This window comes from Erinaceus europaeus, chromosome 20, assembly GCF_950295315.1.
Source record: "Erinaceus europaeus chromosome 20, mEriEur2.1, whole genome shotgun sequence".
NCBI classification, from domain to species: domain Eukaryota; kingdom Metazoa; phylum Chordata; class Mammalia; order Eulipotyphla; family Erinaceidae; genus Erinaceus; species Erinaceus europaeus.
In genome coordinates, this window is record NC_080181.1 from 33,446,830 (window position 1) to 33,587,599 (window position 140,770).

The 140,770-nt window shown below is 46.6% G+C and overlaps 1 protein-coding gene and 1 long non-coding RNA gene across 5 annotated transcripts; one reads left to right on the forward strand and one right to left on the reverse strand.

The window, feature by feature from the left end:
- Positions 1 to 6,999: 6,999 nt before the first annotated feature.
- LOC132534921 (uncharacterized) lies at positions 7,000 to 12,231 on the forward strand. Its single transcript, XR_009546677.1, has 3 exons — positions 7,000 to 7,063; positions 8,956 to 9,049; positions 11,992 to 12,231. It is a non-coding gene; the product is annotated as an uncharacterized LOC132534921 (long non-coding RNA).
- A 12,593-nt stretch (positions 12,232 to 24,824) lies between these two features.
- Positions 24,825 to 85,936, reverse strand: IGSF9B (immunoglobulin superfamily member 9B). Of its 4 annotated transcripts, XM_060180196.1 has the most exons (21): positions 85,800 to 85,936; positions 75,306 to 75,503; positions 73,505 to 73,651; positions 65,024 to 65,175; positions 64,657 to 64,774; positions 62,239 to 62,380; positions 61,843 to 61,988; positions 57,403 to 57,545; positions 56,993 to 57,133; positions 56,798 to 56,914; positions 56,400 to 56,550; positions 55,706 to 55,829; positions 52,893 to 53,068; positions 51,410 to 51,636; positions 50,542 to 50,626; positions 46,316 to 46,477; positions 45,794 to 45,839; positions 43,620 to 45,293; positions 42,922 to 42,999; positions 42,159 to 42,204; positions 35,958 to 36,079 (listed from the first exon to the last, which is right to left on the reverse strand). In XM_060180196.1, exons 1-20 carry the CDS (start codon positions 85,861 to 85,863, stop codon positions 42,159 to 42,161), a joined length of 4,137 nt encoding a protein of 1,378 aa, XP_060036179.1. In that variant the 5' UTR covers positions 85,864 to 85,936; the 3' UTR covers positions 35,958 to 36,079. The 4 variants fall into 4 exon arrangements, with proteins under 4 accessions (XP_007537404.2, XP_060036178.1, XP_060036179.1 ...); XM_007537342.3 differs by lacking the exons at positions 42,159 to 42,204; positions 42,922 to 42,999 and adding an exon at positions 24,825 to 31,510 and having other exon boundaries at positions 55,718 to 55,829; XM_060180195.1 differs by lacking the exons at positions 42,159 to 42,204; positions 42,922 to 42,999 and adding an exon at positions 24,825 to 31,510.
- Positions 85,937 to 140,770: the final 54,834 nt, after the last annotated feature.

The following is a 140,770-nucleotide window of genomic DNA, read 5'->3' on the forward strand; positions in this document are numbered from 1 at the left end:
GTATTGTTATTTAGTGTTTTCCATATATTTATCATCAATTTATGAATAATAACTGTTTCACTTCTTTTCTAATCTGAATTCCTTTTTAAAATTGTTTTAATATTTATTTATTTTCCCTTTTGTTGTCCTTGTTTTTTATTGTTGTGGGTATTATTGTTGTAGTTATTGATTTGTCATTGTTAGGTCAGACAGAGAGAAATGGAGAGAGGAGGGAAGACAAAGAGGATGAGAGAAAAATAGACACCTGCAGACCTGCTTCACCGTTTGTGAAGCCACCCCCCGTAGGTGGGGAGCCAGAGGCCTTAACCCGCTGCGCTACTGCTGGACTCCCCTGAATTCCTTTTATCGCTTATCTTACCTGATTATTTTGATTAGGGCCTTAACACTAATCTCTTTTCTAGCTGGAATTTATTTTTATTTATTATATTTTAATGACTGAGTAATGGTTCACAAAATCATAAGATTTCAGGGGTATAATTCCACACTGCACCCATCACCACAGTTCTGTGCCCCTTCCTACCCCACCCCACTTCTTCATGGAAACCTACCTCCAAGATAACCACCATGGCTTTCAGTCTAGAGACAGTTGGCTACTTTTGTTGTTTGTTTGTTTGTTTGTCTCTGTGTTGAACAGTTTATGTATTTCAGTTCGTTGCATTGCACAGTTGAGTGAAGCTATCTGTTAGCTGTCTTTCAGAGAAACGAAAGCCATTTTGTTTAAGAAACTTGGGAGTCAGGCAGTAGAGCAGCGGGTTAAGCACACGTGGCGCAAAGCACAAGGACCTGTGTAAGGATCCTGGTTTGAGCCCCCAGGCTTCCCACCTGCTGGGGAGTTGCTTCACAAGCGGTGAAGCAGGTCTGCAGGTGTCTTATCTTTCTCTCCTCCTCTCTGTCTTCCCCTCCTCTCTCCATTTCTCTCTGTCCTATCCAAAAACAATGTCTACAATAATAACTACAACAATGAGAAACAACAAGGGCAACAAAAGGGAAAAAATAAATAAATAAATAAATAAATAAGTTTAAAAAAATAGTTCTTGAGCACATACACCAGAAAAGAAAAAAAAACTGAAACATAAAACTCTTTTACTTTACCTCTTCCTCCTCCCCCCAAATTTTTTAAATGCAGAGCCAGGTGATGGGAGGTAGCACATTTATTATACAAAAGACTTGCGTTCCTGAGGTCCAGGGTCTAAAGTTCAATCCCTCAAAAGTGTTCCAGAGGAGGGGGGGAGGGGACAAGGAAGAAGAGGAGGAGGAGGAGAAAACAGAAAAGAAGCAGGAAAGGGAAGGAAAAAAAGCCGAGGAATGAACTTGTATCTTGCAAACAGAATACCACTGAACTGTCTTGTGAATCCATTTGTTTTTTTTAAAGTAAGATAGGAGAGAGAAGGAAGGGACTGAAGAGCTACCACAACATTACTCCATCCGTGGAACTCCCCTGGTGCCTTTCATGGTATTCCCTTCTGGTAACAGAGCTCAAACCCAGGCCCTCACACGTGGCAAAGCAAATGCTTTATCTAGTAAGCTGTCTCCCACCCACCCCTTCATGCCTATAATAGTTTGTCCCAGAAAAACATTCAAACAGAAACACTACAAAAGCTGAATGCATAATATTCATGCAAGATATTATGCATTATAAGGAAAATAGAGACATCCTCCAACAAATGAAGAAAATAAATTAGGAAACAGAAGTTGTTGCAAAGCTGGTGAAATATAATACACAGTATTGCACAATGAATTCTAATTCACCTAAGAAGAAACATGGCAAATAAAGATATGCATGGTAAAGGAAGAGACAGGCAGGTATTTGGAAGTGATGGTTAGTCAACAGGAAAAGATAGAACTCTAATTTTTTTAATCTTTATTCATTTATTAGATAGAAACAGCCAGAAATCAAGAGAAAGCATGATAGAGAAGAAAAGAGACAGAAACCTGCAACACTGCTTCACCACTCGAAAAGCTTTCCCCTTGCAGGTGAAGACCGAGAGCTCAAACGCAGGTCCTTGAACATTGTAACATGTGCGTTCAACCAGATGTGTCACCACCCAGCCCCAAACTCTATGAAGAAGTTTTAGGAAAACATTAAATAATCTCACAGGTAAACACCAAATAAAAGAAACTCAAGGCATCTGATGTTAAATAGAATGAAAAACCTTGTGTTGGTCCTGATTATACTGGAGAAGCTTTCAGTTTTTCGCCAATGAGTGTGACATTAACTGTGAGTTTGTAGTTTATAGTCTTTATTACATTCCTTTTATTATTTTATTATACTCCATTCCTTCTATCTTCATTTTATTAAGAGTTTTTATTATAGATTTGAAGCTGAATCTTGTCAGATGTTTTCTACTGATATTATCATGATTTTGTCCTTTTACTGGTGTAATATATTACATTCATTTATTTTATGTTATAAATGTTATATAACATTTATTATGTTTTATTACATTATATTAATCCATCCCATCCACACATCCCTGGAATAAACCCCACCTGGTCATGGTATATGATGCTTCTATGTATTATTGAGTTCAATTTTGCTGGTGAATTTTTTCACATATATTTTCATCAGGTTCATATATTTTTTGCATATATGTTCATCAGGTCTGTAGATTTATTCCTTCATTTCTTCCTTCCTTTCTCTTATGCCGTTTATCTAGGTATCAGGTTTTAATGTCAGGGTATTGTTGATCTAATAACACCTGTTTGGAAGTATACCCTCTTTTTTCTTTTTCCTTTTTTTTTTTTAAATTTTTTATTTATAAAAAGGAAACATTGACAAAACCATAGGATAAGAAGGGTACAACTTCACACAATTCCTACCACCTGTATCCCATCCCCTCCACTGATAGTTTTCCTATTCTTTAACCCTCTGGGAGTATGGACCCAAGGTCATTGTGGGATGCAGAAGGTTGAAGGTCTGGCTTCTGTAATTGCTTCCCCGCTGAACATGGGTGTTGACAGGTTGATCCATACTCCCAGCCTGTCTCTCTCTTTCCCTAGTAGGGTGGGTCTCTGGGGAAGCAGAGCTCCAGGACACGTTGGTGGGGTTGTCTGTCCAGGGAAGTCTGGTCGCATCCTGCTAGCATCTGGAACCTGGTGGCTGAAAAGAGAGTTACCATACAAAGCCAAACAAATTGTTGAACAATCATGGACCTAAAGGCTGGAATAGTGCAAATGAAGTGTTGGGGAGGTCCTGCAATTTGTCAATAGCTAGTAGGCATATTTTAGTTATATTTCAAAGGGCCTGTAGCTATACTAGTGTTTTTCTGTTTGTTTGCTTGTTTTGTTTTGTTTTTTGCCTGAGCCTGAAATCTGATATGCAGTTGGATCCAAGTTATTGTCTGGGAAGATGATGCCATGGCTGGGAATTCTTTTTTTCTTTTCATAGTGACAGAAAGAATTTGAGTGCAAAGAGGGAGTTGGAAAGTGAGAGAGAAACCTATAGCACTGCTTCATTGTTCATGAAGCTTTCCCCTAGCAGGTGGGGACTGGGAGACTTAAACTTGAATTCTTGTACATGGAAATGTGTGAGCTCTACTGGGTGCACCACAACCAAGCCCCTAACTTAATTCTAACTTCAAAGTTTGTCAAAATTCACTAGTAGCTCCTCTGCTCCAGAATTTTTTATTTGGGGGGAAAGTTTCTTGTCGGGCTAGCTTCGCAGGAGAGAGATGACCCAGGAACCAAGCTCATGGTGGTAGCAATATAAATTTTTATTCATGCCGGTGTCCCAGAGTTGGGCATGTAGGCACGTGGTTAAAACCACATGGAGCCAAAAACCACAATGGCCAGCTTCCGCCTCCTGGTCTGCATATCTGCCCTTCTCCCGGTCGACAAGGAACAGAGAAGACAGAAACAGAAGTGGCTTTACAATCCCATACGTTTTAGGAGAGAGGTGGAGAAAAATGGAAGGGGCTGGAAAGGTAGAACCTCTCTAGCAACTGTTGCCAGGGTTTTAACTGGTGGGATTAATGTTGCCCTGCAGGCAGGGAGGGTCTGGAAGAAGATGGATCAAAGGAATGGAATGGGTGGGGATCTTTATGTAAATAGGCCATAGTATCAGCAATGCAGGGTCATGGGAGAGCTGGCTTAATGCCTGACAGTTTCTATTTTTGTTTCAATCCTCATGTTTGTAATGAGTATATTTATGTTTTATGTTTTATATATCTTGTTTCAATCATGGTAGGCTGTACTTCTCTATTATCAAACATATTGGCATATAACTGTTCATACATATCTGCTATGACCCTTTTCATTACTGTGATTTCTGTTGCAATTTCTCTTTTCATTTCTAATTCTGTTGGCATCTCCTCTCTTCTTTCTTATGAATTAGCAAAATTTTTGTCAATTTTGCTTATGAATTAGGAAACTAACTCTTGTTCTTAGTAATATTTGTATTTTGTTTGTATCTCATTTAGTTCCACTCTGATTTTTATTATTTCTTTCCTTATTCTAACTTTAAAATTTTTTTTCAGTTATTTCCAATGTTAACTTCTTTATTTGAGATTTTTCTTGCTTTTTCCCGAAGGCCTGTATTGCAGTCAACTTCCTATCTAGTAATACTTTTGCTGCGTCCAACTGTTTGATAACTTGCATCTTTATCTCATTTGTCTCCAGGCATTTATTTAATTTTTGCTTTGATTTCTTTAATCACTTAATGGTTATTGACTTTGCAAGTCGTGAAGCAGTGTTGCAGGTGTCTATCTGTCTGTCTGTCTCTCTGTCTCCCCATTCCCTCTTGATTTCTGGCTTTCTCTCTCTATCCAATAAATAAATTAAAATATAATTAAAAATTTTAGAAAGTTAAACAAAAAAATCTATGAATTTGATCTAGCTCATCATCTAAAGCTATTGATTTCTAATTTATTCACTATTGTCCACAGCTGTGAGTGGGGTGTTAAAGCCCCCTAATATTAGCATATTTCTGGAAATATATTCTTTTATTAGTAATTATTTTATGAATTCTGATACTCCATCATTTGGTACATGCATTAGTAAGTATAATATACTTTTGTTGTAATAAACTTTTAACCACTGTATCATGCAATGTCTGTCCTCTTACTGCCCTTTTTAAACGCTGCAAATCTAAGTATGGTTGTGGCTACCTTGGAATGATTGCCTTATAAAATTGTTTTCCAATCTTTTATTCAATCCATTGAACTTTTTTTTTGTCTTGGGAGTTAAGATAAGTTTCCTGGAGGCAACAAGAAACTGGATAATGTATTTTGATCTGCATGGCCACTTTATGTATTTTAACCACTGAATTAACATTTAGGGTAATTGTTTAAATATAGTAATTGCTGACATTTTATTATTGATTGGATATTTTTATTAGTTTGTCTTTTTCCTTAATTCCTTCTCATGATTTAACATCTTTTGTTGTGTTTAAATTCCTTTTCTAGTTTATGTTTTAATTTTGCAGATTTTTATATATTTTTGTCATCACCAGAGCTTCATCATTCCAAGTTTTTCAGATAGAAACAAAGAGACAGATAGATGACAAAGGGAGAAAGACACCACAGCACAGAAGCTTCCCCAAGTGCAGTGGCAGCCAGGCTCGAACCTGGGTCCCTCTCATGACAAAGCAGACACCTTTCCAGGTGAGCTATCACGTCAGCCCCAAAGGATTTTGTTTTGAGGTTACTGTGAGGTTTACATGTAAAGTTATGTGTTTATAATAGACCAAGCTAGTGTATCTAAATTCATTCTAGTAGGTTTGGTTATGAACATTGTTAAAAATATTAACATATTCCAAAGGGCCCATGACTATACTAAATTTTTTGTTTATTTTTTTTTCTGGAATATAACTAAAAAAGGCCTATTAGCTATCTACCCCCAAATCTTCATCTGCCTTTAGGTTCATGATTAGTCAACAATTTGTTTGGCTTTATATGTTAACTTTTCATATATATTTTTTTTTTCCCTTTTGTTGCCCTTGTTGTTTTTCATTGTAGTTGCTATTGATGTCGTGTTGTTAGATAGGACAGAGAGAAATGGAGAGAGATGGGGAAGACAGAGAAGAGGAGAGAAAGAAACCTGTAGACCTGCTTCACACTTGTGAAGTGATTCCCCTCAGGTGGAGAGCTGGGGCTCGAACTGGGATCCTTACACTGGTCCTTGCACTTTGTGCTACGTGCGTTTAACCCGCTGTGTTACCGCCTGACTCCCCCATGTTAACTCTTCTTTTAACCAACAGGTTCCAGATGCCACCATGATGCCAGCTGGACTTCCCTGGGCAGAGGATCCCATCAATGTGTCCTGGAGCCCTGCTTCCCCAGAACCCTGCCCTACTAGGGTGAGAGAAACAGGCTGGGAGTATGGATCGACCTACCAACACCCATGTTCAGTGGGGAAGCAATTACAGAAGCCAGACCTCCTACCTTCTGCATCCCATTATGACCCTGGGTCCATACTCCCAGAAGGATAAAGAATAGGAAAGCTATCAGAGAAGGGGATGGGATATGGAGTTCTGGTGGTGGGAATTATGTGGAGTTGTACCGCTCTTATCCTATGGTTCTTGTCAGTGTTTCCTTTTTATAAATAAAAATTTTAAAAGTTTAAAGAAAAAAGAAATAAAAACTGTAGAATACATAGCCTACAAAAAATGTTCTATTTCCAAGCTCAAAAATCAATAATCTTTATCATGATTTTATTAAAGATAACACCTTTTTTCAAAAAAAAAAACATTATTTTTTGTTTTTTCTATAAAGGGATTTCAATTCCTCCATCACTTCTTTTATTTTTGCAGTGTGCACATGAGACAGCACTGCTTCTGGATGACTTTTATTTTCCTTTCTTGGGGGGGGGGGGCAGTGGGTACTTCAAGCTCTGAGTAAGGCAGCAAGCACTTTAGATGAATGTGTTTCTGGCAATCACCCCAAGTAGGGACAGACCAGGGACTTCCCAGATCACAGAAAACATTGCAGCTTATGAGGTCACAAATGGCACTTGTGCCTCTCTCACTAAGTTCCACTTACTGAGTCCTCCACCAGAGTCTCAAATTCCAGCTCCCCACAATGGTCACAAGAACTGTCTGCTGGCCTCAAGGACCCCCACAGCAAAGGTGTGGAGTGTGTCCCCCTTTATCCCTGTCTCTTTGACTCTTTTCTGGCAGTGTGGTGTCCACCCTTGCTAGTATTCTGCTGAATTTTGCTATATTTTGCTATATTTTTTTAATGTTTTACATCATATTCGTAAGGGATATTCATCTCAATTTTTATTCATCTTCTTGTAATGTCTTTTGGTCTGAATTTGGTACCAGAATAATGCTGGCCTTATAGAATGAATTTGGTAGGCTAGACTGTCACACACCTGGCTGAACACACAAATCACCATTTATAAGGACTAGGTTCAAACCTCTGGTCCCTACCTGCAAAGGGGAGGTTCATAAGCAATGAAACAGTACTACAAGACTCCATCTATCTATCTACCTATCTATCTATCTGTCATCTATCTCTATATCTTTCTCTGTCCTATCAAATAAAAAAATTAAATTAATTACTTTTTAGATTCTTTTGTTGAGAATTAGTGTTAATTCCTAAAGTATTTGGTATAATTACCAGTGAAACCATCAGACTTTGTTGAGGTTATTATTGTTATTGATTCAATCACCTTATTAGTTGTAAACCTGTCCATATTTTCTATTTCTGCATGATTTATTGTTGGTAGGTTGCATTTCTAGAAACTTATTCATTTCCTGAAACCTATCATTTTGGCATAGTTCATAGTGCTAACACTTTTTCACATTTGTAAAATTGTACTGTTCCCTCTTTTATTTCAGATGTTAATGATTTGTTTTATTTTTTCTTAGGATAACCACCTAAGTTTGCCACTTCTATCTTTTTACACACCCAACTCTTGAGTTTGATTCACTTTTTTAATATTTACCTCTACTCTAAACTTTATTTTCTGACAGCTTTGAATTTAGCTTGTTCTTTTCCTGTTTTCTTAAAAGTGTAATTTAGTTTGCTAACTTGAATTCGTTATGTTAATGTAAGCATTCACAGCTATAAATGTTCCCTCTGCCACTCCTTTTTGTTGAATTTTTTTCCACCAGGGTTATTTCTGGGGCTCAGTGCCTGCATTATGAATCCACTACTCCTGGAGGCTATTTTTTCCCTTTTGTTGCCCTTGTTTATCATTATTGTTATTATTGCTATCGTTGTTGGATAAGACAGAGAGAAACGGAGAGAGGAGAGGAAGACAGAGAGGGGGAGAGAAAGATACCTGCAGACCTGCTTCATGGCAGGTGAAGTGACTCCCCTGCAGGTGGGGAGCCAGGGGCTTGAACTGGAATCCTTACGCTGGTCCTTGTCCTTTGCACCAAGTGCGCTTAACCCACTGTGCTACCACCTGTCACCCAAATTTTATAATTTCTGTGTGCTGTGTTTTGATTTTCGTGGATCAATGACTTTTTGATTTTCTTGGGATTTTTTTTTAATCTATTGGTTATTTAATAATGTGCTAATTTGCACATATTTCTTCTGGTACTCTTCATTTCTTGTGGATTTCAGTTACTGCTGATTACCATCTTCATTCAGGCTGGTGGAATTTCTTTGATACTTCTTAGAAGACAAGTATGTTAGCAACAATTTTTTTCAATCTTCCTTTGGAAATAACTTTTTGTCTGCAATATTGAAGGTACAACTAACTTTATAGAGTATAAAATTATTGAGTGACTATGTTTTTCTTTCATTATTTCTGGCATATAACTTGTTTGTGTCTTGGTCTCCATAGTTAGAGTAGAATTCAGTTGTTAATTGTACTATTGTTACATTGTGATAAGTCATCTTTTTCCTTGTGATGGCTAATTTTATGTATTGCCAAATCATGGTTTTCAGACATTTTAGGCAAATACCAGACTAGATATTGCTATGCAGGAGTATTTCAAACATGATTAACATTTATAATCAGTTGAATTTAAATAAGTTAGATTTCCCTTCATAATCTGCATAGACTTCATCCAAATATTGAAGATTTTAAGAACAAGAACTCAGCTTCTCTAAAGAAAAATGAATTTTGCTTCATACATCCAGTGTACAAAGTCTATGTAAGTTTCCAAACTACTGTTCTGTCTTGCATATCTTATATTTTCCAGACCTTTAATCCCAGACCTTTGATTCCTTAAAATAAATATCTCTAGCCATATAGATGATTGGTAAGATGTCAAAAATTCATATTGATAAACCATTGATTTGCTCTAGAGAAGTCTGTATAATATAAACCTTAGGAAGAATACTTGTAAAAAAGAAACTTTAAAGATGAATTTTCTTAATTGGTTCATGTGTTTTACTTCTCTATATTCCATACATGCCTTCCTTATTTTTTTTTAATAGAGACAGAGAGGCAGAGAGAGAGATAAGGAGAGTGAGACCATAGCACCAAATCTTCCTTCAGTGTGGTGGGGTCCAGACTAGAACCTGGGTCATGCACATAACAAAGCAGTGTACTGTAGCAGTGAATTACTGGCTCATGTCATTCTTGATTTTATTATTTTTTTTTAATCTTTGAGTAATTTTTATTTATTTTTACCTTCAATAACACTTTTTTTCATTTTTACTAATCATTAGTAGCGGCTTACATAATTATAATATTACTGGGTATAGTTTCACACTACACTCACCACCAAAGTTCCGTGTTCCCACTCTCCAAGCTCCCAGAGATAGCCACCATAGTTCTTAGAAAACCTTAGAAACTGTTAGCTTTTTTTTGTTTGTCTGTTTGTTTGTTTATAAGTTCATATTTATCAGATATCTCATCTCTACATATGAGTAAAACTACCTAGTAGCTGTCTTTAAATTCTTTACCTATTTCACTAAGTAAGCATAATCTCCTCCAGTTCCATCCATATTGTCCCAAAGGGCACAGTATCATACTTTTTAGACTGCAGAGTAGTATTCCATGGATTATATACCCCATGACTTCTTTACCCAGTTATCTGCTGATGGGCATTTAGGCTGCTTCCACTTGTTGGCTCTTGTGAATACTACAGCTATGAACACAGAGGGGGTATATGTCTCTTTGAATCAGTGTTTGCATGTCCTTTGGATACTACTTGATAAGTATTGTTGGGGCACAAGGTAGTTCCATTTATATTTATTTAAGGACTCTCCATACAATCTTCCACAAGAGCTTCACCAGTCTGAATTCCCATCAGCAGTGTAGCAGTCTCTTTTTCTCCACAAGCTTGCTGACGCCTGTCATTTTCTGTTCTTTTGCTGTAGGCTCACAGGTATGAAATGGAATCTCACTGTAGTTTTAATTTGCATTTCTTTAATGATAAGTTGAAGTGGAACATTTCTTCCTATGTCTGTGGGCCATGTGTATCTCTTCTTTAGCAAACTATTTGGTTTTTTTCTTTTTTTTGGTCCATGTTTTTTAAATTGTTTTATTAGTGATTTAATAATGGTCAAAAAGACCATAGGATATACAATTCAAACCACCAGAATTCTGTGTCCCATCCCCTCCACTAAAGCTTTCCTGTTCTTTATCCCTCTAGGAGCATGAACCCAGGATCATTATGGGAAGCAGAGGGTAGAAGGTCTGGCTTCTGTGATTGCTTTTTTTTTCTGAACATGGGCATTGGCAGGTCAATCCATGTTCCCAGCCCATTTCTTTCTTTCCCTAGTGGGGCAGGGCTCTAGAGAGGCAGGGTTCCAGGACACATTGGTGAAGTCGTTTGCTCAGGAAAGTCAGGTTGGCATCGTGGTAGTATCTGCAACTTGGTGGCTGAAAAGCAGTAAGATATAGCAGAATAAATTGTTTAATAATTAAGAACCTAAAGGTAATAATAGAGCAGATAGAACTAAGGGTCTCATGTGGGAATAAGCTAGGAAGTATATTTTAGGTATATTCCAAGGGGTTATTACTTTACTAATTTTTGCCTGAGCCCGACAGCTAACGTTATTGGGTTATTTTTTTTCTTTTATGAGCTGTACCTGTTCTTTACAGATGTTTGATATCAGTCACTTGTCTGATGTGTGATGTGTAAATATCTCCTCCCACTTGCTGTGTGACCTGGTTATCCTTGTGTAGTTTGCTTTCAATATGTAGAAGAAGCTTTTTAGTTTAATGCAGTCCCATTTCTTTAACTCTTTCATTTCCTATGTGCATGGGATTGAAACTCCAAATACAACTGTGATGTGAAGATCCTGCAATATTTCACCAATATTTTCTTTATATATTTTAGAGTTCTGGTCTAATATCCAGGTCTTTGATCCATTTTTATTTGATTTTGGTGTATGGTATTAAGTAGTGGTTTAGTTTTACTTTCTACATGTGGCTGTCCAACTTTCCCATCACCTTTTGTTAAGAGACCTTTACCCCCATTGAGTGGTTTTAACTCCTTTATCATAATATATGTCTGGGCTCATTTCTGAGCTCTCAGTTTTGTTCTTTTAACCCAAGTGTTCATTTTTTTTTGTTTGTTTGTTTGTTTTTCCTCCTCCAGGGTTATTTCTGGGCTCGGTGCCTGCACCATGAAACCACCACTCCTGGAGGCCATTTTTTTCCCCCTTTTGTTGCCCTTGTTGTAGCTTCGTTGTGGTTATTATTATTGCCCTTGTTGACGTAAGGATTCCGGTTCGAGCCCCCGGCTCCCCACCTGCAGGGGAGTCGCTTCACAGGCGGTGAAGCAGGTCTGCAGGTGTCTTTCTCTCCCCTTCTCTGTCTTCCCCTCCTCTCTCCATTTCTCTCTGTCCTATCCAAGTGTTCATTTTTATTCTAGTACCACATTGTTTTGATTACTATTGTTTTATGATATAAACTGAACTTGGGGAGCATGATACCTCCATTGGGTATTTGTGGGTTTGTATGTTTGTGTGTGTGTTGGGGGGAGGTGTTTCCACACAAATTTTTGGACAAGTTGTCCAGTTTTCTTGAAAAATGTCATTGCAATCTTGACAGGGATCATATCACCAGCAAATAGTGATAGTCTGGCTTCTTCCTTTCCAATATGTATGTCTTTGATATCTCCCCCTTGTCTGATTGCAGTGGTGAAGACCTTGAGGACTATGTTGGCAAAGCAGCACACTATCCACTATTCCACAGGCTCGTGTCTTTCTTATTTTTCAATGGTGATGACATTCTTACCTTAGGAGGCTGATACACCTGCCTTACACCTACACCTGGCACAGCACCTAGCAATTAGTGTCATCATTACTACTGCTGAAGGTCATGGAAGTAGTTAATGTTGGGAAATGATTAAAAGCAGTAAAGGCCCTGCCTGGTAACCTTCTCTTTCTGTCTGCTCTCTTTAAAATAAAAATAAAAAACTAGCAGCTGATGTCTCAGATTGCACTCTACCAGATGTGTGGTAGTGAAGGAAGGTCCATATAGGGAAAGTCAGTCTCAAGAGACCTGGGAAAATTCCAGTACAAATGTTTAGATCAAACACAGATGTTGGCCAAATCTGATAGATACCAGGAAATTGACACCAGTGGCAAAGCCTTGGGTGGGAATAGGGCCAAGTGTTCATGGACCAGGTACATGTAAATACTGAGTTCTTGTTAGAGTCTACTTCCCAGCAAGTTACAGAGGTTGGAGGTGATAAATCCAACCCTCCTTTCTGTGTCAACTATAGGCACAAATTTTGTTTTCTACTAAAGCTGGATTCTGTCCCAGGATATAGCTCATCCAAGGTCTGTTCATGCTGACTTTTAGCTACAGCTAAGAGCAGCTTCACACAGAACTAGCAGGTTTTAAACAAACAGAGGGACAAGACAAATGGCAAACTGAAGCATAGCCTTGGTAAAAACCAAACTGTGAAGAACACTTACATCCATTTGGGCCTCTGTGTGGATGATTCAATCTCAGAGCTGACAAGTTTCCCCACTAAGCTTACGCCCCAGCTTCTGCCTCAAAGACAGAGCTGAACCTAGTGAAACTCTAACTCTCTGCCAAGCAACTGAACCCAAATAGAAGACAAGTATAGTTAAACTAAACTTATGGGTTGCTGACCTGATTTCTGATAAACTACACTGACAATAGATAGCTCATTAAACTGATGACCAAAAAATATATATGGTTGTAGTATTACTTCTTTTAAATGAAGCTAATTTTTCTCTCCTCCCCTTGGAATCACAGCTACTTGGCTTCTGCTAACAGTAATGCTTTGCAAAAATATTATCATATATTCTGTGTATAATGTCTCAACTAGCAAAAAAATTATCTAAGCTCTTTTCACCAGAAAGCACTAAATATTTTTTATCAAAAAAAGAAAGGGGACTAGAGATAACTTTCTTGGTAGAGTATATGCTTTGCCAAGCAAAAGAACCCAGGCACCATGTGTGAGCACCATGCATGGCACAGGGGAAGCTCCATCACTAAGAGAATAGGGCAGTGGTGTTTTTTCTCTCTCTCTCTTTCTCTCTCTCTCTGTCTCTGTCTCTCTCTCTTTCTTTCTGGTCTGGTTGAAAGGGGAAAAAGTCCTCCTGGAACAATGGAGTGAGTAATATGAAAAGAAAGAGGAGGAGGAGGGCGTAGAGGGATTAATGGAAAGGTAAGAGGAAGAGGAAAAAAGAGGGAAAAGAGAGGAGGGAGAAGGAGGAGGAGAATGAGAGTAAGGAGAATAAGAAAAGAAGAAGAGAAAGAAGAGGGAAAAAGGGGTAGAGGAAGATGAAGAAGAGGAGGAGGAGGGAGATAATGGAGCCAGGCAGTCATGCAAGTGGTAAAGTGCACATTACCATGCAACAGGACCTAGGTTCAAGCCCTCAAGTCCCCACAGGCAAGGGGTAAGCTTCAGGCACAGTGGAGTGGGTTGCAGGTCTCATTCTCTCTCTCTCTCTCCCTCTCTCTCTCTCTCTCTATATATATATATATCATAACTTTTTTAAATGGCCACTGGGAATAGTTGTACAGGCACTGAGTCCCAGTCATAACCCTGGTAGCAAAGGAAGGAAGGAAGGAAGGAAGGAAGGAAGGAAGGAAGGAAGGAAGGAAGGAAGGAAGGAAGGAAAGAAGAAAGCGAGAACAGGAAAGAAGGAAATGAAAGGTGGATGGATGGAGAGAAAAGAAAGGGAGAAGGAAAGAGAAAATAAAGTGAAAAAAGAAAAAAGAAAGAAAAGAAAGAGGGTTAAAGGGAAAATGGCAGTGGTCCACCTGATTGAGTGCACATGTTACAGTGCACAAAGACCCAGGTTTGAGCCCCCAGTCCCCACCTGCAGGGGGAAAGCTTTGTGAATGGTAAAGCAGGGCTGCAGGTGTCTCTCTCCTACTCGGTCTCCCCCTTCCCTCTCAATTTCTGACTGTATCTATCCAATAAAGATTTTTAAAAAAAAGGAAAAATAGGAAGGAAGGAAGGAAGGAAGGAAGGAAGGAAGGAAGGGAAGAAGGAAGGACCCTATTCTCAAACTTGGATATTTTTTTATCTTCAGTAGAAAGAGCTGCATGATTCTGCAGTCAACTCAGTAGGAAGTGTGCTTGACTTTTAACTTCAGGGCTGTAGCTATGACCACAGGAGGGAAAGAAGAAGGTTTTCCTTTTTAAATGTAGCATTTTCTGACCAAACATCTATTCTTCACATTTTCCCACTACCACTGAGCCCTCTAATCTTTCAACTGATAGAACTTCATCTCTTACTTCATAAGAAAACAGACCATCAAACCAGTACTATTTCCATCATCCTGCTAACTCTCCCCTTCTCTCAAACGTAGTCCCTTCTACTGTTGTTTTATCAGTAACCTTGCTGCTTTTGTCATCTTTCCTTCTGCTGTCATCAATCTTTCCCTCCATCTGTTCATTTCCAAAGCATAAACACATAATTCAATTATTCCCAACTTAGAAAGAAATAAAACCCACTCTTCTGACATCACAACCTCACTGGCTACCATCCCATTTCTCTGCTCTACCCTTTTGCTAAAGATGTACTGACACCAATGGTTTTCAAATTTATTTTTGTTGGTTGGTTGCTTGCTTTTTTATGTTGAAACAAAGGGACATCCGTTCACCCCCTTTAAATCATGGAGGAGGGTGTTAGAATTGCAGACTTAAGTACTTTAAGGCCCTTTTTAGGCCTTTCTACTTGCTTGCATATAGAGTCACTGTAGCCTATTGTACGCATATAGATAAAATAGACTTCCTAGCTTCTTCCAGCATGAAGATCCCAAATATCATTTGCTATACTCTTATTACCTTTAGGTTCCTGATCATTAAATGAACTGTTCTGCTTTGCTTTTCAGCCACCAAGTTGCAGATGCTACCATGACACCAGCCTGACTCCCCTGGGCAGATGATCTCACCAATGTGTCCCAGAGTCTCACCTCCCCAGAGCTCTATCCCACTAGGGAAAGATAGAACAGACTGGGGGTATGGATTGACCTGTGAAAGCCCATGTCCAGTGAAGAAGCAATTACAGAAGCCAGACCACCTAGCCTCTGCACCCCAAAAAGATATTTGGTTCATACTCCCAGAGGGATAAAGAATAGGGAAGTTTCCAATGGAGGGAATGGGATACAGTGGTGGGAATTGTATGGAACTGTACCCTTCTTATCTCACAGTCTTGTCAATAATTATTAAATCACTAATAAAACAAACAACCACAGAATTGTATTTATTTCTCTCCTGTGTCAATTGAGTATAATATGACACTTTGACTTCAACGACCCAGCCTCCTTTCATCTTGTTCATGTCCTCTTGTCTATCTTGTGTAAACAGAAATGTGTAGGAGAAAGTAGATACCTGCTTAAAAACATTGATTTATTTATGTATGAGAAAAAAAGGAAAAAAGAACCAGAACATCAGTCTGGCACACACTGGGGCTTGAACTCAGGACCTCATGTTTGAGGGTCCAACACTGCATCCACTCCTGGGCTATAGGTGTCTACATTTTTAGGAAATTGCATGAGCCACTCCAGCTTACATTCCCATTGGAGTGTAAGCTCTTGCCAAGGTTATCAGTGATCTTCCAATCAAACACCACACGTGATTGCTGACTTCCATTTTACAAGTACTAGAAAAGGAAACAAACCCAAAACACTCTTTTGTGATAAGCACTCTGACTCCAGCAGTGAACTGGACAGCTCACACAACTACTCCATTAGGAGTAAGCCGGCAGGAGGTTCTTAGTGTCTCTGTGTTTTTCTTTCCTTCCTTCCTTCCTTCCTTCCTTCCTTCCTTCTTTCTTTCTTTCTTTCTTTCTTTCTTTCTTTCTTTCTTTCTTTCTTTCTTTCTTTCAGATTCATTCATTTAAATACATTTTAGAGAAAGAAAGAAAGCACAGCATCAATGTTTCCTTCAGTGCAGTGGGAGCCAGGCTTGAACCTGGGTTATACACAAGGCAAAGTAGCATACCATCTAAGTGAGCTATTGTGCTGACCCCTTGTTGCTCTCAAATCAGCAACAAAGGCCCCCAGCTGAGGACAAGCAGGCAGGCGCTCTCCTCTTCTAGACAGCCACACCCCTCAGAGGGTTGGCTGCTTTGTATGGGCTTATGGAGAAGCAGTCACAGTGGCCCTAATGCCTTCCACATGCCACTGCTCTGCCAACGTGGGGATCTGGGCAGATGAGGAAGGTGAGAGATGCTATATGAGCTGCTGCCCCAGGAGGAGAGCCCACAGATGCTGAGACCTATTCCTTTCCTTCTGATATGTCACTGAGGGTGAAGCCCCCCTCAATACTGACTGGGACAAGAACTCCCCACCAGTCTGTCATGGAGATTGAGGCTACCAGTAAGGAGAGATTATCACCTCGTTCCTTGTTCCTTGCATTGGTCACAGACTGAGCTGCAGAACCTTCTGACTCACCCCACTGTGGCCAAGAGACACTGGAGTGAGCATGACCAGCACCCTAGCCAGTTGAGGATCCTGCTAACAGAGAATGTATGCCTCTTCCCAACCCGTGTTCCCAAAGGAGGGAAACTAGTGGGGGCAGTTGGTGACTCACCCACTAGAGCACATACAATACCTTGTATGAGGCCCAGATTCAAGCTTCTGGCCCCTATTTGCAGAGGGGCAGATTCCTTAGCTAAGAATATACTTGGGGCCTGGCAATGGTATACCTGGTAAAGAACACATTACCATGAACAAGGACCTGGGTTCAAGCCCACAGTCCACACCTGTAGGGAGAAAGCTGAGCAAGTAGCAGAGCAGGATTGCAGGAGTCTCTTACCCCTTCTCCTCCCTTCTTTCTCAACTTCTGTCTGAAAGAGAGAAAGAGAGAAAGAAAGAAAGAAAGAAAGGAAGAAGGGAAGGAAGGAAGGAAGGAAGGAAGGAAGGAAGGAAGGAAGGAAGGAAGGAAGGAAGGAGGAAAGAAAAAAGGGGAAGAAAATGGCCACCAGGAGCAGTGGATTTGTTTTGCAGGCACAGAACAAAAACCCATGTGGCAAAAAAATAAATAATAAATAAATTATATATAACTAGTTGAAAGTAATAGATCACAAGAGAGTATTGTTGCCAAGATAGAACATGAAGAGAACAGTCAAGAAATAAGAAAAGTAATGTAATAAGTGAAGGTACATACACTGGTTCAGACAGTTAAACACTGCAACAAACCAGCCCTGGAGATGACAGAATAAAATGTGGAGACAGGCTAATCCCTGCAAACTGAAATACAAACAATACCCTTTCTTCAAGTAAAGAAGGCAACTCCTCCCAGTGAAAGGGAAGGTATGATTCAACCACAGGAAAGCCCTTACCTCATGGGCTCTGTTTATGAAGCTCTCCTACAGCAGCTTCTGTGAGACCTGGAGACTCATTCATACAAGAATGTGCAGAAAATTCTCTTGGTCACTTAATTGCAGTCTGTTTTCAACTGCACACATCTTCCCTCTGCGTTCCTTCCACCTCTTATCCTGCTGCCTTACATTCCAGGCCCCTCCCCCTCTCATTCTCTTCATTTTATGGGGAGAGAGGTTAATGGTTTATGGTACAGTGGCTGGCACAGTTTCTCAACTCCCCATGATAAGTGTCTGTAAAGCACTTTCACCTCAACTTGGGTCCTTTTCTACCATTATGTACCAGGACCCCAGAGCAACCTCCCAACCCCCTTCTTGCCCTCCTTCCCCAGAGTCCTTTGCTTTGGTGCAATACAGCATACCCAGTTCAAGTTTTTTTTTACTTTGTTTCCCCTTTCTGTCCTTGTCAAGTTCCCCCTACAAGTGAGATCATCCTGTATTTATCTTTCTCTTTTTGGTTTATCTCACTTAACAGGATTTCTTTAAGTTTCATCCAAGATGAGAAGATGACTTCATTTTTTTTTTTTGCCTCCAGGGTTATCACTGGGGCTCAGTGCCTGCAATATGAATCCACTGCTCCTGGAGGCCTTTTCCCCCCACTTTGTTGCCCTTATTGTTGCCACTGCTGTTGTTGGATAGGACAAAGAGAAAGTGAGAGAGGAAAGGAAGATAGAGAAGGGGAGAGAAAGACAGACACCTTCAGACCTGCTTCACTGCTTATGAAGCGACCTCCCCTGCAGGTGGGGAGCCTGGGACTTGAACCAGGATCCTTATGCCAGTCCTTGCGCTTCCTGCCATGTGGGCTTAATCAACACTGCTCTACCGCCTGCCCCAGACTTCCTCATTCTTAACAGCTGTAATGAATACCTACCATCTCACAGCTGGCCTGTCATAAACCCTGGGAGATCTGTGCCCTCATCTGTTTAGTCTGCTGAGGGACGGCAAATACAGGAAACATTGACTCACACAGACTACCCTCAGCCCAAATTTGCTCAAGGCTAGAAGAGCAGTTTCTCAACCGCCAAGCCCCAGTCCTTTTGGAGTCATGTTGAGTCATGAGTTTGAAATGGATTGAGAGGTGTACCTGGTAGAGTACCTACATTACCATGCACAGGAAGCCAGGTTCAGACACCCAGTTCCCACCTGCAAGGAGGAAGCTTCATGAGTAGTGGAACAGTGCTGGTGCCTCTCTCTCTTCCTCTCTATTCCTCCATCCCTCTCTTTAAAAAAAAAGGGGGGGAAGTAGCACAGCAGGTTAAGCACACATGGCACAAAGCACACTGACCAGCGTAAGGAACACGGTTCGAGCCCTCAGCTCCCCACCTGCAGGGGGGTCGCTTCATGGGTGGTAAAGCACGTCTGCAGGTGTCTATCTTTCTCTTCCTCTCTCTGTCTTTCCCTTCTCTCTATCTATTTCTCTCTGTCCTATCCAGCAATAACAACTGTAACAACAACAACGATAAGCAACAAGGGCAACAAAAAGGAAAAAACAGCCTCCAGGAGCAGTGGATTCTGAATGCAGGGACCGAGCCCCAGCAATAACCCTGGACACACACACACACACATACACACACACACACATACACAATTTCAGGGGGCAGTGGATTTGTTTTTAGGCATTGAGCCCCAGAAATAACCTCAGTGGCAGAAGAGAAGAGAAATCTGCATAAATAAATAATGATGGATTTAATAAATACAAAATGGATTTAACAACTAGACTTTTATTCTTAAATTATGTACTTTTTCATTTTTTCTTTTGATAGAGGGCAAGACAGAGAGAAGAGGAGAAGAGAAGAGAAGAGGAGAAGAGAAGAGAAGAGAAGAGAAGAGAAGAGAAGAGAAGAGAAGAGAAGAGAAGAGAAGAGAAATCTGCAGTACTGTTTCATCATTCATGAAGCCTTCCCCCTGCGAGTTAGGACTAGATCCTTGAGCATTTTAATACGTGCATTCTACCCAGTGTGCTGCCACCCAGCCCCAAATCAGGAGGTGTCAAGCCACCTAAAGCCAACAGTGAGTTTAGATGGCATCAGAAAAGAATTCCAGGGTACAGATTAAAATGAGAAAATAAACTTTCCTTTTTCTTTTTTTTTTAGCAAATGTTTATTTATATCAAAATACAAAACATTTCTGAAGCATAGTAATGTTACATGAGAAACAGTTTAATACTAAACTTTATCAATAAGACTTGTAACTTTCCCAGGGCAGTGCCACTAGCTACACATCTTGTCATGGGGACATGTCCTTCTGTACCCTTTCCATGTGCCTACTTATGTGCATGTTTGCTTGTTGGGGTATCTGAACTTTTTATGAGCATGCAGTGTTACTGGTGGTGGGTAGATTAGTCTCCAGCAAACTTGAAAACACCAGCACCCAGAGCCTGGCTCCATAGCCTATGCCAGAGCTGGCTTCAGATCACTCTATCTAATCCAGTTTGGGGTGGGAAGAATATAAGATCAGAGGAGCACTGTCCATATGAGCCAGAGCAGACATTATTGCTTTGGGTCTTCTCCACTGGGTCTTCTTTGAGGATCAGGAAGAAGGGTTAGGACAGTTGATCTTGGGGTGAGATGGGGGGGGGGGTGACCTAACCAAGTTGTGGGAGGCCAGAGGACCCTCCATGAGGAAGTCTTAGCCCCAAGCAAATAAGAGCTGAAGAGAAAAAAGAGACTCCCCTAGTCCTGGCAGTCCTGTAACCTGGTGGACAGAGGTGCCTGCCTCTGAGCCCTATCTCTTGTCAATGCTTTGAGTCTGAAGGAAAAGCACCTGGCTGAGAGTGCTGCTGATCTATGTACTGCTGTCCTTCCCGGACTTAAAGGAAAGGAACACAGGGGAAGGAATGCTCCCAGGGTGGTTAACCACCCCCCAACCCAACTCCCAGAGTCAACCTGGAGCTCCCTTCCAGGCCCTCAGTGAGTGCATTCACTTTGGTATTTTGTATCTAAGCACACACACAATCACATGTACTCACTCACATGTACACACACACACACACACACACACACACACATGCCAGGCTCCCTCTCAGGGTCTTCCCAGGAAGCAAAATGACATTCCCTTTTCACCCTCCACCTCTGTTTCAAGGAAGTTCCTTGGTCCACTGCATACCCCTCAACCCCCATCCCCAGGCTTGGCACATGCTGGCATTCCCAGGCTTTTCTGAGAAGAGAATGATGGAGCAAAGGGCTTACCAGAGACAGAGTGTAGTATATATTCATATAAGGCTTTGGTACAGCACCATTTACATGGTCTTATGGTTTGAATGCTAAGTCGTTTCTTAGAAGGAAAAAAAAAAGCTTACTGAAAAAATAGTGGTTTTATTTACTTTTGAGTTACATACCTGAAGTTCAAAAAGTAAGCCTCTAGTTGCCATTCAAATTCACACTCAAAGGTGGTCTGTGCACAGCTGTACAATTTGTTGATTTGTCTTTAATAGTTAACCAGTCAGCCAACCGGTGCAGTGAAGTCTGTGCCTGGCCAACTGACTACAACCAGTCCATACATACAGAAAAGAGAGAACACAAAAGCCACCCCCCACTCCCACCCTCCCCCCAGGGGGAAAAACAAAACAAGACAAAATACAGCAAGATTTAAGGAACCAGAGGGATGAAGGAGGTTCAGCCCAGCTGGCCTCTTCAAGAACAGCACCATAAAGCACCCGAGCGCAGTGATGTTGTAATACTCAACATTCAAGAGATGGAAACGAGGTTTGAGTGGTCTTCAGAAGACCTGGCATGAGTGGGGGGGGGGGGTTGTAAACCCCAAAGAAAGTTGAAGGAGAGACAAAAGAGCTCAAATGAGAGCAAGAACTCCCATGACAAAACTGTCATCTCAAGATTCATTAGAAGAGGCTACTGGGCACCTAGAGGTATGGAGTTTGTAAGAGGTCTTGGGGAGTAGCCTCAGGAGCCCCTCCCCCCCCACCACCGGCTAGTCACCCCCACCCTCTGGATGTCACCAGTGGGTGCAATGGGGGAAAGAATGTCAGACTAAAAACTGCCTCCAGGTCTATGATGGAAGAATTATATCTGGGATGACTAAATCTCTCCCAGTGGTGGAAAGAAGAAAGAAAAAAAAACCAAAGAAAAAGAAAAAAGAACCAAATGCTAGCTAACAGGAAGCAGGATGTGGTCCCTTCAAGTCAGCGAGGGTGGAAAAGAAGAAGCAACTGATAAAAGCACGCACACCCCATCTGTGCCCTCCATCTCTGGCCTCATACATGGGAGTTAGGAAAGCAAATCTGAATGAGACCATAAGACTTTGTGAGATGGATGTATACAACTTGATAAATGGAGCTTTAAGCTACTATTCTTCCCTAACTCAATCACTCCCTTCTAACACTTCAACCTAAAGTTCCAATAATCAAGATCATTCCCTAGAGACTCTGGACAATGATCTAGTAGTTTACCAAATAAATGATGAGAAACCCACAGTCTAATATGGCAGCAACACCCTCACCAGTAGGAAGCATGCTATGTAGGCTCCGCTATTCCCACAACTTCCTACTTGTATGCATTGGCCAAAGTGGCTTAATATGAACAACTACAGCAAGAGGAATGGCAGGGCCTAGCAAAAAGCCTAAGAGCAACAGACAAACCCCTCTTCCCCCAAGCTACTGGTTGATGACAAGAGGACAAAGGACATGGCCTATACCATGAAAAGAATTCCCTGCAGACTTTTCTACTTCAGACTTTATGTCCCATAGAACAGACATAGGTAGCAGAACTGAAACTGTGGAATCCTTTACCACTTATCAAAAGGGGAAGAGCACTAAAATTCAATATTCTGTCCACCACATGGGAACCAGGATTTATGGCACAAACACAGGGAGCACTTCATGTTCCCGGTAGTGGTTGTGGGCTTCAGAGACCTAATTGAGAACAGCCAACCCACCAACCTGTCCCCTCATCAGACAATCTCAAAGCAGGAAAGCATACCTACTCCAGAGCCAAGCAGTTCTCAATCCACTTTGCACCAATGTCCCCACATTAAAGGCTGGCTCCTCAGAGAAACTGGAGATTTATGCTGGGCTATTTGTCCTTACCACCCACCAACCCATTACTTATCCTTTGGGCATCTTTCTGAGGACCAGATCATTTAAAGGGTAGAGGTAAGTATCACATCCCATTCCAACCAGAACTTCAAGGTAGGGACTACATCCCTTAGCTTCACTCTTTTCCTCCCACAAACCAAGAGTTAGATTAGAGGTTGAGGAATGGAAGGAATGGTAGGTCAGTAGCTCTTCTGTTGACGTTTCTAAGGACCACACCCCAGGTTTTCTATGAAAAGAAGTAGAGTTTGGAGTAATAGACCTAACGGGGATGCTAACCCACTGAGGGGCCTGTGATGTTGAAGGCATTGCCCTGCTGGCTGCATGATGGGTGGATGGTAGATGGTAAATGGTGGATGATGGGTGAATGGTGGACAATGGATGGTGGATGATGGCTGGATGAATGATGGATGGTGTACCAGGAGTGGAATATTCTTTATAAAAATAGAGGAAGACAGCTGAAAGAGTCAAAAGAACAATAAAGGAAAATCCTCTTTTTGTGGAGAATCGGAGGTTGGAAGGGGCTACCATCTGGGAAAGGACATCAAAATTACTGTTTTTCCTTTTGCTCAACCCCCTAGAGAACATCTTAGCAAAAATATCTGACTGGATCTGCCTTTGACTTCTCAAGAAGACCACAGGGAAGCTTACAAACCTGCCAAAGACTGCTACATGGCCAGGTGGGCCCAGGACTGGAGCCCTGCTGGCACTGTATGGATAGAGCCCACTTTCCTTCTCTAGTCTTAGAAAATTGGGAATGCTTTGAGCAGGTAATCATGGCAACCCAAGGACAGTGCCTGAGTGGATATTGGGGGCTCCACAGGTCTAATGTCTGAGGCTCCATCCCAACCAGTTCTTCCCATAAAATCCCAAGATACAAAAAAAAGTATTTGCTAATGGCCCAGGCATCTGCACTCCTCCATGAGCAAACTCCCTATGACTGAAGTTCTTGGCTAGGGAGAAGGAGTGAGTATTGCCTGTTTAGAAGAAATTCAGTGCCCAGGGATGCACAAGGCCTGGTCTGGGAGCCAGGAAAGGTGTGTAATTCTCAGGCATGTTTCTAGCTCCAATACAAATAGACTCCAACTTTCCTCCACCCCAGCCTCCACTTCTGACTCTGTTTAGCTCTATAAGTCTAGACAACATAGCAGGAGGAAATTTTAATCTATCCCTTTCTCCTACTTACATACCTCACCTAGTTTTATTCAGTGACCCAAGATTAGACTGTTCTTTCCAACAGTACCTGTTTTCCCATTAAAAAAAAAACAACATATATTAATGTATTTGGACTAGATGTCACATTCACACTGGTTCCAAGAATCTGTAGCAAAAACTCCAGTGTTTGTTTTCAAGGCTGAGCCCACAGAGCCAGCCTCACAAAGTGCTTGAGTCAGGGTGCTGTGAGCCAGGACCACAAGTGCCATGAACTGATCCTGACCTTCTCCTTCCTACTGCTGCCAAGCTTGGGGGTCCCCTTGGAGGAACCAGGTCCCAGCTCACAGACATGGTCACAATGCCTTCAACTTGCCACCCGCACTCTAAGTCACAGTGGCCCCTCTTAGTAACAAGGGACCCTGTGAGTCTTGGCTCTTGAGGATGATCAGATCCAGTACCTCCCCTGCCACCATCAGCTTTCTTGCCCTCTGTACAAGTGGATTCTCTGCTTTGCCATTGTGGAAATTCTCATGTCTATTTATACAGTTCCAAGAAAAGCCCAAGTACCCCTGAACAGAGAGGCCTGGGAGGAAGAGAGTCATGGAGGGAAGATGAGGAGGCGGGGGGCTTCAAGGCATGAGCCAGGACCCCAGGCCACCTGGGGAGCAGGTTCTGCTCACAGCATCTCGAAGCACAGATACAAAAATAAAGCAAACTATGACTTTGTATAGATATATAGATATATAGATAAGCTAGCTAGCTAGACTTGATATAGGTTTTCTGTCTATTTATATATGTGTGCTGAGGGCAGGGAACCTGACCCTCTTGGCTGGCTTTAATCTCCAGCCTCCCACCCCCACCCCATTTCCCGGCCTGCTGGCCTGAAGCTTCCCATTTGCCACTATTGCATCTGATCCTTGCACCCACCCACCCCCCTTACATAAGGCCCCCCTCTCTCCTTAAAATAGAGCAAATTATATATATTTATATATTCTATATACAATCTCCATTAAAAAAGACACTAAGCATGGTATAGTACTAATTGCACCCTCTTACCAAAACAGAAGTTGCCTAGCAAAGGAGTCAACCAAAGAAGGTCTCCTACTGATGTTACTCAGGCAGATCAGTGTGTCCCTACAAATCACATACACACACATACACACACCCCACAATATACACAAACAGCCAAACACCACAAACAGATCACACATCATGTTAGTACCCAACACACACACACACACACACACACACACACACACACACACACTTGCATTTCCTATATTCAGGAAAGGAACACAGAGTAGACAGCTGCCTCAGGATGAGAGAAGACTGGTCACAGCAGAAGGACAGGTGAGATGATCCCATGTCTCTGACCTGACCAGGACACTGTCTACTCAGGACAGACCTCTCCTTGTTCAGAGTAGGCAATAGAAATATCTGTTTGGTAGAGATATCAACAACATTCCTTTCAAGGATTTTGCATGATGGGCCAGTCAATTCCTCTCCACTACAAATAAGGCATCCTAGATTCCCTATGCCACAAGGAAGCACAGAGCCTTAAGTTCTTACCACCAATATGAAGAGAGCACTGGCCTCTGCCCTTTCCATCGTTTCAATGAACACCCTGCACGTTGCCTCAAAGCATGCTTGCAGTATTCCTACGGCTGAAAATGCAAATTCTCCCCACCGTCTCACCCAACCTTTCTCCCTTCCTCACCCAACCACCTCCCTATCTTAAACCACACACAAGTTCAAGATCCCTGGAACCATAAAGAAGTGGGATAAGAGGGAAAAGGAACCAGACTGGTGGGCATATGTATGGCAGGGGGGAGAGTTTGCCTTAGTTCCTAAAAAAATCAATTCAAGAAGACAGCTTCAGGGAGAGCTGGGGTTGGTAGAGCACATTTCTTTAAGATCCAAAAGCTAACAGGCCCAACAGCCACCCATGAGCCCACCCAGTGGGATGAGAAAGGCAACTGGCAAAGGGACCAGCCAAAGGACAGAAGACAGGAACTGAGGATTCATGCCACTTCTGATCTCCAGTCTAGCTATCCCATCCAGTGGTCCATAGCTCAGTAATTCATCAGGCCTCTTGAGAAAGTTGAACTCCTACTACATACAAATCTATCAAAAAGTATATCCAATGCTTTTGAGTATGAGTTGCCACATGAGCAAAGCATTTAGCAATTAAGATGCTTCACTCTCTTTCCTATAAGGGGTGATTCCTCCCACCCCCATCAACATTTTCTCTCAGGCATGATTTTTTTTATCCTACACAAAAACCATTGGGGCTGGGGGGGAGGTGTCTTTGGATCAGACTCAGTGTTTTAGGCATTAGCTTGGAATGAGGTCATGAAAACACTCTATCCTTCCAGCAGTCCAACATAGAAAATATCCAGTGGGGGATATTCTATTTGCTCGCAAAAGATTTACTTGAAAGTATAGACAAAGGGTCCAGAAAGTGAGCACTGAACCACTAAGGATTCACTGTGGATTAGGGGACAAATGGCACCCCTAAGCAAACAGCAAGTTGCTGAGAGCACTAATGACAAGTCTGGGCTTTGATCCTGGGTTTAGTGACTTCTTCTAAAGAAGAGATTTTTGATATGGTTTCTTGATCTGAAGAGGCGGCAATGAAGACATCAAAGAGGATAGAGGAATGACTGCTTTCTGATGTCAGGGTGAAATTCTTTCAGCCTCTTCTGCCCAGCCAGACTGGAGGCTTTAACGGTCAACAGAACAGAGAGGACAAAATCTCTAGGTAGAAAGCCACTGTGGAGCTTCACAGCCTAAAGGAACCCTGTATACCCCAGGAAGAAAGGGTAAGAAGTACAAAATCCAAAGCCCAGTCCCCTTTCCCCATCACCAGCTGCAGCATCTTGAGATAATGAAGAGATAATGGAAGAGAAAGGCAAGGCCAGCCGCCATGATTAACACTCGGGTGAAGTACATGAGGACGAATCTTCCTTCTCCACTGGTGAAAGGAGGGAGCTTTCAGGACAAGTCTCCTAGCTTTGGGTCTGAGGCCTCCCTGCCTCAAAAAAAAAAAAAAAAAAAAAAAAAGCAAAGTTGAACTACCTCATAAACAGTATGTCTTTATTTGATTTGGGTACTTTGTGTAGTTGGCTGATTCTAGAAGAAGCTAGGTCAAAGAAAGCTTCAAGACCTCTTAAAAGATACAGTCTGGACCTGTGCCAAGACTCTTCCCTTCAACACCCCAGTTTCCCTGTTTTTTCTCTGTGATGATATCACCTTCCCAGGCTTGCCCCAACTCCAGGATAATCACACCTTTCTTCTTGAGATGATCTGCGACTTGTATATAATGCACCCCAAAGAGGAAGGTAAGGCTGATGTCCCCCCTGGCTTGGGTCTTACTGTCACATGCCAGGATCTTTGCCTTCTGCTCCAGACTCAGCTGGCTTTTCAGTGCTGCTTCTGGCCTTGGAGACACCTGGAAAAAGGACTCGGCAGGCTTTCTAGGCTCCGCTGCTAACCCAGCCCCCTTTCTGAAACACCCATCAATCACTTTTCTTAGTTTAAATCTGGACCATCACAAACCTTCTGGGAACCTCTGCCCAGAGTGTGGGGCTGGGAGCCTTCCTTCTGAGAGAGAAGCTAGATAGAAAGGCAGAGTTGGGCCCAGAGGACCAGTGAGACCCACGGTGGGGCAGCGACCAGGATATACTCAGAGAAGAAACTCCTTCATTCCTCCTACTGCTCCCCAACGGTGTCCGCAAAGCCCCCAGTGCTTCTGTACATGCAAGCAAAGCAAGCTTGAGACTAAAGATTAGCTTTTCTAATGTTTTTCTACATAGTAATAAAATGGGATTTATGTACAATTCTCCCCCACCCCAACCCCCTAAAAGGCTCTTGCTGATAAGATTAGAACAGCTCCAGCCACATATACCTCAGTCCTGGGTGCTAATCCTGGGGAGTGGTGTCACCTGATGCTCTGTGAAGTCTGTTTCTTCCCTGACTCAACTGTTGTCACCTTTTATGGGAGGGGGAGGGAAGAAACAAACAAACCAACAAGACACTTGTCCAGAAATCTACCTCTGAACACTCACCAGTTTCCTCTGCATGGGAAGAGTGCAACCTCAAGAAGTTTAGAGCCTGAATGAAAAGTCAAGCCAGAGAACAGTGAAAATTTTTACCCCTATGAGAGACCCCTCTTCCAGAGCATAAACATGACACACAGGGCTCTCTTCAAAGGGGGCACAGACAGACTTGACACCTCTGGAAATAGGCAGAATGTAAGACTTGCCTTCTTATTGCTCAATGCCCCCCCCCAAACAAGAAAGTCTTGGACCCACACCCCCAACCAGGTGCATTCAGTTACTGGCATCTTCAAGAACCATTTTGCCTTCTTTTTGTCATCTAACTCTGGGACAGCTTTCCAGTTAACATGCAGAATGGAGGGGCAGTCAAAAGTTTGAGATACTCCCTCATCACTCGCTGAATAATTTTCACACAAGAAACTTCTACTGCAAAGATGACCAGACCAGGAGACGGAATGTTAGTTAGGAAGAGACAAATCTTCTCAGGCCGAGGAGGCAGAACTGCCCTCACTATATGGTTCAAGGGCAGAGCACTAAGGGTGTGTGCTCCCTTGAAATGGCTGCACCCCCATCAGCACACATTCATACCAACACCCTCCCCCAGGGCACAGAGCCAGCTCTGACACACGTGCCCAAGACGGTTTTACCCTCTGCCATGTGAAGGCAGGGGACCATTTTCTGCCACTGGCCACAGAAAGCCTTAAAGGAAGGACTGGACTAGCTCTTGGGGAGCAGGGAGGCCTCAGGCCTCCACAGACACAGTCATAAGAAGGAAGCCCTCTACAGAGGAGATGGGACAACTGAGAGCCAGGATGGCCCATGTCCCTTTTCCCCAGGCTTGGAGCTGCTTCAATATGGCTGCCAGCTGGAAGCACTGCTGCCACCATTTGGTCTGAAGTGCTGAGGTAAGGGGCATGGCCAGTGGAAAGACCAGTCAGCACCTGTGTGAGCACTGAAGACAGATCACTGCTGGCCTAGAGGACACTGAAGCCCTGAGTGGCCCTCGGGCCCCCGTGACGGCTCAGGGAAACAGTTTTATACCACGTCTACCTTCCCTGTGGGACCTCTGGGCCTAAACACCCAGCACAGGCCTCAGTGGATGAGGCCTGCAGCCTGACGTTACACATTCACATCCCAGCCACACTCTGGTGGAGAAGCAACGTGTGTGAGTCACAGAAAGGCAGAGGCTCCCAGGACACCCCACTGCCAGCCCCACATACCACAAGAGAGGTTTGCAGAAAGTCACTTACGGGGCACAGTGGCAGAGGTAGTGCTGCCTCAGGCAAGAGGACAGAGGGAACACACTTCCTCTCATCTGTCTGGCGAAGATCCTGCCTGCATGGTGGTAAAGTGGGTTTGGATGCCCAGGGAAGTATGTTCACCAGAAAGTCCAGATCCACTTCCAGGAGGCAAGGTGCCATGCCCAGGGGTGTGGGGAGGGGGGCATCCACAAGATGAGAAGCAGGACTCTGCCTTGCCCACTCTTCTGTCTGGACCTGTCATGTTCAGGAAGTAAGCGTGGTCATGGGAATGGTGTGGCAGATGCCCGAGAGTGGAGTTGGTCCCCACTCGCTAGGCGAGAGAAAGGAAGCACCGAGGCCCGTGTGGCAGAGAAGACGGAAGCTCCCAAGGAATGGCCAACTCCTGGCTCCCAGGGATGCATTTTGCCGAGGTCATTAGGCTGAGCTATTGGCAACTGCAATGAGGCTGCTGGAAGCCTCCAGAGCTTTGACTTGGCTAATGTCCAAGCACGTGGTAGTGGAGAGATGGAGGCTCCTGCACCCACCCACTAAGACAGCAGCACCAAGAAGGAAATACTTCAAGGAATCCAATAGCCACCTTCAGTGTAGGAGCAAGAAGGCAGGCTCCTGGACAGGAAGAGCTGGGAGATAGCAGCCACAAGCTCTGTCCACCTCTGGCCTCCTGCCCCACCCTTGGCCAGCACCATTATCTTATTGGAAGCAAGAGTGGCTGTAAGTTGACCTCACAGAAGTTTCTGGGTGCTAACAGTTGGAAGGAGGACAAGATTTTGGCAGAAAAATGATCAGAGCTTAGACGCCTACCTGCCACTCACCACTCCAAACCAGTTCCATAATCAACAGAACTGGACAAAGACTGGGGTGGGGTGGGGCAGAGCACCCCAGAAATCAGAAGCACCCTGGCTTCATTTACCCCTATCACATTGGAGCTCGGGTCCCCAGGGTGGAGGAGGACCCTGGGCAAAGAGGAGTCAGCAGGCAGGCTCCCCACAAGTGGCAATTAATCAATCTGAGGAATTAGCTCCTACAAAAGGAAAGGAGGGATCCAATCAACGACTTTGGAACAGCGCTCCAGAGGGTGCCAAGTCAGAGGCAGATATAAATAGAGCCAAGCAGCTCAGTGCTCAGCACAGATGGTTCCAGAATGGGAGGGCCTTTGGCCCAGGGTTGCTGGCCCCAGGCTGGACCAGAAGGGGCTGAGGAGGAGCTCAGCCTTGTGCATGGGGCAGAATGGGGGGCTGCCTCCCAGCCCTGCCACTAAGCAGCTTCTACTTCTGAAGCCTGAGCCAAGTGCTAGCAGAAGGAAAAATGCCCAGCTGGCCCTCTGCCTGGGTACCATTTGATCCCCCAGGAACTGAGAAGTAAAGGCATGGGTTTAGCTCTATGGTAGCTCACCACTGAACCCCCCAAAGCAGGCAGCTGGTAATCACAGCGAACCCCATTTCTGCTCTGCAAGGAAGAAAGCATGGAGACAAAGGGTGAATTCAGCTGAGAAGGCAAGAATCTGCTTCAGGATGAACAAAACCCAAAACAAACAGGCTCCTGGGTATCAGCCCCACAGCTGTCCTCTCCCTCCTCTTCACTGGTTACAGAAATCAATTGCACTTTGCTTCAATGTACATATATACTACACAGAGAGAGAGAGAAACCCACAAACTACATACATATACATTTGTATCTATAGCTATCTCTATATATGTATGTAGTCTGGAAGACAGGGTGGAAGGTTAACCCTCTTCCAAGATTTGAAAAACAAACTGAAGCAGAGAGCAGTAAAAGCCATTGCTTTCCTTGTCTGCATGGCCAGGGGCATTTTAAGCAGTGAGGAAAATCAATCTAGCTCAGGGGAGAGAGGCAGGGAGGAAGAAGAGCTCTCCTGTGCCCCATTCACTTCCAGATATTTCCCCACAGCCAAGCATCTGCCCCCAGCCCTCTGGCCAAGGAACAAAACCAGTGGGTCAAGACTTGAAGTAGACTCCATGCTGGTGGGGAAGGGAACAACAGAGCAAAGATCTGAGATCTATGGCCCATACACACCTTTTGTCCTGTGCCCCTCACTGTCTCCCCACCCCAGCCCAGCATGTTGGCACTAGGGAACACTTAGTTGTGTGGTGTCACAGCAGAGTGGCGTGGCCGGGGTCATCCTGGTCCATACTGTTGAGAATTGCCGTCTGGTCTTCTGGAAGTTGTCGGTGGTATAGGTCTGAGAGCCGGGCAAAGGGGTCGGGCCGAGAATGTCTCTTCTTCTTTCGGAGGCAGATGGCTTCGTCGGGCCATAGAACCTCAGAGTTTGGAAGCTGCTGAGCCTGGGAGGCAGAACCGTCTGGGGGGGGGGGGGAGGACGAGGGAAGAGGTGTGCAGAAAAAGGAAAAAGGTGAGATGGCAGGATGCAGCCTCACACACTCATCTTCTCCATCTGCCCAGACCATAGACTCCAAGTTTCTGGGGGAATCAGAGCAGACTGCAGCAGAGAAATCCCCTCCTTTGCCCCAGAGGCAACCAGCAACTCAACTCTGCTTTCCTAGTCTTACTGAGAGTCTAGAGAGTATAATGGACATGATTTTTTTCCCCTATAGTTTCACAGACCTACACTTTTTCTCATCTATCAATGTTTCTTCCTTATGTTTTATTTAATAGTTAATGCATGTATCTATTACCTATGATTTTCTTATTAAAAATATCTATCTCAGAGGGTGGGGGAGGTGGTGTACTAAGTTGAATGTACATGTTACCATGCACAAGGACTCAAGGTTCAAGCCCATAGTCCCCACCTGCAGAGGGGAATCTTCACGAGCAGTGAAGCAGTGCTGTGGATGTCTCTCTCTCTCTCTCCTCTCTAAATTTCTCTCTGTTCTTATCAAAACAGAAAGAGAAAAACAAGAAAAAAAGGACACCACAAGTGATGGATTCATCATGGAGACACTAAACTCCAGCCATAACCCTGGTGGGAAAAAAAAAATCAATTTCTAGGGGCCAGGTGGTGGCACACTCAGTTGAACTTCCATGTTACTATGCACAATGACCCAGATTCAAGCCCCTAGTCCCCTCCTGCAGGAGAGAAGTGCTTTATGAGCCATGAAGCAGAGCTGCAGGTGTCTCTTTGTCTCTCTCCCTCTCTATTTCCTTCTCCACCTCAGTTTCTATATCTAGTCAATAAATAAATAAATGTTAGATATATATTTATACATTTTAGTATATATTCAAAATAAAATACTGTTTCTGGTAGTGAACATCATTCTAAGTAGTAGGCCTCAGGGCTTCTAAAAACAAATTATGGGGGCCAGGCGATGGCGCACCTGGTTAAGTGCACACACTGCAGTGCACAAGGACCCAGGTTCAAGCCCCTGGTCCCCATCTGCAGGGGAAAGGCTTCATGAGTGTGAAGCAGGCTGCAGATGTCTCTCTGTCTCTCTCCCTCTCTATCTCCCCCTCCCCTCTCAAACTGTCTGTCTCTATCCAATAATAAATTAATTAAAAATATTTAAAAAAGAAAAAAAAAAACAAATTACAAGTCAATGTGATTTTTTTTTTTTCATCTTCCCTCAACCAATAACGGACTTTCACCATAACTTTAATTAAGAAAAAATCGCCACTCCTGCTGGGGTCATTTCTCTATTTCCTGGACCTTCTGGATGGGGGGTAGGAGGTAGATACAGTAAAAAAGCTCTTGCTTTCCCCTCCTCTACCTCCACTCCTTGGGGAATGCAGTGGGAAAACCCTTGCTCTCTAGATTGCTTTAGAGTGGGAATGGGAGAGAAGAGACACACTGCAAAGACTGAAACGAGCACAGAACTAAAATGTTCAGATAGTGGAAATGCCACAGAGATCAACATCACAGGGTCAATGTGAAAGCAAATAATGATGCCTCTGCTTCTACTTGCTAAAGAAGCAACCCTTGAGTTGAGCTTTCCAAAGATCTGAAGAGAAAAGCCTTCCCAACAGAAGGGGAAACCAGTCCAGGAAGCCCAAACTTCAGAGTAAAAGAACCAGGCTCCAGGGTCAGAAAGGAGGTAGGAAAGCCGAAAGAGAGGTACAGAGGGCAGTGAGGCTGGAAAAGCAGACCACAGAGTTGATGGTAAAGAGCTCACAATCTGTTCTGTCTGCAGTCAAAAGCCTCTGGGCAGGTTTAACAGAAAGTGTGTGACCACAGGTGTGCACAGGTGCATGCAGACACCATGATGGAAAGAGAGAGGAAGCTGTTACATTTTTGAAAGATCACTCTGATTATGCATAGGAGGATGCATAGGAGTCAGTACAAGGAGCAAGAATGGAGACGGGAAGACTAGGTAGAGAGTTATTATAATAGGCAGGGCAGGAGATGAGAATGGCTCCAAATTTAGTTTTAGCAGCTGAGACAGAAAATAGTGGCAGTGGGGGCAGGGGGGAGAGGATCTAGGATGTATTTGGGAAGTTAGGTCAGCAGACCCCACCAAATGTATTAGATGAAAGATGGGTGAGAAAGACATGAACCAACATTGAAGAAGCCACAGCAATTGGACTGGTCACAGTGCTATTTGTGAAACTGGGAAGAAAGGAATTGAAGAGAAACAGATTTGGAGAGGATAATCAATAGCTCTATTTTGGACATTTGAAAGGCTCATGACACATCCAAGTGCATGTTCAGCAGGCAAGTGGAAATATGAGACTTAAGCTCACAGAAAAGATCTGAGCTAAAAACAGACTTTTGAGAGCAACTAACACTTAACAGAAACCAGGTCCACTGTAAACAAAACAATAGAGAATATTGGCATCCAGATGATGGAACTTTCTTTGCAAAAAAAAAAAACATATATAATATATATATATATCTATATATCTATATATCTATATATATATATATATTAAGAAAGATTGATAGATCGGCAGACAAGCGGAAAGATACAGAGCTGCGTCTTACACTGAATGGGCTTAAAAATCCCTCTCTGGGGCAGGCTGGGAGTATGGATCGACCAGTCAACGCCCATGTTCATCACGGAAGGAATTACAGAAGCCAGACCTTCCACCTTCTGCATCCCACAGTGACCTTGGATCCAAACTTCCAGAGGGTTAAAGAATAGGAAAGCTATCAGGGGAGGGGATAGGATATGGAGAGCTGGTGGTGGGAATTGTGTGGAGTTGTACCCCTCTTATCCTATGGTTTTGTCAATGTCTCCTTTTTATAAATAATAATAAAAAAATCTCTCTCTGGGTTGCAAGTCTTTCTCCTCCCCTAAAGAAAAAGTCACACACCCCCCCTTTTTTCTTCTGTCTCAGTATCCCCATCTAGAAGTGAATATGAAACAGTAGCACCCAAATGACTAAGTGAGAGAAAATCACTAACTCTCTTTCAAAGATCCAAGAGAGACTGTGTATAACACTTCTCCATAGTTCTGTCTCTGAAAATAATTCTACAGAAGTTTGGAACGATTCACAAGGAAAGTGTTAAGCAGGCTTCTGTGACAGCCTGTCACAACATTATAAAATCACTTGTAAAACAAACAAACAAATAAAAAACCCCTAAAATACATATGATAAATACCAAGGGTTTTTTCTAGTATGAAAAGGGGCTCCATCCTTTTTGTACTTTGTTGGGAGGTAGGTACCTATCCCTGCTGGAGTAACAGTAGACACTGTTTCAGAGAGGTGGCTTTTCCATGAGATAAGGAAAAGCCATTGTCTCATTGAATTAAGTTTGGTCAACCTGCAGATGCTGAGCTCATGTCATGAAATCCCCAAAGCACTCCTCTGATTATCATGTCCAGTCAGAAGGCCTAAAAGGCCCAAAATAAATTAGCAGAAAGATATAAATAGAAAAACACATTATTTTGTTAAAAAAAAAATTACAGGGGGCACCTGGTACACCTGGTTGAGTACACAGGTTATCATGTACAAGGATCTAGTTCCCCCTATTCCCCACCTATGGGGGGGCTACTTCATGAGAAGTGAAGCAGGTCTACAAGTGTTTATCTCTCTCCCTCCCTCCCTCTCTCTCTCTCTCTCTCTCTCTCTCTCTCATGAATTCCTCTCTGTCTTATCAAATAAAATAGAAAGAAAGAGAAAAAATGGCCACCAGAAGTGGAGTATTTGTCATGCAGGCAATAAGCCCCAGTGATAAACCTGGTGTCAATTTAAAAAACAAAATTCCAGGGAAGTCAGGTGGTAGTGCAGCAGGTTAAGCGCATGTGGCACAAAGCACAAGGATGGGAGTAAGGATCCCAGTTTGAGCCCCCGGCTCCCCACCTGCAGGGAAGTCACTTCATAGGCAGTGAAGCAGGTCTGCAGGTCTGTCTTTCTCTCCCCCTCTCTGTCTTCCCCTCCTCTCTCCATTTCTCTCTGTCCTATCTAACAATGATGACATCAATAACAACAATAACTACTACAACAATAAAAAACAAGGGCAACAAAAGTGAAAATAAATAAGTTTAAAAAAGAATATTAAAAAAAAAATCCAAAACCCTATGCTCTTTTGTGAAGGCGCATGTGCAAGAAAGATAGTGAAAGCATACATACCACTGACTGGGACCATTCCCAAGTAGGAGGAAACAGAACTGGAAAGGGACCTTAGCTCTTTAAACCTCATCTTCCTTGCTTATTTTTTTGTTTTGTTTTGTTTACATGAAACTCATTGTATTCGTACATTACTGGCAAAGTAGTGTTGAAAAGACACACAGGATAAGATGAACTGGTGAAATCAACTCCACAGAAATCCCAGGGCTGGGTCCTGGGTCAAATCCCTTAATAACTGGCAGGGCAAGGTGGAAAGAGGAGAGCAGGGCTTTCCTGTCATTTACCGGATCGTTTCTTTGACTTCGAAGAGCCCTTGGATGACTTTTTGGGCTTCTTTATCCGTTGGTATTTCAGAGCCTCCAGTCTCTCAGGTGCAGCAGCGTTCCCGGGTGCAGGTGGATGTGTTCTGGAAGGGACAATTAGAAAGGTGCAAGTCAGCTCCCAAAGAGGGAGCCTTGGAAGAGGGGCTGGAAGAAAGCCAACTAGTGGTCCCAGAGGAGCCCAGAGGACAGTTCTACGGAGTTCAGTTCTCCCTGCCGACTCCTTGACATCTGCCGCCCTATGGCTCCTGAAAGGGAGAAAACTCAGTAGGAAGCTCCAGCTGCCGGAGGCCTAGCTCAAGTGGGAATCACACTGGAGGACAGTCAGAAAACCTAGAAAAGGGAGAAAGCATCTTTAATGGCCAAGCCCCAATTCCCCTGCATCTCCCACTGCAAGGAGTTTAAGGGTCAAAGGAAGAGGGAGAAGCTTCAATGTCAGAAGCTGTTAGAAACCATCCTGCTCATGACCTTTAAGTGAAAAAAGCAGATTAAAGCAGGAGGCAGTCAACTCCCGCCTCAGTTAACTGGCCTCCACAAAGAGAAGGCTGGAGGCAACATGAGAAACCCAACGTCCAATGAGCTGAGGAAGACACTGCCCCAGCATCCCTCCCTCTGCCAGCAGAAATCAGGTGAGGCCCAGCAGCAGACAGCAAGTGTTTTTCATCTGCCAGTGTTTTAGGAGGGCTGCCTCCCAGGTCCTTGGCAAGCTGGGCTCAGGCAGGTAAGAGAACAGGAGATGGGGGAAGTCATGGTGGTTAGAATGGCCACACAAGGTAGGCTTACGAAGCCCCAGCCATAACAGCAAATGCCAAGGCAGTCTCCATGTTTCTTTCTTTCTTTTTTTTTTATTGATTTAATAATGCTGACAAGATTATACAATAAGAGGGGTACAGTTCCATACAATTCCCACCACCAGAGTTCCCTATTCCATCCTCTCCACTGGGAGCTTTCCTATTCTTTATCCCTCTGGGAGTATGGACCCAAGATCATTATGGAGTGCAGAAGGTGAGAAACTGGGAGTAAGGGGTGTGATGAGGATTCCTTCCATCTCAGCTGTGGAACAGATGCTATCATTCACCATTCTAAGGACACGGGCAACCATTCAGCTAAAGCCGCGCTACTCAGGTGACAGAGGGGGCCAAGGACACCTGTGACAGTCATGCATAACAGAGTGAATTTATGGCCAGTTGTCAAAAAAAGAAAATTGAGCAGATTTGTTTTTGAGGCCATTTCTTCTCAAAGGAAGCCAACCTACGGCACCTGGGGAATAAAGGGAGGAAGAGAGAGATCTTTCTTTCATTCTTTCTCACTAAGGCTGGCATGGGCAGGATCTCTTCCTCCTTCCTCCCCAAGCCATTTCCTCCATCTCTATTGCAACTGGTTTGGGGTAAATACTGATAAAAAGGAGTAAGAAAGCCAACCCTGTGAGGAAAAAGAAGTCCCTAATGGTAAGTAGTATGATTATTAAAAAAAAAAAAGAGAGAGAGAGAGGAGTATAAAGCCTACAGCCACATCTTCCCAACATCGATTATCTCTACAGAGACAAGGAAAAAGAAAACTTAACATGCTGCTTAGAGACAAGCCTCCAGTTCCTGGGTTTTCCTGAATTAACTAACAATGAAGCGAGGTACCTTCATCTTCGCCGATGGATGCTCTCACCCCACAGCCTGTTAGCAAATAAAGTACCCAGAATCCCTCCAGAGTTCAGATCAGGGGCAGTGTCTTGCTTTCCCATAGCCCCCCAAGAGCATGGAGCCAAGAAGTGTCACCTACATGCGCAAGGGTCATCCAATTCACCATGAGAAGGCAGGTCATCCACCCCCTAAGTCCCTGTCCGGCAATTTCCCATTCCTTCCTCTTCCGCAGACTCTACAATCTACCCCCCAGAGACTCCTCACAGCAGCAGGGGAAAGGGGATTTGGAAGGCAAAGGAAAGAGATGGCTAGGGTAGGAGGGAACAAGACTTTCCAGTGCTGAGGCAATGTCCTCACCCCCTTCTTAGTCTTGATTTAGGCCTCTTCGTGCTGCCTACAAGGAAAACCGAAGCCATGACTCCACTGTCCATTTTATTTTTCTCTCAGTCCTCACCCAATTCCTCGGGAAGAGCCATACACTAGAGTGGCATAAGGCTGGGGACAGGTGACAAGCAACAGGACCCAGAAGACAGCACTTAAACAATAATACAAGGTCACCAGGAGATGTGAGGTTAACCAAGGTTAATTCAAGGTGTCCCTAAAGATTCCTAGGAACCTCCAAGCCCAGTGAAACTTGCCCAGATGACGGTTTTCTTTTTTTACACAAATCAGTATATTATTCTTATTACCATTTTATCATAAAGCATTCATACCACTTACCATGTGAGGCACTATTCACTATAATAACGTTCTGTAATCCTAAAAACAATCCCAAGAGATAAAATACTTCCTTGACTCCCTTTTTCAGGTGGAGAAACTGAAGGTACAGAGGTCATGTAGCTGGTGCAAGTACCCACTTATTACATGATGAAGCCAAGACTCTACAAAGCTAAAGCACTCTTCTGACGACTTCCTAATGGAAATGGGGATGGAAGTTACAGAGGAGAAAAGCACCACTTCCCTCTACACCCCCAGAGAAGCGCTCTTCTCTGGAAGGCACTGTGGCCACAGCCCCATTCTTCTTAGGCAGGGAAGGGCAGCTAGGGTTGGGAAACACTGGCTCCTGTGTGTCTTCAGGCAAAACCCTCCCAGAGAGTAAATGCTCTAGGAGGAGAAGCCAGCTTTTCCTGGCGGAACAGCCAAATTTTAGCTCTTCCAGGTTCCCTGCTGTCCACCCACCTGTGGTTAGTCTGAAGTCTGCGCTCAAACATAGACACATGACAAATGAAGGTTCCTGGAGGCACCAAGACACTGTCCCAACACAGGAGAGAAAAATAAATGTAAGTGTCTGGAAGGATGGGAGGGAGGGAGAGGAAGAGGCAAAATGAGTCTTTGTTGTGCAGAAATGACACATTCAATGTGTGCCTGCAGATGCTGCCTGCAAAGTGCAAAGCCCATGGCATCAAACTGCCCCATTTCCAAGAGGGCCAACCTTGGTCCCTTGCCAATGTCAAGGCCACCCCTACCCCCCAGGAAATCTGGGTAATGTAGTTTTGGGTGCTGATGTTGCTCAGACAGTGGGGAGACCAGACTAAACAATTCCATCCTACCTCTGAAAAAAAGCTGTCCAGGGAGCCTACATATGGCCCAAAGGTCACCCCATTAAAGCATCCCAGGAAGCTGTGGTTTTCAGTCTCAAGTCTTCTAAGACAGTCAGGAATCCAGGCAACTTGGAGTCTCCTCCCAGGAAGTCAGAGGTGAAGGCTCAAAGTCTAGCATTGGGTCTTCTACACATGCGCCCATGTGCCCTGGGCCAATGGTGTTACTCTATAGTTCAGCACTATCCCCAAATGACCTGGGATTTACTTTTTACTCTCTCTTTTCATAAATCCAGGCATTGCCTACATCTCAACTATTTAGCCCAAGAGGCTCGACCTTCTTAGTTCTCTGTCTGCCCAGAGATGCAGTGGCAGCCGGGGGTCCAAAACTGGCAAAGCATAGGGCAGGAAAAGCCCCGGGTGCCCTGGGAGCTGACCATCACGACACAATTGGCAGACTGTGCCAGCTTGTGTGCTGTGGCAATCTGCTGGTGCACAAGGAGAGGGCAGAGCAAAGACAAAGCCTTCCTCTTCATACAAAGTTAAAAGTCAAGAGTCTGGAGTACAGCTCCTGGCCAGCTTCAGACTCAGATACCACCTTTCTGAGGAGGGATCGAGACAGACACATACCAGGGCTCTATTCAGGAGAATCTTGTTTCCCATTGGGTGCTCCTGTCAAGGGCTCACTCAGTAAAAGGGAGTCCCCTCCACACCCCCAGACCCACCTGCATCATCCAGGTCCCTGGGTACTATCAACAGGAGAGGGAATTCGAGGGAGACATGAGGACAGACAGGGAGTCAAGAATGCTGGTCAACCTCCCAGCCACCCTGAGAGGGACAGGTCCACAAAACACAACTCTGCCTTGGGAGTTGGGAGTTGGGAAGAGGAATAACAGAGGGAGAAAGAAAGAGAAAAGAAGGAGAAGGATGAGAAGGAAGAGGAGGGGTGGGAGACAACTGTAGGAGTGGGGAGAAGGCACAGGAGAAAATGAAGGAGATAGGAACAGAGCGAGAACGAACGTGTAGACGAGACGGGTCACATCTCCAAGCCAGACCAAGTGGAGACACATGCAAAGGCGCAGCATGGAGACAGCGTCTGAAGAAGAGCCTGAGGCTCCCAATGGCCCAGCAGTGACCGTGCCCAGGGAGGCTCTCAGCAGGCAGGAGAGCAGCCGTGGCTCCTGCCGCCCAGCCCAGCATGGGGAAGGTCTAACTCTGAGGCTCGGGGAGGATTTCATTCTCCTAGGCTGGGGATGCTGGTCAGGCCGGGAGGAAAGAAGGCTCCCTCCTCACTGCCCTTGGTTTCTGGGTTTGCCACAGCAGTGAAGGGATGGCTCTGCAGCTCAGATCTGATGCGGGGGGGGGGGGGGGGGGTGGTGGTGTCAGGGTGGTGGGTGGGTACACTGGGGGTGCAGCGGTCAGCAGCCAGGGGAGAGGAATGGCAGTATGAAAGGGGAGTGGGGTTCAGGTACTTCTCAGGGGTGGGAACAACCAGGGTCCTATGGCCATCAGACTTTTAAGGATCACTAAGGGGTAATAGTTGAGGGGACAGGGTGAGGAGAGCAGGAAAGGAGGGTAGTTCACTTTAGAATGTCATCCCTAGCAGGCTACAGGATGCTCTAGAGCAGGTGAGCTCATAGTTCTACCCAGTTAAAATCGCCAAGCTTGGCAAACAGTTTGCATCACACACAATCCCAGGACATCATGGCTGCTGCCCCTCTGACAGATCTTCAGAGACAGCAGAGCTGGGCTCCTTAAGGAAAGCTTAAGGGTTTCAGTCCTGAATCAAGGTAAGAGCTCACTGAGAACATGGCCTGGAACATGAACTGCTAACTGACCATAGCATCTATGTCACCATGAGAGACAATGAGGTGCTCTGTCATATGTGCAATCCAGAGTTAAGCCCCGGCACTACATGGAGTGCTGTGCTCCAGTGCCATGGTGCCTATCTGTCTGTCTGACTCTATTCTGAATGAAAGGGTCAACCCAAAGTGGTGAAAGAACAACTATGTGAGGTCCCAGTGACACCAGAAAGAGTGAGAGAGAGAAGACAGACAGATAGAGATAGCCTGAGGGACCATGGAACTCTCTTGAAGAAAGTTGATGGCCCTGGAAAAGGCCCACTTTTCTAACCTCTGCCTGTGATAGTAGAGCAGACAGAGAGCAGAAGAAAGTGGGACTCCATGCCAGTGTCTCTGACCAGACCTGAAAAACCTGTCCTCTCCCCTGTGCACCTCCTAGAATGTTCCCTAGAAGTATGGTCCATGGAGAGGGGGTGGTGCCTGTGGGCACCATGAAAGCAACAGAAGTCTGAAGCTGAGGCTCATCTCTTGGTCTCATGACCACAAACCAACCTGCAGGGGACTAGAGTTAAGGAAGGCCCAGCTGCAGAGGGAAGGCACGGGGCCACACCCCAGCTCCGAATTCCTAAGGGGCTAGCACCCTCCCAAAGACAGCAGGGGACCAGCAGACTTCAGGGGAGATGTGTGTCTGAGATAGGGTCAGGGAGGAAGTGGGAGCAATCTTCTTGAGGCTCCAGGAGAAAACAGGATAAAAAGGGGGTATGGTGTTCCAGGATGCCTGTGTGTCCCCCAACAGGTGGCCCAAGGGCTCAGAGATGCCAAGGGAAACTCAGGCATCCTCAGTCCCCAGGGGGGCATGTGGGGTGTCCTGAACCTTGTGGGGGGCTAGGAGTTCGTATGGCAGCAGGCTGGCTGGTGGAAGAGGTGGTGTCTGAGTGAGCTGAAGGCAAGGAGGCTGGGAAGGTTGGGGGGAGGGGGCAGCTGGCCAGGGTGGGGATGAGAAGCTGCAGCTCGACATGGGGAAACCCAGAAGCCATGGGGCATCGAGGTGCAGAGGCGGCCGCCCCCCCACATGGGGGGGCAGTGCTGAGGGGACATGGTTTGGATTCCCCTGTCCAGGAAGCGATGGCCCTGCCAAAGCCCCGTCCGCCTGTCCACCCCCCGCCCTGCCCAGCCGCGGAGCTCCCTTACCTATTGAGCTGAGGAGAGGCTTGTCTCGACAACACTGCCCAGATAGCTGAGATCAATCAGAAACAAAGCAGTTATCAACACGGGTGTGGGCAGAGCACCCACGCACACCCAGAGGGGAGGAGGGGGGACCAGAGAACCGACAGGCGAGGCCAGAGAATGGGTGAAGAGGGTTGGGGGAGCAGAAAGGAGAGAGACAGAGAACCAGACGGCACAATGGGACGAAGCAGATGAGAGCTCGGCACAAGCACAGAAACAGGGAGCTATTGCCCCCCCTCCCCCAGGCAGGCCACAGGAGGGCCTGGGCCCTTGTCCCCACTCTGGGGGCAGGGTAGGGGTGGGAGGTGAGGCTTGCACTTCCAGGTACCAGAGAGGATGGGAGCCAGGGGGCAGGGGAAGAGTACTGGGCTCCTTCCTCCTCCTCCTCAACCATCTCCCAGCCTGCCTACCACCAGTCCAGCCTCCTCTGGAACTCTCTGCACAGACAGCCACATCCAGAAGAGACCAAGGATGGAACCAGAGAGAGTGAGAGGGAGGAAGGGAAGGAGGGAAGGAGAGAGATCGGGAGGGCTGGAGGGGGCCTAGGAGATGGTGCAGGCTCTTCTGAGCAGGCCAGGCCACCCAGAGAAGACTGAGAAGGAAGAAAAACAAATGGACTTGAGGAACAGAGAGGAGGAAGAGGAGGAAAGATAAGGGCAGGGAAGAAGGACCAGAGAAGAGAGGCACAGACAGGCATCCAGGCTGACCCTGGGTAGGACTCTGGTACCTGGAATACCAGCGGCTACGGTTTAGCGTGTGCTGTCTCAGGCAGGCTGATGGCAGGAGTCTGTCTGTCTGTAGCTTCCTGTGAAGCACACAGGTTGGGGAAAGTAGGTGGCTCTGGATGCAGGGTTCACAGGCCTGAGATTATGTTCCCAGCTTCCAGAATCTCCTCCCCCCCCCCCCCAGTGCCCTCTAAGTGACTAGGGGCCGGAGTTATAGGGTGGGGCCCCTGGCCTGGTTGTCCAAGGAAGTCAGGCCTGTTTAACAGGGAGGAGGGGCCAAGGGCACCAAGGAAGCTGGATACCAGGGAGGCAATTCCTGGAGTCACCCTAAAGAGCAAGGCCCACAGGAATGCGGGGGAGTACTCACTGGGATGCACCATGCTCCCTCCCCTTGTCCAAAGGTGCCCTATGCCCTTCTCCTTGGGTGAGCAGGGTCTCCTGAGGCTCCAGGCTGGGGAGGAAGGCCAACCCCAACTCCTGGCAGGGTACCTGGGCAGGGCAGCCCCACCCCCAACCTAGGAACCACACCTGCCAACGTAGAGAACAGCTGTCCTCTCATGAAGTGGCCCAGCAACAGGTCCACACAAGCCCTGTCATTGGGGGGGGGGGGGTGATGGAAGGTGGAGGACCAGGTCAGAAATGGGAGGGAGAAAGAAGATGACCAGGCCGAGGAGGGCAGAAGAGACCAGCACACACTCACCCTGAAGGGGGTAGCGGTGGGGGGGGTGGTTCTGGCCGAAGCAGCTCCTCCCCCATCTGGCGAGGGGAGGGGGCCTGTCCAAACACATCCAGGGTATCCGAAGCCCCCGGTGGCCCCGATGGTGGTGGTAGTGGCGGTGGTGGCGGCGGGGAGGGGTAGCCAGTGGCCAGTGTAGTGAAGCCCATGGTGGGCCGGTAGCTGGGGCTCCCACTACGGCTGCTCTGGGAGGGGGAGCCAGTGGATGAGGGTGTGGACTTTCGAGAGAAGCTGACTGCGGCCGGGGGCTGCAGGGTGATCTCCGACATCTCTGCCTGCTGCAGGAGGCCCGGACGTGGCCGGGCGCGGGAGGCCAGCTCAGGAGAGCCAGTGCGGGAGCTCAGGGGGCTTTGGGTGAGAGGTGAGAGCCTGGAGGGCTGTAGCACCACTTGATGTAAACTGGGCTCGGCGCGCCTGGCCTGCCGGGGGCTGGGCCGCGGCCGGGGTTCATACCACCGGGTGTCCAGGCCAAACGTGCTGGGGCCCCCGTGCCCCCCGGGCTCAGCCGGCTCGGGGTAAGGCAACACGGGTATGCCCATACCTTGGCTGGTATGTCTTAGCTGCCCTTGGCTCACCAGGGGCTGTAGGGGTCTGTCCTGCCACTTGGCGGTGGGTGGAGCAGGGCCGGGGCCCCTGCCTGGAGACTTGCCCACCCAGCCCTTGGGCGCCTCCAGGGACAGGATGCCTGGGTAGGCTGCAGGCACCTGCAGGGAGGTGGGGGGCAGCCCCCGGGGGAGGCCGGCCTTGGACTGCAGGCTCTCGGTGACATCACAGGGGTGCAGCTGGTGGGGGAACATCATGGTGGCTGGGGTCTCCAAGCCCCCAAAGGAGAACTCTGGGCGGCCCCAGGGCTCAGGGGAGCGGCCCCCTGTGGGTGTCTGAGTCAAGGGCAGCGTGCTATTGGAAGCATTCTCTCCATTCTCCTCTGGGATGGTAGGGTGGCCGAAAGGCCCCTCAGTGTGCAGGGGTGGGGAAGACATGACGGAGCTCAGTGGGCTGCCTACTTCAGGCATGTAGAAGGGTGGGGGCTCCACCTCGCCGGGGCTGCTGCTGCTCAGGTAGCCGTAGTACTGGGCATGGTGGAAGGGCCGAGGGGCGGGCGGCCTGGCCTGGCCTGTGGCCTGTAGCCGGCCCTCTAATCCCCTGGGACCCTCTAGCCCACGAGGCTGGAAGCGAGGACTATATGCTGGTGGCGGCAGGTAGGACTCCTGGCTGGATGATAGCGGGGTCAACTGGGACTTCAGGGCGGCCACGGACGTGGGCACCAGCGGGTCATCATTCTCCTCATCTGACTGGCGGAACTCGGGGTACATGTCCGTCTCCTCAGCGAAGGGGAAGCCCTCGATGCGCCGGCTCTTCATGGAAGGCTCCATGTCAGAGGGATCCATGACAAAGCGGCCATCGGGGCCTCGGCTGATAAGCTCTATGGGTGTGGTGGCCTCAGCTTCGGCCTCTGCCTTGGCCACACTGTACTTCTTGCTGCTGATGGCCCTCTTGGTCTTCTTATACAGGGACAGCTCCTTCTCCCGGGTGGGGCTCAGCATCCTTTTGGCAGCTGGCTGGCCTTGGTCATCAGAGGACTCAGAGGGAGGCCGCAGCGTCCGAATGCTCTCAGGGCTCACCTTACCAGAAGACAAGCTGTGAGGAAGGGGAAATAGCATGAGAGGGGATGCTCTGAGTCCTCTTAGCAAAGACAGCTACAAACACCTGGGGAGATGAGACATGAAATGCTTTGGCGGCTCTCCACCATGTATGCTGCCTGTGTTTTGAATGAACACCCACACCTCTGCTTAGACTCTGCCTAGCTCCTGCAGGTGATCACTCTGTCTCATCACACCTCCATCCCCAAGTTGCTCAAACCATGCAAGCTCATTTTCATATTAACTAAAGCAAGATACACAAAGAATGGAAAAAATGTTTTAAATATCACAGCACTGCATTCCAAAGACAGAGAAGGGAACTCTCTGCTCTTTCAGACAGTCTATGCACAGACAGCTGAAATGAACACACAGCTCAATTCAAAGGAAATTGCTCTGAGACACTGTCACAGGGCTGAGCCAGGCAAACTGTCCCCATCTCCACCCTCCACCCACATGCCACCATCATGCCAGGGTCCTCAGAGGGCCAGGAATACTTACGGAGACTCTAGACTCTTCCTGCAGTGAGTAATGGAGAGTGGGGGGTCTGGAAGGAAAAAAGAGGGAAGAGAGAGTCCACAAGAGATGAAAGAAAGAAACTCATTCAGGTGCCTCCAGCTGCCACTTGGGCCCAGAGCAAAGTCACTGAAGAAGCGTGAGGGGTCCTATTTCAAGGCTCAGGCCCTGACCACACACTTGTTCTCTTCCTATTGGTCTGTCCCCACCAGCCCTGCTGCCTTTATTTTTAATTTAATTTAATGTTTAGAGACAGAGGAATTGACAGGGAAGGGGGAGACTAGAAAAGGAAAGAGAGAGACACCTGTAGCACTGCTTCACTCTCATGTGCTCTATTGGGTGCACAACCATCTGGCCCCTTTTTTGCCTTATTTTAAATGCTGCCCCTTGCAACTTCCCTCTTGTCAAGGGATGGGATGTATGCTACAAAGAGACCATCTTCCCTGATGCGGAGCATCTGAAATGGAGTCAGGTACTGCAAGTGGGAAGGGGGAGGCAGATACCAACCTTTTTTGCGCTTGAGCTTACGCTTGCGCTGCTTGTTGACAAAGCAGGCGGCCAGGGTGCTGAATAGGATAGCAGCTGCCAAGAAGCAGATGGTAGCTACGATTCCAGCCAACACAGGCCGGGCGAGCCCATCATCAGTCAAGTCCGGCTGTGGGAAGATGTCTGAGAGGATGAGAGGAGAGGAAACATGCTTGAGTCCCTCCCTCCAGTGCCCCACCTAATTGACATACAACCCCCCACCAACACACACACACACACACTCTCTCTCCTCTATCTCTCTATCTCTTTCTCTCTCTCCCTCTCTCTCACTATCTTCTGGGACCCCAAAGAGCAGACACTATTAAGTAAGGTTCAGGCTCCACAGCTTGATGCTAACAGAGGAGAACGATAGCAGGAGAGAGAAAGGGACCATGGACAGAAGATGAGTCTTTACTGGGTGGCTTATAACCTCAAATAACACATATAGCCTATTCTTGCAAGAATAATTTTCCTGGAATAATTGATAACTTGTTCAGTAATTTTTGGAAAATGCTTTTATGCATGTTAACAGATTTTTTTTTCTTTTCTTTTTTTATTTGCTAGGTCAGAAAGAAATTGAGCAGGATGGGGGAAATTTAGAGAGAGAGAGATACCTGCAGACTTGCTTCATTGCTCATGAAGCTTTCTCTTGCAGGTGGGGGCTGGGAGCTTAAACCCAGGCCCTTCCACATGGTAACATGTGAGTTCTACTAAGTGTACCACCTCTATGGCCCTGTGTTTTCAGATATTAAGTCAAGGAGGTAGGCAAGACACCTGCTATTGTTCTCTTTAAAAAGATGGAAGGACTGAATTTGAGGGACTTGCTTACAAGCTACCACGTATCATACCTGCTCTATAACAGTTACTCTGACTTCTAGTTGGGTCCTATCTACCTATCTGTAGAGACAATGTGATGGTAAAGTACTATCTTAGTGAGACAAGCTGTTAATAAAGAATTTGGACCAACCCCCTACCAGTAAGTAACTCTTTTTTCTTGCTACCAGGTTTATCACTGGGGCATGGTGGATGCACAAGAATCCACTACTCTTGATGGCCATTTTTTCCTTTTATTTTCTTCTCTTTTAACTGGTTGGACAGAGAGTACTTGTGAGGGGAAGGGAATGGAGAGAAGGAGAGAGAGAGAGAAACCTATAATACTGATTCACTACTCCTGAAGCTTCAGAGAGAGAGACCTATAGCACTGCTTCACTGCTTCCTCCCTGCAGGTGGGGGTCGAGGCCTGAGCCCAGCTCCTTGTGCATGGTAGTAACATGGGCTCAACCAGATGAATCACTGCTCAGCATCACAGTAAGTATGGAAGATGGGGTTCATCTCAGGTGAGGATGCAGGAGCTGGCTGGGGTCTCAGACAGGGTCCAGTTCCTCCCCTACAGGCTCTAGAATACAGGCTCACTTTATGCAGACATTTACAGAATTCCTCAGTGACAGCCAGGACCAGACTCCACCCTACAGTTATATTAGTAAGTGTCATTCTAGGCTCAGCAAAGCAGGGATTGAAAGATCCTATGATGTATTGAGCCAGAAGCCATTGCTATGTCAATAGTAACTATGGTTAAAAATAATCCAAATCTCACACTGCTGGTGGGAATGCAAACTAGTTAAGTTCTTGTGGAAAACAGTTATGGAGAGTCCTTAAACAAAATAAAAATGGAAATGCCTTCTGATCCAGCAAAACCACTTCTAGGCATATATCCAAAGACATGAGGACACCAGTTTAAAGGGATATATACATCCTCATATTCATAGCTGCACTATTCACAATAGTCAGGGGATAGAAGCAGCCTAAATGTCCATTAATATACCAGTGAATAAAGATGTTTTAGGATATATATCCATTAGAATACTGTCTGGCAATTTAAAAGGGAGATATTATATCCTTAGGGACAAAATGGATGTAACTGGAGATATAACCGGTTAATGAAATAAAAAGTGAAAGACAAATACCAGATGGTTTTGGCCTTATGTGGAATATAGATAATTAAAGCACAGAAACTTTAAGGAGAAAATTAGGAGCTCCAAATTGCCTCTCAGACTTTGTGAGAATTCTGGTTGGAGGGAGGGGCAAAAAATTCTGGTTGATGATGGGTGCAGTGTAAAACTTTGCCCCCGGAATCTTACAACTTTGCAAATTGTAATTAAATCATTAATAAAAATATTTTGAAAAGTAATTCAAGTCAGGACCAGATAGGACCTGAGTATGTACATGGTACCATGCACAAGGACCTGGGTTCAAGCCCCCAGTCCCCACATGAGGGGGGAAAGTTTCACAAGTAGCGAAGCAATGCTACAGGTGCCTCTGTCTGTTTCTCTGTCTCTTCCTGCCCCCACCCTGCTCCCTTCTCAATTTTTCTCTGTCCTATAAAATTAAATTAATTTTAAAAAGTAATTCAAATTTGCAGCTATGGAAATAGCTCAGCTAGTAGAATATAGAACTTGATTGAGTGTCTGAGGCTTGCAATTCAATCCTTGGTACTTCATGTACCAGAGAGGTGCTCAGCCTGCACGCATGCTGTCTTGCACATTCTCTCATTCTCTCTCTCTCTCCCTCCCTCTCTCTCTTTCTCATGAAACAGTATGTGTGTCATATGAAATATACAGTAAATTTTTAAAAATATATCGTAACCCAATTCATGATGGTTGGTTAAAAAGAAATTGGAAGAAGGTGAAAAGTCTGACTTCTGTAATTGCTTCCCTGAGAGAGTTAAAGAATAGGAAAGCTATCAGGGGAAGGGATGGGATACAGAGTTCTGGTGGTGGGAATTGTACCCCTCTTATCCTATGGTCTTGTCAGTGTTTCCATTTTATAAATTAAAAAAAAAGAAATTTGAAGGTTGCAGCCTTTGGAAGCTATAGTTTAACTCAAAGGAACACAGAAGTCACTGCAGCTTTATACACCCAAGAGAAACCTTTAACTGTGGATGCAAAAGAAACTGAACACAGAGCAGCTTGTTCACTGATGGTGCTGGTGAAATTCTTAAGTCTTCTACTCTAACCTTGACTGCAAGCTATATTCTCTGTTTCTCCACCTCTCTGAGTCTTCCCTGGAGGGAAGCCAAGACAGAAACATGTTGGGTTCTGTTGCCTATAAGAGGCACCTCAGTATGGAAAAAAAAAAAAATGAAAATACAAGCTAGAAATCACACTTTATACTCCTAGCTCCAGAGGTTTCATGCCCCTTTAGTTTCATGTCCCTTCCCACCTGCCATTCTGCCCATTCTGGCACTTCTTGACCAAGTTCCCTGCTAACTGGTCCTGGGGTCTTTGCAAGAGCACTGCCCAAGGAAATGGGGCCATTGCTTGGTCACCACACATGAAAGTCTTCCCACACTAAGAGGACCACTTCCTGGGAAGAAAGGGGAGAAAAGGGGTGAGAAAGGGGGTGGGGAGACCCTGCTATGCTTTAGGAATTGTAGCTAAAGAAAGATGTGCTGAAATAGGACCAGGGCCAAGGGGAGAAAACGATAAGTGGAGAAAGCACTGGGGAGTTGGCTCTATTTAGCCTGGGGGAGAAAAAAATCGAGCAAGAGGACGGAGTAGAAGAAAACAATACCAAATAGCAATTTTTCAATAAAACCACCATAATTATAAAGCAGCCTTCTAAAAGTCACTGGATACTTATTGACCTATTGTCTTTTTAATCCAATTTACTGCCCTACCCCACTACAACACTGAAAGAAACAGAGAATGTATAGAAAAAAAATAATAAATCAAGATATTTTCTTGTGCAATTTCACCACCCCTGGGGTGCTTTTTTATTTAAGTATGGAAGATGGAAGGAAGGAGTGTGGAAGAAAGAGAGAGAGAGAGAAAGATGGATCCCACATAGAACTGGAAATGTCCCCAAGCCTACAGCATTCCCATGTGGCGTTGAGGCTCAATACCAGGAGACATAAGTGATTAGCCAGTCACCCTATCTGGTGAGCTATTCCTCTAGCCCCTCCAGTTCTTTCTAACTACTGTAAAGATGGTCAGACTTCCTTCTGTGGTCAGAAACTGTCAGCCACACAGCTCTCTGATTAAGATGCAGCAGCCCATCCTCCTGGAAGCGTGCAAACAGTCCCAACCAGACCTCTCCTTTTGTTTCCAACCAGCCCCTCTCTCCATATTAGCCACTTCACAAGGGGGTCCCAACATGGTTCTGAGTTTTCATTCCAGTAACTGTAAGAGGCACCCCAGCCCCCAAAGTACCTGTGCTTGAGACTCCGGCGATGTTGCTGGGCTCACTGATAAGATCTTGCATGACGGCCAGAACCCGGAACTCATACCAGGTATCCTACAGCCCCAGGGACAACACTCTGTCAGCTGAAGAACCCAGACAGCACTGACCCACCACTGACCCCGCCATGAGCTTACATGGGATAGGGCCCACTACAGCAGTGGTGCACTGGAAGAGTTGAAAAAAAAAAAGGTCCTATTTTGTAGCATCTGCCCAAGTCCATGATACAAACACTCCCACCATGACTGAGTATAGGTATGCATAGAGGGTACTGAAAGCAGAGTTGGCGAGAACAGGTGCACACATGGGCTTGCAGGAGCCAACTCCAGCATAGAACAAGTATCCAGGGAATGAAGACAGAAAGCCAGGTGACCCTGAAAGGAACTGCTTCCTGTCTCCTGGAACTGTAGAGTTAGTAATGGTTACCTGGGGTCAACTAGTGGAGGACACAAGCTCCCTTCTGGGGATTCTGAGTGTTAAAGGCAAAGCTAGATGACAATCCTAGGAAAGTGTGCCAACCAAGAAACGCCCCCAATAAGGAGCTGAGGGTAATGCCTGGTTGTCATGGGAGGCTCTCAATGTGCCCAGCCTTATTCTCACTTGAGTCAAGACCTGGAGCCAACACACAGCACCAGAGCTCCCCTCTACCACAGAGCTGACTCTACAGAACACTTCCACTCATGTGACTTAATGATCCAAACTTTGGGAGCTGATCTGGGAGAGACCATGGCACCCCCTAGACACCTAAACTAGCTCACTCAAAGCTTCCCGTGACCCTGAGAGAAGAGCCACGTCACAACCTGACTGGAGGAAGAAGAGCTGAGGAAAGCCAGGCCTCACCTGGGACAGATCCTTGGCAAAAAAGTCTCCATCTGTGCCCGGGATGGCATCGTCCAACGTCTCCCAGCGCTCACCCACACGGAACTCCATGATGTAGCGGTCGATGGGGAAGCTGTGGTTGGCAGGGGGCAGCCAAGACAGGAGCACACCCTGCTGGGTCCGATTGGCTGTGAGGCACCTCGGTGGGGTAACCAGCACCAGGGGTTCTGGAGTTGTGATAGGGAATGCTGTGCAGGGGAGAGAAGAGCAGGGGTGAGAGCACAGGGTGTGTGAGGACATAGTACTCTCACCTGCCCTAAGCTACCCAGGTGCCACTTTGACGTCTATCTCTGGGGACAGCCATGCAAACTCCAAGGTGACAGTCACATTCTCATGATACAGGACATGCACCATTTCCGTAACCAGAGGCGCCTGAAGGCCCCTTCTGGCCAATAAAGGAGACAGACAAGTGAGCCCAGAGCTCCATGATTCCATCTCCAGAGGACTTCCACAGGGGCTAGAGATAGCTCAGCAGATCAGGCACTTGCCTATCTATGTACAAAGCCTTGGGTTCAAGTCCCAGCACCATGTGGGAGCACTACAATACCAGAAGAAGCCCCTGATGGTAGAGCAGTACTATAGCTATAGATAGCATTTCTCTCTCCCCCCCGCCATCTCATTCCTTTTTCTATCTAAATTAAGAAGTAATCTTCACATATATGCACAAATCCAGTGCACCCTACCACAAAAATAAAAATTAAAATAAAAAAAATCAGAGGACTTCCATAACTAGAGTAGAAAAAGAAATGTCATGAAAAGACTTTCTTTTACTCAAGAAAAAACAAAAAAGGTAAAAAGAGAGAAAATTCTTCCATCTCTGTCAGAGAGATGGAAGAATCCAGTGTAATTATCTTTCTAGTAAGAGAACATCTCTGTAAAGATACTATGAGACACATTTTTGGTTCTCCCCCAAGGCAGGAGGTCACTACTTGATAGCAATTTCCTTCTGGAACTCTTTTTTCCAGGAAGAAAATGGCCCAGCCAAGAGTGTAGATAGGTGTGCCTTGTGCCATCCACAATAATGGGCAGGAGAGAAGGTGAAGGGGGGGAGAATCTGCCACATACTGACCATCAAATAAAGCAAAGAACAAGAGAGAGGCACAGAAAGAATTCCCCAACCACCTCATGAAGACATAAGTAGACACACACAAGCTTTATCATGGCAAAGTAAAATCTGGAGTCTCTCCTTTAGCAGAAGTCTGGCCAGTGGGCTCTGATGTGGAATCAGGAACCTTTGCCCAGACAAACCCCTTAGAGTAGCGTGGCTACTCCTTCCCAGATATCAAATGGCAGAGTCAGATCATACACATATTTTAGCAAGAGGCCTGGCCCATGAAGACACTCAGCAAGAAGTGCCAGATTCAGCATCTATTGTCACCATCTATTCTTATTCTAATCCAACTCCTTTAAGAAACAGCCAGGTTGTTCCAGCCAGGGGCCTCACCTAAAGTGTTCACAGTGACCACTTCACTGAAGGCGCTCGTCCCCAGCTTGTTCTGAGCCAGGACGCTGAACTGGTATGCAGTCTCAGGCTCCAGGCCATCCACCAGCAGCCAGTTGGGTCCAAAGGGCACAGGCAGAGAGAGCCAGTCATGGGGCCCAAACTGTGCCCGCTTCATCCTGGCCAAAAGGAAGACAGAAGATCGGGGACAAGGAGGTGGGGTGGGTTACACCAAAGACAGGAGTGCATGCAAGGTCCTCAAGGAGGTGGCAGTGGACACACCTGCCAACTCCAGTGTGAGAACAGGAAGAGATGAAGGCCGAAGTAGAAGGGCCTACCCAGCTCTGGCTGTCCCAATCCTCATGGTGCCAGGTCACCAGCCACTGCTGGAGACACCCCACTGCAAGGGACCTTTAGGTAACATGGATGCTCACATCAGGGGTCCAATTACCAACTGCATTATGAGAAAACCTCACCCTGGTCCTATCCCTAAGGGAAAGCAACGACTCCAGGAAGAAGGTAGGTGCCATTGTGGGAAAATGGGCAGAGAGAGCCAGAAGAGAATCCTAGACAAATCAGAGTTTGCTCAATCAACTGAGGTGGGAGTCAGCTCAGAAAGTTCAACACACGTGAGCAAAATGACTCCTATGGTCTCTCCATGGTGGGAATTTGGATTGCTAAGGTCTAAAAGGTTAGAAATGAGGGGCTGGGCAGTAGCACACATGTTTGAGCACACACATTACAATGCATAATGACCCAGGTTCAAGCCCTCAGTCTCCACCTGCAGGAAGAACACGCTTCCAGAGCAGTGAAATAGTGCTATAGGAACCTCTTTTACTCTTTTCCCCTCCCCCACTCAATTTCTCACTATCCTACCAGATAAATCAATAAATTGTGGCCACCAAATGGTCGTGCACCTGGTTGAAGACATATGTTACCATGCACAAGGATCCTGGTTCAAGCCCCTAATCCCCATCAGCTAGGGGAAGCTTCACAAGTGGTGAAGCAGTGCTGCAGGTATCTCTCTGTCTCTCTCTATCTCTGTCTCTGTCTCTCTCTCTCCCCTCCTTCTCTTTCAATTTCTCTGCCTCTATCCAAAATAAATAAATAAATAAATAAACAAATAAATAATAAATGTTTATAAATCTTAGAAATCCCAATCAAGGAAAAGGTCATGCCATGCATGTAGCAATCTAGAAGGGGTGAGGGCTCTCCCTAGATCTGCAAGGTCCTGAGTCCCCAGTCTCCCAGGGGAATGAAGCAGGTGCAGTGCCCGGTGTCTCCACAGGGAGGAGACATGATCCTGTGGGATGGGGACTCTGAGCCACCCTTCCCATCAGTCTTGAGCTCCAGCTGAGCGAGCAGGTGCCCACAGGCTTGCCCTGTGGCTGGAAAGGTTCTCGCCCATGTATGCCCAGGAGAATGGCTGTGGCAGCAGAAGGCACAACAAAGGGAAGCTGGCACCAGATGTCTGAATCAGTGCAGGGAGTAGTTAGAGGTTGTCAGAGAGAAAGGCGAATGGGGTGACCCTCCCCACCATCCTACAGAACCCCCCCAAAAATTACAGCAAGGGAGCATGTATAGGGAAGCAATGCAAAGGAGCAGCAGCATGGGGTGGGACCACAAGCAGTGAGGGAACCCCCAGTCTGTACCCAGACCCACTCCTGGTTCCCCTACCATGTCCTGGCTATACCAATCACTCTTCCCTGACCACACAGTCACCCAGCAACACTGTGAACTTGCAGGGGTTGCCCACTGGCCTCTGTCCCTGCCCAGAAGGAACAAATATGGGTGGAGGGGTACTCTGGACACTATGTGTCTAGACCCAGTTTGCCTACCCAGAACTCAAACACTAGGATGTTCAGAGTCGAACACTCTACACTAAACCTCCACACTGGGAAAGAGAGCAGATTCCTGCCCACCTTCCCCTGCTGGGGAAAAGGGTCTCAAAGGCAACCCCTCTGAGTCCCTAGGGTCTCCCCTTTGGAGGATGGGACTCTCTCTCACACCAGGTCTGGGGGCATTTTATCTGGAAATGTGCACCCCACTGAGCCAGGCTAAAAAGGAGGAAGCAAAGTGGTACTGTCTCCCTGTTCATGGATGCCAGCCCCTAGCTCAGGATGACAATGTGGGGACCCTATAATGATGGGGAGGAAGTCAGCTATGGTACCTCTCTCCCCACCCCTTTCTTTTTCTGCTGCACACCCTTTCATTAACCTGGTCTAGGTACTGTCAAGATTTCTAAGTGCCCCAAGGTTGGGGCAAAGATCTCAAATTACCACATCTAGTGGGATAAACAGTAAGTAGAAAATTAAGAGCACAGGGAGACATAGTCCCAGAGAGAATATACAGGTGCCAAGAACAGGGCCAGAAAGGGAGCCACTGTCTCTTTCATTTTCTGGGACCATCAGGGACAGAAGAGAAAGAAAACTGAATCTGACACTTCTGGCTGGGCTGTTTTGAATGCACTTAAGCATTAGGAGTCTCTTCCTGAATCCAGAGGAGAGGATCCCAGAAGAATTGAATCAAGGGCATGGGAAGAAGGGGGCAGGGAGCTGAGCAGGGCGAGAGCAGCAGAGGAAAGGACCAAACAGATATCTGGAACCTTCTGGGCTGCTAACACAGGGACACTGGAGTCCCTTGATGACATGCCTAGTACCCCATGAGAAGCTAGTCACTGTGAAGACACCTCACCATCTGGAGGTCTAGTGTCCTCATGACCTCTACCCCCCCAACCCTGGGGCCTGGCTGGAGTTGGAGGGGTTGGGGGCAGGGGGAGGGAGAAGCAGAGAGCAAAGCATGCGGGGGTGACTCACAGAGGTCCGTACCAAACTGAGAATGTCTGCTCATATCCTCCATCATAGCCTGGCTCCCAGGACACGTTGGCAGTTGTCATGGAGACCTGGACTCGGACACTGCCCGGAGCATGGGGGCTGGTGCCTGGGGACCAAGCAGAGACCTCTCAGAGGGAAAAGTACTCAGTTCACAGAGCCAGGCACCCATGACCCTGCTCTATATTTAGGAAATAAAGCCCCTGAGGCCGGTTTATGAGAGATGTGACATAGAGTTGGGGGCTCTAGCCTCACCCTCAATGACTATTCCTAAGGGGACCAACTCCCACACGTGAATGCTAATGAGTCGAAATCTGGGGTGGGAAAGGCTTGCAAAGACTTGCCTGTGGTTCAGCCCCCAGAGAGGCAGGCTGAGGAGTTCAGGGACACACCTCAGCAGAAGACACAGGAGCAGAAATCCAAGTACCCAGGAAATGGCCCAGCCTAGAGACCCCAGCACAGAGCTCCTTCATCCCCCATTTGGTCCTCCCAGCTCCCCACCCACCCACGACAGACTCTGACCACAGAGGTCTGGAGTGATGGCACTCTGCCTGTCTCTGTCAGAGGAGATCCCCAGGCTGGCCCAAGTCACCAACCCTTACAGTCCACAAAGGACAGGGGGGCGCACATGGCTGGTCCTCAAACTGGGGTGGACTGACTTGGGGAGGCAGTTCTGTACCGATGACGGTCAGGTGGGTGCTGGCAGTGATGCTGGTGACCACGTTGGTGGCAATGCACTCCCACTCGCCATGGTCCTCCTTGCTCAGGGCTCGGAACTGGAGGCTCCCACTGGGCAAGGCGTTGTGTTTGCTTCTGCTGGGCTTCCCTACCTTGGCCAAACAAGGGGGCAAGGAAAGGGTGGAAGTGGGTGGCATGGAGGACCAGGGCAAGTGGGAAGGAAGAGAAGCCACCAATACCTCAGGAGGCGAGAAGAGGACATACACCTACCCCCAACCTTGCCTCCTTCTCTCTTCCTCCAGGGTGCCCATTGCTCTGGGCCCAATTGGAATAAAACCATCTCCACAGCTCCTCCCTGCACCAGGCTCCCAGGTGGAGGGCTCCTGAACCAGGAAGTACCTTTCTCCATGTGATCACGGGGAAAGGGTCCCCGGCTGCAGCGCAGGGGATGAGCAGCTCCCGGCCGGCCTCCTGCCTGTACTCCCAGCCTGGTAGCACCGTAAAGTACGGGGGATCCTGTGGAGGCAGAGTCAGGAAGTGAAGCAGGGGTCCCCTGCCCCTGCTCACTGGAGACACCCACACACCCAGCCTCACCTTCAGGACAAGCCGCGCAGGCGCCGACTGGCCCATGGTCCCCAGGGTGTTGTAAGGCACACAGGTGTACGTGCCAAGAGCCTCCTCTGTGGCCTCCTCGATGCGAATGGAGCCGTCTTCCATCAGGGTCCAGCCCAGGTTCTGCCAAGACAAGGTCAGGACCAAAATGGGATACAATCCTGTGGCCAGCCCTGAGGGCAGGGGTCATCCTGGACCCAAGGGTGACCAGCCAGGCCCAGCTGACGGTAGACCCACACACCTCAACTCCCCCTAGGAAGCAACCTTTTGTCCTTCCAGAGATTGGGGGGGGGGGGAGTGGAGCAGGCAGCAGAGTCATCCCACCATAGACTCTAACCCCACGGGAAACTCTCAGAAGCAGTGGGAGGACCCTGCGTGCTCCGCCTAAGCACCTTCTCGACCTGCAGGGGGCGCCCATCCTTGTTCCATTTGACCACGGTGGCTGGTGGCTCTGCATCCACAGGGCAGCGGATGTAGCCGTGAATTCCCACCGGCACGTAAATGACTGGCGGCATGTTGAGCACACGGGCAGGGTCTGCAGAAGGGTGAGGGGGCGGGAGAGAAGAAAGACCAAAGTGAAGTCAGAACATGAGAGAGGGGACAGGCAGCTGAGCCACCAGACTCGCCCAGTCCCCTGCAGACACTGGCTCTGAGGCAACTCCTTTCCATCTTCCCTTTATCCATCCAACACCCCCCCACACAGAGAGGTACTGGGTCCACCCTGGGTCACACCCTCCGGCAAATCCGGCCACACCATTCACCCTGCAGGCCGCAGCTTTATTTTATTTATTTATTGCTATCAGGATTATCACTCAGTACCTGCATGATTCCTGTTCATTGTGGCCTTTTTTTGTTATTATTATTATTATTTTAGTGGAGGGTGAGAGATAGTGAAAGCTAGAGAGGGAAAGAGAAGCAAAGAGAAGGAAAGGTACCTGCCATACTGACCCACCACTCAAGAAGATTCCCCCTGCAGGTAGAGACTTGGGGGCTTGAACCTGGGTCCTTATGCATGATAACATACCCTGTACTGGGTGAACCATCAGCCTACTTCCTGGTGACTTCTTTAACCTGCCAGGCCTAGTATCTTTGTTTTTGTTTATGTTTTCTTTTGGCTACCAGATTATCTCTGGGGTTCAGTGTCTTCAGGACTCCACCACTCCAGGCAGCCATATATATATATATCTTTATTTATTGGATAGAAACAACCAGAAATCAAGAGGGAATGGAGAGGGAGGGAGGGAGGGAGGGAGAGAGGGAGACAGAGAGCAGCCCTGCTTCAGCACTTGCAAAGCCCTGCCAGTGGGGACCAGGGGCTCGAACCCAGGTCCTTGAACACCATAACACGTACACTCTACCAGGTGTACCCCCATCCAGCCCTGCAGCCATATTTTTTAAATAGAGGGTAACAGACACCACAGAATTACTCCACTACTTGTAAAACTTCCCTTGGCCCACAGATGCTCCCATGGGGTGACCGGGGGCTTAAACCCAGGTTCTTGTATGGTAATGTGTATGCTCTAGCAGCTCAGCCACCTGCTGACCCCTACCCTAGTGTTTCCTTAAGTACATCTGTTCTGAATGCTTGGAGGGTCTCAATGGCATGTCTCAGTCTGCCCTGATCTGCAGAGTCCCTCAAATGCTACTCAAGGACTCTACTACCAGGCAAAGCCTCCGGAGGTCTGTGCCTGGGCCCTGTCCAGTCCCTCTGATACACCTAGAAGTCTTTCTCTCCACACCTGAACCAGAAAAGTACTGATAGCTCTACATATAAGGTAACAGGGGGAAGGGGATGGAAAGGAGGGAGGCATGACAGTCAGTAAGGTCTTTCCTTGTGTCTTCTACAAGCAGGCCAGTCCCCAGGCCTCAGTTTCCCCATCTGTGCATCCAGAAGGCAGGATCTGCCCAGGTCACCTCCAGGGTGACAGGCTCTTGGGAGGGCAGAGCATCCTGTGAGTGGCTGAGTCATCACCTCCTGACTCTTCCCCAGTTTCCCCTGAGGATGGCCAAGGGGAAAGATCCAGAACTTCCAGGGAGGCCTGGAGGATGAATGAGCTGGAATCTTTTAAGCCTTTGGAGCACTTCAGAGAACACTCTTACATAAATGCCAGGCCACGTTATATATTTAAAAGAGAGCTTCCTACTTTCGGATGGTAGAGTTCTCTCTCTCTCTCCCTCTCTCTCTTCCTCTCTTCCTTCCAAGGCTTTCAAAGGGTTTATGATGGGAACTACTCTGAACACTGCTTTTTAGCAGAAATAAAGCTCCTTGTCTCACCCACCTAAAAACCTCAAACCCCCCCCCCAACCCTAGACTCCCTTTGAAGGCAGGAAGAAGGTAAGAGACAGACAAGACAGACAGAGGCTCCACATTCTCCTCTGAGTCCCAATGTGGCCCCTGGCTTCAAGGGTACAGCCTTAATCCTGGGGAGACTCAGAACCTTTCTGAAGCTTTCCTCTGCTGGCTCTGTCTCACAGCCACTATCGCTTTCTGGCCCAGGTGACACAACCAAGTGAGATGCTGACACCTCCCTACTCTCCTTCTCCAGGACTTCACACTGGCACAAAGGGGCACACAATGTCACTCCTACACTGTTCCCTGCCTTGCTCTTTCCTATTACAGGTCCAGGTACTATGAACCTGGCCTTCCAGGACATTTCCTGGGCCTTACAGTATCTGCAACCTGAGACTCATTACACAAAGAAAATCCATTCTTGGGACCAGATGGTGGAGTATACAGTAGAGCACATGCATTATCATACGCAAGGACCCAGGTTCAAGTCCCTGACTCTGTCCCTAGTTGCAGGGGGCAAGGGGAGCTTCATGGAAGCTAAAGCAGTACTGCAGGTATCTCTCTTTCCCTTTCTGTCTCTATCCACCCTCCCCTCTCAATTTCTCTGTCTCTATCAAAAATAAAATATAATAAAAACAAAACAAACAACAAAATGGGGGGCTGGGGAGATAGCATCATAGTTCTGAAAGACTCATGCCTGAGGCTCTGAAGTATCAGGTTCAATCCCCAGCACCACCATAAACCAGAGCTGAGCAGTCATCTGATTTCTCTCTTTTTTTATATCTCCATCATTAAATAAATAAAACTTAAGGGAGTCGGGCAGTAGCACAGTGGGTTAAGTGCAGGTGGCGCGAAGCGCAAGGACCCGCGTAAAGATCCCTGTTTGAGTCCCAGGCTCCCCACCTGCAGGGGAGGTCACTTCACAAGCAGTGAAGCAGGTCTGCAGGTGTCTATCTTTCTCTCCCCTTCTCTATCTTCCCCTCCTCTCTCCATTTCTCTCTATCCTATCCAACAACAATAACAACAATAATAATAACCACAACAACGATAAAACAACAAGGGCAACAAAATGGAAAAGATAGTCTCTAGGAGCAGTGTATTCATGGTGCAGGCAATGAGAATCCCTGGAGGCAAAAAAATAAAAAATAAAAATAATAAAACTTAAAAAAATAGAACTTAAAAAAAATTACCATCGGGAATGATGGACTCGTCATGCAGGCACCAAGCTCCAGCGATAACTCTGGTTGCAATAAAAATATATATACTAATAAAATAAAATAAAAAGAAGATCCATTCACAATGCTGATGGCAGAAGTGAGGGAATGACACCTTCGTCCCCACCCCCAGAGACATTCCATAGAGATAAGAAAACAGTGAGGGGAGTCGGGCGATAGCACAGCGGGTTAAGCACACGTGGCGCAAAGCGCAAGGACCAACATAAGGATCCCAGTTCAAGCCCCCGGCTCCCCAACTGCAGGGGAGTCACTTCACAGGTGGTGAAGCAGGTCTGCAGGTGTCTGACTTTCTCTCCCCCTCTCTGTCTTCCCCTCCTCTCTCCATTTCTCTCTGTCCTATCCAACAACAACATCAATAATAACTACAACAATAAAACAACAAGGGCAACAAAAGGGAATAAATAAATAAATATTTTAAAAAAGGAAAGAAAATAGTGAGACTGCAGGGCTAGGAGGCCACTGGGGCTGGGGTCCAGCCTGGCTCTCCTCCATCTCCAATTACTAGTGGCCACTTTAGACACTTTGCTTCCTGGGGTCTCCAATCATCCTTCAACTTGTCCTCAGTTCAGGTCTCCATGTGCCCTTGGAGAAGACTGTGCTCCCACCACTCCCACCCTGGGCCCTGGTGATGGAGAGCCTTGTCACCAGCACAGCTACCAGGGCTTCTGTTGCCTGAGTGATGGGCCACCCGCCAATCAAAAGGCAGAGCCAGCCCCTCATTGCTCATTATTCATCCTCCTCTCCATGCTCACCATGGGGCGGAGGTGGGGGAGGTGAGCAATAACCACACTCGAGTGTTCCAGATTAGCAAACTGAATTATTGTGCTGGCACAAAGGCCCCTGATTGTTCAAGCGGGAGGAGCAGCTCATTCATCTGGGTTGCTGGCAGTCCTGACTGAGGAAGAGCTGAGAGGAAGAAGCACTCTGGGAAGGAGTCTGGGGACTGGCAGGACTGGATGGAGTCTCACCAGAGGAAGGTTCTGTACCCCGCCCCCAACTCACACCTGTCCATGGTGGAGGAAGGAAAGCTCCGCCTGTACTGGTTTTAGCTACACCTTCTCCAGACCTGAGAAGACCTTGTCCCAGGTGCAGACTTGGGCTGCCACACACTCAGATGCCAGGATGACTGTTTAGAAAACTGGCTCTAGCCTTGCAGACAACTCAGAGCCGGCCCCCTCTTGAACCATCCCTCATCCTTCAGTCATTCCTTTGTCCCACACTCCTTCCTGTCTCCAGACTGGCTAATGTGGCCAGAATTTTCTGGAACCCCCCACCAACCATGGCCCTTTTGCCCAGCCCCTACTCACACTGCACGGTGAGGTACGCAGAGGCAGAGGGGGAACGCCCTAGGCTGTTGCTCGGTACGCAGGTATACTTCCCCGCATCCTCCGGCTTCACCCGGAAGATGATCAGGGTCCCATCAATCAGAATTCGCACTCTCAGCTTCAGATCACTGTAAGGGCATGGGGGGAAGATGGGTGCAGGCTAGCAGGTGGGCACAAAGGGTCTTCCTTGAGAGACCAAAGCAAGGTAGCAGGGAAGCTCCACATACCCCATGGTTGAGGCTTCGTGTCTGGGGTCCATGGCCCAACCCTCACCCACTCTCCAGTCCCCAGATCCCAGGGGGAAACCCGCAGTAGCCCTTGCCCTGGGCCTGGAGCAAAGGGCAGGCTTTGGAGACCCTGGGGTCAGCAGGTGCTCACTTCTGGAAGTAGACATTCTCATCCTGCCAGTACCAGGTATAGGTGAGGTTGCCGGGATACGCCTCTGCTCGGCAGGTGAGCAGAGCATCCTGGGAGATGTTGACAGTGATGTTCTCAGGAGGAGAGACGATAAAGGGAGGCCCTGGGGAGACAGGGTGCAAACATGACCTCACCTGGCAGGGTGAGGGCGGGGAGGGGGCAAGGTGACTCAGGAAGGTATGCTCTGAACCTTAAGGGGATAGGAAGAAGAGGGGGGTGCAGCTCAGACGGTTGTCATGGAGACAGATGCTCCTAGCTGTCAGCGTTCATCTTCCACTCTCCCAGCAGATCCCAGAGTAGCATGTCCTGGGGGTGTGGCCACAGCCTGCCCAAAACCCAGTCAGCTTTCTACCTGTACTTCCTCCCAGACAACAAGGTTGTAAATCCTGGGCCAGAGAGATAGCTCACAGGGTGGGGGGACTGCTCTGTCATGCCTACAGCCTAGATTCAAACCCTGGCTTCACAATGAATGTACAAGGGTACTGGAAGGAGCTGAAGTGCTGTGGGTCTCTTCCTCTGTGTGTTTCTGTCTTTCTTGCTAAATTAAACAAAGCAGCCCGAAGGGGTGTGGAATCACACAGGGGTGAGGTCCTGGCTATACACACACACACACACACACACACACACACACACACACACACACACACAAGATAAGATGACTGACTGCTTTGTAAATAGATAACTAGGTTGATAGCTTGAGATTCATATATTTTGTCCCCTACCCCTCAAACCTGACATCTAAGCCCATTATAACATGTATACACATAAAGATACATATACATACACATATGTGCAAACACATGTATACACATGTATGCAAATGTACAGTACAGACACACACACACATTCAGGGTGTAATCAATCACAGTCAGCCCTGCCCATTGTTCCCTCTCACAGGGCTCTGAGCAGGAGACTCGCAGGAGGAAGAAAGGCCACATTTGTATCAAAAGCAAAGAATGATCTGGCCTTCAAGGAAGCAAGAGCCCCATGTAGCCTACCAGCCAGAGGCTAGGAGGGCAGTGGAGTAAATCAAGGGTGAACTTCCAGCAGTCCCTGGTGCTGGCTTCCAGACAGGCTGCAACTGCCACCTGCCTCCTTGCTGAGTGGGCAACACTCTCACAACCTTCGGGGGGCACTGGCCCATGTGGTCGCTGAGCCCTTCCAAATCAGGAGGCTGTAGTGGGCCTGGCTGACCAGACAGCCCAGCAGCCAGACAGCCCAATAGCCAAAAGCAATGGGAGGCAAGTGAATGAATGAACTCAGCATAGGAAAAGAACACTGCCACCCAGACATTGTCCCTTTGGGGGGATTAATGGGGAGGGCTGCCAGGGTCCTGGGCAGGGCAAACTGGTGTCTGTTAGTGCTGACTATGCAGACCTCAGCTCGACCAAATGCCCTCGATGTTATTTAAGCATCTGGGGTTTGGATGGAATTCCAGCATTCTTTCTCAATGCCATCACTCATGGAGAGAGACTTTCAGGGAGGATGGGGGCACAGCAGGGCACTCTCTGGGCAGCTGGAGGAAGCAGAAACCACTCAGCATGGTGCCACCATGTGAGAGCCCCTTAGCTTCTGGAAGGCTGGCCATCAGTGACCCCCCGAACACATGTCAAAAAATAAAAAACCCTGGGCATTCAGAAGTAGAGATTGTGTATGAGACAGAAAATAAAGAAATGGAGAAGGGAGGCAGGATAGAGAAGGAGATAGAAAGACACCGGGAGCCGGGTGGTGGTGTACCTGGTTAAGTGCACATAGTACTTTGCATAAGAACCCAGGTTCAAGCCTCCACTCCCCACCTGGGGGGTGGGGGGTGCTTCACAAGCAGTGAAGCAGATCTGCAGGTGTCTTTCTCTCTCCCTCTCTCTTCTTTTTAATTTTTTAAATTACCTTTATTTATTGGATACGGAGAGCCAGAAATTGAGAGGGAAGAGAGAGCTTGAGAGACAGAGAGACAACTGCAGACATGTTTTACCATTTGTGAAGCCTTCCCCCTGCAGGTGGAGACTGGGGGCTTGAACCCAGGTCTTTGCATGTTGTAATGTGTGCACTTTAACTAGGTATGCCACTACCCAGCCCCCTCTCTCCCTCTCTATCTCCCCTCCCCTCTCAATGTCTCTCTTTCCTATTGAATAAAATGGAAAAGAAAATAAAGGCTAAAGTGGCCACCAGGAGCAGTGATTCATAGTGCTGGCACCAAGCTCCAGGACTAAAACAAAATAGAGAGAGAGAGATAGAGAGTGTCCAGCAGCCCTGCTTCACTTCATTGCTTGTAAAACTTTCCCCTGCAGGTAAGGACCAGGAGTCTGAACCAGGGTCCCTGCACATGGAAAAGTGTGTGCTCGACTGAGTATGCCACTACCTGAGGTCAGAAACTCTTACCTTGGACGAGCAGGTGGGTGGTGTGAACTGCCTCCCCCTGGATGCTGTATGCACGGCAAGTGTAGGCCCCTCTGTCCTCCCGGCTGACTGATGTCACTGTCAGGCTGCCGTCACTCACCTGGGAACAAGATGTGGAGTTCAGGACCTACCCTAGAGATTCACAGCATCATCCTCAAATGGAGTGGGTCTTGGAGTTCATGAGGGCACTTGGGGGTTATGAGGGCAGATTCCTCACATGTCGTGACCATGCCAACTCTATGCCCACACTGCACCTTTGCAAAGGATCATGGGAACAGGGAACACTTGGAAAGAGGCAGGTGGGCAAGGAGGGCTGGATGTGGTGGTCTCCACGTAGCAGCTCGCTCACCTGGTATTTCCCGCTAGCACCTAGAAGCGTCCCCTCTTTAAGCCAGGTGACAATGGGCTTAGGGTTCCCGAAAGCCGTACAGGTCATGGTGACACTGCCACCCTCCTTGGCCTCGATGTACTGGGGGGGTGTTTCTGTAAAGGTAGGAGGAGCTGCCAAGAGAACACCAAAGCACAGGTGGAAATTAGCCGGATGTCTCCCTGCTTGAGTCCCACCCTTGGGCACCTGTCCAAGTGAGCTCTTGGGGGAAACTCCAGGTGGGAGGGCAGAGACAGGGGACAGAAAAACCCCAGGCAGGAGGGGACAGAGAGAACACTGCCCACAACCTCCAGAGGCAGTTCACAGTCAGTCTGGTTGGGTCCAGATTTGAAACTTATCTTTCATATCTTATTATTCACAAGGTCCTGGGTTCAAGCCCCAGTACCATATGAGAACATTAGGGACAGTGTCGTGAGGAGTTCCAAGGACAGCGGAGTAGTGTTTTGGTGTCTCTCTTCTCTATCTCTCTCTCCCTCTAACATAACAGAAAAAAAAAAAAGAAGAAGTGAAACTGCAAACTAAGACTTTATTAGAACTATAGTGGTAATTGGTGAGGTGGGCATGTAGAGGTGGGTTTGGAAGAAGCAGGAAAGTTTGGTGGTGGGTACACCATGAAACTATACCCCTGTAATTTTAAAATCTTGTAAGCCACTACAAAATCACTAATATAGTTTAAAAAAAAAAAGAATAGGGGTCAACCTGGTTGAGAACACATGTTACCGTGGGTTCAAATCCCACTCCCCACCCACAGCCAGGGAGCTTCACATGTGATAAAGAAGTGCTTCAGTGTCTCTCTCTGCCTCTCTATCTTCCTCCTCTCCTCTCAATGTCTTTCTATCCTATCAATATAAAAGAAAGTGGGGGGAAAATAAAAGGTCACCAAGAATGGGGGATTCATCAGGCAGGTACCACATCCCAGCCATAATTTTGGTAGCATTCAAAACTTTCAAACAAGGACAACAAAAAAGAACAGAAAATGCAAATCACACCAAACTTTGCCTTCTGTATGTAGTTCTGTCTTTTGCTGCATGTTACACAGGATGCCTGCTTCCCCACCCCCCAACTTGGCTCAACCAGGCCTCATACCTTAGGACTTTCATCAATAGAGCCCAAATAGGCCTCCCTAATTCAGTTCACTTCCTTCCCCAGCTTCTGCAAAGACAAAGTGTCCCTGCTCCCCATCTCCAGCCTGTAGGCTACCCCCTTCCTAACTCTCTTAGAAGCACCATCTACACCTAAACTTTAACTAAAACAGCATCCAGTTTAGATGAGTGACTTTTCAGTAACCCCCCCCCCCATATGTCTGTGTAGTCTGTAGAAGTGGCTATCATCCTTGAGACAGTAGATTCTGTGGCCTCGAGTTGAGGGTCCACTCTATACACAAGCCAGTCCCATACCCACTGGCTAGGCTGCACTGAGTCAATTAGGAGGTGCCCAAGGACCAGCCTGTAACTTGTGTCAACATGGGCAACTCACTCAGCCTCCCTGGACTCCCCTAACCAAAATCACCCAAGAACTAATGTAAAGGAAGAGTGAATGAGATGATTTATAATGAGATGATCTTGTGAGAATGTCAACATGTGAAATGCCAGTTATTCTGCCATTGCTGTCACCTTCGCCATATCTCCAGGTTCCTTTTAGGCATGTTTGAGAAGCTATGAGAAAGGTCTCTCTCCTCCCCACTCTGTTCTACCCCACCATATCTCATCTCCTCTGCCCTTCACAGTGCTCCAACCATGATGTTAGGGTCTTCTTGGAAAGTTCCAAATGTATCCAACCACAGGACCTTTGCATCTGTTATTCTTCTTGAAGAGAATTAAACAACAAGGTCTTCCTCCTTCAGTTCAAGTACGCCTTTGCAGACATGCCTTCTCTGCTTTGCCTGGTTAGCTCACCTTAGATGGCACCTCTTGGCATACCCCCATCCCCTTGGAGGATTGTCTGTTCTTGAAAACAGTCACCACTAATGCTCCCTGAGAGCACAGAGTGTTCCCACAAAACCCCATCAAATGCCCAGCTTTTAGCACATCTCCTGGCATGTCCTAGGGTCCTTGACAAGCGTTTGTTGAAATGATAGGTGTGTGAAATGGGTGAGGGCCAGTGTGCATGTGAGCATACATACACACAACATAGGTACAAGATCTAAGACACTGTAATAAGAGCCAATCCTGTGTGACTCTCCAAAGCCCTTAGCTCAGTCTAGGCACAGGGGACATTTGGAGAATAATCACTGAATGGTCAAAGAGGCAGGCCTGCCTTGTCACCCACAAACACTCCACGTGTCCTCAATAAAAACATTTTCCCAGTGTCTAACATCCTAGGAGATAATGGCATGATTCACAAAAGACTCTCATGTCTGAGGCTCTGAAGTCCCAAGTTCAATCCCTACACCACTGAGAGATCTCAAGAGGAAGTGACTGTTAAATCTCCTGAGCTTTCCTGGAGCTTTGGTCACAGACCTTGAAATGAAGAACTAGCCTCATAGCAGCTATAGCTCCAAATAAAAGAGGTTATGACTGAGTCACAGCAACAACATAGCCCATTGTAAAGCACAACCACTCAACCTTCCTGCTACACAAAAGCCCAACCGAACTTCCACCTTCACTAGACATAAAAACCTGCTAGTCTATGGATACAGTACCAGCCCAGACTCTTGTCCACTGCTTCTGTGTCTGCCAGTCACCCCCAGCTTTCCTCCAATGAATCTTCCTTGGCTCTCAGAGAGATACATGTCTCTCTGTCTCTCTCTTCCGCTGCGTCTTGACCCCCTGATACTTTTTTCTATCAACCATCATAATATGTCAGATAGGAGCAGAGATGAAAGAAAGAACATCTGCTTTATATCTTAACTCTTTTCAGCCACCAGGTTCCAGATGATACCATGAAGCCAACCTGACTTCCCTGAGCAGATGACCTTACCATGTATCACCCACCTCCCCAGACCCCCCACCTCACTAGGTGAAGAGAAAGACAGGCTGGGAGAAGAAGCCAGACCTTCCACTCTCTGCACCCCACAATGATCCTAGGTCCATACTCCCAGAGAGATAAAGAATAGGAAAGCTATCAGGGGAGGGGATGGGATATGGAGCTCTGGGGGTGGGCACTGTGTAGAAATGTACCCCTCTTATCCTATATTCTTGTCAATATTTCCATTGTATAAATAAAAAAGGTTTTAAAAAGAATGAAAGAAAGAGAGAGAAATAGGGGAAGGAAGGAAGAAAGGAGGAAGTAAGGAGGCAGGTGGGAACATAGCACAGTGGTTATGCAAGAGATTTTCATGTCTGAGGCTCCAGGGTTCCAGGTTCAATCCCCTGTATCAATATAAATCATAGCTGTGTAGTTATCTGGTTAAAAATAAATAAATATAATACATGTAAAAAAAAAAACTATTAAGAAGGAAGGGAAGAAAGAAAGACACAAATCATTCCTAACTCTTCTCCAGGGACCCTGGAATCCTGACTCTAGGCTTGTCTTCCTGCCCAGCCTGCCCCTTGGAACATAGCAAATATGGCCATGCTGCCTCAGTTCCCTCCAGTGTCATGCTTAAAAGAAAAGATAATAAATTAAATTATGTCCTGAAGTGACAAATTAATTACTAATTACATAATTACTTTATTCTTTAGGTGCTAATCAGGCAAGCACTCACAACCATTCTGTATTTTCGGGAAAATAATGATTCGACGAGCGATTATTTACTGAATTAGGTGTTAGCTTGCCAGCTGCCTTCTCGGGCTTAATTCCTTTCCATGAGTGCCCTGTAATTAATAGTGTAGGTTAGAAATGGGCTGGCCGCTCCTCTGAGCGATCCAGAGACCTAAAGCTAGGCTTGGCTAGTGCTATGGGGGGTATTTTCAGATGTGATAACGAATTGGGTTTGTTTCCACCCAAATGGTCTTTAGGAAAGCAAGACAATTTGTGATTCCAGTTTCTCACTGGCTTTTCCAAGCATGGTCACTTACTAGGAATTTCCTGGTGTTGAATGTTTTAGTTTGGAAGTAATGGACTACCTGCATTTCAAATTTTTCAACAGCAGAGATATTAATGCTGGAAGGGAATCTCAGAATTTGGAGTGAGGGGAGGAGAGAGAGAGAGAGAGAGAGAAGACAGACAGACCAGGGGATAGATGGTGGTGCACTTCCAGACAGAAGGACCCAGGTTCAAGTCTCTAGGCCCACCTGCAGAGGGGAAGCATTATGAGTGGTGAAGCAGGGCTACTGTAGGTGTCTCTCTCTTTTTCTTTCCCTCTGTATCCCCCTTCCCTCTCAGTTTCTCTCTGTCTCTATCCAACAAATGAATAAATATATAAAAAAATATTAGAGAGAGAGAGAGATGATGATGCACTGTGGAAGGTCTCTGTTTAGTTCTGCCTACTTAAGAGACAGGTACCCTGGTCAGGGCAAAGGAGGAGCCCTGGTTTTCAAGCCTGGGAAATAAGGTCTGCAGGAGGCACACTGGATAGAGTACAAATGTTACCATGCACAAGGACCAGGTTCAAACCTCAAGTCACCACACGGGAGTGTCTGCAAGTGGGAAGCTTCACAGTGGTGGAGTGCTAAGGTGACTCCCCTATTCTCTCCATCTTTTCCTCCCTAATGTTTTCTGTCTCTTACTCTATCTAGAGAAAAGAAAAATGACTGCTAGGAATGGTAGAGCCATGAAGGCACCAAGCCCCAGAGAGAACCATGGTGGAAAAAAAAAAGAATAACGGGGCCAGGTAGTGACACATCCAGTTGAAATCACATGTTACTGTAATTTCAAGGCCCTAGGATCAACAGCCCAGTCTCCACCTGCGGGGTGGGGGGCACTTTATAAGCAGTGCTGTAGGTGTCTTTCATCTCAATTTCTCTCTATCCTATCAAATAAATAAGTGTTTCATTATCATCATAAATAAATAAGTAAATAAATAAATCCTGGTGCATAGACTCTGGTTTCTTGCCAGACACGTGTCCATAGGGACAAGGTGTCTGTGGTCCCTGAATGCACTGGGCCATCCTTCCTCTGAGTGGCCAGTCATGCTGTTCTTTTTCCTGGCTGTGCCCTTCCCCATCTGCCACCTCAGCCTGACTTGCTCCTGTTCCCCCATAACATCTCTGGACAGGAGTTCACTGGCAGGGAAGTGCGCCCTCCTAGTTGCTCCATGCTGCAATGGCCCCTGGTCTGACCAGCCTTTCACCACCTCCTGGTCACAGTCATGTCCCCTGAACCCACACTAAGCAGATGTGCCTGTGTTCTGAGTGGATAATTACTCACAGATTCCCCAGACCTTTCAGATGACCACAGTCCCCTGCATCTTCTATGTGAGGTCCTTCCTCACCCACACTGCCCCCTGCTACACTGGCCTTCTCTAATTTCATCTTCTTGTCCTCTGGAGAAGGAAGCTGCCCAGCCTCTGACATATAATTACCCACATGCAATTACTGTTCCAGAAAGTATGTATGATGCCTTCTCATACATTGCACTTCACCGGAAGCCTGTCAACAGGCCTGCGGATGAGTCTGGTTTTCAGTCACTGAGAACAATCAGAGCTCAGAGAGGGGACTTGGGTTACTTGAGGTCACACAGCAGCATGCACAAGAAACACAAGAAGGGGGTCTGGCGGTGGCGCAGTGGGTTAAGCGCATGTGGCGCAAAGCGCAGGGACCGGCGTAAGGATCCCGGTTCGAGCCCCCGGCTCCCCACCTGCAGGGGCGTCTCTTCACAGGCGGTGAAGCAGGTCTGCAGGTGTCTATCTTTCTCTCCCCTTCTCTGTCTTCCCCTCCTCTCTCCATTTCTCTCTGTCCTATCCAACAACGAATTGCGTCAACAAGGGCAATAATAATAGCCACAACGAAGCTACAACCAGGGCAACAAAAGGGGGAAAAAAATGGCCTCCAGGAGCGGTGGATTCATGGTGCAGGCACCAAGCCCAGCAATAACCCTGGAGGAGGGAAAAAAAAAAAAAAAAGAAACACAAGAAATCTTTTCAGGACCCTGTATCTTGCTTATTGCACACCCAGCAATGAGAAAATACACCCATCCACCCCCCAAAAAAGATGATGATGTAATCAACTTCCAACCCTACAACTTGAGACAGACTCATAGAACACATATTCCCAGAGAAAATTAGACTTGTTGGGACTGGCAGAGCCCTCTAAACACCAGGCAGCTTTGCATGGCTGAAGGGGGACCTCTCCAGGGACACACGAGGGGACAGGCAGTGGTGCTCAGAGGAGACTTCAGCCCAGCCCACAGAAGGGCCCAAGAACGCAGGGGAGCTGCGTGGGAACTCCTGGCTTGGCATTCAGTCAGTGAAGCTTTTAGCAGCGAATTTACCTTCCTAATTATGTTTTGCTTGGGCTAATATTAAGATGAGTTTTCCTTCCCAGTACACACAACAGCTGGCATCAAAAAGAGGTGACTCAAAGCTTGGGGGTGTGGGGACAGCCCACCCAAGGCTTAAAATAAGCCTCTGATCTGTCTCTGGGCACTGGTAGCTGGGGAGCCACTGGCATCCATGGTCAGTGTTGTCTTGGGCCAGTGCTGACCCAGGATTCCCATCCCTGCTGGCTGCCCCAGCAGGAGCCTGGATAGTCTCCAAGGTAAAGAAGCATAGACAGGCCCACCCCAGGGAAGAGAGACCCCCCAGCCTGCTACGGAGAGCAGACAGAGCTGCCATCAATGCTGATCAATAACCAGGAGAAGCATCCAAGTCAACAGCAGCAGCTTCTGCCTCCTGACCACAGTGTCTATAGTCACAGACATCAAAACCATAAGGACTCAAGACATGCAGGGCAAAGTCAGGCAGAGGTACTGCTCAAGTCTCAGTCACCAGCATAACACTGGCAACAAATTGAATGCAAACAGAATGAACGAAGAAGAGGGACTGGGTGGTGGCTACAGTGTACACGTCACCAAACAAAATGACCCAGGTCATTTGGTCAAGCCTCCAGTCTCCATCTGCAAGGGAGGAAGCTTCACAAGTAGTGAAGCAGCACTAAGGGTGTCTCTCTCCCTTCCTACCTCCCACACCCCTCTCAACTTCTCTTTCCTCTCAAATAAAAGGGGGAGTGGCTATCAAGAGCTGTGGATTTGCTGTACAGGCACTGAGTCTCAGTGATAAACTGGTGGCAATAATTAATTAATTAATTGAATGAATGAATGAATGAATGAATGAATGTCTGGTAAGAAAAAAATTAAAAGGACAGGCCAAGGATATAGCCTGAGGTCCCAGATTCAATCCTTGGCACCACCTTAAGTCAGAGCTGAATAATACATTAGTCTCTCTCTCCCACTCTCATAGGTAATTATTTGAATTAGAAAAGAGCAAAAACCTTGCTTCTTAGCTGACTATGGGCATCATATTGACTTCAAATTTTCTCCACTGTCTAAACTTTCTCCTGGCTCCTCCCAAGTAGAGTCTCTTAGAGACAGGAGAGACTCTCTATTAGGGGAAACACCAGGGAACCAAGTCCCTAGCCCCAGAAACTTGGCAAACTTACAGGGCTTTGGCAAAGGGCTCCTTGGTCACACTGGACACTTGCCTAGAATAAACACCCAGTACCACCTACTTCATCTCCCACTAAAAGTAACTACTGGCCATTTGAATAGGTCCTCTTTCTAGGACCCTTGGGTTTTATCAGTAGTCAACCAGGTGCCAGAAAGGACTTTGTTTGGCTTTCCACACACCTGTTTTCTATCAACAGCTGAGCTAAAGGAAATGGGGCAGTGGTACACTCCATTAAGTACACATGACAAGGTACAAGGGCCTGGGTTCAAGACCCTGCTCCCTACCTATAGAGGGGACACTTTATGAGAGGTGAAGCAGGTCTGCAGGTGTCTTTCACTCTCCCTCTCTAGCTCCCTCTCCCTTCTTAACTTCTCTCTGTCCTATCAAATAAAATAGAAAGAAAAAAAAAAAGGAAAAAAATGGCTACCAGGAGTGGTGGATTCATAGTGCTAGCATTGAGCCCTGGTGGCAATAAAAAAAAAAAAAAAAGGAAGAGAAAAAGAAAAATAGCTAAGCTAGACACACAAGAGCTCACCACTCCCTTTGCATCCAACAAAGATGTCTAAAAGAGAAGTGTATGTCAACCCAAAAAGGAAGGATGTGTGAGTGGGGTCTCCAGCAACCCCACAGGAGAGTGGGAAGGTATTTCTTGGGCTAGAAGGGTCTTTCTGAAGCTGGGAAACAGAGCAGGTTACCTGGTTATCTTCACATCTGCCACTGTCAAGTTTTAATCCTCCTGAAGTTCTCGAACCAAAATTCTGCTTCCCTGGAAGAAACTCTGAGACCATCCCCCACTGCTGAGCCCACCTAGTGTCTAGGGTGCTGCCTCTCTCTTGCACTACAACCCTGAGCTCAGGAGGTATGACAGGCAGGAGCTGGGGTCTAGTGTGGGGCAGGGAGTGCAGTGAGAAGTCTGCAGAGGCCCCTGGGGAGCCGCGGGAAGGAGGCTTACGCACCATTGATGGTGAGGTGCACCCAGCTGCCATTGTGAAAGGTGTCATACTGCTGGTCCAACATGAGCACTTTGCATTCGTACCAGCCCTGGTCCTCAGAGCGGACCTGCTCCAGCCGCAGGGATGCTTTGTCATGAAGACTCGCCCGGCCTGGGAAGAGGGGAGACAGAGGACCCAGGAGGCATCAGGGCCAAGCCAGCAGCTTAACTTCCCTTCTGTCTCAAAGACAGAGGGTCTGCCATAGCCTTCAGGCTGTTTCCCATGGCAGGTTCCCAAAAGAACAATTGGCACAAACCTCTGGCAGCAAGTGGCAAAGGAAGAGACATGAAACCTTGAGAACTGAGCTGCCCTCTCTCCCCAGCTCTCCAGGCGCAGCTGGCCTCTCCCCTTAGCAGCAACAACTCTGTGTGTGGCACTGAGAAAAGCCTTAGGATGCACCTGCACTTCTGGAAGTTTCTTGGGACAAAGGAAAGACATGAGGACTATAGATCAGGGAGGTGGATGGGGGCTGGGGGGCTTCTGAGAGAAACAGAGAAAGAGAGGGGGGAGCAGGCTGATGAGACAGCATAGTGGTTCTGCAACAGACTTTCATGCCCAAGAATCTGAGGCCTCCAGTTCAATCCCCAGCACCACCATCAGCCAGAGCTGAGAAGTGCTCTGCTCATTTCTTCTTCTTCTTCCCCTTCTTCTTCTCCTTCTCCTTCTCCTTCTCCTTCTTCTTCTTCTTCTTCTCCTTCTCCTTCTTCTTCTTCTCCTTCTTCTTATTTGTATATCTCTCATTAAAATAAAATAAATAAGTATATTTTAAGGGGGGGGGAGTATTCTTGAAGAGAAATGAAAATCTGACCTCAAAAGACAGAACTGAAGATAAAAGCATTGTCCTGACAGTTTTACCTCTTCATTTAAGTCCCAATCCACAAATTCCTATGTGTGCACATACTTCCACATATGTGCACATGAGTGTACTCTTGTGCACACCCAGGTACACACTCTAGGCATGCCCACACTCGTATGCATGCATACTCCCATGCCCATGTTCACGTTTTCACACTTACACATGCACGCTCATAGTGTATACTCTCATACTTGCTCACATTCACACAGACACAGACGCACACACACACACACACACACACACACATACACACACACACACACACACACACACACACACATTCACAGGCCTCTCCTCATGCCCTTCTCTCTCCCTGGTGGGCTCTGGCAGTGACTCACAGGGAGGCTTCTGCTGGCAGAAGTAATTGCAGAGCGAGACACCAAGGGGCCAGAAGGGAGGTGGCTGGGGTGGCAGCAGAAGCAAAGAGTATGCGCCCGAGGGTGGCACAGGCAGCTTAAGGGTTTTCTTAAGAACTCATGAGGCCCCAACTCTAGAGCCAGAGGGAGTGAGTGGGAGAGGCCGGACAGCATGAGCCCTGGAGCAGAGCCCCGGCTCCGACGTCACCACCTGCCTTCCCTGCACTGGGCTCTCCAGGAGCCCCATCCCTCACTCCTGCCTCTGCCCATGCAGCCCTGGGCTTGATGCCTGCTCTCCCCTCCCCTCCAACCACTTAATTAAAACATTCTAGGGTCCAAAAGATGGCAGGAGAGAGGCACAGACAGTGAGAAACAGAAATAACTGACTAGGCAGGAGAAGATAAGAGGCAACAGAGAAAAAAGCAAGAGGAAGGTGACTGTGGGACTAGAGCTAGCAGAGAGCCAGCAGACCCAGATGGATGGGGCAGACTAGCTAGAGTCAAGGCAAGAGACAGACAGGGGGATAAGAGGGCACCCAGCACACAGGACTTACCTGCATACTCAGGGTCCACATGGGGGGGATAGTAGCCAAACTTGATGAAGATAGGGATGGGCACCCCAAACTTGAACCACTCCACGACATAGGGCGGGGGCTGTCCCGTCACGGGGTGAATCACATCGCATCTCAGGACAACGCCCTCGCCGGCCCTTGCTGTCACGAACTCAGGCTCCTCACGCAGGCCGTGGGCACCTAAGCAGGCAAGAAAAGTCGGGGGGGGAGGTGCACAGAAGAGGTGATGAGGTGGTCCTGCCGTGGCTGGCCTGAGGTCCAAGGACCCTGCTCACCTTCCTCTTGAGGGGGAGCTCACTCATACCCCATAGGAACCCTGAGAGCCTGCACCACTCTCTGCTCTCACTTCTAGGAGTCCTGTCCCCCTCCCCCATTCACAAACCTGAGGGGGAAAAGGATGGGGAGAGGAGGAAAGGAGCGGGGAGAAAACTCAATATGTCAGAGCACAGGATTTGCAAACTTGAGACTCTAGAGGTGTGGGATTCAATTCTAGGCACCACTGTATGCTAGAGCTGAGTAGTGCTCTGATTTCTCTCTCACGAAAATAAATGCTAAATTTTTAAAAAGATGAAGGAGAGGAGAGCCATCCTCTTAAGTCCCACAGAAGCCTCTCTCCCTCCTCCCAAGAGCAGAATCATGAGTGATTCTCCCCCCAGCCCTGAAACTGTGCTCCACTCCATCCCAATTTCAAGAACTTGAAAGGGGTCTGGTGACTGAGAAGGGGGTGGGGCCCAGGCCTCTGCAGGGAAAGGCTGGGCCTGCTGAAGCCAGAGGAAGAGGGAACTCCCCCCAACCAAGGCAGCATCCTCCTCCTCTCCACCCCCGGGCTCAGGCCCACGCTCACAGCATAAGAGTACTCTGCATGGGAATACAAACAGAAGCGAGGGGAAATCCCTGACAAGCCAGCAGAGCTCCCACTCCCTGCAGCACCGGAGGGAAAGCCCCACAGGCCTGAGCTGGCCTCTCCAGGCCCCTCCTCCTCCTTCCACCTTCTTCCACCCCTGCTGCTGCTGCTGCTGCTGCAAAAGAGCCTGCTGCAAGAGGGGAGCAGGAGGGGCCTCTAGCCCTCCAGCTTCAGAGCCCCCAGTCTATCAGACTGAGCAGGCCCAGATGTCACCAGCAGCAGGACAGGCCCCTGGGGACAGTGGAGGGGGATGGGCAGCCCCAGTCAGTCAAAGGGACCACCCCCACCTTCAGGAGGAGACACTCCTGTCTCCTCAGGATGAGGCTCACCCACCCCAGCACCAGGTATACAGGGGGACCCCAGAGGGGCATACAGTCCCCTCCTGAAGCCCCACACCCCTTCCTCCACACCAGGCCTCCATGCCCACGAAGTCACCTTGTCCATCTTACATGCTGCTGGGAGGGACTAAGGGACAGGGCTGGGGGGAGGGGACACTACCTCCTGCCTCCCCTCTGGGGGTGGGGGGACGCTTACTCCTGCCTCCCCTCCAGCATCCAGCAGAACCCGGGTCTTGATGGGCAATTTGCTTTCTTCACACCCTCATTCAGGCCCCGCCTGGCAGTACCATGGACAGCAACTCCTCAAAAGGAGGTTCACAGTATGGAGACTTGCCTCCCACCGGGGAGGAAGCAGGAGAAGTGTGTGTGTGTCTGTGGGCTGACTCTCAGTCTGACTCTTAACTGTATCCCTGACCCCTGGGCATGGGAGCAGGTGAGAGGGCTCTTGTCTTTCTCCTTCTCATGTCTCTGTCTCTTCTTCACATCTCAATGTCATGGGCTGCTTCTTTATGTCTGTCTCTACCTCTGTGTCTCTCCTGCTTGCTTCATAACTCTCTAGTTCTCTTGGGGTCTCAAGTCTTATTTTTGCTAACTCCCACTCAAGGCGGGTGCTTCTGTTGACTCGCCTCTCCCTGTTTCTGAATCTGTGGGAGTGTGAGTATGTGTGTTGGGAGACCCAAGATGCCTGTTCACCTGCACAGGGAAGGAGTCTGCCCGCCCATGTAGAGGAAGCTGTCTCTGTGTGTGTGCTTGTCAGAGTCTGCATTCATCTCCAGTGTCTATTTGTCTGTCTGTGCCAGAGTCTCTAATTTCTCACTGCCTTGCTCTCTCTCTCCCCTCCCCCTCACCCTCGCCTCCCCTGCAAGGAGCGGAAGGAGGAGGCAAATGCTCCCAGCAGCTGATTGGTTCCCAGTGACATCACTGTTTTCCCCGAGAAAGAGCTAAGATCACAGAGTATTTTTGGAACTGAGCAGAACTCTACACTCACCTGCCCGAGGCCCCAGCAGGTTTCCTGGGCCCCCAGCCCCCAACCCTGCTGCAGGCAAAGTTTGAATCCCAGTCCCTAGGGCAAAGCACAGAGAGGGCTCAGCTGTAACAGGCACCTCCCCCCACAAACCTAGGGACACCCTTGGGACAGAGCAGGAACAGAGCTGCCTTCCTCCCAGCCTCTAGGAGCACAAAGGCTGATCTTGGACCAAGGAAAAAAGCGGCCCATGAAGGGCACCATCAGCCATCAGGGCCGCATGTGTGTGCATGTGTCTGCATAGCATCCCTCCAGGTATAAGGACTGCATGTGTGTGTGTATCATTACTTGAAAAAAGATGCTGTGTATGTGTGCAGTTCTTGATACAAGGATATATGTACATGTATATGTGAGTAAGTGCAGCACAGACTTTCCAGGAGATGAAGAGAAGAAATAAAGGAACCTGGAGAATGTAAAGAAGGCTATTCCTGTGGGCTGGGGTCACCTGGCATAGAGAACAATGGCCCCAGAGCCTCCTCCTTTAACAGGAGTGAGTAGGGGCAACAGGCAATTTCCTAGCTCTGACAAAAAAGCTGGGTTTGCTGGGGCTGCAGGCAGGCACAAGGGGGATGAGGTGCATGCCAGGAGCAGTGGCAACTCTGCCCTGGGTCCCCTGTGCTGGCTGCTCATTTGCACCTAGCATTGCCTCCTTCTCACTGCATGGCAATGAGCTGCTTCTTTCTCACCTCCCAGCATCGTGCAGGCTCCAGGTTCCCACTCCCACGCCAGTCAGCCACTAGGCTCAGGGCCTAGCACCCAACCCCAACCCCCCAACTCACCCCTTGCAGGCCAGTGCCACCCATCTCTCTCCTCTCTCAGGGACTCTTTCAACTTTCTTGTGAAGACTTTCAGTTGCAGGTGGACAGGGGACAATGAGCTAAGCCAGTCTGAAGCTGAGAAGTCAAGCAGAATGAGCCAGGCTTTCCCAGGAAGAGGCACAGGGCCAAGGCCCAGCCCCTACATTCCATGCACCCTTCCTGGTTTCCCGAATCCTAAAATACTGATCAGTTCTGATAAGCTTCCCATCTCCTCACAACACACACACACACACACACACACACACACACACACACACACACACACACACACACACAGCATATGCTCTCACTCCATCACCCATGGGCACTTCTCCTTAGGCCTCATCTTCTCTGAGCCAAAGCATATCTATGAGAACACTTTCTCCTGAAAAGCTCAACACAGGAGAAAAAGTAAACAGACTTAAGGGAAAGAGGATGGGGTGGGGGAAAGTGGTTGATGGAGGAAGGACAGATAGATTGGTTTAACCCTAACAGAACTGACACAAAAGCCAAGGCTGAGAGTGAAAGAGCTTTGAGCAACTGGGATGGAGAGAGACAGAGATGGGTCTAGTGAATACAGTATGCGTATGGTAGCCAGTCTAGAGAAAAATTATACTCAGGGGGCAAAGAGGACTCAGTCAAGAAGGGCAGTGAGGCTGTAAGTTCAAGGCACAAACAGGTTTCTCCAGCAGAGCTAGTGCAGCATATGCCCACTGGTTCTAAAGGGGGCAGGAAGGAAGTGAGTAGAGAAGGACAGAGGTGGAGAGGGAATAGAACAGGAAGGCTGTAGACCCTTCGTGAAAGCCTGCCAGGAAGCTATAACCTCAGAGAGAAACTGACATGTGCATTTACATGAGGGAGGGCAGCCAGGAGGCTGGGGGTGCCCTAGATTTCCACACCCCTTTTGGAAAAGGCCATAATCAGAAATAAAAAGCTCAATTAATTGGCATCTCGGGCTCTGTCCAGCCCATTTTTGAGCTGTTCTCCCTGACCAGTAGAGTAAGGAAGAAGGGGTGGCCCCTGTGGTCTGACTGACCTTTAATAAAGCCCACAGGGAACAAATCTCCTGCTCTCTGGACCAGGTGGCTCTCAGTGGGACAGCTCAATCCAGAGCTGCCACTGGCTCCCTTGTAGGTACAGGATCAGGAAGCCTCCGGGGCCTGGCACAGCCCCATGTCCCATACACAATCTGGAATCCTTCCACCTGGGCAGGGCCAAGGCAGGCAGGGTACCAAGGATGAAAATATTTTGAATGCCAGCAGAGGCAGGGAGCCAGTGGGGTGGGGACAAGTTTTCACCAGCAGGCAGACCTAACCTCTAAGCTGGGCAACTGACATAGATGTCACTTGTGCCCACATACCCTGCAAAATCCCTGCTCTCTCTGCTTTATAAATGAGCCACAGGGAGCTTTCTGGCTCCTCTGTAGACAGTAGGTGGGGGGACATGGTCTGCTTACTGTCCTACCTCCCACTGGCCCCCATATTCCTGCCAACCTGCTGACCATGAGCTCTCCCCCACTTCCTACTTTACCCACTTTCTGGCCTCAGGTCAGAAGTCAGTCACCACCAACCACATATTCTGGAAGGATCTGCCTAGGGCCTGTCTCAGAGGCACTGTTGCTCTGGTGGGCACTAGCCTGGGCCTCTGAAGCCACCCATGTCTGGTGGCAGCTGTGAGCAGAGAGGACCATAGCTGAGTGGCAGCCTCTATGGCCCAAAAGCTCAGGTCCTGCCTGGGCCTCCTCCTCCTCCTTCTAGGACACCAGCCTCCCAAACTACATGCCCACCATCTAATAATATCAGCGACAGCCACCACTACCTCCATCTGCCAACCTAAAAATAATCCCTGCTGAGTCCAGAAGAGGCCTAGCCCTCCCCCCACCCGACTCTCCCCCAATCTCCCCTCCCTGACAAGCCTGGAGGTTCCAGGGGGATCCCACAGAGCCTTCCCCAGAGGGGCATACCCAGAAGGTGGCACAGGGAAGGTAGAAGCCAGTGCCTCCATAAAACAAGCAAAGCTGAGGTGACACTCCAGGTCAGCCATGGAACAGAGACCTGAATCCTTAGTGTCTTCAGAAGGCAGGGGGACCCAAGGTCACCTGGACAGCACATAGCTTCCAGCCTGGGTTCCCATATGCACCCTCAGAGAAGATCCCAATTCACTATAATCTCTCCAAGGGGTGTCCACATAGACCTTCCTGTGCATGGGCCTTCCTGCCTATATCCCAGAGGGGTTAGAAATAAAAGAATAGAGGTCAGAGGTCTGGTGAGCCCAGAATAGCTATGATCAGATAACCATCTCACAGGCATCTGCTGAAGAACAAGGTCCTGGGAAGGGAGAGGCAGGAATGATGCCCTCCTTATCCTGGGGGTGTCTACCCTACCCTTTTGTCAGGCACCCCCTCCCCTGACCATTGCCCCCTGTTCCCACCACCACTACCCCTCGGCAGCAGCAGCAATGCTATTAGCAACCTTAATTTGCTCTTGGATAGATTGTATTTCCAAGCGTCCTTTTCCCCAGGAGCCACTGACAGGAAGCAGTCTGTAATTCAGCCTCTGCTCTGCTCCTTAATAGGTCCTCAGCAAAAAAGTCAAGCAGCACCCTATGGCTGTCACCATTACTACCATCACTAGGGATGAGGCCCAGCCAGGCCCCTGTGGCCACACATGTGTCGCAGAAGACTCTGAGGGGGGACTGGAAGCTCCATCTCATAGAGGCATCAGCATTCACTACACTAAAACCAGAGAATGAGGACAGTGGCTCAGCCCAGACTGTTAGGAATTGAACCACATTCTCTGGGGGCTCTGTGACCAATGGGGACGTAATGGGGCTGAGGGTGGGGAGAAGGGGCTGATATAGGGGCTCCCTCACAGCCTTGGCCCACACAAAACTGTTCACCCCAAGCCCTTATAAGGGCCCCTCTCTCTTCACCAGTCTCCTGCTTATTTACGCCAGAGAGAACAGAAAAGCAGAAAGATTCCTAAAAATAATAGGTCAGCTGCCTCAGGCAGACAGGCTTGCACCTGTGGGCAAGTGTCCCTGAGGGGTCTTGCTTCCAAGCTGCCTCTGCCACCCTGGCACCCCAACATCTTATCTTGAGGAACTCAGCCTTCTCTGCTCTAGGGTGGGTGGGTCTCTGAAACTACTCCCCTCCAAAGCTGCACACACCCACTTCCAGCAATCCCAGCTCTGAGCCTGGATCTGTCCTTCCATTTAGACTTTCCCTGGGGGTCTTCCTGGTATCCTTCAATCCAGCCCCAGAGCTCAACTTCCAACGCCGTAATCTCCTGGGCTGCCTAGACTCAGGTGGGAATCAAAGCGATAGGGAAGCAAAGCATCAGCTTTGAGTATATTCTTACCACCACCCACAGTGCTCAGACAGGGGTTTGGGGGGCTGAGGTGAGTATGACACATGATACTCCTACCCTGTGCCTACATTTCCCAATGTGCTTACAAACACACAATAATGCCACACACACACATGCATTTTTCAGGCACAGGCACCCCCATAGGCCCCACAGAGTCACCTGCACATACACCCAGGCATGAGCTCACAACAGGCAGCTCATACCAATTACGGCTCCTTTCACAATTCAGATCCACTCTTCACACAGCTTGCTCAGCCCAGCCTAGGGAGCAGACAGCAGAGAAGCTCCCTAGAGACTGTGCTCACCCCCAGTAGGCATCAGGCTGTGCAAGGGAGACTTCTGTGGAGAAGAGAAGTTGGGTTCAATCTAGGGCTTGGACCTATGTGGGGCTCATCTACCAATTCTCATTCCCCTGGCACAGTGTACAGGCAGACCGGGACAGAGAGGAGCCAGGGAAGAGAGAGAGAGCAGCAGGCAGGCTGTGAGAGTCATGCCCTGGCTGGGCTGGGGAGGGACAGGAGGAGGGATCACAGGCACCAGGAGAGCATGGGAAAGGAAAAAGGGCCAGGAAAAAGGGAGAAGGAAGGGCAAAGAGCTACAGGGTTCGGTTGTAGCATTCCCCAGCCAAGCAGACTCTGCTCCTGGAGTAACCAGAGCCCAGCTTTCAGTCTCAGAATTATCAACATGAAACCACCCAGTTCCCAATGCCGGGACCTGCCAATTCTAGGCCAAGAGCAGGCCAGGCCTCTGGCCAGCAGTTAAAAGCCACTCCTATTGCCCCTGTGCCTGCCTTTTCCAATGCACTGCTCCCCAACCCCAGCCTGCCGGGTGCACAGCACCAGACACACCCCTTCCTCTAGCACGTGTGTGCTGAAAACATTCACACTCTCAGACACACATCACTTGGCTACTTCCTGGGCCAGGCCCCATCTGACAGGCTGCCTAAGGGGTCTTGCCAGCAGCATCCAGGTCTGATCTCCTCTCACTCACCTTTACTGCTAAAGGAAAGTGGAAAGGGGGGAAGGGGCAAAGCCAGGTGGAGATACAGCAGCCAGTGAGGGTCCAAGTCTGAACCTCACTTTAATCAGAAACAATGACATCAGAGGTAATCCAACTACAGCTCAGCACAAAGTTCCAGGTTTGCCCACTTTGACTGGTCCCAGAGTCCTGCCCTCAGCTGTCTTAGCAAATCTGGGTTGCTGAAAACCCCAATCTTCATCTTTCCAGGTTTGCTACCCTCTTCTCCATGTCTTCCCCAACCTCTCCACTGACCTCAGCTGCCCCCAGACACAGATGATTAAATCAAGGGGGGGGGGACCCCTACCAGTCCCAACCTGACACCATCTGTGGGGTTGATCCCCTGAACCCCTGAGTAAAAGCCCCCATGCTTTAGTCATCTGCTCAGAGAGAAGGCATCTCTTAGCCCTCTCCCCTTCAGGAATCTCCCCCGAAGTCACCACTGGCTGTGGGTGGGAGAACAGCCCAGGATCAGACCTTAAACACTGCCTGGTGTGTCTCTTGGTGAAGGCTTCTACCAAACAAGGTCCCCCTCACCAGCCACCCCAACCCCTGCTTCTTCCCTCTACAGGCTGTGATGCTATAAGCTGCCAGCCTCCTGGGCTCCCTGGGTCCTGCCCACCTGCTTCTGGCCACAGACAAAGCTACAGTTTCTGCAGATCTTGCAAAGGATTTCCAAACACGCCCTCCCCACATATGACTGGATGCGGAGGGACCAGAGGTTCTCCCCACACAAGGTCAGCCAGGAAAGACTTGGTTCTTGCCAGAGGCAGCCTTCTGAACTGCCTCCAAGTCTCAGTCCCACCCCCACCCCATCAAGAGACTGAGAAGAGACCCAGGACCCCAGAGATATGGAAATAATGATGTAGTTAGCATTTATTGAGCACTCACAAAAGCACTCAGGGACACACACACACTCTCACAACCTATAAGCTCATACTATTAAGCCCATTTTCCACTGAGGATAGTGACATTTAGAGAAGCTGAACAACTTGTCCAAGGTCATCCAGGACCAGCCAGTGGTGGGTCTAGGTCATCTGACTCTAGACATAGGTCCCTAGTCATCATACACAGAACCTTGTTAAGCTGAAAAGACACCATGATCAGAAAAGGGTGACAGACGACCTCAGCTGGAAGGACCATTTTATACCCAGAAAGGTTTAACCTTCATGGCCAACAACCTTTGCTGCTGCAAGTCCCTCCTTCTCTCTAGCCATGTTCTGTGTTGCTGCAGCAGTATAAACCTGTTTGCCTTTATCTGGTACTTAAACTTGCAAAAAAAAAAAAAAAAAAAAAACCCTCCTTTCCCTTTGCCCTGACTTCTTGGAGGTTGAGAGACTATTTCAGAGCCTCTGTTCAAGTATCTTTTTATTCAAAGAACCCAGCACGTCCTTCTGTGCTTTCAGAGACAGTCCCAGAGCAGGAACATACCAAAAAACTGGAGGGGAGGAGGCTGAGGGCACTGGAAGACGACATGGAGATCAGGGAAGGAGGAGGCTCCCACTGGAGACACAGTCAGAAGCACAGCCCCCAGCCCCTCATTGCCAGCCCCACTGGGAAACTGCTGAGGGTCCTGGGGGCTCAGTTTCCCGCTTTACAGGTGGAGAAGTTTCCAACCACCCAGATCAACATACCATGTAACACGATCGCCCCTCCCTTGTCCCTCCTCTGCTTCTGTTTACAGACTCCCCACTCCCAAAAGCACCGGAGGCACATTCCATTCCAGAAACTTTCTCAAATCCCTATCCTCCTCACCCCCTTCTACATACACCCAGGACAAGGTGACAAGGGGTCCTCAGTAAAAGAGGCCCCACCACCCCCGCCGCCGACGCCCTCTTTCTGCCTAGTGAGGAAGTCGTTCTGGAAAGGGCTCTCCCTACTAACTTGCACCTGCTCCTTTCCCGCAGCCATCTATCTATCTATCTATCTATCTATCTATCTATCTATCTATCTATCTATCTGTCATCTACCTCCCCGGCTCCCTGAACTTGCTCGCGCCTGGGTCATGTCTGCCCGCTAAGAGCCCGTGAGCTCAGCCCTGGCACCCTCCGGGCTCTGCTCCCACTTCCATACAAGGGCCGAACGCCGGGTGCCACCCAGAGACTCGGGACTCACTCGCTTCGCGGGTCTCCAAAGCAAAAGCCCGCCGCGCGTTCCCGAACGCAGCGCCCAACTCCCCGGCTTCCCTCCCGCTTCTCCCCCAGCTACTAAGCCTGCGGAAGAGGAAAGAGAAAACCCTCGCTGGGCTGGGAGATGCAGCGACGGGGATCCCCCTCCTCCGCCGCTCTCGCCCCTCAGCTTGGCTGCGGGAGAACCGCGCTAGTCTGCCCTGCGGCGGCGGCGCGCTCGCTCTCCGGGAACTTTTGCGTGGCCCGAGCCCAGGCGCGGCTCTGAGGGCGCGGGTGCTGCTCAATTAGCTCACCCTCCGCGGTGCCCGGCAAGGGTCCCCGAGCTCAGCCACTTCTCCACACCCCCTCCCATGAGCTACCCCCTCCCAAAGGGGGAATCCCACCTCCTGCAACCAAGAGGAACAAGCTGAAGGGTGGGCACCAGCAGAGCAGGGAAACCTGCCCCTGGGCGGTGGGTGCCCAGATCCCGAGGCTCGGGGTCGCGCCTCCTTGCGAGGCTCATCCCTGGTGCGGGGCTGTAGCCTGCCCGAAGACCCACAAACTCTGGCAGCCAGAGTTAGGAAAGGGTAGGCTCCCCCGCTCTGGAGGAGGTGGCTGCTCCAGCAAAGGGCTCCCGGTTCGGCACACAGATGCGAAGCTTCAGGGCTGAAGGTGGGTGCACTGAACCTGGAGCCCTAGGCGTCCTTCTCCGGGTTCCCGGCAGCCCACGGACTCGGGTCGCTTCCCACCCGGCCCTCCCGGTGGTGCCCGGAGCGCGCCTGGTCCGAGCCCGAGCCTGAGCCAGATCCTCGCTGGCTGGAAGGCGCGGCGCTCTGCGGGGCCGGGCAGCCTGCGGCTGGGAGGCACGGGCTTGGAGCGCCAGGGAGGAGCAGGCGAAGGGACGCTGCACTTCAACTCACCTTGAGCCGCAAGACCCCGGGTGCTGATCACACTTGCTATCAAAGTGGCCACATACCAAATCATAGTACTACCGCGCGCCAGCCAGGAGCCTCATCCTATCGCAAAGTGCTCCCGCGCCCGCACGCTTCCAGCGCCCGAGCGCCCGCTCCCGCCTGCTCCCGCCTGCTCGTTCCCGCCTACGCCCCGCTCCGGTGTCCCTGCAGCCCGGGCGGCCAGCTCTCCATCCCTCCGCGGCTCCACTCGGCTAGGTGCGCTGCCTCCCCGGCCCCGGCGCAGCTGCACCTGCACTACTAGCCCAGCCAGAGCGCAGCCAGCGCCACGGTGAAGCCTAACAGCGCCGGGGCTCTGGTCCCGCCTTCGAAGCCCGACCATTGGATGCGGATCTCTAGTCCTGAAGATTATTGGCTGCAGCGTCTGTCCGTCACGGCGCGAAGGAGGCGAGCCCATTTCAAGGTGCGTTGAAGCGTGGCGAGCACAGAGCCGCAGAATCATGCGCATTGCCAGAGAGAAGGCAGTGTAGCGTCTTGGCTCTGCTTGGCGCTCACCTCACGCTGTATTGCAAGTTTCTGGGCAAGGAAATGGTAGCTCCTTGACCTCGTTAACGGGACCCTGGAGAGTCTCTATTGCCCCTGACAGGGCTGAGGGGACGTCGCCCCCTCCCACCCAGGGAACCCAACATCCGGTTGCCATCCTGGAAAAAAAAAAAAAAAAAAAGCAGTTCCCGGAGGGGGATGCTGATTCAATGATGGGGAAACCCAGAAATGGGCAGCCTGAAAAAGCTTGGGAACGTCCTTCGCCGGACATCTCAAAGAGGTCACACGCTGCCATCACCCGCTTCCCCACACGCGGACAATCTTTCCTCAGCGGCGCACCCCCTTCCCTGCCCCAGACGTGATGTTAATTAACCTCCATCCATCCTGACTGGCAGGGGGATGACGAAAATGACCTCTAAAATTCGCTGAGGTTTTACACTGAGTCATTGGCGGGGCTGTGAGGCGTCCCGGGGCCGCCTCTGCACCCCTCGTGCGCACAGTCTGCCTCCCCCACGGGGCTGGTCATCTTTACTCACATCATTACCCATCTCAACTTGAAGCAATCAAAGTTTTTTTTTTCCCCCTCCTAATAAAGATTGCCTCCTCATGCATACCATTCCTCCCTTTCCTTGCCTGGGAAACTAGCCTTCTTCCAGCAATATGAACCCAAGATGGTTTGGGTGGGGTAGGGATGAGGGAGCCACTGGAAAGGTTAAGAGCGGCTTCCCCTGTTCTTCCAACAGGGGAAGATAGATATAGAAAATGGAAGATCTGCTTATCTCCCCATCTATCTAACCCCTCCCCCAATACAGTTGTATTTGCAGAAGAAATAAATGAGTGTCATGGAAACATCTACAAACAATCTCCTCACACCAGCGTTAGGGGACTGCAGTGTAGATGTTTATTCTTTCCAGGAGTGAAAGCAGTGGTGAGCAGTGGCATCACTCTCCAGGATGGGCTGATGGCCAAGGAAGGGAGAGAGAGAGACTGATAGAAGAGAGTTTGGGAATATAGCCCTGCAGAGCTTAGATACAAAGCACTAGGATTTGAAGCTCTTCAAAGATCAGGAGAGAAATGTTTCTGGGAGAACACACACACACATGCACACACACACACACACACACACACACACACAATGCAGTGACAGAGTCTAGAAGTGCCTTCCCTGAAACCTACACCCTCTTAACCTACTGCCAGCCAGGAGATGGAAGACTGGGATGCCCCAGCAGAAAAGCAATTGCATTGGTAAGGTTTTTTAGCATCTGGATGTCATCTGAAAACCCAGAATTCTTGAACAAATTCCTTACAGTGCATCACCATGGTACACATACACATGCTGCTGTCCTTTGAGCCACTGCTTTATGTTCTCTTTCTCTGCCAAGATACCTTTCTTAGGGAGTAGGTAATGACTTGGAAGTCCTAGGATCCTGCTGATATGCTAATTCTCAGCTAGCATGCATGAGAACAGCTCCCTTCTCAACACACACACACACACACACACACACACACACACACTTTCCCAGAGTCCAAGGGATGCAAAGTTTTACAGGGATCTATTTGTAGAACTGATAATAAAAAGATTATTCTCCTTCTAAAACCCCTAAACAGCCAACTGACCTAGAGAGAAATGCTGGAATCCCAAAGGCTAGTCCCAGGCCTTTGCCCTTTCTAGATATAAGCAAGGCAGAGAAGCAGGAATTACCTTGCATTAGAGAAGAGTTTTTGTCATGGCCTGAAAGAGAAGAAGGTTGGAGATACTTGCCATCATCTTGACTGCTTTTCCCCAGGAATCTACTTTATCCTAGTCTAATGATAGTTCCCACTTGGGAGTTGAAACTGGGTGACTAGAAAGAAAGAAAGAAAGAAAAGAAAAAAAAAAAACAACCAAAAAACAGAAGGAGCTGGAGCGCATGAGTTGGGCTTGGAGGAGGTTCAGAAGAGCTATCCCAAAAGATGACAAAATTCCTCTGGCCAAGCTTGTTGGAAACTGTGGGATATGAACTTGAAGGCAGAGAGGAGAAAAAATAATAATTGAAATATAAAGGAAAAGATAACATCAACATCATTGTCATCAGATGTGTCTCAATTTGGTACCATATATGTGCAAGAGAGAAACAAAACTAGGTCACAGTAAAGAAGGAGAACAATTGAGCCTTTCCCTTTTGCCATATGCTCATCTCTGGAAGTGAGGAACATAGCAACCCCTCCCTGCCATAGGATGATATGTAGGGAAGTGGCAGCAGGCCCCAGAAGTACAAGAGAGTTGGGAGGGAAGAATGTAGGCCACCCCCATGGGCAGCACTTACATGTACCTGTTTAGCCATGGGTGCCACTTACAGATGCACTGTACATATATTGGTCTTGGGAATATATCAGGCACCCCTTCTGATTTTTGTAAATGTGACTCTTGTCACATGGAAAACTATATCTAGCCACCCTCACCTTCACCCCACATCCTCACCCCTCACACTTGTACCCATAAGCCTTTGGAAAAACAAGTAAGTCCTGGGAGAAAGTTTCAGGATAGAAGAAGACACAATCTTTACTCCCTCTTCACATCCACTGAGAAAATAAAACTCAAAGGAATAGTTCGCTCACATGTCACCAATCAATTCCTTTCTTCAGTGCCTCCAGACCCCTCTGTAGAATATAGGTTAGGAATCACTGCTTGGGCTACTTGTAGGAAAAGAAACAGCTTGGAGGTAAAGCAAGTTGCCCCAAATGAGCACCAGACAGCAGGTTTTGTGTTTACCTAATTAGGAAATGGCATCAGTTATCTTGCTATCTAAATCACCCTCCCCAAATGTAGTGGCTTAAAACAAGAGTCATTTATTTGCTAACAAATCTACAGTTTGGACAGGACATGGTGGGGACAGCTCTTCTCTGCTTCAGATGGCTTCAGACCAACTGGGGGAGGGAAGTTGTATTTTCAAGATGGCTCGCTCAAATAGCTAGCAAGTTGATGCTGGCTGTTAGCCAGGGCTGCAGGCAAAGCTGTAGTTCTCCTCCATGTGGGCCTCTCCACAGGCTGCTTGGGCTTCCCCACAGCATGGTGGCCAAGTTCCAAGAGTTGGCAGCCCAACAGAATCAGGTGGAAAATATATTATCTTGTGTGTCCTAGACTTAGAAGACACAGGGTCTCATTTCCACCAGCATCAAAACATGCTTCAGTTGAAAGACTCATTTCTGGATGTGAGGAGTATAGTAGCATAGAATGTAGATGCCTACTTCTTGATCACTGCAATCTCATGTCACATCTTGAAAGGAATCATAGTTTAGGAGGGAATATTTCGACCATTTTGCCATGGTACAATCTTCAGTGAAGATAGTCTCTGAAACCTAGACCAAAATGAACTCCAGACAAATTATCAGAAAGAATGGATATGTGAACTATATCTATATGTATAATTATATCTAGATCTCAACTGAATTCAAGCTACTGCTATGAGACCCAGGTATAAGGGGACATGAACTTGACGCTTTGCAAAAGCCTAGCCCTTACATGAAGCAAATTCTTTTGCCTCATTTTCTCTCAATACACCAGAGACCAGTCACCATATTTTAAAGGAGCTTGGAATTAGAGAAGAAAATAAACAAAGGAAATTGGATTTTTGAAATATAAACATCTAATATCAAGATCTGGTACAGGAGAAGTGGAGGATGCCTTGCAGATTCACAAACCTTCTTGCCATAAGAATTTTCTGATTTGACTAAATCTAGAGTAGGGCACCAAAGTAAAAACCCTGTGGTGAGGGAGAGGGTGTATATTCGGCTTCCCAGGGTGACAGGCAGGCAGGGGTGGGAGGGTGGGATTGGACACAGTCTTTTGGTGGTAGGAATGGTGTCTATGTACACTCCTATTAAAGTGTAGTCATGTAAATCACTATTTCACTAATATGAGAGGGGAAAAATTGATTGTATGTCTCAAACTTTTCAAAGCACAGACTGAGTCTTTTTAATACATAGGCTGAGTCTTTGATATGTTGAGTCTCTCAAAAGCCTAGACCAGGGAAAACAGAAGCAACCGGTGGTGCAGCTATATACAAGATGTTGGGTATTGTACAGCAAATCCTAACAAAGGGACTTTTCAAAGTTAACCCAATTACCAAATAATGTGATGATAACAATAACTATCCATTGTCTTCTCGAACCCTAAGACAGCAGGAACCTCACATTCACACTATAGAGCCTATATTTCTCCCAGTCCTGGGAACCTTAGGGTGGGGTGTACATTCCTGCATGCCTCTCTCAACTCATATCAAATAATATTGCATCTGCCAATCACAACCTAGTCAAAGCAACTAGTGCCACCTCAGCATACTTCAATTAAGTCTATGTTCAGAGACTTCAGGTGTGGAAGACAACCCTTCAGCTTCATTACTTGGGTGAGACCTTTCCTTTCATAGTATTCTCTAATTCATTCCAGGTGGTTCACTTCCTAACAAAGTCCCAAAACCTAGATATAGACCAGGTCCCCTGAGATAGAGCATATGCTCACACGTATCCATAAACTAGGGCAAAATATATACCTGAAAGCAAAAGTACACAGTAGTCTGCAGTGAGTACCCCCCAACACTTCATCTGCACTATTCCAGCTTTTAGGACCATAATTGTTCAACAGTTTGTTTGGCTTTGTATGTTAACTCTCTTTTCAGCCACCAGGTTCCAGATGCCAGCATGATGTCTACCAGACTTCCTTGGACAGACAACCCCACCAATGTGTCCTTGAGCTCCGCTACCCCAGAGACCACCCTACTAGGGAAAGAGAGAGACAGACTGGGAGTATGGATCGACCAGTCAACTCCCATGTTCAGCGGGGAAGCAATTACAGAAGCCAGACCTTCTACCTTCTGCAACCCACAATGAACTTGGGTCCATACTCCCAGAGGGTAAAGAATGGGAAAGCTATCAGGGGAGGGGATGGGATATAGAGATCTGGTGGTGGGAATTGTGTGGAGTTGTACCCCTCCTATCCTACAGTTTTGTTAATGTCTCCTTTTAAAAATAAATAAATTAATTAATTAATTAATACTTTCCATCTGGGCTTAAAATACTCACAGAACCTTGTGGGCTTGCAGGTCTCTAGCTTGGCTTCCTTTTTTTTGGATTCCTTCTCTCCCCTCTCTTTGCTTACCTCTTTATGTGAAGAGCCTGTGGTTCTAAACTATTTTCTGGGTCCAGGTAGCTATTCTCATAGTTCACTTCAACATTTGGCCCGAGATAAATTCTTGAGACCTTTCATTTTTCTTTTTTAAAATTTTTTATATTTATTTCCCCTTTTGTTGCCTTTATTGTTTTTCATTGTTGCTGTAGTTATTATTGTAGTTGTTATTAATGTCATCGTTGTTAGATAGGACAGAGAAATGGATCGAGGAGGGGAGACAGAGATGGGGAGAGAAAGATAGACACATGAAGACCTGCTTCACTGCCTGTGAAGTAGCACCCCTTCAGATGGGGAGCCAGGGGCTTGAACTGGGATCCTTACGCCGGTCCTTGTGCGTTGTGCCACATGCGCTTAACCGGTTGCACTACTGCCTGACTCCTGAGATCTTTCATTTTTCAAGCTCAACAAATCCATTTCATTTCAATTCTCCCCCCAAAATCACATCTTGGTGAGGTGGCTTGATTGTCCCAGAGACAGAGACAGTCCTTCCTGGATTCAGATATCTGCTCCAAATACCACAGCCATCTTATGATGGCTCATCCATATGAATCCACAAGCAATGAGGTAGGGTTAACAGAATGCCACTCACTACACAGGGGCAGCATGACACAGCTGAGGACTAACCATTTTGTACATATGGTAGATATAACACACCTGGGTTGCCAGAAGATTCTCCCACTTGAAATACAGGTGTGCACTCCATGTCTGCAGAGCAGAATTCTCTCCTGGCTAGCCTGAATTTAGAGCTCTTAAAGACACACTGTGGCATGGTATGCAGAAAGTAACTGATCAAGAAACCTATTCCTGGAAGTTTATTCCCACCATATTCATTTCTCCTTGGGTTGAAAAGGAAACTGGTTCTTGGCTAGGGATGTAAGGAGATCCATGAATGAGCAATCCTGTACCTGAAACCCAGATAATACTTTTCTCCTCTTTCTTCTTGGCTCCACACTGGCTCTGAACAATCTCCCATAATAACACAATCTTTGTGTTACTGTGGCTTAATCTAATAATGCAGCTAGGGGTAGGGGGTAGGTGTTGAGGCAGGGTGGTGGCACACCCGTTTGAGCTCACACATAACCATGTGCAAGACCTGGTTTTTGAACTCCTGTTGTTCACTTGCAGGGGGGAAACTTCATGAGCAATGAAGCAGGTTTGCAGGTGTCTTTCTCTCCTTCTCTATTTTTCCCTCCCCTATCAATTTCTCTCCTATTTAATAAAAAGAAGGAAGGAAAGGAAGAGAGAAAGAAAGAAAGAAAGGAAGAAAGAAAGAAAGGAAGAAAGAAAGGAGAAAGGGGAGGGGAAGGAAGAGGAAGAACAGCCAGAAGCAATGGATTCATCACACAGGCACTGAGCCCCAGCAATAACCCTACTAGCAATATAATAACAATAATAGTAATAATTTAAAAATCATGCATGCCAGGCTAGCTTCACAGCGGGAGACAGATGACCAGGGACACAAGGCTGAGCAGAGAAGCAGTATTTCTTTATATTCATGAGCGAACGGTTCAAAAAACTAATCTAATCTAATCACAACCCAATTTTGTCTTGCCTCTCTTTCCTCTAGCAGCAGAGTCGGGAACTCAGGAAGTACGTAGGATAGGGGGTGGGGAGAAGCAAGAAGCGCGAAAAGGCAAGGACTAAACCAAAATCTCCCGGAGGCAGGGGGAGTGAGACCAAACCAACGTAACAGAATGACCATGTAAATAGACCACAACGTCAAGCAATGTAACAGAAGGGATCCCAGAAGCAGAACTAGAAGCATACCAACAATTCCCCCTTTTCTTTTTAACTAATTGACCATAATATCAGGAGTGTGGGGTGAATAGAAACCTATATGGTACAGGCATTTTCAAAAAAGAAACTGGCACAAACATGGAGGAACAAGTAGGCAAGCAACAAGAACCAGTGTGATGCCAAGGGAAGGCCTGAGGGGAGCGTTTCTTGCCTCTGTGGGCAAGGATTTATCAAGCTAAAGATATTTTCTGCCTCTGTGGGCTTCTCTTGCCTCTGGGGTGTTTCTTGCCTTGACGGGCGTTTCCTGTCTCTGTGGGCATTGCCTAGCAAGGAGGGGGAGGTATGGCCTATAGAGTCCCAAGACATATGGCTGCAGTCAGTCTTTGAGAAACCCAGCAGCACAAAGGGAAGCTGCTGCAGAGTTGTGCAAAATGTCCAAGAGGTGTACCAGTGAGTCCGATAGAAGTGCCAGTCCAAAGCAGATGTCCACGGGAGAAATGCCGGGGGGGGGGGGTGAAACTTTGCATGAGAAAGGTCAGCCACTGGAATTCCGCTTTTCTGTAGAGAACTTGACAGCTGCAATTTAATTAGTTGTGAAAAAAAACTTGTAACAAGTTAGAAGTTTACTATAATTGATAGCATGCCCTCTTCTGGAAATCTGAGTGTGATGTGTGGACACCTAAACACCAATGGTTGGGTCTGTGAGAGGCCACAGGAGCAATTCCCTTAGCAGGACCCAAATGCAAGGGCCCGGGGAGCTTCTTGTTCCTGCATGCAGAGCAACTTTGCATGGGACACTCATGCATGCCCTTTTCTGGAAATCTGAGTGTGATGTGTGGACACCTGAACACCAATGGCTGGGTCTGTGAGAGGCCACAGGAGCAATTCCCTTAGCAGGACCCAAATGCCATGTGTCCCTGATCATCTGTCTCCCACCACGAAGCTAGCCCAGCCCTGAAGTCTGACTGACACATGCAGTAAGATGATCCTCCACTTTATAGCAAAGTTTTCATGTAGAATTTAGGAACTCAATGACAATCCTGCGTGGAAAATCCCTCAATATGCCACAATACCACCACCACTCCTTGCCCAGGAATGCACCCTAGGAAATGTTATTTGCATGACTCCTGAGCAGCTCCCTACCTGTCCAAGGCTGATGGTGCCAGTGTTGAGGTGCCTGAACAGATAGAGAGCAATGTACCCCCCCCCAACACACACACACACAGACACACACAGAGAGACACACACAGAGACACACACACTGGCATTCAGGAATCAGGGCTCTGATGAACCATCCCTGTTCCTAGCACACTGAGGTTGGGGTAATCATGGTGTCTAAGAGGTGGCAGAAAGGAAGATCTGCAAGAGAGGGAGCTGCTAGTTCTATATTGTCTCTCTGTCACAGATCCTGCATCAGTTTCAGTCCTGGCCTGATGCCCCACCTCTGAGACATCAGACACAGAGGAAAAATGGACCTGACTTTCTTCCAGACTCTTGAATCATCAGGGGCTCTAATATAATATAGAAGCCTCTGTGGGAGGCAGAAGAAAATAGCATAATGGTTCAGAAAAAAAACATCACGCCTGAGGCTCTGAGGTCCTTGGTTCAATTTCTAACACCACCATAAACCAGAGGTGAGCAGTGGTCTGCTCTATCTCTCTTTTGATCTAAATTTCTTTCTCATTAAAATACAAAATTTTTTTTAAAAAATCTTCTTCAGAGGCATATAGAATTCTGGTTTAGAACTGGTGTCTCTGAAATTGGTAGAAGGTAGATTTGAGCAGAGGATTATGCCAACATAGGGAATGGGTCAAGGAAACAGCTCAGATCAGCAATCAAGGAGAAAAATCAAGGCTCAAGAAACACCTAGAGAAGGAGTTTTTCCAACCAGACCAGCAACACTGATTGGTAGCTAAGCATTGTAGAAGGCACCAAAGTGAAAGTTATTATATCTCTCCCCAGGAGCTTAGTGTCTACTTGGAAAGATGAGGTTGACTATCTGGGCAACACTTAATAAGCTCTGTCAGCATGGAAAGAGTCTTGAATTGCCAAACACCCTAAGAAAGATAGAAGTGTTGGAGACAGATGGATGAAGGCTAAGAGAAGAAATAAAGAGGAATAGACTGATTGGTGTCATTTTAAAATAATAAATTTTTGAAGGCTCCTCACAGACATGGAGAATGGTTAGGTTGAAATCCAGAGCCAAGAGCTGGTCTCTCCATTCAGCTGGACTTCAGTAGAGTCCATAGCAATAATGAGAAGGTAACGTGGTGGAGTGTCCATGGCCTCACAGAGAGGCCTTCAGGTTCAGAGCAAAGACTGTGTTTGACAGAAATGAGGAAAAAGGTTATCTGGGGAAGGTGAGAAGGAGGAGTAGGTGGATAGGAGTAACACGAAGGAATGTGGTGTCCATTAGAGAAGTAAGAATGGAGAAGGTGGGAAAAACTTCTTGGTCAAAGGAAAGTTTGAGGAGAAAACCTCACTCTGGACTCAAATAAAGCTGAGGAGGGAAGATGAGGTAGGGATGAGAAGACCATGTCATGATATAGAAGGGGCTTGTGCTTCTGTTTTGAACTCACAGAATGAAAGTCTGGGAATGGCAGGGACAGCCCTGAAGCCACAGCTGGAGGGCTTTGGGGGCTATTTCTGGCACACATTTAACCCCCAGACTCTCTTTCTTGGACCCCTCCACACTTAATTCTCAACCAGCACACAAAAAGCCCTTGTGCAGGAGTTGTAAGAGATGCCAATTGCATCTTTATTCCGTTGCCTCTCCCTCCACCCCTTTCCCAGAGCCTTGGCATGAGCTTCACTCCACCAGGTGCAGGGAACAAAGAGGGGCCTGGGACCAGTGGGGGCCAGAGGTCAGATGGGAAGAGCCCTTATTCCTTCTGCCTCCTTTCAAATTCACCCTCTCAAGGCCACTACTCAGACCTCTCCCCTGGTCCATTGGTCCTGTCCTCAACTTTTGCCTGCCCCTTTTATCACAAATTCTTATTTGTCCATTTTTTCCCCTCTTCTCTTCCTCTCTAGCCCAGTCCTTGTTGGGTTTCTGAGTGGTATGGAAACTTAGAGACAGATCAGATTTATTCTTGGTAAAAACATCCACAACAGAAGGGACCACAACAACAAGTTTCCATGGTGCTTGGACACAAGATAAACACTCCATAAAGGAGAGATTACGGGACTCAGTCAGAAGACCAGACTCCAGCCCTGTCTCAGTCTTCCAACAGAGTATTCCTAAGGAAACTATCCGATGTCCTTAAGCCTCCCTGGGTATTCTACAAATGTGTACTAAGTACTTATTGTGAGCCAAGCATCCTACTAGGTACAGGATGCAGATATGGTTCCTTTCTGTCTTCCCAGGCCTTGCATTTAATGACCAATAGAGCAGTACAGAAGGAAAGAATGGAGGGGCCAGGTGGTGGCACACCTAGCTGAGCACACATGTTACAGAAGGAAAAGAGTGAGCCAAGGGATTAGCACAGTAGTGAACCCAAAGTAGATGCTGAATGAAGGCATCCATTGCACATAAGGTATACCAGAAGACCTGCCACAAAACAATAGGACACTGTTGCTATGACTTTGTTTAAAACTAAAAGATGGTTCTAAACCCCATCATGTTTGCAGCCCAGTGTCTATACCTAAGTGATCAGAAACTGGAGGACAATGTGAGAGAGAGGAGCTTCCTCCACACAGGAGTCAGAATTGCCTGCTATGGAAGGGGAGGGGCTATATGGAGGAGTAGGTGTATGTGCTTGAGAAGGGTGGCTTCCTGTGCTAGTGTGGGAGAAATAGATAAGCTAGGATGGAGGCTACTTGGGAAAGGAGGCTTCATCCAGAGCCCAGATTTCTGCAGGTGTAGAAGCTACTCTTCCTTTGTCGGGAACCCACTTAGAAAGGCCCATGGATGTAGGCGTGGTTGGGGAAGGTCTGGGCAAGAGGGTTTTGTGAGAGGAAGCCACTGGAGTCCCTGAAAAGAGACTCAGTGGGAACTGGAGACAATGAGCTGACAGAAGGAGGAATGTGGGGGGGGGGGGGGTGCAGGGAGACAGAGGGGCAGGCTGCCTTGACAGGCCACTTTCCTGGCAACTTCCCAAGGTTAATCAAGGGGCACTGAGAGGCCTCTATGACATTCCAACAAGAGGGAGGCTGGTCTGAACAGAGCATTTGCTGTGGGGAGAAGGGCGCCTTTCTCTGCCCTGGGCCACTGCTCCTTTGTAGAGATTCTTTGAGGCATGAGCTCCATGAGAAACCCTGGAGCCAAGGGAGCCATTCATCTCACAGGCAAATCACCTCCCCTTGGCCGATGGGGGTCAGCTGTCTTTGGACCCTTGAGATAACAGGATATGGAAAAAAATGTCTCTAGGTGGAAGACTGGATGGAGTCTGTATCCTATGAATTATGGGCATTTAGAGAAGGGTCTAAGGGGAGGAAAGAGAGAAGGCTGAGCATCAACTAAAAACCAACTAATCGAATTGGTGTATTGCACCAAAGTAAAAGACTCTGGGGTGGGTGGGTGGGAGAATACAGGTCCAAGAAGGATGACAGAGGACCTAAAGGAGGTTGTATCATTATATGGAAAACTGAGAAATGTAATACATGTACAAACTATTGTATTTGCTGTATGTAAAACATTAATTCCCCAATAAAGATATTTAAAAAACACAAAACCAACTAATCTTTTCAGGAGAGGAAGGAAGAGGATTTTACTGGAGAAAATGCTGACACTTTGCACAACCAGAGCCCTATGTCTAAGGTGAAGGGTTTGGCCTAAAAATGCCAAGATTATGGGACCAGGTGGTGGAGTGCCTGGTTGAACACACACATAACAGTGCACAAGAGCTCATATTCAAACCCCCAGTCTCTACTTGCAGGAGGGAAGCTTTGTGAAAAGTGAAGCAGGACTAAAGGTCTCTCTCTCTCTCTCTATTTCTTTCATCTCCTTTTCCTCTCTCAATATGTCTCTGTCCTATCAAATAAATACATATATATATATATATATATATATATTTTTTTTTTTTTTTACTAGATCAGTGCTCAGCTCTGAATGATGGTGTGGGGGAATTGCATCTGGGACTTTGGAACCTCAGGCATGAAAGTCTCTTTGCATAACTATTATGTTTTGCATAACTACTATGCCATATATATATATATATATTCAAATAGTTCTAAGGTTTCAGGGCCAGTAAAAGGGCACACGTGTTACCATGATAAAGAACCTGGGTTTTGAGTCCTGAGCCACCACATGGGAGACTCTACAGGAAGACGTTTCATGAGCCATTCAGTGCTGCTGCAGGTGTCTCACTTTCTTTCTCTTCCTGTCTGTCTCTCACCCTCTATCTAAAGGTAAGAGAGCTTTACTGCTCCTGGCTGATTCTCTTCAGATAGAGAGACAGAGACAGAGAGATATCATAACACTAAAGCTTCCCCCAAGCACTGTAGGGGCACAGGCTGGGACGCAGGACTGGACATGCCTCTTTTTGTCTTTTTAAAATTTATTTATTTATATTGTTTGTGTAATATTTTTATAATATATAAATATAAAAATATTTATATATTTTTATTTATAAATAAAATTTATGTATATTGTTTCTTGCATATACACAGTTTCACTGCTTCTGCACAACTTTTCTTTTTACACAAGAGAACATGTGAGTAACACCACTGCGTTAGATCTTCCCCTAGTTCTGTGAAACTCCCATGGGATATTGGGGATCCATCCTGGGTCTCTATCATGGAAAGGCATGCCCACTACTGGTGAAGCTATCTCTTGGGTCCCTGCTTATTCATTTCGGGGGAGTGAAGGAAATATCAGGGAACCACTAAGCATTGGAATCTGCAGTGTCACTGATGGAACTGGGGACTTCAAGCACACAAAGTCCTGGGATCACCACTGAGCTAGCTCCCAGCCCACCGCCCTCTTCACTGCTCCTAGGGGTAGCTGTCAGCCATGTTCTCACACATCACAAAGCTAACACATGAACCCCCAATTCACACACACATGGGCTGTTGCTCTCCTACAGCATAACCCCCAGCATGGATTCCTTAGAACAGTGCTCTCTTCTTACCTAAATCAGGTACCAAAAAGAATTAGCCTCATGAATTCTACCTTCCCCAAATGCCCTCTAACTCCAATGTCCAGGATGTGCAAGGCTTTGCCCTAGTTCTCCTCTCCAGCCTACCCAGCTCCCCATCCCTACCTGTTACAGAAGCTAGGAAACAGTGACCAGTAGGTGGCACCAGCAGGAACCTCTTAGAGCCAGGATTGATATTAATGAGAAATCCACATTCTGGGAGGTGAAGTGGTCATGATGCGGGTGATTGACTCTCCTTACTGCATTTGGAACCCAGTGAATAGGTCAGCAAGAGCACCAAGCTAAGGAAATCCACCCCAAAGAGAGAGGAGACAGAGGACCGGAGCTTGGCAACCCCACAGAAGCTGGGTGGCTGGAGATGAGTGACAGAAAAAGGGAGGAGAGCAGAAAGCCAGCTCCTAAGGTCTGCATGTATGTGTTGTTTGTGCTTTGTGTGCATGTGTTCTTGTGTTTGCTTGCACACTTGAGTGTCATGTGATTGTTCTGATTGGTAGCCTGTGTGCAATAGAAATTTAAAAAATACTTGTATGAATAGGCTTGCAAATTTAGATGTGTGTGTGTTGTGGTGTGTGTGTGTTGCATTTCAGGGAGGACTGAAGGTGAAACCAAGCAAACTGGACTCTGCAACAACGGTTTGATGGGCACCACACACACCACAGGCTCTCCACACCACACACATGCATATATACACTCCAGGGACATACACACACTCTCTCTCACCACCCACACAGATAGGTGCTGTGCGCCACGTCCAGACCTGCCCACCCACACACTTTTGCACATCTATATAGGCCCTTCAGAACCACCGAAGCACATATAGATGCAGCCAAGACGCCTGCTGATGCCCTGGCACACTACAGCCTTGCACACTCACTTTCGCACAGTTGGTGCCTTATTGATAAAGTCATGTGACCCCATAAAGGGTTAGATGGGTTAGCAGGGAGGAGCTGGCAGAATACTAATGTCTAAGTCTCTAGGGAGTCAGAGAGAGAAGTGTGTGGTCTGAAAGCTCCCTTGTCTGAGCAGTAACCTGCATTACCTCAGCACTGCAGTCAGCAGACAGTGCCCCAACCAGCAGAGACCTGAAGCCTGACCAGTAGGGACCTGGGGCCCAGAGAACAGTACTCAGACTACAATAGGAAGTTGGAGCTCCCTTGTCTGCAGCCAAGAGTCAGATCCATTCAATCTCAAAGTTCTTTGATTTTTGTAGTCTCAGAAATAGAAGCTACAGAGAGCTGCCTCTCAAAACTGTTATGAAGATGAATTAGTGGAGGCTTATGAGCTTCTAGCACTGTGCCTGCACCTACTGGAGGACACACTGGTGATAGGTATTTGACAGTACCCTCATTACCAACCCCATAAACCTCCTAAACAGGACGTGAGAGTCTGTACAGAATACAAGGTTTTGCACCACATTAGGTGACTATGGGCAGAAGCTCTAGATTCAAGCCTCCACTGTCTGGCTGCGCCACGGAGGAGAGAGAGGAGGTCTGGAGCAAAGAGGGAACACAAATCTTTATTCCTGTAGGCACCTCAGAGTTTGGTGAGAGTGCCTCCATTCGGGCCACGTGGAGCTAGCAAAATGACCACCTCCAGCTAAGTGCAGCAACCCTCCTCAGCATCAGCAGGTGAAGAGGCTAAGAGAGCGAGGGGCGGAAGAAGAAGGGCTTTTATGGGTGAAAGTTGGAACGTGATTGGCTAGGAAACAAGGCACTCAGAGATAGAATCACAGCTCTTGCTGGAATGGGAAGGGGGAGGAGTAAACAAGACACTCCAGGATTATAGTATCAACTTTTGCGGGGAATTGACAATGCCCTTAGGGGACAACTTGGTGGATGTGTCTGCACAATTTCCCAGCACTCCACCATGCCAAATTTTAGCTCAAAGACCTAGGCAGATCACCTACTCTATCTAACTCCCAAGTTCCCCTATTGTTACTACTATTTCCTTGGAATGATAACAAGAATGATAACCATCACTAATTGAGTTTCTCACATGTCAAGCCCTGTTACAAAGTATTCACACAGGCCCAAACTCTGAATCTTCATGACATGAAGAGGAATAATCTGTTATCTTTTCCCAGTTCATAAGAGAGGCAATGAAAAGAAGTTCCCTATGATAACCTGAATGGTAGGCAGCAGAGACCTGCCTCCAGAGTCCATGTTCTTAACCTTGACCCTGCACAGCCTCCTTCCCAGTGAGCTATATGCATTCTGTGACATCATGGGAATAAAAGTAGTTGGAGGCTGCAGAGCATTACACACACGTTAGGGTACATTGTTATGCATCCCTGCCTGGTTCATGCTATGAGTAACTGCATCAGAAGTGAGAACTGAGATGAATACAGGAAGCAGGATGGGACCATCTGGACTGGCACATCACACCAAGAAGAGAAGAAAGGGGAGAGAATTCACTGAAAAGAGTGAGCAGTCCTGAGCACTCTTGTGTGACTCTGGACTCTTCGTTAGTCCATCAACTACTAGCTTGGAGGTCACACTACTTTGTCAAGCATTAAGATTCATCTCAACTCTCCTTGAGATGTCCCTCTTGTTTCTGTGTCACCAGCTTCTTTCCCCTCTGTACCCTTCGTCACCCTTCATCAACCACAGTCTCCAAGGTAGAACATGCCCCCAGTCTGTGACATCTCTGAGAATTGCTGTTGCAGAAGACGTGTAGTTCTAGCATGGAGCATCCTTGACCAGAAGTGGTGTCAGAGGCAGGAGAGATGACATAATGGTTATGCAAATGAATTTCATGCCTAAGGCACAAGAGTCCCAGGTTCAATCCTCTGAACCACCGTAAGTCAGAGCTGAGCAGTGCTCTGGTAAAAAAAAAAAAAAAAAATGCTGTCAACCTAGGAGATACCTACAGGTTAGAGAAGAGCAGGACGTGAGGACCAAGAGCTTGACTTGTCATGTGCTTCTGGAAGAGGAGCCTTCTGGACACTCTGCTTGCCTCCCAAACCGATGGGACCTATTTCTCCATGAGAGGCAGCTCTGAGTTTCAGAAAAGACTCATTTCATGTGATAAGCAAGAATCCCATCTGTCTGGAAGCCCCCATGCTCCTTGTCCTTGGTTGGCTGCCACATAAGACACATCAGCCACTAACCAGGTAGGTAGGGTCCTTCAAAGCCCTCACTCCAACTCCACCTCTTCCTTTTCACTTGCCATAATCTGCCCCAGCCTATTGCCTCCTCCCAACTCCTCCTGACTGATAATGATAAATTCATTAGGACATAATTCTTTTCTTGTGTTCCTCAAGCTGGCAAAATGAACCCAGGCATTTAATCAGAGTGACTGTGAGCCTGACCCCTTTAACAGAGCAGTGAAGGCTCCAAACACTCTCCATTTGTTGTGGTCTTTGGTCCATCTCCTGTCAAGTTCCCCTACTTCTCCATTTGAACCCTCTGACTGCCTAAGAATAGATTCTCTTTGAAACTCTAAGAGACAAGATTCTTAAGGGACAAAATTAGGGTGCTTGGAGAGCCTGTGAGGAACTTCTGCTGATGAGCCCCAGGATAGCTTAGGCTTTAAAGAGTTTTCATTGTAACTGGAGAGATAGCCCTGAAGTAGTATATGGAACTTTCCTGTCCAAGAACCCAGGTTCAAGCCCCAGCAATGCAATAAGCCAGAGGTGAACACTGTTTGAGTATTTCTCTACTTCATAAACATTTTTAAGCTTTTTAAAAATATTTATTTATTCCCTTTTGTTGCCCTTGTTGTTTTATTGTTGTAATTATTGTTGTTGTCATTGTTGGATAGACCAGAGAGAAATAGAGAGAGGAGGGGAAGACAGAGAGGGGGAGAGAAAGATAGACACCTACAGACCTGCTTCACTGCTTGTGAAGCGACTCCCCTGCAGGTGGGGAGACGGGGGTTCTAACCAGGATCCTTATGCTAGTCCTTGCACTTGGCACCACGTAGCTTAACCCACTGCACTACCACCCGACTCCCCTTCATAAACATTTTTAAAGGCTTCAAATGTAGTTTCAGTGGCTTTCCCAAAAGATTTGTCACTGTCCCCTATTTTCTCTAATCCTGCAGAGCCACTGGCAGCAGCCCTTCTCCTTACATTAGTCACAGGGGGACAGGAAGTCCCATTACTCACTTTTCCTCTTTATAGACCTTTGCCCTGAACTGCTTCCTCATTTCTTCTCTCCTTGTCCTTCCATTCCTTACACCTGTTTCTCCAAACACTGCCCCCCCCACCCACCTGCTTTAGAATAATCTGGAACACTGATAAGTAAGGATGAAGACTTGGGCCTCCCCCTTAAACACACAGGCTCTTTGAAATATAACTAAAATATGCCTACTAGCTATGTACAAAATGGATACCCCTCCAACTCTTCATCTGCACTATTCCAGCCTTTAGGTTCATGATTAGTCAACAGCTTGGCTTCATTGTTTAACTCTCTTTTCAGCCACCAGGTTCCAGATGCTAGCATGATGCCAACCAGACTTCCCTGGACAGACAACCCCATCAATGTGTCCTGGAGCTCTGATTTTCCAGAACTCCACCCCACTAGGAAAAGAGAGGCAGACTGGGAGTTTGGATTCTGTCAGTGCTCATGTTCAGTGGGGAAGCAATTATGGAAGCCAGACCTTCCACCTTCTGCATCCCACAATGACCTTGGGTCCATACTCCCAGAGGGATATGGAGTTCTGGTGATGGGAATTGTGTGGAGTTGTACCCCTCTTATACTATGGTTTTGTCAGTGTTTCCTTTTTATAAATAAAATAATAATAAAAAAACAAAAAAAAATAGACCCGCTTTAGAACTTTCAGAATGGGAAGCTCTCAGGCAGGACTCCAGTGCACATTCTGGGCAGTGCCTCCTAGTGGCCAGATCTCTTAATGCAGACCAAAGTACAAAACCATGTGGCTTTCCCATCAGTCTTCACTCAGAGGAGTACAAGTCCTCATACTCACCTATGCTAGGACATCCGGTTTAGGAGATCCTCCCTTACCCACTTTCCCACTAACCTATCATGAGAGCTTTGCAGGCCAATTTGCATGAGTGTCTCGGTTTCCTTATCTCTCAAATGGTGCTTGATTCTTATTCTTTCTCCTCCTAGTTATGCTGTGGTTCAAATGAGAAGTGAAACGTTAAAGCTTGTGGAAAAACTAGCAGTACAACAGAGGTGGTGTGTGTTTTTATTGTTATGCGAGAGATTCATAGGAACAAAAGATCTTTCAAGAGATCCTGCTCCCATGTGACAGATCAGCAAGGGCAAGAAAACAAGAAATGTGGTCTCCTCTGGTGCCTGTCAAACAGTGACTTCTATCCTCAGGTCTGGTCCTGAGATCAGTGAGGACAGAGGGCTGAGTTGGTCTCTTGAGTTCTAGGAAGAACACCATGCATTCTCTCTAGTGGGTCACCTGCCCAGCACACCCCAATCTGTCTGCCTCTAGGCCACCAGCCCCATCAAGGACAGTGGCCTGGCCCCCTATGTCAGCTCATTGCCTTCTAATTACTCTCCACACACTCTGGTGCCAAGCCCTCCAAGCAAATTACAATGGATTCTTCACTCCTCCTGGATCAATGCCATCAACCCTGCACTGGAAGAACAAACTCCAGGAAGCTAATGACCCAAGGCATAGCCCAGCAGAAACATTTACTTTGTATGTGTATGTACATTTGTGGGAATGCATGTACACTGAACATGCATGCTCACATACATGAAGCCACAAAATCACACATATTCATGTATACCTGTACACACTGATGTGCAGACATTTGCACAGGCAAACATGTTTGCACACATATATTCACACATGCATGTGCCTAAGAAGGCATGTAAATTAGTTTATTCATGGAATGCACTGTGTGACACAGTCACATGTAGATGCATACATAGTTTACTGTACACACCCAAATGCTGTCATTTACCCCCATATGTGTAAGGAAAAGTTGTCTGCCTCATACCTGGAGGCACACACAGCTAGAAGAGATTGTTGGAATTTTTTTTAGATAGAGATAGAGGACAGCATGGCCAAAAAAGAGAGAAGAGACACTATGCTCTGCTCCACCATCCATGGAAATTTCCTCCAATGCCATCCACCATTCTTCTATGTAGTACTGGACCTTGAACCCAGGTCCTTGAGCATGGTAAGGTGTGTGCTGTACCTGATGAACTATTGTAAACCTCTGAATCTTGATTTATTTAGTTAGTTATTTGTTTTTTTTTCATTATCTTTATTTATTTATTGAATAGAGACAGCCAGAAATTGAGAGAAGGGGGAGAAAGAGGAGAGAGATAGACATACACCCACAGCACTGCTTCACCAATTGTGAAGCTTTCCCCTTGCAGATCTGGACAGGGGGCTTGAACCTGGGTCCTTGTGCATTGTAACATGTGCAATCAACCAAGTGTGCCACCACCCAGCCCCTTTTAGTTGGTTATTTGTGAGAGAGAGGTGATAAAGAGCAATGCAGAGAAAAAGCAACCAGAGCACTTTCTCCCTGGCATGTCCTGTGCTAGGGATTGAATCTGGGTTCACAGGCACGCAAGTCCTGAGCTATCTCCCCAAGCCTGGAAGAGGCTATTTAGACACACAGAAAGTGTACTCTGTCTCCTCACCTATCCCTTTTCCAGCCTCAATTCCAGTAGTACTGCCTGTGAGTCACTGTGCCAGACACCCCACATGTTCATAAGTCCTGCAGGCAGGTGGGAAGCTCAAACTGAAGTTCTTCTTGTCATGAGGTATTGTGGCACCCTCTTCACTCTCCACTGGGATGTGCTCTGCTTGCTGATCTCTTCAGGGTATTGGAGCAATTCCCAGCCACATACACACCAGACAGAGTCCATTGTAACTCAGCTGGGCTCTCACTACACCTCCACACTCAGAGGATTTGGGAACACATCTGCACCTGAGACCCCAAACAATAGGGAATGAGATGCCAAGAATTCAGAAACCGATGCAAAGTGATAGTCACCAGCATTCCCAGATGGCACAGATGGTGGCAGGGGATGTGGGTGCAAAGTGAATGATAAGTATAGAGGAGAGAAAAGGCAGCCTGGGACCACTCACTCAAAAAAGTCCAAACACATGTCCAGGACCTCAAGACACACTGTTTAGGGGCCTGCTTGGTGACAGGTCTCACCCTGGGTCCTTTAATCTCTGGGTCAAGTCATCACAACATGACATATCAAAAGTAGGGCTGGGATGTGACCAGGTAGAGAAATATATTGCAGTCTATTAGGTCCCAGGTTCCAGCCACAGGACACCACATACAGGTGTGGAGCTTTACAAGCAGTGAATCAGTGCTACATCGTCTCTCCAACTCTGTGTCTCTGTCTCTTCTTCTCTCTGTGTCTTTTACCCTCTAAGGAAAAAAAAAAGCCATTGGAAATGGTAGAGTTCTGCAGGCACTGAGCCCCAGTAATATCCCTGGTGGCAAAAAAAAAAAAAAAAAGAAGAAGTAGGAAATCCTTAAAGATAATTAGGCCACCCCACCTCACTCTATCAGTGCCCAAGTGTCATTTATGATGCTTTCAGCAAATAACTGTCTAGTGTACTAATCATGATCTCAGGGATTCCTTGGGGAACAGTTAGTCCTCTGGCTGAGCAGCTCTCACATGATTCTCACATGAGTTAAAATCCTCCTCCCCATAATGGAGACCAACTGGCAAGAAGAAAAGGCATTTTAGTCATAACTATCTACACAGAACTGCTTACTGAAAAGAAAATGTTCAGACTTCCAGAGGCAGGGCTATGGAGCAGCAGCAGCTGTGTTTCCCTCCTCTCTTCTCCCAGGTGAACTAGGAATACCAAAGGAGACCAAGGCAACAAGGCAAGACTAGAAAGACTTCAGGAACCCACCAAATCACTGGTGAGTGCAAATACATGTGGCTTGTGGACAGAGAGGACCCTAAGGAGAGATTAAGTGGCTGGTAACAATATGGCAGTTTACCGGTTGAGGCAGTACCTCCAGAATTTTTTACCGAAAAGAAGACTGCTGAAGGGAGGAGAGGACTACCCTAAGACTCACCAAACACAACGGTGAGTCTCCATTGCTACTGCCTTCAGAGGCTGGAGCAGCAGCGGAGAGGCCCTGTGCAGACACCGGGGGACAGAGAACTGACCAGGAAACTTAGAAGAAGATCTATACCTTGGTGGCCTAGTGGTGGGGCTGTGTGGTGGGAGGATCTCTATGTTGTTCTACTAATGAGAACATAGTGAATAGTTGCCTCAGAACCTACAGACTATAAACAGGACTTGTTTAGAAACTCACAGGGCCCAGCAGTGTTGCTCAGCTTGGCAGAAAAGCTGAATTGAGCCTGGAGATTTGGATCCTTGGGGCATGAGAGTCTCTTTGCATAATCACTGTATTATCTCTCCCCAACCCAGCTTTATCTATTCGTCAGGAGTGAGTGATTAAGCTAAGAGGCCTACTAGTAGTTTAAAAGCACTCAAGCTCCCATAGCCTACAGGGAAGAAAAAGAACAAAAGAGGATTTTAAGCCACTGAGCTCCAACTCAGCGTTTAAAGTAATATTAAAACAACTGTTAATTTCCACGATTGTAAACCCTACTTAGATATAAGTCAATACAGGCAAGAGTGATCAGTAATTTGAAAAGTTCTGAGATAGGGACCTCATAACATAACCATAACCATAAAATGGTTAAAACAACAAGAAGAAATATTGGAGAAATGGACCAGGACAAGAGTACAGCTAAAAGCCCCCCAAAGGATGGAGCACAAAATAATGAGGTCAACATCCAAACACTAGTTAAGGAAATAATCACAGAAATGAGGAAAAAGTTTGAAAGAATTGTCATCAGATGCAGAAACAACAAATGACACTCTGGAAGAAAACACTAGTTATCTCAAAGTTGTTAGAGAGCTGAAAAAACAAATAGCAGAGCTAAGAACATAACTAGCTGAACAAGCTAAAACAGTATCAGAACAGGGCAACAAAATAGATGAACTCCAGAAAACAGTAGATGGGAGAGAGAAGAGAATAAATGAGGCTGAAGACAGAATTAGCAAGATCAAAGAAGAATTAGAGACAACTAAAAAAGAAGTAAGAGATATCAAAAAGAGATACTGAAAACAACAACAGAGACCTATGGGATGACTTCAAAATAAATAATATACACATTATTGGCTTACCAGAGGAAGAAAGAGAGGGAGGGGAAGAAAGCATTCTTCAGGACACAATAGCTGAGAACTTCTCTAGTTTAGACAACATCAAAGTCATACAGGTTCAAGAAGCCCAGAGGGTCCCAAACAAAATTAACCCAGACTTAAAGACACCAAGACACATCCTATTTAAAAAGGAAAGGAATAAGGGTAAAGAAAGGATCCTGAAGGCTGCAAGAGAAAAACAAAGAGTCACCTACAGAGAAATACCCATAAGAATAGCAGAAGACTTCTCCACACAAACACTACAGTGCAGAAGAGAATGGCAAGATATTTATTGAGGGCACAATGAGAAAGGCTTTCAACCAAGACTACTGTATCCTGCTACACTGTCATTCCGACAAGATGGAGGCATCAAAACCTTCTCAGACAAGCAACAGTTGAAAGAATCAACGATCACCAAGCCTGCCCTGAAAGAAGTTCTGAAAGGTCTCCTATGAACAGTCAGACCATCATAAATATGCCATATGTCAGAACACTCTAAAAATATACAAGAATGGCATTAAATTTCTTCAATCTTTGATATCAATAAATTTTAATGGTCTGAATTCACCTATTTAAAGGCACAGAGTAGGAAGATGGATCAGAAAACACAACCCAACAATATGCTGTCTACAGGAAACCCACCTAACTCAACAAGACAAACACAAGCTCAAAGTGAAAGGATGGAAAACTATCATACAAGCCAATGGCCCACAAAAAAAGGGCAAGAACAGCTATTCTCATATCTGACACAATAGACTTTAAAATAAGTAAAATTAAAAAAGATAGGGATGGACACTACTTAATGCTCAGAGTATCAGTTAATCAAGAGGACTTAACAATTATTAACATCTATGCACTCAGTGAGAAGCCATCTAAATACATCAAACATCTACTGAAAGAGCTACAGCAATATATTAACAGCAACACACTAATAGTAGGGGACTTTAACACCCCACTCTCTCAACTTCACAGATCATCAAGGCAGAAAATCAATAAAGACATGAAGGAACTAAATGAAGAGATAGATAAACTAGAACTACTGGACATTTTCAGAGTGGTTCACACCAAGAAACTGGAATACACATTCTACTCAAGTCCACATGGATCATTCTCAAGGACAGCCTGTATGTTAGGCCACAAAGACAGCATGAGCAAATTCAAGAGCATTGAAATCATCCCAAGCATCTTCTCAGACCACAGTGGAATTAAACTAACACTTAAAAATCAACAAAAGATTAGTAATGGTTCCAAAATGTGGAAGCTCAACAGTATACTACTTAACAACTACTGGGTCCAAGAGGAAGAAATTAAAATGTTTTGAGAGGTCAATGAAAATGAAGACACAAGCTATCAAAATATTTGGGACACAGCTAAGGCAGTACTGAGAAGAAAGTTCATAGACATACAAGCACACATTAGGAAACAAGAAAAAGCACAAATAAACAGCCTGATTGCATATCTTAAGGACTTAGAAGAAGAACAACAAAGGAACCCTAAAGCAACCAGAAGGACAGAAATCACTAAAGTTAGGGCAGAAATCAGTAACATTGAAAATAAGAAAACCATACAAAAGATCAACAAAAGCAAATGTTGGTTCTTTGAAAGAGTGAACAAAATAGACAAACCTTTAGGCAGAATCACAAAACAAGAAAGGGAGAAGGCCCAAATAAATCAGATCATAAATGAAAGAGGAGATATCACAACAGACACCGCAGAAATTCAACATATCATGTGAGGCTTCTATGAACAACTATATGACACCAAGATAGAGAACCTGCAAAAAATCGAACTTTCAAAATTAATTAAAGAGGAACTAGATAACATGAACAGGCCCATCACAGCTAATGACATTGAAAATTGAAATCCATTACCTTTCCAAGAGTAAAACTCCTGGACCAGATGGTTTTACAAATGAATTCTACAAAACCTTCAAAGAAGAACTAATACCTCTACTTTTAAAAGTCTTCCAGAAGATTGAAGACACTGGAATACTCCCTGCCAGCTTCTATGAAGCCAACATCACTCTGATACAAAAAGCAGACAGGGACACAACCAAAAAAGAAAACTACAGACCAATATCTCTGATGAACATAGATGCTAAAATACTGAACAAAATTCTATCCAACTAGATACAGCAGTCTATTAAAAAGATTGTTCATCATGACCAAGTGGGGTTTATCCCAGCGATGTAATGTTGGTTTAATATACATAAATCAATCAACGTGATCCACCACATCAATAAAAGCAAGACCAAAAACCACATGGTCATATCAATAGATGCAGAGAAAGCCTTTGACAAAATACAACATCCCTTTATGATCAAAACACTACAAAAAATGGAATAGATGGAAAATTCCTCAACATAGTGGAGTCTATATATAGCAAACCTACAGCCAACATTGTACTCAGTGGTGAAAAACTGGAAGCATTTACCCTCAGATCAGGTACTAGACAGGGCTGCCCACTATCATCATTACTATTCAACGTGGTGTTGGAAGTTCTTGCCATAGCAATCAGGTAGGATCAAGGAATTAAAGGGATACAGACTGGAAGAGAAGAAGTCAAACTCTTCCTATTCATAGATGACATGATAGTATACACAGAAAATCCTAAGGAACCTGGCAAGAAGCTTTTAGAAATCATCAGGCAATACAGTAAGGTATCAGGCTACAAAATTAACATACAAAAGTCAGTGGCATTCCTCTATGCAAACACTAAGTTAGAAGAAGATGAAATCCAGAAATCAATTCCCTTTTACTATAGCAACAAAACAATAAAATATCTAGGAATAAACCTAACAAAGAAGTGAAAGACTTGTATACTGAAAATTATGAATCACTACTCAAGAAAATTGAAAAAGACAGAAAGCAGTGGAAAGATATTCCATGTTCATGGGTTGGAAGAATTAACATCATCAAAATGAATATACTACCCAGAGCCATATACAAATTGAATGTTATCCCCATCAAGATCCCAACCACATTTTTTTAGGAGAATAGAACAAATGCTACAAATGTTTATCTGGAACCAGAAAAGACCTAGAATTGCCAAAACAATCTTAAGAAGAAAGAAGAGAACTGTAGACATCTCATTCCCAGATCTCAAATTGTATTATAGGGCCGTTATCATCAAAACTGCTTGGTACTGGAACATGAATAGACACACTGACCAGTGGAATAGAATTGAGAGCTCAGAAGTAAGCCCCCACACCTATAGACATCTAATCTTTGACAAAGGTGCCCAGACTATTAAATGGGGAAAGCAGAGTCTCTTCAACAAATGGTGTTGGAACAAAATGGGTTGAGACATGCAGAAGAATGAAACTGAGCCAGTATATCTCACCAAATACAAAAGTAAATTCCAAGTGGATCAATGACTTGGATGTTAAACCAGAAACTATCACATACTTATAGGAAAATATTAGCAGAACTGTTTTCTGCATAAATTTTAAAGACATCTTCAATGAAACAAATCCAATCACAAAGAAGTCTAAGGCAAGTATAAACTTATGAGACTACGTCAAATTAAAAAGCTTCTGCACAGCAAAAGAAACCACTATTCAAACAATGAGACCTCTCATAGAATGGGAGATGATCTTTACATGCCATACATCAGATAAAGTATATAAAGAGCTTGCCAAACTCAATAATAAGAAAACAAATAACCCCATCCAAAAATAGGGAGAAGACATGGACAGAATATTCACCACAGAAGAGATCCACAAGTCTGAGAAACACATGAAAAAAATGCTCCAAGTCTTTTATTGTCAGAGAAATGCATATAAAGACAACAATGAGATACCACTTCACTCCTGTGAGAATGTCATACATCAGAGAAGGTAACAGCAGCAAATGCTGGAGAGGTTGTGGGGTCAAAGGAACCCTCCTGCACTGCTGTTGCGAATGTCAATTGGTCCAACCTCTGTGGAGAACAGTCTGGAGAACTCTCAGAAAGCTGGAAATGGACCCACCCTATGATCCTGCAATTCCTCTCCTGGGGATATATCCTAAGGAACACAACACACCCATACAAAAAGATCTGTGTACACATATGTTCTTAGCAGCACAATTTGTAATAGCCAAAACCTGGAAGCAACCCAGGTGTCCAACAACAGATGAGTGGCTGAGCAAGTTGTCATATATATTTACAATGGAATAGTACTATTAAAAATGGTAACTTCACCATTTTCAGCTGATCTTGGATGGAGCTTGAAAAATTCATGTTAAATGAAATAAGTCAGAAACAGAAGGATGAATGTGGGATGATCTCACTCTCAGGCAGAAGTTGAAAAACAAGATCAGAAAAGAAAACACAATTAGAGCCTTAACTGGAATTGACATATTGCACCAAAATATAAGAGTCTGGGGGCAGGGGGATGAGGGGGGAAGAATACAGGTCCAAAAAGGATGACAGAGGACCTAGTTGGGATTGTATTGTTATGTGGAAAACTGGGAAATATTATGCATGTACAAACTCTTGTATTTACTGTTGAATGTAAAACATTAATTCCCCAATAAAGAAATTTAAAAAGAAAGAACGTGCTTTACTAATCCATTCAGATTTCTCAAGACAAGACTCAGTGCTGGGGCCAGAAGGTAGCCCACCCAGGAGAGTGAACCTTTCCATGTTTGAGTTCTGGGTTCAAGCCCCAATATCACATTGGAATATCATTAGGTAGAAAGCTCTACAAATGATGACTCTCTCTCTCTCTTTCTCTGGCTATGAACCTATATATATTTAAGACTAAAACAATGAAAAAGTTGGAGGGCTGCATGGTGGCATACCCAGTTGAGTGCACATAGTACTAAACACAAGTACCCACACAAGGATCCAGGTTCAAACCCATGACTCTCCACCTGCAGTGGGGACACTTCACAAGTAGTGAAGCAGGTCTAAAGGTGTCTCTTTCTCTTTCCCTCTCTATCTCCTCCTTCTCTCTCAAATTCTGTCTTAGCCAATACAATGAAGAAAATAGGTGCCGGGAGCAGTGGATCCATAGTGCCAGCAACAAGCCCCAGCGATAACCCTGGAGGCAAAAAAAAAAAAAAGTTGGCATTGGCACAATAGAATCACATGTACAAGACCTTGGCACTGAAAAAAGAAGGGAAAAAAAGGACTCTTTAGAGAATGCGTAAGCTTTGAGTGTGATCTGACCCTGGAAGGATATGCACTTGACTTGAACTCCCCTGAACCAGAGAAGATCTTCGAAAAGTCTAAACTCCGACCTATGGCAGCAGTTCAATTTCAATTTGGGTTCTGGTTTTATGAATGGATACTTTTATGATCATTTTATGAATGGATTCTTTTAGGGGAAGGAGAGGAAGAGCTTTAGTGAACACCTCTAGTTTCGGCTAGCCTCCCTCCCCCAATAAAATGAGTAGGATGACCGCAGATGATGCTATTTCTGAGAACATTTTTGGTGCTGTACATGCCTGTATTCAAACAGCTTAAACGCTGGCAACAACATCAGGATGTGATCTGAATCCATAAGGGCAGGGTGTCTCTGGACCCATATGCTCCCTACACACAGCTTGAAGCCACCTTGTGCCATCTCTTGCCACACTCACTCCCTCCACACATAACTTTTCTACCTCCATCCTCCCATGAGGTCATTGTGCCCTTCCTCCAGGTAGCTGTGATTTCTGGAGTAGTGGAGACTTCTTGTCATTCATAGTTCACTTTCAAGCTAAACATCCTGTTGGAAGGGAAGAGACCTGTGAAGGATTCTTGTGGCTGGCTCTGTTGTTCCCTGCTACCCCTATACCCACAGGGAAAGCTCGAGAAGTCAGTCCCAAATCACCTTGGAACACTACTGCTACATGGCCCTCACCTTCTGTCACCCTTGTGCACAAGATTTGGACAGCTGAGAAGAGATGGAGGGGCTTCTGTGCAGCATTGGCTGGAGGTGGTTAGTAAAGCCATCACAGCTTTGCTTGAGTTCCCGGCATTGTCTCTTCATTTCCTTGGTTTTGACAGCAATAGTAGCAGCCTCTTTATCTCACTGGTCTCTGTAGCACGCTTAATTCTCTCCCCTCCCTACACTTCCAGAAGCTTCTCTGGGATCTGTGGCAGCTCCAGCCATATGGGCTTAACCCCAGTGGCGTCCTGAGCTACAGTGTCCCTTATTCTGCATTGTCTCAGCTCTGAATCTGCTTAGGCCCTTCCCACAGTGGAATAAGCCCCTGCATTTCAGCTAAATCCCCTCTGTTTTAAACCTCTAGAAAGGAGACTTATTCTTTACCTGGTTTTTTAAGCAGTTTTTTTTTTTACCTTTTTATATTTATTTATTTGTTGGATAGAGACAACCAGAAATTGAGAGGGAAGGGGAAGGATAAGAAGGGAGAGAGACACATGCAGCCCTGCTTCACCACTCGTAAAGCTTTCCCCTTGCAGGTAGTGACTGGGGCCTCGAACCCGGGTCCTTGCGCACTGTAACATTTGTGCTCAACCAGGTGCACCACTAGTTGACCCCCTCTTTCCCTGATTTTTAACAATAAATTGAATTTGAAGATACATAAAGTGCTTAAGCATGTCAACATATAACAGAAGCCCTGTCAGACACACAGGGGTTAAAGAAAAAACAAAGCAGCAGGGGTCTCAGTTTTCATCTCCACCCAGGCCATCAGGCCACCAGGCCATTGGCACAGGGGTACATGGGAGAGGGGTCTCTGGGGGCAGACAGACAGACAGGCAGAGTCCTGGCTGCAGAGCCTACCATTAAATGAATGCGGGTGAATTGTCTTCATTCTGTCTCAGGCTCAAAGTTTTGCTTTACTCTTTTTAATTATTGATTTAATAATTATTGACAAGAGTGTAGGATGAGAGAGGTAGAATTCCATACAATTCCCACCACCAGAGTTCCATATCCCATCTCCTCCATTGGAAGCTTCACTACTCTTTATCCCTCTGGGAGTATCATTGGTGTCATTAATATTCATTTTTCAAGATGCAGAGCAGGAGTCTTCCCAGTTCTGTTCCTCAGTGTCTCTGATGTCTCTACGTTGTTCTGGTTTCTCTAATGACCCTTCCATGTGGTTCAAGAGATGTGCTCTGTGGACTAGATTAACTGTTCTCATTTCAATATACTCTCTTTCACTCATTGCACACACCCACCCACCCCACCCCCTCACACACACATGCAAAGACTTCTACAGAAAATTATGGGTTGGGTGGGTGGGTGTGTGCAATGAGTGAAAGAGAGTATATTGAAATGAGAACAGTTAATCTAGTCCACAGAGCACAGAACCTGAACCTGAGATGGAAATTCTTGTGCAAGTGTCTTATTGAAAAGGCAGTCAGGAAAGGCTAGGCTTCACCAGAAGTCCAGTTTAGCTTCCTCTCTTTGCCAGACAACCAATTACATGGGCTCTCCAAAGCTGTCCCTTACGGAAAAAAAAAAAAAACTGGCCTTTTGCCATCTGTTCCCATCAGTAAGGCTTACTGGTCACCCAGACAGTGGCATTACTCCCAACCATTTCCCTAAAGGAGGGTGTGTTGGAAGGCCAGCAAAATAGCTCACTTAGTGCACTGCTTTTCTGTGTCTGCAACTCAGGTGCAAGCCTGATCCCCACCACATTTCAAGAAAGTTTCAGAGCTGAAAGTTGAATTCTCCTTGACTCTCTATTGGGGTGGGGGTGGGGTTAGTCTGAGCCTATGGTGTGGCAGACACAAAGAAGCAGGTGGTGGATACAGCAGTGCAGTAAAGGGCTCAGGAAGAAGTTAAGAGATGTAAGAACACAAATAGGAGCAGGGTAGTGGCACATCCCATTGAGCTCACACATTACCGTGCTCAAGGACCCTGATTCAAAGCCACAGTCCTCACCTGCAGAGGGAAAGTTTTACAAACTGTAAAGCAGGACTGCAGGTGGCTCTCTTTCTCTCTCACTATCTCCCCTTTCCTTCTCAGTTTCTTTTTGTCCTATCAAATAAAAGAAGGGGGTGGAGGTAAAAAGTAGCCACAAGGAGCTGTAGATTCATCATGCAGGCACTAAACTCTAGTGATAATCCTGGTGGCTATAAAAAGAAAACATTAAGCAAGAATGCAAATGTACTGCAGGGTTCCTAGGGCATTAGAACTGGGCAGCTGGGGGGTCAAGGCTGATGGGCAGTAGGGTCCAAGCTCAGCAAGGATAATCCCTACCTTGGCAGCATCTTCACCCGAATAAAGGGTTGGTGGATCTTGCAGGTGTTTGGAGATTAATAACCAACTTATTAATTAAGCACCATAAAGCTGCAGGGTGTGTTTTTTATGATAAGCCACAAACAGAGCTGTTGTTTGGATTGCAGTAGATTCCAAATGGTGAGGTGCAGTGGGACCACCGCAGAGCACCCACCACAGGTGGGAGTTATCAAGCAGGGCTCCCACAAAAGAGTGTTCCTGGGGGGTTTTCATGCCAAAGCCACACCTTGTCAGTTTTTCCCCAGGAGAGCCTGGTACAGTCTTTGTATTGCCCTACCTGCAAGGATCACTGCTTCCTCCCTGGCTGGAAGTGCTGCCTCATCTGGGGCAGTTCCCTCAAGACATAACAGAGAATGTGTCATCTAATCCAGCCCTTAGTGGTACCTTAAGTGAGGAATGGAAGAATTATCCCAAACCTGGCTTCCCCTGCAGAACAAGGCAGAGCCTATGTACCTCTATGGAGATGTGGATCCTTGAACCTTGCCTATAGGGCTCTGAGGTCTGAAATTATCAGCCTAGGGGACTGACTTCAGGGCTATGTGATATCCTCCCCCCAACATTGATGCATTTGTTTGTTCTAACTGGAAGCTAGAAATCCTAAATCCAGTGTGTGCACACGCGCACACACACACCACTGCCACTGCTACCAGCAGCAGCACCACAGACTCCTTGGGAGTCAGCTGTTCTGAGGGAATCTCAAGTTTCCTCTTTGCTGGCCTTCTTCCTCTGCTGGCATCCTTACTACATTCTCTCCTGACTTTGCCTTTCTCTGCCCTAAAGGAGCTGATGATAATTCTTCTTATAACCAGATCCACTCAAGAACATATCTCCTCTGGCCAAGAAGAGAAAGTAAGAGCAAAGCATCCCCAAGACTTAGGAAACATGGGATGACAAGGGAGTGACATTGATGCCTGTCCTATCAGTCCCAGGTGTCAGTCAAAATTCTGGGCACCAGTATGCCGGGCTAGCTTCGTGGTGGGAGACAGAGGATCAGGGACACACGACTGAGTGAAGAAGCAGTATTTCTTTATTCACGAGCAAACGGTTCAAAAAACTAATCTAATCTAATCTAATCACAACCCAATTTTTGTCCTACATCCTTCTCCTCTGGTGCCAGCGTCAGGAACTCAGGAAGTACGTAGGATGGGGGTGGGGAGAAGGAAGAAGTGCGAAAAGGCAAGAGCTAAACCAAAATCCCCCGGAGGCAGGGGGAGTGAGACCAAACCAATGTAACAGAATGACCATGTAAATAGACCACAACGTCAAGCAATGTAACAGAAGGGATCCCAGAAGAAGAACTAGAAGCATACCAACAATTCCCCCCTTTTCTTTTTAACTAATTGACCATAGTATCAGGAGTGTGGGGTGAACAGAAACCTATATCATACAGGCATTTTCAAAAAAGAAACTGGCACAAACATGGAGGAACAAGTAAGCGAGCAACAAGAACCAGTGTGATGCCAAGGGAAGGCCTGAGGGGGGCGTTTCTTGCTTCTGTGGGCAAGGCTTTATCAAGTTAAAGGACATTTTGTTGCCTCTGTGGGCTTCTCTTGTCTCGACGGGCATTTCCTGCCTCTGGGGGCATTACCTAGCAAGGAGGGAGGGTATGGCCTATAGAGTCCCAAGGCAGCTGGCTGCAGTCAGTCTTTGAGAAACCCAGCAGCGTAAAGGGAAGCTGCTATAGTTTTGTTCAAAGTGTCCAAGAGGTGTACCAGTGAGTCCGATAGACATGTCAGTCCAAAGCAGATATCCATGGAAGAATGCCAGGGGGGTGAAATGTTACATGAGGAAGGTCAGCTGCTGGAATTCCACTTTTCTGTAGAGAACTTGACAGCTGCAATTTGCTTAGTTGTGAAAAAAATAAAACTTGTAACAAGTTAGAAGTTTACTATAATTGATAACTCGATGATTATAATTGGTTTAAGTATCTTTATAAATTTGGAAGGTCTTTTGGTTTCATTTTAAGGCTCCTTAACTAATTTAAGCACAATAAAATGTGGTAAGGCAAAGAACCCTTGTTAGAGGCTCAGGAATGAGAATCATTAGCATAACCATTGTGCAATCTATCTTATGCCTGGGCTGGTTCTACCTCTAAATGAGAAGGTATTTGAGAGCCTTACATATCAATAACGTCTTATTTAACCTTTTGTTACACCCGTATAAGATGGAGACACACCCTAGGTGTGCGCAGGTTTTTTAGACCAACTTAGTTAAAATATATTGATTTTTAACTAATTTACCTCAGACTTTAAATGTAATTTTACCTTTATGAGAATTTTATTGAAAACCTTTTCATTTAACTTTGCCTGGTAAGAATGTAGCCTTAAAGTTACATTTTAACCTTAACGTTAATGTTTACCAGACTTTAAAAACACACATAAACATGGTCTTCAATACACAAGGAGAAAAACTTTTGTTACGAAGACATGTCATTTTAAATACGAATTTAGATCTATACTGTCTTAGTTGTTCGGGGGGTGCATTGTCCAGCAGTGGCTTCTTGTGCAACTTTACTTCCAGGAAGTGCAGGGTGCCATCACTGCACGTATGTCTGCATATTATAGCTCCTCTGCCATCAGAGCTGAGCTGAGGATCTCGGCCAGGGGGCTCAGTCCCGGCAGGGAGCCCGCGGTCTCTGGGTGGTCTGGGATCTGCCCAGACTTCATAGCAGGAGGGCGGGCGGGCCCGCCGTGCAGAAGGCATGCATTGAGGCGCCCCAGGGCGGGGGCCCCAGGATGGGCTACAGCCCTGCCCACCATGCCCACTGCTCTGCTTCTGGCTCCCGAGGCTGTGGCAGCCGTGCTGGTGGTGGCTGCGGCAGCGCATCCCTGAGCCCCATCCCTTGCCCTGCAGTGGCAAGCAGGCTTCTGCGGGCAGGCGACGGGTGGAAACCAGAGTGTGGCCGAGAGCAAAATGTTCCAGAAACAGAGAAACTGTCTCATGAAGAAAGGGCAGAGGCCTTTGGAAGCCTCTTCATAAGTAGAAAAGCAGCCCATAGTGGATAGGTAGCCAAACGTCTTCACTTATTTGGGGGATGGGCAGGTTAGGTCCCACATTATAGCGCCATATGTCAGTCAAAGTTCAGGACACCAGTATGCCGGGCTAGCTTCGTGGCGGGAGACAGATGATCAGGGACACACAGCTGAGTGGAGAAGCAATATTTCTTTATTCACAAGCAAATGGTTCAAAAAACTAATCTAATCTAATCACAACCCAATTTTTGTCCTACATCCTTCTCCTCTGGCGGCAGCATCAGGAACTCAGGAAGTACGTAGGATAGGGGGCGGGGAGAAGGAAGAAGCACGAAAAGGCAAGGGCTAAACCAAAATCTCCCAGAGGCAGGGGGAGTGAGACCAAACCAATGTAACAGAATGACCATGTAAATAGACCACAAAGTCAAGCAATGTAACAGAAGGGATCCCAGAAGCAAAACTAGAAGCATACCAACACCCAGGTGCCTTGCAGGGGGTGGGGGGGCGGCACTCCTATTTCTGAGGCAATAAGACTTGCCCACTGGCTGGTACCAGATGATCAGCAATCAGATAGGTTCCTTTCATGTGGGGTGCAAGTGGGAGAGCTGAGCCACTGTGACCACTGAAGAAGGGGTCACATTGGCAGTAATTAGGGTTATCCTCCATTCAGTGAGAAACAACCAGAAATGAGGGGTTAGCCAATAAGATAGGGTCAAGCTTCAGGAAATTAAGGACGATGTAATGATGGAGTAGGGAGAGGATATGGCAGAAGGCAAAGTGAGGGATTAGAGAGGCTCAGCCATCTGCCTAGATCAACTGGTTGACTCTGGTCAGTCTCTTGAGCTCAAACTTCTTGCCTCCTAGGGATCACGGTCACCTATCACCCACACTACCACTCCTGCCCTGGCAATTACAACATTAACTCCACTCCCATGGCTGTGCCTTCTTGCCTGAGTCATTTTCTTGAGCAATTTCTGAACACTAGAAAAGCCAGACTAATTGTATTTCAGGGTCAAACAAAGGTCATGTGAGCATTCCCTTACCTCTAGAAACCAACACCACCTGTAAAGTGAGGTGTTCTCTAATTCCTATGTATAAGTCATGTTAGCATGGAAGAGAATCTAGGAGCCACAAGTTTCCACTCCATCCCAGCCTAGAGAGTCCCTGCAGGGACACGCACAGAGGGCAAAACCAGGCCAGTGCATGCTCTGAAGTGCTTGTGGCACAGGAATGCCCTTTGGCCCAGCACATGGAGGTACATTTTTGCCCAGAATTGAGGCAAGTGTCCAGCTTTCTCTCTAGTCATGAGCCTGATTTTCAGAGAGGAGAAAGGAATCCCCCAGAAAGGCACAACAGAAAGCTAAGCATTTCTTCCAGTTTAGGCAGTACTGTCCACCAACAGAAGAGGGAAAACATTCCTGGCCCCAGAACCCAAGGGTCTTTGGCCTCAAGCCATCCTTACCCTTGGCTTATGAGAAATCATCTTCTTCTTTATGAAATGAGGGAGCATTGAAAGCATGCAGCGTCTCTCACCTCCCACCCCCACAACCAGTGTCCCTTCAAGGCTGGTCCCCTAAGTCACTGGGCATTTCTTGTGTAACTGTGTAAGAATCTGACTGTGATTCCAGAAGCTTCAGGGTCCTCTTAGTCTTACCTGAGCTAACAGCACAAGAAGCCAAATTACTGATGCTGTGGGAGGCTTCAATTGGTGTTTCCTACGGGTATTATTTCCAGCCGAATGTTGTACTAACATAGCTCTGCCTGGTGATTACTATATTATTATATATTAATCATAGGATAATGATGTGCTCTCACCCTGCTTCTCTCCTCCTTCTGTTCAGAGATTCCCACAGAGATCCTGAGGCATCACACCTTCTCTCCCTGAATCTGTACCCCCATCCCAACCTAGGACTCAAGACCCATTTTCACAGATAGTCATAGGAGGGTCATTTTCTTATGTCCATATTCCAAGCTAATAACACTCAAGGTCAACCAATCCACAAATCTTTACCATCCACTCTCTTACCCTCAGCTGGAAAAAGGTCTGGTAAGTGAAATAAAGACTTGAAAAGAAGAGAGGACAGTTTTGATGGTTTGCTGAGAGGAGAAAGAGAGAAAGAGACAGAGAGAGAGAGAGAGAGAGAGAGAGAGAGAGAAAAGTGAAAGGAGAGGAAAGGACAGGAGAGGAGAGGACAGGAGAGGAGAGGACAGGAGAGGAGAGGACAGGAGAGGAGAGGACAGGAGAGGAGAGGACAGGAAAGGAGAGGAGAGGAGAAGAGAGACTGGGGCTGTGGGGCTATGGTTATTCAGGAATCATTAACACTCCCAGGCCTGATTTAGCATGACTTTACTAAGTTTCTGTTAGGCTTAATTTGATAGATAATGCTTTAGGCAAAGTGAACAAGACCAAGTTCCTGCCCACATGGGACTTCATTCCTAATAGTAGTGCCATGTCAGGCTTTGAGAGTGATAAGTCTCAGTCCTTGGCCACCAAGTTAGGACAATCAAACCAGTCACTTCAGGGTATGGCCCAGGCCCCTACTCTTGCACAAGATGCCCAGGAATGTTTGAGGGATGTATTAATGAATAAAGCTTCTAGTAGTGTAATCATAAATAATTAGTCTAATCATTGCCTAAGAGGGGGGTATGGCATGATCAGGAGAACCAATTTATAACTTGGAGAAATGGCAAAAATTAATTCATAAATATAGACATTCAATAAATGTCTACACTTTCTGCAAATCTAAAACAAATAAGGGGCTGGCAAGATAGCACACCTGGATAGTTCATCTCTTTGTCATACATAAGACCCAAGTTCAAGTCAGGTCCCCAACACACTAGAGGAAACTTTTGGCCTCTCTTCTTCTTCTTCTTCTTCTTCTTCTTCTTCTTCTTCTTCTTCTTCTTCTTCTTCTTCTTCTTCTTCTTCTTTTTCTTCTTCTTCTTCTTCGTCTTCTTCTTCTTCTTCTCTCTCTCTCTCCCTGAAAAAGTCAACTCAGAGTGAAGAAGCCCCAACAGCAACAGCAACAAATAGGCTTTAAGTCACATTGTTATCTATGATCCACCTCAGCCTTCAACTTCATCAAAAAATCTGAGAAAAAGGTCAGCAAAGTAGTTCATTTGAACAGTGAGCTGCTTTACCATGTGTGCAACCCCAGTTTGAGCCTGGCCTCTAGAGCATTGACAGGAGTTTCAATCTCCTTAACTCTCTCTGCCTGTTTGTCTCATCTCTATCTTTAAAGTGGGAAGGAAAAGGAGGAGCGGGAGGAGGAAGAGGATAAGGAGAAGGAAGAGGAGGAGGGGAATAGAGAGGCAAAAGGATCTAAGAAAGAACCCTACACTGTGGAAAGAGATTTTAATCCTTACCTATATTATACTCATCTCTCATACTTTCATAACCCACACACCATGACTCTTTGAAGCCATGTGCTTTATAACTATAGGATTTTCTTGATATCCATATTTATTAATCCCTTTGGAATTAATAAAGTCATTTTCTACTGAGGCCTCATGCTTTATCTATTTATTTATTTTTAAATTTCTTTATTGAGGGATTAATGGTTTATAGTCAATAGTAAAATACAATAGTTAGTACATGTGTAAAATTGCTGTTTTCCATATAACAATTCAACCCTCACTCGGTCCTCCTCTGCCATCATGTTCCAGGACCTGAGCCCTCCCTCTTTATATTTATTTATTCATTCATTGTTTCTTTCATTCATTCACTCTTTCTTTCAACAAATAATTATTGGGTACTGTATCAGTAGTCAGCGTTCTCCAGATAAAATGAATGAGTCAGGTGTATATAAAAATACACAAGGGGGCCAAGGAGTGTTGCACACACTTAAGCACACATAGTACTGTGTGCAAGGATAAGTGCAAGGACTGGGGTTTGAACCCCCACTCTCCACCTGCATCAGGGATTTTTCACAGGTTGGGAGATGGACATAAAAGACAGCAAGATGAAAAAATAAGTTTTTAAAACTAAAGCACTGCCCACTTCTTATTGGGGAGTTTGGGTAGGTGGGGGCGGGGGAAGGGGAGAGAACAGAGCAGAAATCTCTCATTTAGAAAACTCAAATTCAAAAGAATTCAGGAATTTTCTGACAAAAATGAAAGAAAATCTCCCCAAATTTAAGTTATTCCCACAAATAAAACCATGTAGACTTGGACATCAGAGTTACTTAGAGATGGGGAAAATCAAGATGGCACATCTAGATATAGCCTCAGTGACTAGAACTATTACAAGCCTTTTTGGGGGAATTTCCACCTCCTTTCTCCTATTAAGGAAAGATTTAACCAAACCCAAGAATGGCCAGTAATCACAAAAGCTGTCAGTATGTTCAGAAAATTTATAAAAAGGAGAATAGAGGGAGAGTTTACTTAGGAAGGCAACTAAAAGCTAAGAATAAACATTTTTATTCTTAAATAAATAAGAGACTATATATATATATTACATTACCAAACCCTTCTTCTACTACCCAATTGACTTTAAGTCTCTGAAATAGGAACAATGAATAATCTCTCAAAAACTTAAGTCTGGTATTTGAGAAGCCTAGAGTAGCTAAATGCTGACCCATTAATTAAAGGAGGAGTGTGTATGGTGCAGTACTTACCACTGGATCTTTTTCCTTTTATTAGATACATTAAAAAAAAAATCCAGGGAGTCGGGCTGTAGCGTAGCGGGTTAAGCGCAGGTGGCGCAAAGCACAAGGACCGGCATAAGGATCCCGGTTCGAACCCCAGCTCCCCACCTGCAGGGGAGTCTCTTCACAAGCGGTGAAGCAGGTCTGCAGGTGTCTAGCTTTCTCTCCCCCTCTCTGTCTTCCCCTCCTCTCTCCATTTCTCTCTGTCCTATCCAACAATGACAACAACAATAATCACTACAACAATAAAACAACAAGGGCAACAAAAGGGAATAAATAAATAAAATAAGTATTAAAAAAAATCCAAAACAGCTTATATCACCAAAGGAGGTGGACATGGGGAGGAAGAACAGTGCATTAAAGGGGAACAAATAGAGAAGGAGCAGCTGCAAAGGGCTGTGCCACTGATGAGGGGTAGTGAGACAACGAAAGTCTCCACTAACTAGCATTCTTTACTTCAAGGTTTCTCATTACTAGCCCCCTTAGTGGAATCTCAGCAGATTTATGGCTGCAAAGGTTAGCATGTCACATACCCTCTCACTCACATCAAGTATTAAAATGGATATAGTCTGGAGCTTTGACATCCACTGACACCTATCAAGTGTTTGAGAAGTTACAGAACTTTATTACCATGCCAGGTAATTAGGCTGTGGATTGTACAAACATGTGGCAAGCACAAGTCTGGCATGTTGAGCTGTCTTTCCTAGATTTTACCCCACTTCACTCCCCACCTAGAGGTGGGGACTATGGATGACAGCTGCCCATATCAAGAAGCAAGCTGTTAGGTGGGTCAAGGACCTAGGTTTTATGGTCCCACTTCAGTCCCACCCCCCACCTCCATCACTTGTAATTGGCAAAGTTTCTTTGAGCTGTTGACTTTACTTTGTAATTGGCTTTCCTGACACAGGCAAAGCTCTGCTGGGTAGTAGTGTTTAGGTAATTCTGGCTACTAATATGCCTAAATTTGCATTCTTTTCTTATGAAAAAATCCTAAGCTTATGCAAATCTTAAGAATACCCTAAACTCAGAGTACCATCCTGCCTCTGTGTATCATCTCTCCAATAGAAATCAGAGCTTCCCTGAGAGGAAACCACATTGTGTTCCTGCGCCTTGACTTTTAAGCCTGTGGTCATGTCTTGGGGTCTGAGCAGAAGCCCCTGGAAATTAGACTCAGCAAGATCTGAAGCCATGGTGCCCAGTCTCAAGGAGCAGTGGGGTCAGAAAGGGCCGTGGAACTTCCCAAAGCTGAGCTACTGTCAACATGAAGTTGAAAAGTCAGAGGAAAGATTAATGATGCCATCCTGGTCAAAACAGTGAGGTGGGCACAGACACACACACACACAGCCCCTGCAAAAGATAATGTGTCAGGGAAATGAAAATTCATTTGATACAGTGAGGTACATGCAAAAGATTATTACCTCCATGATGAGGACTCTACCTTGTGTTAAAAACACCAAGAAAAAGGAAGGTCATTTTGGCTAAGCTTATAGAGGGTGATAGGTCACCTCCCCACTTTGTAAGTATAGCCAAATGACAGCATGAAAATTAGTATGCTGTTGCTAGGAATAAAGAGTAATCAGGCTCACAGAAAGAAAAGATTAATTCTCCTTGGGGGGTGGGGAGGGTTGTACAGGAAGGGACAGAGTTCTCTGAGAGCAAGTGAGCTGGGCCTGAAGACAGGGCCAAGTCCCAGGCCTTGCTCACCAGGGCCAGACTGTGTTCAGGGACATGGTCTCCAATAAGGCTGAGAAAATCTGTGCTCCCATAAAGGGAAACTCCTTATATAGGAAGTGTTTGAGATTTTTTTTTAAATCGAGAAAATGACCACAGGAGCAGTGGATTTGTAGTGCAGGCACTGAGACCCAGCAATAACTTTGGAGGCAAAAATAATAATTAATTAATTAATTAATTAATTAATACTATCTTTCTGTTTCCCTGTTTCACAGGACACTCTATATGGCAAGGCCAGCCCAAAGGACATGGTACATCCTTGTAGAGAATGTTTTAGTCAGTGAGACTGCTCAGTTTAGCTGTCAGGCCAGGTCCAGTGATGATCGAGAGCAGGGTCTTTTTCTGCAAGAGGATCGCTGGCAAGAGGAGAGGCAAGAAGGGGAGAGTGAATGCGCTAAAATCCGTTAGCAAATCTATACCTGGCTCTGAGGCCAGCAAAGGGATTTGCAAAGAAAATTCTCTTTGTGGTGCATCTTTTGGCCCACATTCTGCCAAAGTAGCATTGTTCTGCATGACAGAACCACACACAGGCGCCTGTGCTTGTGTCAGCTAGCCATGTGCCCATAAAGAGAAAAGCTGGGAGTCTGGCAGTATCGTGGAGGGTTAAGCACACGTGTCACGAAGTGCAAGGACGGGCTAAAGGATCCCGGTTCAAGCCCCTGGCTCCCCACCTGCAGGGGAGTCGGTTCACAGGCAGTAAAGCAGGTCTGCAGGTGTCTATCTTTCTCTCCCCCTTTCTGTCTTCCCCTCCTCTCTCCCTTTCTCTCTGTCCTATCTAACAATGACGACATCAATAACAATAACAATAAAAAATTAATAAACAATAAACAACAAAAGGGAAAATAAATAAATATTTAAAAAAAATTTTTTTTTAAAAAAGGGAAAAGCCAAGTCTTGGCTCCATTCACAAGTGTAGGGGGCTGAGGTGGACGGGTTGGGAGAGTGGTTTCTGCAGGTGTGGACTCCTGTAGTGGGGCTGGCACTGCACTTACAGATTATCCCTGAGCCCTTGTGCTTCTGCATCAATCCCCCCTCACCTTCCTTTCATAAAGATCATTTCCATTTACTCATTACAAAGCAGCAAAGCTGACTCTTTTTTTCTCTCCACCAAGGTCTAGTTCTTTGGATTTCTACACATGCTGAGATTCCTGTAAGCTCCCCCAGTCCTCCCTCCCCCACCTCCGCAGCCACTACCACCAACCACCAGGATCAAAGGGAAGTAACAGCTCCATCTGGTATCCCCTAAACTCCCTCAGGCAACCTTTTTATATAGAATCCTCACCCATTTGGGGACACCCCCCACACACACACACACACCTCCAAACACCCTGGCACCCACTGGCTTATTTCCCAGCATGGTCTTTTCCCAGTGTGTCGAATGAATGGAGAAGAGAGCACGTAGCCTTGGAGACTGGCTCACTCGCTCAGCATAAGGTGCTGGAGGTCCCTCAAGCTGTTGTTGAGCCCAGCAGCTCTTGCTTTTTCTGTTGCTAATATTCTGCAGGCTGAGACACGATCATTTCCCCCGCTTGCTTGCTTTCCTGTCCATTTCATAAAGCCCCAGTGCTTTCTCACAGAGAAAAGTAAGAAAGACACTTTTTTTTTTTTTTTTTTGGTGACACTTGGTCTTGCACATATGCGATTTCACTGCTCCTGAGCCAACTTTTTCATTTAGACAGAAAGACAGAAAAAGGGAGTTGGGAGGTAGTGCAGTGGGTAAAGCGCAGGTGGCGCAAAGCTCAAGGACTGGTGTAAGGATCCTGGTTCTAGCCCCCAGCTCCCCACCTGCAGGGGAGTCACTTCACAGGAGGTGAAGCAGGTCTGCTGGTGTCTATCTTTCTCTTCCCCTCTCTGTCTTCCCCTCCTCTCTCCATTTCTCTCTGTCCTATCCAACAAAAACAGCATCAATAATAACTACAACAATAAAACGAGGACAACAAAAGGGGATAAATAAATAAATATTTAAAAAAATAAGAAGAAGAAAGACAGAGGGAAAGGAGAGATCCTATAGACCTGGAGTTCCCTCTGGTGTCATGGTACAGCCATGTGGTGCCTGGGTTCAAACCTGGGCTATGTGCATGACAAGATAGGTGCCTGAGCTGGCCAGCCCTGTGTCCTTGCCTGCTGAGGGAAATCTTCATGAGCAGTGAAACAGTGCTGAAGACGTCCTTTCTTCTCTCCCCCTTTCTCTCCCTCTCTGTCTCTATCAAAAAGGGAAGAAAAGCGGGAGTCAGGCAATAGCATAGCAGGTTATGTGCACATGGTGCAAAGCACAAGGACCGGCTCAAGGATCCCAGCCCCAGCTCCTGGCTTCCCACCTGCAGGAGAGTCATTTCACAAGCAGTGAAGCAGGTCTGCAGGTGTCTATCTTTCTCTCCCCCTCTCTGTCTTCCCTTCCTCTCTCTATTTTTCTCTGTCCTATCCAACAACAATGACATCAATAACAACAATAATATCTACAACAATTAAAAGGACAAAATAAAATAAATAAATAAATGTTTTTTAAAAAAGAAAGGAAAAAAAATTTAATGAATGACTGTTGAGGATGGTGGAGTTGTGCTGGCACCGAGCCCAGCAATAACCCTGTTGGCAAAAAAGAAAAAAGGTGACAGGGGCCACGTGGCAAAATAGAGATGGGAAAGAGAAGTCAAAATTGTGGGGGAGGCCTGCAATGGCTTCTTCACTACAACATGGATGCAACTGGAGGGGATGGTGCTAAGTGAAACAAGCCAGAGGGAGTGGGATAAAGACCACATGACCTCAATCGTAAGTGGGTTTAGGAAACACAGCAAAGGAAAATACAGGGTGAAACCTTACTGTCCTATGGCCTATTTCAGTAGTTCTAAGGATTAAAAAGTGAGGGAGTTAGAAGGAGAGTGTAGGCCCATTGCCCTAGGCTGGAGGAAGATAGCATTTGGGTAATGGATTATGTGTGTTGACAGATGTTTGTGGGGAAATGTGAAGTTGTATCCCTGTGACAATGACTTTCTTGTAAAACAGCATTTTCATAATAACAATAAGTTAATTTTCTAAGGGGGAAAATGATGAAGAGGAGATAGTCAAGCAAAGATTGGAAAGAGTGAGTTTCCCCCAGTCCTGAAGGAGGAGCAACCCACAGAAGGAAGAAAGCCTTTGTGGTGGGGCAGTCAGGGGCACTCTGGTGAGGCAAAAATATAAAAGGAGGAGGAGGAGGGAGAGGAGGGCTGGAAAAGATTGGGCTCTTTAAGACCTCGCCAGCTCCCTTCTGCTGGGCCGTGCCAGAACTTCTGAGAACTCATTTGTTCCAAGCTGACTTGAGTCCCTGCTCATAGAGGGCTCCTCAAACTCCACCATCAGCCCTCAAAACAGCCTTAAAAATAAAAAGGCTCATAGACCTGACCCCAGGTGAGGAGGGTAACACTCTCACACTCTCCCAGTAGTGACCAAAGGCCCATCAGGGAGACACCACAGGGTGAGAGGTGGTCTGCATCCTGGGGAACAGGCCCAGGGGCAGAGGTGCCTGCAGTCACAAAGGCACTGGAGTTTGCCAGGCATCCCCCCAAGAGCTCTAGTCTCCACCACAGCCTTCACAGAAGGCACTAAACCATGTCTGACCAGCCAGGACCCTGGCTAGGGTTCCAAATCTCATTAGTATTCACAAAAGTTGAATAAATCCTCCCTTGATAATCTGGTGGTTATTGATTTTTATTTTTAACTCTTGTTTTTATGAAGACAAATAAAGTGCCTCTGGCAACACAGATGCTCCAGGAGTGCAGTGGAAGGGGGTTAGGGAAACAGACAGTCAGGATCAGAGAGTCCTCTGCAGCCAGGTGAATGGGCTCAGGCAGAAGGGTGGGACATCAGATGTGGCTGGGGAGGGTGTGAGTCTAACTCATCTAGAAATGGGGGGATACCCCAAAGAGGATGCAGAGAGCCCCCCAATCCCTAGCTAATGCCCCAATTAGGACCATCTGCAGCTGGTGGAGAGAGTTCTGATTCATCTTAATCACATGCAAGTTAAAAATAAGTGTCAATAACCAGAAGCTTGGAGAAAAGCAGGCGACACATTGAGATGGGAAAGAAGCAAAAGTCTCCAAGTTGGGCCCCTGCGGGGCACTGACCTCTGACCCCTCAGCACACCACATCCACACTGTGAGGAATTGTGTTCAGTGTCTTGGTGGCCAACAATGGGAATGGGAGACATGACCAGATGTCAAGCTCAAGCTCTCAGCTGCTGGGGCTCACATGGGGTGGCTCCAGCCAGGAGGTAAGCCACAGATCTTCCCTCATCAGCTCAAGGGCTCAGTGATTCAGAAAGGAAGACTCGGGGAATATTCTGGTACAAACACTCAATTTATTGGAAGGTGGGTTTGGGTATATATAGAAAGTTAAACAAAGAACATTTTTCAAATACATCAGAAATTACAGGTTTCTTAAAGGTCAGCTTGCCCCTATGGTAGGGGGCTGGTATGACAAGAATTGATGCGATACATAAAGGTCAAGATAATTAGTCTCCATGATGCAGGCAAGTTAATTATTCAAAGGCATTTGAGAGAAGCATAGGGGTTAAACCAGTAAGATGAGATAGAGAGAAGAAAAACAAGGCTTGATGGAAATCATAAATATCAAAGGGCACAAGGAAATAAGATTTTGGGGGTTTCTCTGTCTGGTGTTGGGGAGGTGTATGATAGAGTGTATTCTCCTTTGTGATCAAAAGGTGAAGTGAATGTGTGAACCTTGAGTGACTATCATGAACTTTGAATGAACCTTAAAGCAGGCAGCCATGCTAGCAGGGAGAACTAAGTGTGAGAGGCCTGTAGGATTTCTGTGAGCTTGAGAGACTAACAAGGAGAAACTGAGTCTGGGAGACTTTTCCCTCTTGGTTCATCTCCATGAGGAGAGAGGCTAACAAGTGTGGTGTCTTTCCAGACATCCATCGAAGGATGAGACAGCTTCCCTAAGCTCTACCAAGATTTCACATAGTCCTACACTCAGCTAAGAGACAGGTTCTAGTCCAGCAAGGACCAACTGAGGGATCATCCAGAACCCATCACTCATGCCTTCTCTGCTCAGAGGACAAGATCCACTGCTTTAGGGAACTCAGTTCAAATGACAGAAGACAAAAATCTTGAATGAGCATCTCATGCTCATGAGATGGGGGTGGAGGGGGTGAACCCGGGAGGCTGCAGTATGGACAACCGGGGGTGGATGAGGTGAGCCAGGGAGGCTGTAGTGTAGACAGCCAGTGGGTGGAAGAGGTGAGCCCAGGAGGCTGCAGGCTAAGAATTTTTCAGGAATTCTGAGGTCTTTGAAACACGTGTTAAAAAGGAGGATATTTCCAGCCCGTTAGAGCACAGGACTTGCATGCCTGAAGCCCAGTGGTTGCAGGTTCAATCCTAGGCACTGCTTTATAGAAGAGCTGAGCAGTTCCCTGGATCTCTCTATATACACATTCTCTCCTCTTTCCCCCAACCCCCTCTCTTTCACACACACACACACACACACACACACACACGCACACACACACATCCAGAGCACTGCTCAGCTCTGGCTTATGGTGATACTAGGGTTAAACCTGAGAACTTCAGTGCCTCAGGCTTGAGTCTGTTTGCATAACCATTATGCCATCTCCTCAGCCCATAAATATGTATTTTTAATTTTGACCTTTATTTGTTATTTGATAGAGTCAAAGAGAAATTGAGAGGAGTGGGGAAGATAGAACGAGAGAGAGACAGAGACACTGCAGCCCTGCTTCATCTCCTGTGATGCTTTCCCCCAGCTGGTGGGGGCCAGGGGCTTGAACCTGGGTCCTTGAGCACTTTAATGTGTACACTCAACCAGGTGTACCACTTGGCCCCAATATGTATTTAAAAATAACATTAAGGAGGTTAGGCAGTGGGGCACTCAGCTGAGCACATACTACTATACTCAACGGCCCTGCATTCAAAGCCTTGCTCCCCACCTGCAAGGGGGAAGTTTCAGGACATGTAAAAAATGTCTGCAGTTCTCTTATTCTCACCCTTTCTCCTCCTGCCCTCTCAATTTCTATGTGTGCTATCAAATAGCAGGTAGGAAAAAAGAAAAGAAAAGAAGGGAAGAAAGAAAAGGAAAGAAAAGAAAAGAAAAAAGCCACCAAGAAATAGCCATGGTGCAGGTATTGAGCACTATTGATAACTCTGGTGGCAATAAAAAATATTAAAAGGAACATTAATACTAAAAATGAAAAATTAAGGTTAAAAATTAAGCAGAAAGAAATTGAGAAAGAAGAACAGAAAGGGAAACTCAAAGCAAGATCTGACTGAGTTTGGAGTAGGGCACCAAAGTAAATATCTCTGGGTGTGGATGTAAGCTCAGACCTACAGGCATGCAGAGGTTACATAGGCTCCTGTACTGACTAGGGGACCCAGATCAGATTGATGGGGCTCACAGTTAACAATATTTATATACTTTTCCCATGTTTGATAGCTACTCTCTTCCCTGGTCCAGCTTTCTGGTCCTTTTTCCAACTGTGACACCATCTTCCCCCCCACCCCCTGACAATAACTTAGGTCATCTGCATATTGGATGTCAGGCACAGGCAAAAACTAGTTGGGTCATGGCCCCCTTCGAATATACCTAAAATAGACCTACTGGCACTTTCCAAAATGAAGACCCCAAATCTCCACCCACAATATTCTTGCCTTTAGGTTCATGATTAGTCAACATGCTTTTTTGGACCTTGAGAGCTTGTTTGGAGGTTCTAGCAGGGGAGCGCAGCTACTCGTATACCCTCGACCGAAGACCGGTCCGTCTCTATTCGGGGAAGGCCGTCCTCTTCGACCGAGCGCGCAGCTTCGGGAGGGAAGCACATGGAGCGGTGAGGGAGGAAGGGGACACCCGCCTAGCCAGCCAGATCAGCCGAATCAACCCTGGCGATCAATGGGGTGACAGATGTCGCAGCCAGATCGCCCTCACATCCATCAACATGCTTTTTTATCTTAACTCTTTTTCAGCCACCAGGTTCCGGATGCTAGCATGATGCCAACCAGACTTCCAAGGGCAGACAGCCCCACCAATGTGTCCTGGAGCCCCATTTCCCCAGATCCCTGCCTCACTAGGGAAAAAGAGAGACAGGCTGGGAGTATGGACTGACCAGTCAATGCCCATATTCAGTGGGGAAGCAATTACAGAGGCCGGACCTTCCACCTTCTGCACCCCATAATGTCCATGCTCCCAGAGAGATAAAGAATAGGAAAGCTGTCAGGGGAGGGAATGTAATATGGAGTTCCAGTGGAGGGAATTGTGTGGAATTGTACCCCTTTTACCATATGGTCTTGTCAGTGTTTCCATTTTATAAATAAAAACTTAAAAAAGGAAATCTCTAGGTAGAGGGTGAGAATTGATGTTCAGCTTCATGGGGAGGGGCGGGGTGGGGGAGAGGAGATCCCGACACAGTCCTTTGAAGGTCGGAATGGTGTTGATGCACACTCCTATTAATTTGTAGTCTCATAAATCACTATTTAACTAATATGAGTAATTTAAACTTTTTTAATTTTAAAAAAATTACCAAAAAATGAGCATTCACAGTAGCCAAGAAGTGGAAGCAAACTAAATATCTATCAACAAACAGATATCTGGATAAAGGAGTTGTGAGATATATATATATATACTCAGTAGCGTATTACTCCACAATTAACAAAAGAGATGATGTGTCTTTCAGGACAAAATGGATGAAACTGGAGGTGAATATTCTTAGTGAAGCAAGGAGATGAAAGAACTACCCAACATGTTCACTCATGTGTAGAACTGAAACACATGAACTTGCAAAAAAAGGTATATGAATATATATATATATATATATATGAAAGAGAATAAAAAGAAGGAAGAGAAGGAGAAAAAATAAATGGGTAAACTGGCTCTCAGACTTTGTGAGAACCATAATGGTTATCCTTGGAGGCTCGGTGTCAGAGGGGCTGGGCACAAAACATTGGTGGTGGTGTGGTGTGGAATTCTAGTCCTGTGATCTTGTGATTTTGTAAACCATTATTAAATCACTAACACTTTTGTTTAATCAAGCAAGGATGCTATAAACAGCTGCAGGTCACAGTTCTGAGAGATAGTCTCACCCACTTCCCAGCTGGTCTTCCCAAACATCAGCAGGATGGGGCCTGGGGGGCGGGACAGGTCTGCCTGGACCTCCTGATTACACACCTGTGAGAGTGTCTCTCATCCTCCCAGCCACATTGCAAGGCTCAGCATCCCCATCTTCACAGGTGGAAACTGGTAATCCTCGGAGATTTGAACCCATGTAGATAGCCCCCAGACCCTGGACCCTGCTCTCCTTAACAGATGCACAGTTAGAAGGTTCCAGGTACAGTGAAGGTGTGTGATGGACATTTGTTCATCACCATCAGCCCAGAGTCTGGGCCTCCCTGGCCCAGCCAGTCCCAGGCCCCTAACTCAACTTCATGATGCCCACTCTTGAGCCCCTTTCTTCTTTTTTAAAGATTTTTAAAATATTTTTTATTTAATCTCTTTTGTTGCCCTTGTTTTATTGTTGTAGTAGTCGTTGTTGAATCGTACAGAAAGAAATGGAGAGAGGAGGGGGAAGACAGAGAGGGGAGAGAAAGAGACGCCTGCAGACCTGCTTCACCGCTTGTGAAGTGACTCCCCTGCAGGTGGGGAAGAGCCCCTTTCTTCTTGTGCTGCCCTCAACTTCCATCCAGCAATTCTCTCCTCACCCCCACTCTGTGGCTTATTTCTCCTTCTTCTTCTTCTTCTCCTTCTCCTTCTCCTTCTCCTTCTCCTTCTCCTTCTCCTTCTCCTTCTTCTTCTTCACCATTTTCTTCTCCTCCTCCTCTTCCTCCTCCTTTTCCTTCTCCTCCTCCTCCTCCTTCTCCTTTTTGCAGTATTTTAACTTTTTATTAGTGATTTAGATTGATTTATAAAAATGTAAGGTTATAGGGAGTTGGGCGGTAGCACAGCAGGTTAATCGCACATGGCGCAAAGCGTGAGGACGGGCACAAGGATCCATGTTCGAGCCCCCAGCTCCCCACCTGCAGGGGAGTCGCTTCATAAGCAGTGAAGCAGGTCTGCAGATGTCTATCTTTCTCTCCCCCCTCTGTCTTCCTCTCCTCTCTCCATTTCTCTCTGTCCTATCCAACAACGACTACAACAATAAAACAAGGACATCAAAAGGGAATAAATAAATATTAAAAGAATTTAAAAATGTAAGATTATAGGGGAATAATTTCATACAGTTTCCACCATCATAGTTCTGTGTCCCATCCCCTCCACTGGAAGTTGCAGTATCTCTCCCAAGGTCACACATATGGGCTAATTCTATATCTATTTATCTATCTAGCTAGTTTCCTATCTATCCCCCCAGCCACACACACACACACACACACACACACACTTTTTCAAGGGCTCTGCCTTCACTTCCTTTCTAGTTCACCCCTACACCTATTGCTACTTCCAGGTGTCTATCCTTTTTTCCCCTCTCCTCTCTCAGATAGGTTAAACAGTGCCTGACTTCTTCTGGTATTTTCCAGATTTGCTTCCCTTCATTAATGGTATAAAAACAAGATTCCTGGTGAAAAATGCTTCAGGTCCTGGTGGAATGGGAGTGCAGAGCCCTCTGGCTTACTTTCCCTATCATTTACTCTTTTGAGAGTATGGACCAAAATTCTTTTTGGGGTGCAGAAGGTGGGAGTTCTGGCTTCTGCAATTGCTGCTCTGCTTGATATGGACATTGGCAAGTCGATCCATACCCTCAGCTTGTTTCTATTTTTCCCTAGTGGGGTAGCAGCCAGTAATTCGCTGCTCACTTTGAGCCTTAAAGCCTGACAGATGGGTGGGGGTAGATAGCATAATGGTTATGCAAAGACACTCTCATGCCTGAGGCTCCTAAGTCCCAGGTTCAGTCCCCCACACCACCATAAGCCAGAGCTGAGCAGCTGAGCAGTGCTCTGGTGTTTCTCTCTCTCTCTCTCTCTCAAATAAAATAAATAAAATATTAAAAAAAAAAAAAAAAAAAGCCTGACAGGTTCCTAGAGCCAAAACTGCATTCCAGTGCAGGGCAGGGGGCCAGGTTGGGTCCCTTGACCAGCCTCTGCCACAAGCTAGGTCATCCCTGGGGACAGGAGAAAAGGGGTATTTACCTATGAGGAGATCACCACCAGCTCATGCCTGGTATGGGACATGGGGCATCCCATGTGGTCATTGGCTGATTAGGGAGGCTGCATTAACACCCAGTCAAAACAGCTTCTTAAAACAAGCCTTGACAAAATTGTCACATTAGATGTATCTGAATAAAGTCAGCCAGGCGGCTGGCAGAGCACAATTCTACATCATTTTGACAGCCTGCATTAGGAAGCTGCAGGCAGCATTGGGAAATTACTTCCCAGCTAAGCCCAAATTATAGCCACTGCAGCAGATTTGGCTGTAGTGGGTAGAGACCAGAGTAGTCAGGGAGCAAGGTGCAGTAGAGTGCCCCTGGAGAGACTGTACCCTCCCATCTCAGCAGCACTCCCTGTGCTTATTTTCAGTATTGTCTTCTAGGTTCACACCCTGGACAGAGCAGCTGTGGGTCCAGGTCTGGGTTCCCTCTTCTGTTACTCACATATTGTCTTTCCTCATCTTTTCCTTTTCTTTTTTCTTCCTTCCTTTCTCTCTTTCTTTTTTCTTTTGTTTCTTTTTAACTTTAATTTTTTTTTTTTTTTTTTTTTTTACCAGGGCATTGCTCAGCTCTGGCTTATGGTGGTGCAGGGGACTGAACCTGGGACTTTGGAGCTCAGACATGAGAGTCTCTTTGTATAATCATTCAGCTATCCCCTCTTTTTAAAAGTATTTTCAAAGATATTTAAAATATTTATTTATTTATTCCCTTTTGTTGCCCTTGTTGTTTTATTGTTGTAGTTAATATTGTTGCTGTTATTGATGTCATTGTTGTTGGGTGGGACAGAGAGAAATGGAGAGAGGAGGGGAAGACAGAGAGGGGGAAAGAAACACACCTGCAGACCTGCTTCACCGCTTGTCAAGTGACTCCCCTGCAGGTGGGACCCTGGGGCTCAAACCAGTATCCTTACATTGGTTCTTGCACTTTGTGCCACCTGCGCTTAACCCACTGTGCTAGCACCCGACTCCCACCCCCCTTTTCTTGTCTTTTCCAGGGCACTGTACCTCTTTAGGTGGCAAGGGTATAAATCAAGGTTTTGCACACTGTGTTTCTTAGAATTCCAGAAGGTCCACCTGGAGGGGACCTCACAAGAGGGTAAGAAGAGGGAAAGATAGAGACTCCAGAGTCCACTGAACACTAACCAGAGCTGTGCTCTGTTGTTTTCCCAGTTACATTGCCTAAGTTTGGGTGGAATGCCTTTATTTTATTTTATTTTATTTTACCTTAATTAATGTTCCCTCTTCTTCCAGCTAGAAGGAGAGATAAAGAGACCATAACACTGTTCTTTTTTTTAATATTTATTTTATTTATTCCCTTTTGTTGCCCTTGTTGTTTTATTGTTGTAGTTATTATTGTTGTTGTCGTTGTTGGATAGGACAGAGAGAAATGGAGAGAGGAGGGAAGACAGAGAGGAGGAGAGAAAGACGGACACCTGCAGACCTGCTTCACCGCCTGTGAAGAGACTCCCCTGCAGGTGGGGAGCCGGTTGTGCAAGAGCTTGAACCCAAGTAGTAGTACAAAGTGAAGTGTGCTCTATTGGTTGAGTTATGTCCTGGTCCTTGGAGATGGCACTGAAGAAAGGTTCTATTGATTATATATATATTTCTTTATCTTATTTTTGGACAGAGAGAAATTGAGAGGGAAGGGGGAGATAGAAAGAAAGAAGGGGGGCGGAGCCAAGATGGCAACTTGGAGGCAGCTGCTGGCGTGAGCTCCTACAATAATGGCTAGATGGGGTAGGATGTTGGATAGGGTAGGATACTGGGCCATCAGCAGGACGGTGAATAAGGGGTCCTAAGTGTGACACCAAGGAGGGGTCCTATTGTTGTATGTTTCATATTGTTTGGTCTCCTTCCCCCACCTCTGGGAGAAATTGGTTTGGCCCTTGCTAGTTTCACGCCTTACTTTCTCCCTGCCCCCTATGCTAGGTAGTTGGGGAGTTCTTCACGGCGGTGTGAGGAGAAAGATGCAGGACAGATCTGTGAGGTGTATTAGTTTAAGGGTCAGAGTAGAAAGACAGGAGAGCACATGTTTGCCCACATCGTGAATAAAGCTTTTTTGCCCAGCCGTGTGTCCTCGAGTCTTTGTCTACCGCTGCGAAGCTAGCCCGGCCTACTGGAACTTTAACGACAGTCCTATAGCTCAATTTTGGGTTAGAAACAGAGGAAAAGAAAGGAAATCTTTTGATTATTTCTGAAGCGCACCCCTCCCCTGCACCCCATAACCAGACCCAGGGCTGGAGAGCTACTACTAGCAGGCTCCCCACTGAGCTTTTTTCTTTACCAAGATTCCTGGCTCACCAGGCGTGTCATTCCAATTCTTTTCCTTTTTGATTTCCTTCCATTCTCTCCTTCTTCTCTTCTTCTTCTTCTTCTTCTTCTTCTTCTTCTTCTTCTTCTTCTTCTTCTTCTTCTTCTTCTTCTTCTTCTTCTCTTCTTCTCCTTCTTCTCCTTCTTCTCCTTCTTCTCCTTCTTCTCCTTCTCTCCTTCTTCTCCTTCTTCTCCTTCTTCTCCTTCTTCTTCTTCTTCTTCTTCTTCTTCTTCTTCTTCTTCTTCTTCTTCTTCTTCTTCTTCTTCTTCTTCTTCTTTTCTAAGTGGCTGGAGCTGTATTTGAGTGACAAAATATCTGACCAATCAGAGCCTCACCCCTGCCTGGGAAAGACTACCTGGAGGATTTTGTTGTTTGTTTGTTTGTTGTTTGTTTGTTTTACTGTGCATCTATTAAGAACAAGAACCCACCTTCTCTGACCCATCTTGGATGGAGCTAGAAGGAATTATGTTAAGTGAGCTAAATTAGAAAGATAAACATGAGTATGGGATGATCCCACTCATAAACAGAAGTTGAGAAAGAATGACAGAAAGGGAAACTCAAAGCTGATCTGACTAAATTTGTAGTAGGGCACCAAAGTAAAAACCTTGGGTGGAGGGTGAAGGTGTATGTTCAGCTTCATATGGGGGGATGGGATGGGACACAGTCTTTTGGTGGTGGTAATGGTGTTTATGTACACTTCTATTACTTTGTAGTCATATAAATCACTATTTATGTAATATGAGGGGAAAACTGACTGAATGTCTCAAACTTTTTAAAGCACAGACTGAGTCTTTTTAATACATAGGCTGAGTCTCTGATATGTTGACTCTCTTAAAAGCTTAGTCCAGGGAGAATCAAAAGCAACTGGTGGCATAGCTATAAGCAAATAATGTCAAAAGACATAAAATATGATGATGGTGTGTATGATACAGCAAACCCTAACAAAGGGATTTTTCAAAGTTAACCCAATTGATAAACAATGTGATTATTGAAATAACTATTGTCTTCTTAAACCCTAAGACAACAGGAATCCCCCGCTTCCTCTATAGAGCTTATGTTTCTCCCAATCCTGGAACCTCTAGGGTGGGACTCACTTCCCTGCATGCTTCTCTCAAGTCATACCAAATGATATTGCATCCACCGATTCCAGCCTAATCAATGCAATGAGTACCATCTCAGAATACTTCACCTCAGACCGTGTACAGAGACGTCAGACATGGAATGCCAACCCTTCACACTTATCACTCAGGTGAGACCCTTCCTTTCATGGTATTCTCTAATTCCATTCCAGGAGGTTCACTTCCTAACAATGTCCCAAAACCTAGATATAGGCCAAGTCCCATTAGATAGAGCATATGTCCATATGTATCCATAAGTTAGGGCAAAATTTATACCTGAAAGAAAAAATACACAATAGTCTGTAGTGAGTTAGTATCAAGTTCATAATAAAATAGTGTCCACTTAGACTTAGATACCCTCCTCACCTACTTCCTATTACAGTTCTCTCACTCATTCCAAAGCTAACCTTATCAAAGCAAGGACTGCAAAAGCTGAGTAAGGGCAAGAGACTGGCATCCTTTAACGATGACTCATTAGTCACTATCAGGTCATTCTACCAGCTTGGGGCACTACTCCTGAGTTTCCCAAACAGACTTGATGTGCCTAGAACTCGAATAAATCCCTCTCTCCATTGTTACTGGTCATTTTCTATCAGGAACAACAAAATAGACCCCTTTGTGGGCCCCCATAGGACCTTGCCCTCAACTTGGATTAACAATGGTAGAGAATGTTCCATCATCCGAAGGGAGGATGGACAACATACCCTATGCTACACCTGAGGAAGATGGGTCGATACTGGGCAGCATGGATTGTTCCTACTCATGACCACAGAATGAGAGCTCAGATCTAGAGGGATGCAGAGGTCACACAGGTTCCTAAGCTAGTTATGGGCCCCAGATCACATCAAATCAATGGGGCTTACAGTCAACAATATTTATACCCCTTTCCCATATTAGGGAGCTACTCTCTTCCCTGATCCAGCTTTCTGGTCCTTTTCCAGCCATGACATCATCTCCCCAGACAATAACTTCGATCCACCTGCATATCAGATTTCAGGCTCAAGCAAAACAAACAAAAACACTAGTATAGCTATAGGCCCTTTGAAATATAACTAAAATATTCCTACTAGCTATCTACAAAATGGAGACCCCCCAACACTTCATCTGCACTATTCCAGCCTTTAGGTCCATGATGCTCAACAATTTGTTTGGCTTTGTATGTTAACTCTCTTTTTAGCCACCAAGTTTGCAGATGCTAGCAGAATAAGACCA

Excerpts from the sequence above, each read along its gene's own strand:
- IGSF9B (XM_060180195.1), bottom strand. The coding sequence starts at position 85,863 with ATGATTTGGTATGTGGCCACTTTGATAGCAAGTGTGATCAGCACCCGG. Across the intron at positions 62,381-64,656 it reads CACCCACCTGCTCGTCCAAG|GGCCTCCCTTTATCGTCTCT; the intron begins GTAAGAGTTTCT and ends CTGTCTCCCCAG. Across the intron at positions 56,915-56,992 it reads CTGCGCGGCTTGTCCTGAAG|GATCCCCCGTACTTTACGGT; the intron begins GTGAGGCTGGGT and ends CTGCCTCCACAG.